At 42.9% G+C, this 144,179-nt stretch overlaps 3 protein-coding genes and 1 pseudogene across 7 annotated transcripts; 2 read left to right on the top strand and 2 right to left on the bottom strand.

Annotated features, from left to right (window-relative positions):
* Positions 1 to 48,227: 48,227 nt before the first annotated feature.
* Positions 48,228 to 54,038, top strand: LOC311142609 (cyclin-I-like; annotated as a pseudogene). The gene is made up of 5 exons (XR_014615530.1): positions 48,228 to 48,238; positions 49,207 to 49,320; positions 49,464 to 49,604; positions 51,626 to 51,868; positions 53,727 to 54,038. The product of XR_014615530.1 is annotated as a cyclin-I-like (transcript).
* Positions 54,039 to 55,648: 1,610 nt separating this feature from the next.
* On the bottom strand, positions 55,649 to 84,105 carry LOC311142972 (septin-8-A-like). Of its 2 annotated transcripts, none has more exons than XM_084178752.1 (10): positions 83,758 to 84,105; positions 79,978 to 80,092; positions 79,324 to 79,519; positions 78,249 to 78,435; positions 67,985 to 68,146; positions 67,051 to 67,147; positions 64,569 to 64,737; positions 64,240 to 64,372; positions 60,262 to 60,431; positions 55,649 to 56,571 (listed from the first exon to the last, which is right to left on the bottom strand). In XM_084178752.1, exons 1-10 carry the CDS (start codon positions 83,785 to 83,787, stop codon positions 56,568 to 56,570), a joined length of 1,263 nt encoding a protein of 420 aa, XP_084034878.1. In that variant the 5' UTR covers positions 83,788 to 84,105; the 3' UTR covers positions 55,649 to 56,567. The 2 variants fall into 2 exon arrangements, with proteins under 2 accessions (XP_084034878.1, XP_084034877.1); XM_084178751.1 differs by having other exon boundaries at positions 67,051 to 67,171; positions 83,758 to 83,890.
* Positions 84,106 to 84,629: 524 nt separating this feature from the next.
* On the top strand, positions 84,630 to 87,205 carry LOC311142975 (ankyrin repeat domain-containing protein SOWAHA-like). The gene has a single exon (XM_084178755.1). The coding sequence runs from the start codon at positions 84,735 to 84,737 to the stop codon at positions 86,169 to 86,171; it is 1,437 nt and encodes a 478-aa protein (XP_084034881.1). The 5' UTR covers positions 84,630 to 84,734; the 3' UTR covers positions 86,172 to 87,205.
* Positions 87,206 to 93,758: 6,553 nt separating this feature from the next.
* LOC311142968 (protein Shroom1-like) lies at positions 93,759 to 140,292 on the bottom strand. 3 transcript variants are annotated; one of them, XM_084178742.1, is made up of 8 exons: positions 140,128 to 140,292; positions 99,573 to 102,366; positions 99,353 to 99,405; positions 98,386 to 99,024; positions 97,627 to 98,235; positions 97,204 to 97,309; positions 95,881 to 96,153; positions 93,759 to 95,089 (listed from the first exon to the last, which is right to left on the bottom strand). In XM_084178742.1, the coding sequence occupies exons 2-8, from the start codon at positions 102,225 to 102,227 to the stop codon at positions 94,835 to 94,837; spliced, it is 4,590 nt and encodes a 1,529-aa protein (XP_084034868.1). In that variant the 5' UTR covers positions 102,228 to 102,366; positions 140,128 to 140,292; the 3' UTR covers positions 93,759 to 94,834. The 3 variants fall into 3 exon arrangements, with proteins under 3 accessions (XP_084034868.1, XP_084034870.1, XP_084034869.1); XM_084178744.1 differs by having other exon boundaries at positions 97,627 to 98,232; XM_084178743.1 differs by lacking the exon at positions 140,128 to 140,292 and adding an exon at positions 125,218 to 125,370.
* Positions 140,293 to 144,179: the final 3,887 nt, after the last annotated feature.

Genomic DNA, 144,179 nt, shown 5'->3' with positions numbered 1-144,179 from the left:
TATTAGATTTTGTCCACCAGCTGTTGTTTACAAATATACACAGACCGCCACCCCTAGTCTTACCGGAGTCAGCCGTTCTATCCTGCCGATGTAGCGTATATCCCGTCAGCTGTATTTTGTACATGTCGTCGTTCAGCCACTACTCGGTGAAACATAAAATATTACATAAGATATTGTGTATCTCCCGAGTGGTACAGTGGTCTAATGCACTGCATCGCAGTGCTAGCTGTGCCACTAGTTGGTTCGAATCCAGGCTCTTTCGTAGCCGGCCGCGACCGGGAGACCCATGGGGCGGCGCACAATTGGCCCAGGGTAGGGGAGGGAATGGCCGGCAGGGATGTAGCTCAGTTGGTAGAGCATGGTGTTTGCAACGCCAGGGTTGTGGGTTCGATTCCCACGGGGGGCCAGTATGAAAAAAAATAATGTATGCACTCACTAACTGTAAGTCGCTCTGGATAAGAGCGTCTGCTTAAAATGTACAGTTTTTTATGTCCCATTGGTAGGATAAACGTAATCTTAGGTCGTCCAATTTGTTCTCAAATGATTGAACATTGGCTAATAGGTTTGATGGAAGAGGCAGTTTACTCGCTCGCCGTCGGATCCTTACCAGGCACCCCGACCTACGTCCACGATATCTCCATCTCTTTGTCATGCGAATGACGGGGATTTGGGCCTTGTTGGGTGTCTGTAGGATATCCTTCACGTCCGGCTCATTGAAGAAAATATCTTTGTCCAATACGAGGTGAGTAATCGCTGTCCTGATATCCAGAAGCTCTTTTTGGTCATAAGAGACGGTGGCAGAAACATTATGTACAGAATAAATTACAAATAACGCGAAAAAACACACATAATAGTACAATTGGTTAGAGGGCTGTAAACGGCAGCCATCTTCTCCGGCGCCACTTCTAAAACATAGCAAGGCTAAATGTTGATTATCATATCCATTATCCAGGAGACGTGAGTTCATGTTGACTTTTATAGTAGAGCTCGATCAATATATCGGTTCACTGATATTATCAGGCGATATTCTGACAATAATTCAACGGATAACCGATATTCAATCAATAGGGCGAAAAAAGGGAATCTCATGCTTATCTGAACACTTTTGGCCATTCTGATGATGTGTCATTCATTCATTTCACAATGAAAAAAATCAACATTTGAAGCATATTTCTTGGACAATTGCTGTTTTGTATGGCAATTTATGAGAATTCAGTGTGGATAAATTACACATTTTAATTTCCCCACCGTAAAAAACAGTATCTCGGCAGGTATATCAGTATCAGTACGGTTTGTCCCCAGAAAAACCAGACCCCAAAAAACATATTAGTCAGGCTCTAATTTATTGCCCTGGAGGCAGAACTGAATGATTTTCGCTAGATGGCCAGCTGAAAAGCCTAAATTGTCTATATCGTAAAAATGTATGAAAACAAAAATTTGCTTTTTGGTTTTAATTTAATATTAGCGTTAGGCATTAGGGTTAGCAGTGTGGTTAAGGTTAGGGTTAAGGTTAGGTTTTATGGATTTATGGATTTGTGGCTGTGCCAGCTAGTGACCACTATGCAAGATTCATGCGATGTGAGTATCCGGTGTTCAGCTTGCTTTCATGGTAGACTAATTTCCTCCGGTATCTGTGGAATGTAAAAGGTGGGCATTTGGTAGTATCCCCATACCATCCTAATAATTGGAGGAGAGGGATAGGTTTTAATCAGGACACGGACAAACCTAAAAATCTCAAACTCACTACCCTCTCCTCCCAAAGCAGCTTCCTTACCACAAAAAATAAATTACATATCCACATCAACATAATATGCTCTCTTAATCCACTCCCTGGACTTTAGATTACCTAGAGTTATTTCATTTGCATTCTGTGTTTGAGTGCACACTCACATTTATAGAGGCCAAGTTTTTTATATACAGTGGGGAAAAAAAGTATTTAGTCAGCCACCAATTGTGCAAGTTCTCCCACTTAAAAAGATGAGAGAGGCCTGTAATTTTCATCATAGGTACACGTCAACTATGACAGACAAATTGAGAAACAAAAATCCAGAAAATCACATTGTAGGATTTTTAATGAATTTATTTGCAAATTATGGTGGAAAATAAGTATTTGGTCACCTACAAACAAGCAAGATTTCTGGCTCTCACAGACCTGTAACTTCTTCTTTAAGAGGCTCCTCTGTCCTCCACTCGTTACCTGTATTAATGGGACCTGTTTGAACTTGTTATCAGTATAAAAGACACCTGTCCACAACCTCAAACAGTCACACTCCAAACTCCACTATGGCCAAGACCAAAGAGCTGTCAAAGGACACCAGAAACAAAATTGTAGACCTGCACCAGGCTGGGAAGACTGAATCTGCAATAGGTAAGCAGCTTGTTTTGAAGAAATCAACTGTGGGAGCAATTATTAGGAAATGGAAGACATACAAGACCACTGATAATCTCCCTCGATCTGGGGCTCCATGCAAGATCTCACCCGTGGGGTCAAAATGATCACAAGAACGGTGAGCAAAAATCCCAGAACCACACGGGGGGGACCTAGTGAATGACCTGCAGAGAGCTGGGACCAAAGTAACAAAGCCTACCATCAGTAACACACTACGCCGCCAGGGACTCAAATCCTGCAGTGCCAGACGTGTCCCCCTGCTTAAGCCAGTACATGTCCAGGCCCGTCTGAAGTTTGCTAGAGTGCATTTGGATGATCCAGAAGAGGATTGGGAGAATGTCATATGGTCAGATGAAACCAAAATAGAACTTTTTGGTAAAAACTCAACTCGTCGTGTTTGAAGGACAAAGAATGCTGAGTTGCATCCAAAGAACACCATACCTACTGTGAAGCATAGGGGTGGAAACATCATGCTTTGGGGCTGTTTTTCTGCAAAGGGACCAGGACGACTGATCTGTGTAAAGGAAAGAATGAATGGGGCCATGTATCATGAGATTTTGAGTGAAAACCTCCTTCCATCAGCAAGGGCATTGAAGATGAAACGTGGCTGGGTCTTTCAGCATGACAAAGATCCCAAACACACCACCCGGGCAACGAAGGAGTGGCTTCGTAAGAAGCATTTCAAGGTCCTGGAGTGGCCTAGCCAGTCTCCAGATCTCAACCCCATAGAAAATCTTTGGAGGGAGTTGAAAGTCCGTGTTGCCCAGCGACAGGCCCAAAAAATCACTGCTCTAGAGGAGATCTGCATGGAGGAATGGGCCAAAATACCAGCAACAGTGTGTGAAAACCTTGTGAAGACTTACAGAAAACGTTTGACCTGTGTCATTGCCAACAAAGGGTATATAACAAAGTATTGAGAAACTTTTGTTATTGACCAAATACTTATTTTCCACCATAATTTGCAAATAAATTCATTAAAAATCCTACAATGTGATTTTCTGGAAAAAAAAATCTCAATTTGTCTGTCATAGTTGACTGTCACGCCCTGGCTCTGGGGACACTTGTATGTTGAGCCAGGGTGTGCATTTCATTTGTTTATCTTGTATGTGTATTTCTATGTTGGCCTGAGTGGCTCCCAATCAGAGGCAACGAGTGTCAGCTGTCGTTGGTTGTCTCTGATTGGGAGCCATATTTAAACTGTCTGTTTCCCATTTGTGTTTGTGGGATCTTGTTTCAAGTCTGTTTATGTTAGACCGTGAACTGTCACGTATCGTTTGTTGTTTTTGATCGTGTCTCTAATTAAAGAGTATGTTTGCCTGCAACGCTGCGCCTTGGTCCTCATCTCTGTTCGACGAGCGTGACATTGACGTGTACCTATGATGAAAATTACAGGCCTCTCTCATCTTTTTAAGTGGGAGAACTTGCACAATTGGTGGCTGACTAAATACTTTTTTTCCCCACTGTACATATATATATCTTTAAGTGGTATTATGACAACAAGGCACATAAGTAATATTTGGTAACCTGGCAACAGGCATTCATCAGCAGCCGCAGCGTACTCAGAGCAATGTTGGACTCAATCAAATCATGAAAAAAACTAACCTAATTTACTCCACTCACTCAAGGGCCAGCAGATGTTTGTGTTAAGATTTTTAAAATGTCATTTTAACCCAGAGAAGAGCAGTAAAACAAGGTGAAAAGCTCTCTCAGAACTAACCCTTATTATGGCTCAAGGCTGTTACGTAAGTCATTAGTGAGTAGCGGGGAAGGCTATAGTGTTCTTTCAGTCAATTAAGAACAATGACCATTCGTTTTGGAATGTCACAACATAACAGAGTACCAGAAAGACAATGACATCCCTTCAGCCCTGTCATAATACTGTCACCCTCCAGTCTACTCTGATTGGCTGGGCCCGCTCTGCAACCTCAGTGCCCGTGGCTCCAGAGGCTTCTGGGAGCTCCTCTGGTCCAGAAGGCTTGAGTTTCTACTCACTGCTCTCTAGAGAAGGTTGTTTCAGACAGCTCACTTTGGCTTGCTGCCATCTAAAGTGCCTCTCTGAAGGGCACAAATACAGAGGATATCTCCTGGGATGTAAACAAGCAATTCTGAGCTAACTAGAGCTGGATGAAGAAGGAAGGAGTCTCCTCTCTGTTTTCATTCAGATCAAGTAATGACTAGATGATGACAAAGTGATTTCATTTGTTCTTTACATAAACCATAAGGATGAATAACCAGGTTTCCATTCAACCATTTCATGCGGATTAATTACCTCACTCATAAAAAAAGTCACGACAGGGCTGATGGACACAGGAAATGTTGGTTCAATTTCATAAATGACGACAGAGAATTTGCTTGTTTTACATGGTGGGATCCTTTTGTGTCGTAAAAAGTTTTTATGCGAGAAATGGCGGTGGAAATATTGATATAACAACCATCATATCGAAGTAAACTTGGAGTCACGTGATGGTATGATACGTTGTCCTACCACTACGACGTGGGAAAGCATTAAGAGTTTATAGGCAGATGAAATACGTTATGATGAACTTCATGGTGGTGATGAACAGTGGTGAGCTTGATGCACATCACCAAGAAATATCGAGGCTATTATTAGAATTCTGGTGACACGATGATCGATGCTTGGCTCTCAATTATCAAATAAAAGTGATCTGGCTTTTATCCATATCTCATCCTATAACCTTCCCTGTCCACTTTATCAGAGAACTGTTGTCTAGAGAGCATGCGCCAAAACCAGAGTTGAAAATGCAATGGAAACACATTTAACTTACATCGGTACATGGGAAGTTAACAACAAAATAGTTTTTTATGTGCACTACGTCATCATGCACAGCCTTTTATCCTCAACAAGTTTGTTTGATGGAAACACAGCTTTGGTGAGAAAATGCACATATTGTTTTAATTCTGATTTGAGAATATTCGCATTAAAGTCTGTCGCCAATTGGATGGAAACATAGCTTTTGTTAGCCTATCATGAATTCAATAAAACAAGATTCATCAGAGAATATGGGAGTGAAGCCAATCATGCACCAACGCAGGTTTTGAGAGGCTTTAGCACAGAACATTAAATACTGAAATACATTACATTAGATGTTTGCAAATATATCACCCAATATACAGCTGATTGGCAACAGCAGGAATTCCAATGCAATCCGAACCAGATTCCATTCCAGTGAAGGTTAATTGTTTTCCAGGGCAGGCAGACGTACACTACCGTTCAAAAGTTTGGGGTCACTTAGAAATGTCCTTGTTTTCAAAAGAAAAGCAATTTTTTTGTCCATTAAAAGAACATAAAATTAATCTGAAATACACTGTAGATATTGTTAATGTTCTAAATGGCTATTGTAGCTGGAAACTTGATGCCTCACAGGTCCTCAACTGGCAGCTTCATTAAATAGTACCCGCAAAACACCAGTCTCAACGTCAACAGTGAAGAGGCGACTCCGGGATGCTAACCTTCTAGGCAGAGTTGCAAAAAAAAAGCCATATCTCAGACTGCCCATCTTTTATTTTTATTGGCCAGTCTGAGATATGGCTAACATAATTGCAAAACGGTTTGCTAATGATCAATTAGCCTTTTAAAACTATAAACTTGGATTAGCAAACACAACGTGCCATTGGAACACAGGACTGAGGGTTGCTGATAATGAGCCTCTGAACGCCTATGTAGATATTCCATAAAAAATCAGCTGTTTCCAGCTACAGTGAGGGAAAAAAGTATTTGATCCCCTGCTGATTTTGTACGTTTTCCCACTGACAAAGAAATGATCAGTCTATAATTTTAATGGTAGGTTTATTTGAACAGTGAGAGACAGAATAACAACAAATAAATCCAGAAAAACACGTCAAAAGTGTTATAAATTGATTTGCATTTTAATGAGGGAAATAAGTATTTGACCCCCTCTCAATCAGAAAGATTTCTGGCTCCCAGGTGTCTTTTATACAGGTAACGAGCTGAGATTAGGAGCACACTCTTAAAGGGAGTGCTCCTAATCTCAGTTTGTTACCTGTATAAAAGACACCTGTCCACAGAAGCAATCAATCAATCAGATTCCAAACTCTCCACCATGGCCAAGACCAAAGAGCTCTCCAAGGATGTCAGGGACAAGATTGTAGACCTACACAAGGCTGGAATGGGCTACAAGACCATCACCAAGCAACTTGATGAGAAGGTGACAACAGTTGGTGCGATTATTCGCAAATGGAAGAAACACAAAAGAACTGTCAATCTCCCTCGGCCTGGGGCCCCATGCAAGATCTCACCATGAGAACGGTGAGGAATCAGCCCAGAAATACACGGGAGGATCTTGTCAATGATCTCAAGGCAGCTGGGACCATAGTCACCAAGAAAACAATTGGTAACACACTACGCCGTGAAGGACTGAAATCCTGCAGCGCCCGCAAGGTCCCCCTGCTCAAGAAAGCACATATACAGGCCCGTCTGAAGTTTGCCAATGAACATCTGAATGATTCAAAGGAGAACAGGGTGAAAGTGTTGTGGTCAGATGAGACCAAAATGGAGCTCTTTGCCATCAACTCAACTCGCCGTGTTTGGAGGAGGAGGAATGCTGCCTATGACCCCAAGAACACCATCCCCACCGACAAACATGGAGGTGGAAACATTATGCTTTGGGGATGTTTTTCTGCTAAGGGGACAGGACAACTTCACTGCATCAAAGGGACGATGGACGGGGCCATGTACCGTCTAATCTTGGGTGAGAACCTCCTTCCCTCAGCCAGGGCATTGAAAATGGCTCGTGGATGGGTATTCCAGCATGACAATGACCCAAAACACACGGCCAAGGCAACAAAGGAGTGGCTCAAGAAGAAGCACATTAAGGTCCTGGAGTGGCCTAGCCAGTCTCCAGACCTTAATCCCATAGAAAATATGTGGAGGGAGCTGAAGGTTCGAGTTGCCAAACATCAGCCTCGAAACCTTAATGACTTGGAGAAGATCTGCAAAGAGGAGTGGGACAAAATCCCTCCTGAGATGTGTGCAAACCTGGTGGCCAACTACAAGAAACGTCTGACCTCTGTGATTGCCAACAAGGGTTTTGCCACCAAGTACTAAGTCATGTTTTGCAGAGGGGTCAAATACTTATTTCCCTCATTTATAAAAAAATTTACATGCGTTTTTCTGGATTTTGTTGTTGTTATTCTGTCTCTCACTGTTCAAATAAACCTACCATTAAAATTATAGACTGATCATTTCTTTGTCAGTGGGCAAACGTACAAAATCAGCAGGGGATCAAATACTTTTTTCCCTCACTGTACAATAGCCATTTACAACATTAACAATGTCTACACTGTATTTCTGTTCAATTTGATGTTATTTTAATGGACAAAAAAATTGCTTTTCTTTCGAAAACAAGGAAACTTCTAAGTGACCCCAAACTTTGGAACGGTAGTGTAAATAGGTTAGAAACGCCATCTCCTATTAGCATACATGTGCAAGCAGTCGCCACCAGCTCACATCAGCATCACAATTACATTCAGTTGGAAAAACAAAATAGACGTCACGTTTGCCCTCTCTCTCCACTTCCTCCCCCACTCCCTCCCTCCCCCTGCCGCCATCTGCTGGGCCCGCAGCCATGATTAGAGCTCGGTGGGAGGTAATGGTTTAGGACGCGCCCAACAGGTGACCTCCTAATTAGTCGGCGCTCCTGCCCACCCGCAGGTCCGGCACAGTAATTGCTGCTGCCCACCGCTGCCCTCTCCCAACGCGGCCGCCCCTCTCACCTGGCCAGCCGCTCGCCGTCCCACTCCCCTGGCTCGTTAGCGGAAAGCAACGTTAGCGGGCCCATTTAAAAGCACTCAGTGATAGGAGACTCTCCTCCCTGATCCTCACGGCCCTGCAGTTAGTCTCTGTTTGTTTTATGAAGCAAGAGAGCAGCACTTTAGACTGCATTCTACCCCCCATTGGCCCTGACAGTATAATGGACACCATTAAGACATTAGGTGAAAATAGGCCAATTTGGTCAAGCCCATCAATGTGTTGTGAATCTATCACGATCTCAACCCATTTGTTCCCACATTTTTCCCAAACAGGTCACTTTGCAAATCTTATGCTCATTAGTAACCCTCCATATTGCAAAAAAATGTATGTAAAAAAGTATGTAAAAAGCATGTTTTAGGACCGATGGGAACATGCTCTGCCTATACTAAAATTAACAGACATTTACCCCTATTCCTCGGCCCCAATGTCTATATACACTGAATATACAAAAGTATGTGGACACCTTTTCAAATTAGTGGATTTGGCTATTTCAGCCGCACCCGCTGCTGACAGGTGTATAAAATGGAGTATACAGCCATGCAATCTCCATAGACAAACATTGGCAGTAGAATGGCCTTACTGAAGAGCTCAGTGACTTTCAACGTGGCACCGTCATATGATGCCACCTTTCCAACAAGTCAGTTCGTCAAATTTCTGCCCTGCTAGAGCTGCCCCAGTCAACTGCAGCCGCGAAGTGGTAGGCCACACAAGCTCACAGAACGGGACCACCGAATGCTGAAGCGCGTAGGCACGTAAAAATCGTCTGTCCTCGGTTGCAACACTCACTACCGAGTTCCAAACTAACTCTGGAAGCAACGTCAGCACAAGAACTGTTCGTCGGGAGCTTCATGAAATGGATTTCCATGGCCGAGCAGCCGCACACAAGCCTAAGATCACCATGCGCAATGCCAAGTGTCGGCTGGAGTGGTGTAACGCTCGCCGCCATTGGACTCTGGAGCAGTGGAAACGCGTTCTCTTGAGTGATGAATCACGCTTCACCATCTGGCAGTCCGAGGAACTAATCTGGGTTTGGCGGATGCCAGGAGAATGCTACCTGCCCCAATGCATAGTGCCAACTGTAAAGTTTGGTGGAGGAGGAATAATGGTCTGGGGCTGTTTTTCATGGTTTGGGCTAGGACCCTTAGTTCCAGTGAAGGAAAATCTTATCTCAACAGCATACAATGACGTCCTAGACGATTCTGTGCTTCCAACTTTGTGGCAACAGTTTGAGGAAGGCCCTTTCCTGTTTCAGCATGACAATGCCCCCGTGCACAAAGCGAGGTCCATACAGAAATGGTTTGTCGAGATCGGTGTGGAAGAACTTGACTGGCCTGCACAGAGCCCTGACCTCAACCCCATCGAACATTTCTGGGATGAATTGGAAAGCCTACTGCGAGCCAGACCTAATCGCCCAACATCAGTGCCCGACCTCACTAATGTTCTTGTGGCTGAATGGAAGCAAGTTCCCGCAGCAATGTTCCAACATCTAGTGGAAAGCCTTCCCAGAATAGTGGAGGCTGTTATAGCAGCAAAGGGGGGACCAACTTCATATTAATGCCCATGATTTTGGAATGAGATGATCATGAGCAGGTGTCCACATACTTTTGGTCATGTATTGTACCTCAGCCCACTTACACACACACCTAAACCGAATTACCCAAACACCCCAGCTCTGTTACCCACATGCTAATATCCTAATATTGATACAATCAAGTACTGATACACCCATATCCTAGCCCTAAATGCCATATTTGCTACTAATGACCCCAGTTCCTTTTCCAATACACCTCATCCCTGTTACTCGCCTAGCCCTGTAACCCACTTTCCTTACGCCTGTAATCCCCAAGTCACCAACAGTAGTAATCTATATCCAGCTATTCACTGCACATTCGAACTCTGTTATTTGCAGATCATAGTACAGTGGTATAACACATTCACTTTTTTCTTGTTGCCAGAAAGGATTTGAATGGGCAATAGACGTCCATCCAGACCCATTACCTGTATGAGCCTTGTGTATCCCTACACCCCATTACTCATATAAACCAGGTAAATCCATGGGCATACTCATATACAGTGGGGAAAAAAAGTATTTAGTCAACCACCAATTGTGCAAGTTCTCCCACTTAAAAAGATGAGAGAGGCCTGTAATTTTCATCATAGGTACACGTCAACTATGACAGACAAAATGAGATTTTTTTTTCCAGAAAATCACATTGTAGAATTTTTAATGAATTTATTTGCAAATTATGGTGGAAAATAAGTATTTGGTCAATAACAAAAGTTTCTCAATACTTTGTTATATACCCTTTGTTGGCAATGACACAGTTCAAACGTTTTCTGTAAGTCTTCACAAGGTTTTCACACACTGTTGCTGGTATTTTGGCCCATTCCTCCATGCAGATCTCCTCTAGAGCAGTGATGTTTTGGGGCTGTCGCTGGGCAACACGGACTTTCAACTCCCTCCAAAGATTTTCTATGGGGTTGAGATCTGGAGACTGGCTAGGCCACTCCAGGACCTTGAAATGCTTCTTACGAAGCCACACCTTCGTTGCCCGGGCGGTGTGTTTGGGATCATTGTCATGCTGAAAGACCCAGCCACGTTTCATCTTCAATGCCCTTGCTGATGGAAGGAGGTTTTCACTCAAAATCTCACGATACATGGCCCCATTCATTCTTTCCTTTACATGGATCAGTCGTCCTGGTCCCTTTGCAGAAAAACAGCCCCAAAGCATGATGTTTCCACCCCCATGCTTCACAGTAGGTATGGTGTTCTTTGGATGCAACTCAGCATTCTTTGTCCTCCAAACACGACGAGTTGAGTTTTTACCAAAAAGTTATATTTTGGTTTCATCTGACCATTTGACATTCTCCCAATCCTCTTCTGGATCATCCAAATGCACTCTAGCAAACTTCAGACGGGCCTGGACATGTACTGGCTTAAGCAGGGGGACACGTCTGGCACTGCAGGATTTGAGTCCCTGGTGGCGTAGTGTGTTACTGATGGTAGGCTTTGTTACTTTGGTCCCAGCTCTCTGCAGGTCATTCACTATGTCCCCCCGTGTGGTTCTGGGATTTTTGCTCACCGTTCTTGTGATCATTTTGACCCCACGGGGTGAGATCTTGCGTGGAGCCCCAGATCGAGGGAGATTATCAATGGTCTTGTATGTCTTCCATTTCCTAATAATTGCTCCCACAGTTGATTTCTTCAAACCAAGCTGCTTACCTATTGCAGATTCAGTCTTCCCAGCCTGGTGCAGGTCTACAATTTTGTTTCTGGTGTCCTTTGACAGCTCTTTGGTCTTGGCCATAGTGGAGTTTGGAGTGTGACTGTTTGAGGTTGTTGACAGGTGTCTTTTATACTGATAACAAGTTCAAACAGGTGCCATTAATACAGGTAACGAGTGGAGGACAGAGGAGCCTCTTAAAGAAGAAGTTACAGGTCTGTGAGAGCCAGAAATCTTGCTTGTTTGTAGGTGACCAAATACTTATTTTCCACCATAATTTGCAAATAAATTCATTAAAAATCCTACAATGTGATTTTCTGGGGAAAGAAATCTCAATTTGTCTGTCATAGTTGACGTGTACCTATGATGAAAATTACAGGCCTCTCTCATCTTTTTAAGTGGGAGAACTTGCACAATTGGTGGCTGATTAAATACTTTTTTCCCCCACTGTAAAACAGGTCTTCCCCAGGGCCCACGTCTCAATATTTATACAAACCAGGTCTACACTTGTACTTCAGCCCCAATATTCTTCCAGAACAGGGGTAAACCTGCATGTCTAACCCAATATAGATTTTTTTCTGCTACATGTCAGCCCCAATTGTCATAAAAATAGGTGTACTTCTGTATTTCAGCCCCAATATTCATACAAACCAGGTCTACACATGTACTTCAGCTCCAATTTACATACCTACAAAGTCTGCACCTGTGCTTGAATCCAATTAGTCAACTAAGCCAGGTCTAAATGTGCCGAAGCCTGAATACTCATAAACTGTAAACCAGGTCTATCCCTGCACTTCAGCTCCAGTACTCCTATAAACCAGGTCTACACCTTTGACTGAGTGCTAATACTAATATAAACCAGGTCTACACCTTTGACTGAGTGCTAATACTAATATAAACCAGGTCTACACCTTTGACTGAGTGCTAATACTAATATAAACCAGATCTACACCTTTGACTGAGTGCTAATACTAATATAAACCAGGTCTACACCTTTGACTGAGTGCTAATACTAATATAAACCAGGTCTACACCTGCATATCTCAGCCCAAATACCCATACGAACCAGAAGTACACCTGTGGCTATGTCCCAATACTCTGATAAACCAGGCCTACCCTTGTGACTATTAAGCAAGTATTTCACAAGTGTGGCTTGTGACATCTGGCATACCTTGACCAAATTTGATGTGGGCCTGCCAATCACAAGCAAGGATCTATGAACCCTTATACTCTTAAATAGATTCAGGAAAGGTCTAGAGGGGTCTTAATTAGTTTACAAATGGATGGATTAAAAGCTAAATATTGCAAATGTTGAATGGTGAAGCAGACAATATCATTTGTCTTGGTTTTAATTACACAATGGTCAATAACTTTTCATTACAAATGTAATTACAGCTTTAATTTGGTTAAATGGCTTTGTAGACTACTTGGAGAGAAAACCTTGACTTAATTGTCTAAATACTATTCTGAGCATATGAAAAGGTTTTTATTTTTAAATGGCTTCAGAGAGGCACATAATTCCATGGTAACAGAAGGATGCTGAGACTCAGATTTGTCACTTTAAAATGTGTCAAACAAAAACCATTGATTGCAAAGTTAAACAAACCGTACAACTAAACTCAGCAAAAAAAGAAACGTCCTCTCACTGTCAACTGTGTTTATTTTAAGCAACTTAACATGTGTAAATATTTGTATGAACATAACAAGATTCGAGAACTGAGACATAAACTGAACAAGTTCCACAGACAAGTGACTAACAGAAATTGAATAATGTGTCCCTGAACAAAGGGGGGGTCAAAATCAAAAGTAACAGTCAGTATCTGGTGTGGCCACCAGCTGCATTAAGTACTGCAGTGCATCTCCTCCTCATGGACTGCACCAGATTTGCCAGTTCTTGCTGTGAGATGTTACCCCACTCTTCCACCAATGCACCTGCAAGTTCCTAGACATTTCTGGGGGGAATGGCCCTAGCCCTCACCCTCCGATCCAACAGGTCCCAGACGTGCTCAATGGGATTGAGATCCGGGCTCTTCGCTGGCCATGGCAGAACACTGACATTCCTGTCTTGCAGGAAATCAGGCACAGAACGAGCAGTATGGCTGGTGGCATTGTCATGCTGGAGGGTCATGTCAGGATGAGCCTGCTGGAAGGGTACCACATGAGGGAGGAGGATGTCTTCCCTGTAACACACAGTGTTGAGATTGCCTGCAATGACAACAAGCTCAGTCCGATGATGCTGTGACACACCGCCCCAGACCATGACGGACCCTCCAAATCGATCCCGCTCCAGAGTACAGGCCTCGATGTAACGCTCATTCCTTCGACGATAAACGCGAATCCGACCATCACCCCTGGTGAGACAAAACCGCGACTTGTCAGTGAAGAGCACTTTTTGCCAGTCCTGTCTGGTCCAGCGATGGTGTGGTCCCCGAAACTTGCATACTACGTCACAAATATGTAGATAAGTGCACCACGTCATTGCTCTTTCTCTCTCTCGCTCTACTGTGTGTATGTCTTGCTAGCTGTCACTCAAATGGCGAGGGGCTGAAGCTATTTGGCTGAAACTCGAATTGCAAGACCGTAATTCTGCTCATAGATTATGGATGTGTGAACTGCACATTGACACATCCAGCCCAAATACTACTCGCCAAAGTTCCGGAGCATGTCTTTAATAGGCTGTGTCACAAACTACTGAGTAGAGAATACAGAGAGAATAGCATACAGAATAGGGTTTGAGGTGGGCCTCAGATGCTTGAAAGGATACTAAGAACACTTTGTTGGAGATTCAAAGAACTCAGTTCAAAGAACTCAGAGCACATCTTCCCACAAACACAACCTGAGGGACCTACTATCCATTTCAGCCACATCTCTTTCCCATAACCACACAGTGTCTGTGCGTAATGGAGGGGGGAGGAGGGGGGTGATGGAGGAGGGGTGAGGGTGGGAGGCAGGCAGGTAAAGGCCAGAGAACATCTGGGGAATTGCGCCCAGCTATCTGTTTGTGTTTGCCGGCCAGTGCATCTCAGGTGCTAGTGTTGATGTCTGACAGGCAGGCAGATCATCTTCAAGGCAGCTCCAGCAGACCCCAGGCCAAGAGCTGAAAGAGCCATCAGCAGGACCCTGTCTGCGTCTCAAATGGCACCCTATTCCCTACATGGTGCATTACTTTTTACCAGAGCTCTATGGGCCCTGGTCAAAAGTAGTGCACTGTATAGGGAATTGGGTGCCATTTGGGACTCAAGCTCTGTTTGCTGCCTCTGTGCTGCCTGCCTGCCTGGGCTTGCGAGGTGCTGCAGTCTCCACTTTGATCTCCCAGGCAGAGCTCTGTGTTAGACTTCCACATCACAGCACAGCCTGTGTGGTTATCATATGAAATGCTGGGCTATCTGATCATTCCACCTCTGGCTGGGCCAGGAGATCCAGCGTGATGCTTAATTGATATAGCGGGAAGATAAACCTGTCAGGGGAGAGTAGAGTAGAGGTTCCTTCTCTCTGTTTTAGTGGAGAGATTTCACTCAGGGGATGTGCTTAATGCCCTGGACTAGTGCTACAATTGCTCTTAAAGAAATAATAACATGGACGCCCATTAGTGACACACAATAAAGCTGGGCTGTATCGTCTGTATCCATATCCGACTCCACTATACGTTAGTGAATACAATGTTTTCTGGAATGGAGAGGTGGTGTTATTGTATTTTGCCTATCTTGGGAAATATAGATCTGTCATTTGAACTTCCCAATAATGAATTGTTGCCTTAAGCAATGGAACAAAACTATGAAGGAAACTATAGAATACTCAAAACATATCCTTTACTCGTCTCCAATCCTACTGACACTTACTGACATTCTGATCCTTGATGCATAAGTCTACTAAAGAAAAACAAAACGTTTAAAAAAAAAACATTTGGTTATGGTTTTTCATACATAACATGGCAAGCAATATGTAGTTGGTTGTGTCACATGGGAGCTCAAAATAATGAGATTTCATAATATATGAAACTGTCACTACAAGTATAACATTCCTTTATTAGTTGGTTTCTTGTTGAAAATGTAATTCATATTCTGAAGTGACCACGTACATAGTCTGTTATTTTTAAATTGCTTTTTCATTGTTTGTTCTCTTTATTATGTAAAAAATAATAATAAACCAACAATATGAAAATTATTATTTGATGATGTGTCATATGCATGTCATATTCATTTTATTTTTCCAACAACAGTTATATCAGATAATTGGAGAAATCATTGCAGTGTTAAACGACCCTCTGAATACAATAACGGAATTTCTTCCCCACCAGACAAATACCAAGGCTGAATACAGATTGACAATAGTGAGTGGGGGAAAAAAAAGTATTTAGTCAGCCACCAATTGTGCAAGTTCTCCCACTTAAAAAGATGAGAGAGGCCTGTAATTTTCATCATAGGTACACGTCAACTATGACAGACAAATTGAGAAAAAGAAATCCAGAAAATCACATTGTAGGATTTTTAATGAATTTATTTGCAAATTATGGTGGAAAATAAGTATTTGGTCACCTACAAACAAGCAAGAAGAAGTTACAGGTCTGTGAGAGCCAGAAATCTTGCTTATTTGTAGGTGACCAAATACTTATTTTCCACCATAATTTGCAAATAAATTCATTAAAAATCCTACAATGTGATTTTCTGGATTTTTTTTCTCATTTTGTCTGTCATAGTTGACGTGTACCTATGATGAAAATGACAGGCCTCTCTCATCTTTTTAAGTGGGAGAACTTGCACAATTGGTGGCTGACTAAATACTTTTCCCCCCCACTGTATAAAGAACACTGAGGGGACAAGCAAACAATGCAGTCACCAATACAATCATCTGGAAGAAAATGCTATTTAAAAAGTGCTGGTAACCCATTTTTGAAGCTATAACATGCTCAATAATCAAATTGAAATAAGTGAATGACCTGTTTCATGTGACTGCTTATTGAGCATGTTTCCATTTGAAAGGATAGTGTCGTATTCTGTCAACACATATACTTCCAGATCACTTTTCAAAATAATCGTGCTTCTCAGCAGCCACTTAAAGGCCATAGAGATGGGAGTAAAATTGCAGTGGACCATCTCTGGCTGGTAAAAAGGAAGGAGGATATGCAGTGCCAGACGCTTTCTGAGCACTGACAACCGGAAGCGGGGGAATAATGTGGCTGGCTCGGTAGGGAACACTGATGATTAGATGCCAGTCAGACGCAGGCTCTGTATGTGTCTTGAATAAGGAACACTGCCCACTGGGCACAGCTGTCAATTCAACGTCTATTCCACGTTGGTTCCATGTAATTTCATTGAAATGATGTGTAAACAACGTTGATTCAACCAGTATACGCCCAGTGAGTGATGATGACATGCCAGTCAGACACAGGCTTGGGACTGCCTGTACCTCTTTTAATGAAAAGGCTATTTTTCATCCAATACTGCCAACTGCAATGGTTCCATGCAGAGCAAATAAAACACCTGGACATCAAACCCCAAAACTAATATCTCTGGTCATATTGAACCTCGACAAATGGCAACGAGTTCAGTTCATTTTGTATATGAAAAATTCAGAGTTTGACAGATTGAAATGGCTTTTAACCTCACATTGGATTGCATATAGTGCATTTACATGTTCAGAGTAGTAGGAGCATCATGCACAACGCTGTGGTTGCCCACACACCATCTTCACCTTTACAACCCCCCATTTTCCAGGATTTTATGAGTCAGAATATTTCTAATGTGCATAAACAAGCAGGAAATGTTGCACTGTTTGCACTGACATGAGAGGCAATTTAGCCCAAAACCCTGAATAATGCATGTATAATGTACTCAAGTGTTTCCCCTATATTCAGCCCACCGCTGCTAAATTGTTGCCATCTCTGCAAAAAATCGGACGTAATTTATTTAGATCGCGTGCCCCTTCGATCACGTGCATTATAATATAATAATAGAGAGGGGAGATGAGGATGATTTACTGTTCAAATGTATATTATATCCTTGTGCAGGAATAATTGTTTAAACTTAATAAAAATATTATGTAAAAAAAATAAAAAATAAAATTCAATTAAATATATACAGTGAGGGAAAAAAGTATTTGATCCCCTGCTGATTTTGTACGTTTGCCCACTGACAAAGAAATGATCAGTCTACAATTTTAATGGTAGGTTTATTTGAACAGTGAGAGACAGAATAACAACAACAAAATCCAGAAAAACGCATGTCAAAAATGTTATAAAATGATTTGCATTTTAATGAGGGAAATAAGTATTTGACCCCTCTGCAAAACATGACTTAGTACTTGGTGGCAAAACCCTTGTTGGCAATCACAGAGGTCAGACGTTTCTTGTAGTTGGCCACCAGGTTTGCACACATCTCAGGAGGGATTTTGTCCCACTCCTCTTTGCAGATCTTCTCCAAGTCATTAAGGTTTCGAGGCTGACGTTTGGCAACTCGAACCTTCAGCTCCCTCCACAGATTTTCTATGGGATTAAGGTCTGGAGACTGGCTAGGCCACTCCAGGACCTTAATGTGCTTCTTCTTGAGCCACTCCTTTGTTACCTTGGCCGTGTGTTTTGGGTCATTGTCATGCTGGAATACCCATCCACGACCCATTTTCAATGCCCTGGCTGAGGGAAGGAGGTTCTCACCCAAGATTTGACTGTACATGGCCCCGTCCATCGTCCCTTTGATGCGGTGAAGTTGTCTTGTCCCTTTAGCAGAAAAACACCCCCAAAGCATAATGTTTCCAACTCCATGTTTGACGGTGGGGATGGTGTTCTTGGGGTCATAGGCAGCATTTCTCCTCCTCCAAACACGGCGAGTTGAGTTGATGCCAAAGAGCTCAATTTTGGTCTCATCTGACCACAACACTTTCACCCAGTTCTCCTCTGAATCATTCAGATGTTCATTGGCAAACTTCAGAGGGGCCTGTATATGTGCTTTCTTGAGCAGGGGGACCTTGCGGGCGCTGCAGGATTTTCAGTTTGTTTCATTTGTTTACATCCCTGTTAGTAAGCATTTCTCCTTTTACCAAGCTAATCCATCCCCATGACAGGTGTGGCATATCAAGAAGCTGATTAAACAGCATGATCATTACACAGGTGCACCTTGTGATGGGGACAATAAAAGGCCACTCTAAAATGTGCAATTTTGTCACACAACACAATGCCACAGATGTCTCAAGTTTTGAGGCCAAGGACCTCCACATCCGGCTTCTTCACCTGCGGGATTGTCTGAGACCAGCCACCCGGAAAGCAGATGAAACTGTGGGTCTGCACAAACTGTCAGAAATTGTATCAGGGAAGCTCATCTGCGCGCTCGTTGTCCTCACCAGGGTCTTGACCTGACTGCAGTTCGGCATCGTAACAGACTTCACGGATAGATGGCAGACAGCGTGTATGGCATCGTGTGGGCGAGCGGTTTGATGATGTCAACGTTGTGAACAGAGTGCCCTATTGTGGCAGAGGGGATATGGTATGGGCAGGCATAAGCTACGGACAACGAACACAATTGCATTTTATCGAGATCCTGAGGCCCGTTGTCGTTCCATTCATCCACCGCCATCACCTCATGTTTCAGCATGATACTGCACGGCACAATGTCGCAAGGATCTGTAGTCAATTCCTGGAAGCTGAAAATATCCCAGTTCTTCCATGGACAGCATACTCACCAGACATGTCACCCGTTGAGCATGTTTGGGATGCTCTGAAGTGACATGTACGACAGCGTGTTCCAGTTTCCCCCAATATCCTGCAACTTGGCACAGCCATTGAAGAGGAGTGGGACAACATTCCACAGGCCACAATCAATAGCATGATCAACTCTACGCGAAGGAGATGTGTCGTGCTATATGAGGCAAATGGTGGTCACACCAGATACTGACAGTTGTTTTGATACACGCCCCTACCTTTTTTTAAAGGTATCTGTGACCAACATCTGCATATCTGTATTCCCAGTCATGTGAAATCCATAGATTAGGGCCTAGTGAATTTATTTCAATTGACTGATTTCCTTATATGAACTGTAAATTGTTGCATGTTGCGTTTATATTTTTGTTCATTGTATATACTGTATATATATTTCTCCCGAGACTCGCATTTTAATGGGTAGTTTTTAATGGGTAGTCGTTGCTTCAATGACTGGAAGTCTATGGCAACAGCTAGCATATCATTGCGCTAACTCTAGTAGCAATGCACCCCACTTGCCACTACTGAAAAAATCCTAGGGGAAACACTGATGTACTTATTTTATACCCTTATACAAATGGTGTTCTGATTTGTCCTGGTTTCCCCTGGTTTCAGGACACTGAGCCATGAGCCATGAGCCATGGCCCCGGTTCATTAGAGGTCAAAGTGTTTTCCTCCCCTGGGGCCATGTGACCCCCTGTGTCATTCCCGCCTACAGCGCACCTGGCTCAACTCCAAATCACCCCTACAACGTCTGCACCAATAACAGAAGCCACCGGGACCATACTTTAACCAGACAGGTTTGTTTGTACAGTTGAAGTCGGAAGTTTACATACACTTAGATTGGAGTCATTAAAACTCGTTTTTCAACCACTCCACAAATGTCTTGTTAACAAACTATAGTTTTGGCGAGTCGGTTAGGACATCTACTTTGTGCATGACACAAGTAATTGTTCCAACAATTGTTTACAGACAGATTATTTCACTTATAATTCACTGTTTCACAATTCCAGTGGGTCAGAAGTTTACATACACTAAGTTGACTGTGCCTTTTAACAGCTTGGAAAATGTAAACAGCTTTAGAAGCTTCTGATAGGCTAATTGACATAATTTGAGTCAATTGGAGGTGTACCTGTGGATGTATTTCAAGGCCTACCTTCAAACTCAGTGCCTCTTTGCTTGACATCATGGGAAAATCTAAAGAAATCAGCCAAGACTTCAGAAAAAACATTGTAGACCTCCACAAGTCTGGTTCATCCTTTGGAGCAATTTCCAAAACGCCTGAAGGTACCACGTTCATCTGTACAAACAATAGTACGCAAGTATAAACACCATGGGACCACGCAGCCGTCATACCGCTCAGGAAGGAGACGCGTTCTGTCTCCTAGAGACAGAACTTACTTTGGTGCGAAAAGTGCAAATCAATCCCAGAACAACAGCAAAGGACCTTGTGAAGATGCTGGAGGAAACAGGTACAAAAGTATCTATATCCACAGTAAAACGAGTCCTATATCGACATAACCTGAAAGGCCACTCAGCAAGGAAGAAGCCACTGCTCCAAAACCGCCATAAAAAAGCCAGACTACGGTTTGCAACTGCACATGGGGACAAAGATCGTACTTTTTGGAGAAATGTCCTCTGGTCTGATGAAACAAAAATAGAACTGTTTGGCCATAATGACCATTGTTATGTTTGGAGGAAAAAGGGGGTGGCTTGCAAGCCGAAGAACACCATTCCAACCGTGAAGCACGGGGGTGGCAGCATCATGCTGTGGGGGTGCTTTGCTGCAGGAGGGACTGGTGCACTTCACAAAATAGATGACATCATGAGGAAGGAAAATTATCTGGATATATTGAAGCAACATCTCAAGACATCAGTCAGGAAGTTAAAGCTTGGTCGCAAATGGGTCTTCCAAATGGACAATGACCCCAAGCATGCTTCCAAAGTTGTGGCAAAATGGCTTAAGGACAACAAAGCCCTGACCTCAATCATATAGAAAATTTGTGGGCAGAACTGAAAAAGCGTGTGCAAGCAAGGAGGCCTACAAACCTGACTCAGTTACACCAGCTCTGTCAGGAGGAATGGGCCAAAATTCACCCAACTTATTGTGGGAAGCTTGTGGAAGGCTACCCAAAATGTTTGACCCAAATTAAACAATTTAAAGGCAACGCTACCAAATACTAATTGAGTGTATGTAAACTTCTGACCCACTGGGAATGTGATGAAAGAAATAAAAGCTGAAATAAATAATTATCTCTACTATTATTCTGACATTTCACATTCTTAAAATAAAGTGGTGATCCTAACTGACCTAAGACAGGGAATTTTTACTCGTATTAAATGTCAGGAATTGTGAAAAACAGAGTTTAAATGTATTTGGCTAAAGTGTATGTAAACTACCGACTTCAACTGTATATGGCAACCTAATTGCCATTTTCCCCCATCACTAACGGTTCTACAGTTCTGCATGTGCATGAATATAGAATACCCGTTTATTAACAAATTTATTGACAAAATGGAGCTATTGCAAACTCTTTCAAGTAGAGAATAAGTTACATTTAGTAATGTATGCATCCATCCATACACAACACACTTGACAGCTCATGCATGGAATGTTGCAATGTATTCAATGTTTTTCCATTCGTCCTGCATGTGTCATGCAACATGAAAGAAAATGTAATGGGGAAAATGAATACTGCTGTAAAGCTTGCTGTGTTTGTATAGCACCAGCACCAAAGGATATACCAATGAGATAATCCTCTTGAGAGTTATACAAATGAGGGCTGTGGTTGGGTATCTAGCCAAGCTAAACAAGGAAAAAGGTTTCTTCAGCCCGTGAAACAAAACAACCCTGTCTGCCTCTTTCAAGCAGCTGGCATCTGAAACCACGTAACACTGCTCTGTTCTACAGTATGCGTCAAATCATTCTGACCTCACAATAGCTAACTCCTCCATATGGACAGCGTTCCATTTTAAATTTGCAGAGCTTCAGAATTCTTTGAACCCACCACTCATTAATATTTATCTCGTTTCACATCGCTTGGTAGGTTATTTTAATGTTTAATTTGGTTCTGGGCCATTAAACAATAATGCTGGAGTGCCTTCTAATTCAAATACAACCTAGACACTATGGCACAACCTGACCCCCGGCCTGTGTTGATGTATACCCCACCTTACAATGTTTACCTCCCTCGCCTCATCACTTTGCATCCAATGCACCTCAAACAGCTGTCACAGAACTACATTTACCATCAGGGGGAGGTTAATACACTGGGAAACACAGGGAGTTATGTAGAAAAGCAAGCTCTCTCCATTCTCTCCAAGCCTGATCCGTATGGTCCCTTCCTGGAATCACTCTATGGTGGAGAGGACCACTTCATGTAACATGGGTATGAAACAACCCTTTGTAATGTGCATACACATTTGCATTAATCAAACACATGTAGGATTAGATCTGTGTTAGCCGGCTGCTACCTAGCCCACTGCTGGCCAGCCTTACCCTGAAACAGGCTCTGAGTAGAGGTTCTCCACAGCCAAGACAAACACGACTAAATTGCATTAGCGGTACATGGCTAGAGATTAGTGCCTGTGTATGATCTGTCCTGGATAGTTTCCATCAGTTCCTAATCAGCCTTTGTAGGGATCCACCAGTGGTGTCCTCAGTGACAGCCAAACAGGGCATGCACCACCAGGATTCCAAATGAACCAAAGTCCCTCTCATCCCCCACAGTTAACCTTGCAGACAATACCGCTGAAACTCTGTGAATACTTCCATTGTGACAATGGCATTGAAATTGTTTATCCAACTTCCCAAAATAAATTCTGCATGGTTATTTAAACGTCAAGCTCTCTATTCAACATGATTCCTGTGTCTGGCTGTCTGTGACAAGTTACTCTTCAAGTGCCGCAACCAACAGCATTTCAGCCCACCCCTCCAAAAAAAACGGTCCTAATTTAGAAGGGGATGATTTAAAAACAACTATTTGAGCTAGCAGAGTAAACAGGGTTATCTAAAGCCTTTACATCATCAGAGTCCATCAGATAATGAATGAGCACCTTGCAGGCAGGTACTGCAATGGTGAGGACTGTGTTGCTCTACTCCATCCACAGAGATGAGAAATTATGATGACAGCTGTAGCCTAATTATAAAGTGGGAGTAACATTCATATTTCAGAGACTGTTTTATATGGAGACTAGCTATTCATGTTATAAAAATGTTGTTGGTTCAGTTCTGACACCTCGGTCTCCTCCCACACAGCTGCGTAGTTTATTGTGACCCCAGCTTTGTCTCTGAAAGCTGATGACATCATCCACACAAAGTATCTGTTGTCAGGAGAGTACGACCCTGCCTTACACAGGAAGCGGCACAGGTCCTAATCCAGGCACTTGTCATCTCCCGTCTGGACTACTGCAACTCGCTGTTGGCTGGCCTCCCTAACTGTGCCATTAAACCCCTACAACTCATCCAGAATGCCGCAGCCCGTCTGGTGTTCAACCTTCCCAAGTTCTCTCACGTCACCCCCCTCCTCCGCACACTACACTGGCTTCCAGTTGAAGCTCGCATCCGTTACAAGAACCATGGTGCTTGCCTATGGAGCAGTGAGGGGAACGGCACCTCTGTACCTTCGGGCTCTGATCAGTCCCTACACCCAAACGAGGGCATTGCGTTCATCCACCTCTGGCCTGCTGGCTCCCCTTCCTCTGCGGAAGCATAGTTCCCGCTCAGCCCAGTCAAAACTGTTCGCTGCTCTGGCACCCCAATGGTGGAACAAGCTCCCTCACGACGCCAGGACAGCGGAGTCACTCACCACCTTCCGGAGACATTTGAAATCCCACCTCTTTAAGGATTACCTGGGATAGGATAAAGTAATCCTTCTACCCCCCCCCCCCAAAAAAAAAATTGTAAAGTGGTTTTTCCCACTGGCTATAGGGTGAATGCACCAATTTGTGAGTCGTTCTGGATAAGAGCGTCTGCTAAATGACGTAAATGTGCCCTTGAGCAAGGCACTTAACCCTAATTGCTCCTGTAAGTCGCTCTGGATAAGAGCGTCTGCTAAATGACCAAAATGTAAATGTAAATGTAAGGGTTATTGGAACTAAGCAACAATGCCTGTTCAATTGGTATGTAAAGAAAGAAAGAACATGTACTGTACATACTGTTCTGCCATATTGTAATTCATTTTGAGTCGGAGAGAGAACATAACTGTGGTTCGTGGTAGCTTTTCAAGAGCGTAGATGTGAAAGATTAGCGAGACTAGGGGACGGCGGGCACTGTTCCCCTATTTGTCCGTGGCACAGGTTATCTTGACAATTGTGTAGCATTCTTTAGGGGGCTTGGTGTTTCCGATAGGGACTTCTTCTCCCGGGTGCCCGTACCTGGGCTGAGTTTGAGTTGCGGGACGTGGAGATGGATTAGGTCTTGGTTGGGTCGAATGTCTCCCGGCTCCTGTGTGCTCTGTCGCCGGTTATGGGAGGCTACTCGAAGAGAGAGGGCGGCCAGGTTCAGCGGGTATCCCCCTGCCACCTGTGTCTGCCTTGGTTAAGCATCACTTGCCTTTTCCCAGAAGGGTCCGGGTCACACCTCGGGGGGACTTTCGAGACCAAGCTAGCTAACAAGCTTTGCATATTGTGCTAGCCAGGTTAGCTAACTCGCGGAGGTGAGCTAGCTACCACTAGCTATTCCGGCTTCCTAACGGTGGAATTGCTTGGGTAGCTCTTGTTTAGTATATGTAGCTAGCTTGGTTATTCTAAACGGACCGTGTTGCGGTCAAAAAGGCTAGCTAACTTAGCTTAAACTAGAAGCCTCATCATGGCTAACTGGGAGATTGTTATACACGCACAGTGCCCTATTTGAGGGAGGGAATATCCTCCCGTCTCCAAACTCGGGCAATCCGAATGGGTTCTATGTTGGATCCAGGATGGTTGGTACAGACTGTATTTCCTGGTTCTGAAAAGGGGTCGTTCAAGGCTTATATGACCTCAGAGTCTATGAATTGAGAATGCTCATGAGTAGCTGGATATTACAGTCGACGGTCTGGCTGGGGGCAAGCAGTGTTACATAGTTACATGCTGGTGTCCCATACTCAGTCTCTAGGCTTCATAGGAAACCAGAAAAATAGCTGTCTGACTCCATCTCAGCGCATTCTGTTTCTGGGTCTCGAGTTAGAAAAGGGTGATTCGCGAGTGAGTCTACCCCCATAGGGGGTGTCCAGGTTCTGGCTCTGATTAGCCCAATTATGGCTGGGTCACACAATGCATTTTCGCCAGTGCCTACGCCTACTGGGGATGATGGTTTCTGTGATAGAAGCCATTCCCCTGGGGCTATTGTTGATGCAGCCTTTCCAGCACTAGACGTATCTCACAGGACTAAACCGGTCATTTCGGATGTCCCTGTCGGGCCTACGGGCCCTGGCCAAGGGGTCTTCTATCCAGGTGGGACCCTCTCTCTAAGGAGTGGTGGGTACAACCCTGGGTGGTCTCCCAAACATGGGAATTGTTCGGCAGGGCCGACATAGATCTTTATGCATCACAAGGAAGCGCGCTTTGTTGTCTGTTTCTCTCGATTCGGGACTCAAGCGCTTCATTGGGATCGGACCCACAAGAGCACCAGTGGCCACGGACCCTCCTTTATGCTGGTTCAGCCCACGTGGAGAGGGTGCACCTGGAGGGCTTGTTGTTGATTCTTGTGGCTCCCCGTTGGCCAAAGCAACCTCAGTTCGCAGAGATCATTCTCCTTTTAGGCGGGGACCCGTGGCAACTCCCATTGCGCAGGAACCTGTTGTCCCAGGCGCACGGGCAGGTTTGGCACGGGCCGGTTTGGCCAGGGATTTAGTTCCTATGGGCCTGGCCCCTGAGAGGGCCAATCTGATGGCTAGGGGGTAACTTCCGAATGTTACTTCTACTATTCAGTCTTTAAGGGTGCCCTCTGTGGGGGGCTGTATGTGTACAGTGAGGGGAAAAAAGTATTTGATCCCCTGCTGATTTTGTACGTTTGCCCACTGACAAAGACATGATCAGTCTATAATTTTAATGGTAGTTTTATTTGAACAGTGAGAGACAGAATAACAACAACAAAATCCAGAAAAACGCATGTAAAAATTTTTATAAATTGATTTGCATTTTAATTAGGGAAATAAGTATTTGACCCCTCTGCAAAACATGACTTAGTACTTGGTGGCAAAACCCTTGTTGGCAATCACAGAGGTCAGACGTTTCTTGTAGTTGGCCACCAGGTTTGCACACATCTCAGGAGGGATTTTGTCCCACTCCTCTTTGCAGATCTTCTCCAAGTCATTAAGGTTTCGAGGCTGACGTTTGGCAACTCGAACCTTCAGCTCCCTCCACAGATTTTCTATGGGATTAAGGTCTGGAGACTGGCTAGGCCACTCCAGGACCTTAATGTGCTTCTTCTTGAGCCACTCCTTTGTTGCCTTGGCCGTGTGTTTTGGGTCATTGTCATGCTGGAATACACATCCACAACCCATTTTCAATGCCCTGGCTGAGGGAAGGAGGTTCTCACCCAAGATTTGACGGTACATGGCCCCGTCCATCGTCCCTTTGATGCGGTGAAGTTGTCCTGTTCCCTTAGCAGAAAAACACCCCCAAAGCAAAATGTTTCCACCTCCATGTTTGACGGTGGGGATGGTATTCTTGGGGTCATAGGCAGCATTCCTCCTCCTCCAAACACGGCGAGTTGAGTTGATGCCAAAGAGCTCCATTTTGGTCTCATCTGACCACAACACTTTCACCCAGTTCTCCTCTGAATCATTCAGATGTTCATTGGCAAACTTCAGACGGGCATGTATATGTGCTTTCTTGAGCAGGGGGACCTTGCGGGCGCTGCAGGATTTCAGTCCTTCACGGCGTAGTGTGTTACCAATTGTTTTCTTGGTGACTATGGTCCCAGCTGCCTTGAGATCATTGACAAGATCCACCTGTGTAGTTCTGGGCTGATTCCTCACCGTTCTCATGATCATTGCAACTCCGCGAGGTGAGATCTTGCATGGAGCCCCAGGCAGAGGGAGATTGACAGTTCTTTTGTGTTTCTTCCATTTGCGAATAATCGCACCAACTGTTGTCACCTTCTCACCAAGCTGCTTGGCGATGGTCTTTTAGCCCATTCCAGCCTTGTGTAGGTCTACAATCTTGTCCCTGACATCCTTGGAGAGCTCTTTGGTCTTGGCCATGGTGGAGAGTTTGGAATCTGATTGATTGATTGCTTCTGTGGACAGGTGTCTTTTATACAGGTAACAAACTGAGATTAGGAGCACTCCCTTTAAGAGTGTGCTCCTAATCTCAGCTCGTTACCTGTATAAAAGACACCTGGGAGCCAGAAATCTTTCTGATTGAGAGGGGTTCATATACTTATTTCCCTCATTAAAATGCAAATCAATTTATAACATTTTTGACATGCGTTTTCTGGATTTTTTTGTTGTTATTCTGTCTCTCACTGTTCAAATAAACCTACCATTAAAATTATAGACTGATCATTTCTTTGTCAGTGGGCAAAGGTACAAAATCAGCAGGGGATCAAATACTTTTTTCCCTCATTGTATAAAGTGGCAGGTGTTTGAGCTCTGGTGCCAAGATACAGGGTAGTTCATTTTCAGTGCTCTGTGAAGGACATCCTTGTGTTCCTACAGGAGCTTTTTGAGCAGGGGTGGGCATGCTCCACTTTAAAAGTGTACATGGCAGCTATTTCAGCATGTCATGTGGGAATTGATGGCGCAACTCCAGTGGCTCATCCCCTCGTGGTGCGGTTCCTAAAAGGGTGTGAACTGTCTCAGACCGGTCTCTAACTCTATTGTGCTTACTAGGGATTTAGCTTTGGTTTTGGTGCTCTGTGTGAGGCCCCCTTTGAACCACTGGAGTCTGTGGATCTGAGTGTCCTCTCCTACAAGACCTCCCTGCTCGTGGCTTTGGCATTGGATATGAGTGTTGGGGGACCTCCACGCATTATCCATACACCCTTCCTGTACTCAGTTCGCCCGGACAACTCTAAGATGACGTTGCGTCCAAATGCGGCCTCCCCCGAAAGTCATGGCTATTTCCTACAGGACCTTAGCTTTTGAGCTATTTCTCTCCTCCTTTTGCTTCTGAAGAGCAACAGAAGTTAGATGCCTTGTGTCCGTTACGAGCTTTACGCACATTCATTGAGCGGTCTCGGGATATCCGGTTATGTGACCATCTTTTTGTCTGTTTTCCTAATCCAGCTCGAGGCAGGGCGCTCTCTAAGTAGCGTCTCTCCCACTGGATTGTGGAGGCTATCTCTCTGGCATATAGCGGTCTACTCTCCCACTCCACCATGGGTCTGGCAGCGTCTTGGGCGTTATTTAAAATTGGGCATCACCACACACTTTTGTGAGGTTTTATGCTTGGATGTCACTGCTTCCAGTGTGCTTACAGCTGGGATATGGGAAAGTCACTAGACAGCGCGCATTGGTGTGCGCAATACCCAGACTGCTGCATCTTCCGGGTCAGGTCTGGGTGGTCTGTCATGGGCTGTTTCATTTAGTATCCGTTGGGGTCAGCTTGGGGCTTGATTTTATTTCCCCATAGTATGTTGTACCGAAGTTGACTGACTGAAAGGGAACGTAACGTCATGACTATAACTACTGTTCCCTGAAGAGTAAACACCTATTTGACGCCTTGAAGGGATGAATCGGTATTGAAGGGATGAATCCAAGCCTCATGCTTATCACCTGTGGAAGGTGGGGCTTCCAGCGAGGCGCGGATTTTATTGGCCTGGTCAGGTGTGAATTTAGATACTACAACCGAAGTCGTGAGAGAAATCCCCATAGCATGTTGTACCTCGTTTCCCTCCTTCAGGGAACAGTAGTTATATTCATAACGTTAAGTTTTTCATCATCCTTAAACCTCCTTGACATTTTTTATATTACAGAGATGAAGATTGCACAAAGAAAGTACTGAGAAAAGCTTGTAAGGACAGAGCCAGCTGATTTTGAATTGGGGCACATACCTTTGATTAAAACAAATAATGTGCATAGCTCTAAAAATACACCCACTGATTTAGTACCTAAATATCTAAATGTCCAAGCTCTATTGACTCCAATTACCATGACATAACCGAAAAGGGGTAGTGGACTAATTTAATAAACTTGTGGACTAAAAAGGTAGCACTTAAAATCCTCCAGAATACTTTCAGTGTGAGTTATACCCACACTGACAGAACTGGGCAGCGATTAAAGGGATGGTTTGGCGTTTCAGAAGTTCCTCAACGATGCTCCTCTGCATCAGTCATGATATCATTAGATAATATGCTGTTTGCATAGCGATGACCTCAGTGGTGATAATAATGATGAATACCATTAGGACAAGGTTTCTGTGCACCAACATTGCCATCCATTAGAGGAGTGATGTACTGCACTCTCTCCCAAATACTCCTCCGCAGAAGAACTCCACCCTATCTGCATCCATTTTACAGCCATGCTGTGGTGGTGAGGGGTAAGAAATCAAATCTAGACTGGATAGTGTAAAATGACATGAAAAATAAAACACAAACAGGACTATGTTGATATTCACAATAAATGATTGAGGTCATTGGTAGAATTGAGTCTGATTTCAACTTCAATAATATACATAGACTCATGGCTGGAGGGAAATGTAAACATTCCCTGAAAGTAATCAGCATTTTGATAAGGAAAATAACAATGTTAGAGAAACATTATTTACAGGTCCTACTATAAGGTCCTACCTTCTCCTACTATAACATGGGGTAAATAATTTCCCTGTGTACAGAACAACCATCTTCTAAAATTGATTAAATAATTTTTATAAGGCTGTAACGTAACAAAAGGTGGAAAAGTCAAGGGGTCTGAATATTTTCCCAATACACTGTATACCCTCCCCAGGAAAGGATGAGTCAGTCGTTGAAAAAAAAAAAAAAAACTCATTAATGACAAAATGACAAACCATTTCGATGAGAGATTTTCCAGACTTAGTGAGTTAAGCAAATGTCTAAGCCTCGCCCCGAGGTTACATTTACATATGCTTCACTGAGGGAAAATTAGCTAAATGTGTCACCAGTCATGATCTTCATCAAACCCTAAATGGAGCGTACCCCCTGGCTGACCTGGCTAATGGACCATCACTAAGTTCAATGAGAAGGCCCCTAGAGAGTCAAATATGTGATTGATAACATTTTTGGAAAACCAAGTTGAGATGTATGGATAGTGTTGAAAAGTTACAGCCTGGTTTTATTGTCTGGATGATGTCTCCCTCAAGTGGTTGGTTGGATGTAGTACTAGTAAACGCTGCCAGAAATAATACATTCTTCATCAAATAATCATGAAATCTACATGACAGAAAGTCCTAAATCAAAGAAGCTTGACAATGAACAAAGTAGGTTGACAATGAGCAAAGAACAATTTTGCTTCACTTTCTTCATCGTGGTGGACCTCTAAGAACAAATGTCTGACATGCCAGCTGGATCTAAAGCACGTCTATTAAATGCAGGTCAGCATGCCACCTACGTCTTCCACACAAAACGAATGTTTCATTATTCATATGTGACATTTCACGCTCAGTGCCATATCTGACATGGCAGTGAGCATTTACAGAGTTACTTCAAGGGCAACAGCCAGCGTGAATGTGCGGTAGAGTGAACAAGTGAGCAGCTCTTACAAACTGCCTAGCTGAAAACAGCTCCTTCTAATGTTTCCAACCTCAGGGGACAGGTTGCTTTATAGACTGCCTGCCAATCACCAAGAACCGATAGAATAAGCAGCGTAGTCATGTGATGTGCAGACATCTGCTATCCTGCAATGCTCTTTTCTGTCTACCAGACGCTTACAGAACAGCCGGAATTCTACTAATCCACAGTATTACACACAGTAGACCCTCCCCTTTGACAAAAGTAAACACTAGCTATTATTAAAGGTGTTATTTATTTTTTTATTTTTTTATTTCACCTTTATTTAACCAGGTAAGCCAGTTGAGAACAAGTTCTCATTTACAACTGCGACCTGGCCAAGATAAAGCAAAGCAGTGCGATAAAAACAACAACACAGAGTTACATATGGGGTAAAACAAAACATAAAGTCAAAAATACAACAGAAAATATATATACAGTGTGTGCAAATGTAGCAAGTTATGGAGGTAAGGCAATAAATAGGCTATAGTGCAAAATAATTACAATTAGTATTAACACTGGAATGATAGATGTGCAAGAGATGATGTGCAAATAGAGATACTGGGGTGCAAATGAGCAAAAAAAATAACAATATGGGGATGAGGTAGTTGGGTGGGCTAATTTCAGATGGGCTGTGTACAGGTGCAGTGATCGGTAAGGTGCTCTGACAACTGATGCTTAAAGTTAGTGAGGGAGATAAGAGTCTCCAGCTTCAGAGATTTTTGCAATTCGTTCCAGTCATTGGCAGCAGAGAACTGGAAGGAATGGCGGCCAAAGGAGGTGTTGGCTTTGGGGATGACCAGTGAGATATACCTGCTGGAGCGCATACTACGGGTGGGTGTTGCTATGGTGACCAATGAGCTAAGATAAGGCGGGGATTTGCCTAGCAGCGATTTATAGATGGCCTGGAGCCAGTGGGTTTGGCGACGAATATGTAGTGAGGACCAGCCAACAAGAGCGTACAGGTCACAGTGGTGGGTAGTATATGGGGCTTTGGTGACAAAACGGATGGCACTGTGATAGACTACATCCAATTTGCTGAGTAGAGTGTTGGAGGCAATTTTGTAAATGACATCGTCGAAGTCAAGGATCGGTAGGATAGTCAGTTTTACGAGGGCATGTTTGGCAGCATTAGTGAAGGAGGCTTTGTTGCGAAATAGGAAGCCAATTCTAGATTTAACTTTGAATTGGAGATTCTTAATGTGAGTCTGGAAGGAGAGTTTACAGTCTAACCAGACACCTAGGTATTTGTAGTTGTCCACATACTCTAGGTCAGACCCGTCGAGAGTAGTGATTCTAGTCGGGTGGGCGGGTGCAAGCAGCATTCGATTGAAGAGCATGCATTTAGTTTTACTAGTGTTTAAGAGCAGTTGGAGGCTACTGAAGGAGTGTTGTATGGCATTGAAGCTCGTTTGGAGGTTTGTTAACACAGTGTCCAATGAAGGTGTCGTATCGAGTGAGTGGTGGCAATTATTGCTGATAAACAAAGGAGTCCGCTCATACTGAATCCTTGATCATAAGTTTATTCAGATCACAAGCTTCAGCATAAGTGACAGGTGACATGACACCCGGAGAGCGACGCCTCAGAATGGCTGCTCTGCCTCTCTTCTTCGTTTACCCCTACTTATAAACAATGCAAAAAGATGCTCCCTCTTCTGGCCAATCACCAGTCTCCCCTGTCTACAACACATTTCCTGTCTGTTGTATGTGGCGTTACACTAAAACATTCCCTCTTGATACTAACATAAACAACATTCCATTTCTTCATGAAAAACATTTAACACCATCATAATCTCAATACACTACATATTCCCCCCTTCGAGACAAATTAAAAGTCTCGACAACAAACAGAATAGGATTATGACAAGTAACAATTTATCTTATTGAGTATCTTTAACCTTACACCAAAAACATTCTTCTCTAGAGTGTAAATACCTTTCTATGAAATATGAACAACTGTTTATGAAGTGTGAATACATTACTATGAAATATGAACAAATCTTTATGGAGTGTAAGAGCGAAAAACTGTCCGGCAACCTTCCATCCATCAATCAAGACAGTAAAATTCTCTCACGGTCCCTCTGCCCCAGGCAACCACCTCGGTACTCCAGATAACCTCATAAACAATGTAAATGCATTTGAAACTATGATGCAATTAAATACACATGTAAGCCCCTGCAAACAAAATCCTATCCAAAAACATCCACTTGTAAGGCTGGTCAACCCATTGGACCCTACAGTGAACCTCTCCCTGCCTAAATTCCCTGTCCCTAATCATTCACCGAAATAAACAAAAACATCTAAGATCCTCACATGTATTCAATAACATCAAACATCATTCTACAAAAATTAATACCTAAGAATATGACACAATTATGTATTACACATGTCTATATTTCATTGCAGACACTGGAATGTAGTCCACTACACTTCATCTCCCCGTAGTCTCCTCTTCCAATGGACTGTTGATGATGGAATCGGCCACACCCTCCTTGTTTCATCTCCTCCAGTCATATTGTCCCTTCATATTGTCGTTGTTTGAGTATTTCAATCTCCATATGTTCCCCCAAATGCTTCTGAAAGAAAAGGAAAGACCAAACAGTATCTTTTGCAAAACAACACTTTCAAATTGACCATCAATATCAACTAAGAATATAAAAATGATATATAAATGATGTATGAATCACATTAACCTCTTCCCCCCTTGATTCATAAATCATACTACAAATCACACTAATATTGAAAAAAAAAAAAAAAAAAATTTGAAAAATTATCAACTCATAAAAAATGATATTTATCCATTCAGTTCTACTTGTCCATCTTCCTCCAGATCAGGAACAGTCAACACCGGCATCTGAGTGTTGTCTCCAGGCATCACTCTCCAACCTATCTCAATATCATAGCTTTCTCAAAGGTCAGTAACATATTAGAAACATCACACAGTGTTATCAAAGCTGCCATTAAAATGTAACCCATCACTGCCCCTACTGGCCTACCTGATCTTGCACCCAAGACTTCTCAGATCTCCCAAACGCATCCCTTATATTCTTCAATGCATATATAACTATCTGAACTATCTGGACTCAAAGTATACCTAATATTATCAATATGATCTTCCCAAATGTTACACCATACAATGGAAAAAGTCCCCCCTTCTCCCTTAGATTTATCCTTCAATGATAGGCTTGAAGACTATGACATGTAGCCATGTCTCTTTTCATCCAATTTCAAATATAGCTTCAGATTTCTGTGTCCGGTGCTACCCCTCTTATAATGGTAGAAACCTCATATGGAAGCTTCAACGTTGACATGTAACAAAATCCTATCCCTCCATAGGGTAAGAATATATATGCTTTATCACCACAAACCCTCTAAATATCTCTAAAATTCCCCATAGTCACATTGTCAGGCAAAAGCTAATCTTTTAACCATCAAAGTCCTGCTGTTCCTACTACCTGGTACATAAAAAGTAACATATTTCTCATTACTACCCTTAAGGTCATGCCTACCCAAAGTTATCATATAACATCACAATCTGATATTCCCATAAACATACCCCTTACCTCATATGTTTTATTAGAACAAACAACTTTTAGCCCTCAATGGTTTCACCTCAAATACTGTTACCTGAGTTTACTTTCCATCTAACAAATGCACCCAAGTTAATTCACTTAACCCAATACCACCTAACCCTAGGCTTAAACAAATGTTTTGACAATGACATTATTTTATCTGTTACTGACTGTTGCTGATACCACAGTCATGACAACGCATAAGATTGACACATACTTGATAGAGGTCGAACGACCGTCTCTAAAATGTTTGGTGCTGGAATTCTCACCAGACATGGACCCTCAAGATTCCTCACTGATCTTACAGAATGAGCTAACCGCTGGAACCAAAGATTCCTACCTGCCCATTTATCTTTAACTTTCACAACAGAAGAATCAAACCACTCCATTTAGTTTCTCTCTTCCCTAACGAGCGGTACTGATCAGATACCTCTCCTTGTCTGTCATTAAAATCAAAGACCTCATCCTGTCCCTCCATGATGAATCTATATTCTCTCTACTACTATCTGTTCTCCTATTTTAACCCTATTCGTCTTGCTACCCCCTTTAATTTCAGAAAAGTTGTTGTCGGTGTCATACTTCCGACATTTGCTTATTGCCATCGTATCATTAATCCCTTCCAAAGTTACCATTAAAGTAGTTGATGTATTAACCTTAATTACTTCTAGTGCGAAAGTTCCCGTTATCCTCTGTGTATTATCTACTGTTGGAGTGACTACTGTAACATATTCTTCCTGAACTCCTTTGGTGACTGTGAAACTTCAACAGATTTCAAATCTTCCATCATAAGCGTTACTTTATGAATTACATAGCCTTTTAACCAATAATTCTTAACCGGAACAAATTCTAATGCTTGCACTAGATAAGTACACATATATTCTCCCTGACCTTTCTCTGTAACATTACGCAACATAAGTGAACAGTCACTCCTAACCTCTTCCACTTCATATCGTTGTACACACTATCCCTCCTTTGACTAGGGGACACCACTTCTACATCTGGTCCTGATAACAATACTTATTCTCCATAATTATCTCTCCATATGGGAGGAACGTCCCCATCCTAACCCTAATAAGTATTCTTTCCCCTAAAATTGGCGCTGGAGCTATTGGTTCCCTTATAATCAAATGCGATATATTTATGGCTTTAATAACTATCAATGTTGAAAGAGTTAAATTGCTTCTCACTGTTGTTTTAATAGACTGAAGTGTTAATGTCCTTAGTTACTTCTAGTTTTCCCCAAAGAAAAGTTGTCTTTGCTTGTACTTCCATCTATCACCACTAGTGTCACTTTTTCCCAACTCTCAGTCCTCTCTCTAATCCCTGACTTTCAAACTTTTGATTATAAAAAATACACCTATAATTACCTTGATCTTCCTACTCTAAAGTGTCCTTCACTACTGTTCTCTCTCTCTTACTACTAACTTTGAAACTTAGCTTACTGTCTTAGAGTTCCTTCAACCCTAGTTCTCCTAACTTATTTTAATCTAATCTTTTCTCTCATAACCTTTAAAAACTTTTTCCACTGATTTATTCACAAAATCCCTTTACCACCAAATTTTTAGAATACGTGATTGGGAAAGTCCCCACCTGCTTCTGACTTTTTACACAGACTTGGCAAACGACTAAACACCTTTTAGCCTAGCCTGAAATCTCTTAGTGTAAGAATGTAACCCAGAATAACAGTCACCCCTTTTAATTTTTTTCAGACAAATTGTCTAATAGGCAGTCTAACAGATTATCATCCTTCCTATGATATTATCTTTTTAAGCAAATACGCTTCCCCAAAAACCCTACTTTTTAAAATCCTCTACCAGACAGCCGTTTAGTGTACATCTTATTGTACAATTCAATTTAAACAATGCATCTCTTCCCAACACTGCCATAACAGTATCTTCTAATATTAGTATGTCTATTTTAATTTCTCCTTGATTTTTTATAGCATAGCTCAATTGGTTCCCTAAGAGTAATTAGCTGTTTACTACCTCAAATCCCTATCCTAATTAGTCAATTTTACATAGTGAGATGTTTAACCTCTTTAGGCTGAACACAGATAAGTTTTTACACTATTCACTATCACTTCTCATAGTCCTCTGGTTTTACTTCAATTGTTAGCTATTTTCTCTTCTTCTCTAATCGATGCTATCAGCTGACACCCCCCTTCCGGATCTTCTAGGCACTCTAGAATCTTTAGGGTTCACCTGGAGAACAGGTCATCTTGAATTGCCCCTATATCTTCCTTAAAAATGTTCTCTGTTGTTTCCTCCTGACTTGTTGCACTCACAGGTAAAGTAACCAATCTGTCCACAATTATAACAGTCTTCTGAAAGTTGCTGGAAGTGTAGCTGAAATCTTCCTCCTCCTTCTAAGCCTTCTCGTCCTCTTCCTCTCCAATTCTGTGTCTGTCCAGAAACTGGCTGTGGATATGGAACATTTGGTACCCCCTTGGCTGGTACAATTGCATTTGATATTGTTCAGTTGAAGCTGTAACAGTGATTGTTGATTTGGTTCACTCTGATTCTTCATAACCAAAGCTTCTCTTCTCCACCAGTTGTATGATTGAGTTTTCTGAGAGCTTCTTGATCCTGTTCTTTCTTGCTGAGATATATGTATTCTTCAACAGCTTATATTCTAAGTGCTGTCCTCAAAATATCATCTTCCATCATCTTCTTCAGCATCTTTGCCTCAATGTATTCTTCTTCTCCTCCAATTCTTGGGATTATTTTCTCAGCAGGTTTTCTCCTTGTCTCTTCAGCTGTGTTACTTCTTCTAAACTATTTGCTTTATCCAGGCATGATAAGCATCGGTCTATATCTCTATTTCTTCTTTGCTAGTCCTTGTAGGATAAAATCCTCTTGAACATAAAGCACCTTTAATCTCCAAATCTTCATCGCTTTCTTCATCTTTGCTTTCATCAGAGATCAAATCTCGTGTATCCTTCTTCTTTCCTCTCTTGCCAACTTCCTTCTGATCACAGAGTCATATCCACCCATGACCTCTTCTCAATCACTCATCTTCATCATCCTCATCTTCTTTAAGTTCCATCCTCCTTAACCTCCCTATTTTCTTCCAGACATCTCATTTTCTTCCTTCTGGAGTTTTGATTCATCTTCATCGTCGTTTCTGCTTGTCCTCTATCTATTATTCGTCTTCATCTCCATCTCTGATGCAACAATCACCCTCCTGGATGATCACCGGAAGCTGAGGATAAACATCCCTAAGCTCTACTCCCTTAGCCTTATCTCTATAGCTTTGTTTATCTTATCGCTGGAATCTTTTATCAGTTTTTGTTTGAGAATGAAGGGCAACTTTTGTTTCACTTGCCGGATAACCTCGCAATACTTTAGTTAAAGGGTCACTATTTTGTACTATATCAATCGGTGTAATCACCTTCATATAGCCTTGCTGTCCTTTCTCCCCATTGTAACTACTCTTTTATATTCCTTTATTAGGAATTATCTTATTTTAGACTATATAGCCTATGGCTTCCCCCCTGTAATTATTAATATAAACCTAACAACTCCCAATTATTTTTATTTTTATTTTATTTTTTTAAATAAATCAATTAAAAATCATGAATAATTAAAACCAATTTTTATTCCTATATCCTATGTCACCAATTTATCAATTAATGTTGGCTATCTTACCACCACCCATCAAATGCAAGTAAATGTAAATTAGTCAACTTCAAAGCAATCCCAAAAACAAAGCCTGTAACCCCTTGCTCTATAACCCCTAATTATCTTAAATTTACAGAATAATGTCAGTCCTCGATTCCCAACACAACTCCAATCAAACCCCAGTGATGCACAGAGCCTCCAAAATGCAATTTTTAATGAAACATTTGCCAAGCCTATGTGAAATTGTCATCAAATATTTTGTAAGGGATGATTTTGTGAACTAGCCTGATATCTGATCCTCTGCCTGCGTCACACCTTGTCACGTGACGCACGTCAGCACTTCCTGTATCTCCTCTCTCTCTCGTCTGTCGTCTAGTCCTATTGCTCCTCTCATATGACAGAAGAACATACACAGAAAAAGACTTTAGTAGTTAATGCAATCACTGAGTATTTCCAACCATATTCAACATTCCTTCGTTCACCCATTATTCACTCTAAGACTAAACTCAGAACTAAATAGATCGCTCAAAAACATTTTTATTTTATTTTAATCCGTCATTTAATTTAATTCATTATACTCCGTCAACATATATTTAATGTATAAATTCAATAGGTCACAAAACAAGTTTCATCTTTAACCATCCGCCGTTTAAACTAGAATACTCGTGTCAAAATATATCTTCTCTTTGTTTCCTCGTCTGTGTCTATTTCTCTGTCTCCCCCTTGCAGGGTAACCCCAGATGGGACCTATGACCTTTACCCACAATGCAGTTTTGTAGTCTTAGCACATAACCGCATGTCGTAGTTTTAGCCCCGTAAAATCAAGCGCATGCGCACATCCACCTAACCCCATGCTTACCACACCATAGAACGATAGCATTACGCTACAGCTTCACTATTTTATACCTTATACTCACACAATTACACATAACAGAGCTCACATTTGCGTAGAACTTTGACTTCCACACACACAGACATATTTTAAGAGACTTTAATCCATCGCAATGGGGTCTCTAAGGATACGTTAGCATGTAGCACACAACACAATTAGCCTTTAGCCTTAGCATTTAGCATTAGCCACTATGTACCAAGTAGCATGAAACCCAATTCAGCATTTAGCATTAACATTAGCCTTAGCCTTTAGCTAACTGCGGCCTACCACGCCCTAAGTAACCTGCACCGTGGCCAAATCATTGTTCAATTATCCCCGTCTAACTTTATGCTGCCGTAAGTTCTGGATAATCATAGAGAGGTTATCCCACACATATACTTCGTCAACTATAAGATGAGCATAACATACATATAATCCGTCCAGCTTATAATTCCCAGAATCAACCTTACCCCACCGAACGCGTTGCAAGGATTTCATGGCCCATTCCTAAAGAATCGCCTCGCTTCGAGGTCTTTACCAGATTCACGGTGCCCTAAATATGCATACGTATTCCTGACTTCATTCTGCCAATATCTGCCGTTAATATCTCTACCATCGATTGCTCTAAAATTCCAAGCCTACCCTCCCCCTTGTTGCCCTGTCTACCAGTGCAACAATTGATAATGATTAGCCAGACCCCCAGTAATCAGCAATAACTCCACGAGGCACGGTCGTATGGTACACCTCTCCAGTGTACACAAGCAGTATCAAAACTAACAATCTCACAAAGCTTGTGAGGAAAAAACTCACCCTTGTCTGGTCATGACTTCAGACCGAGTTAGCTTAAGTTAGCTTGGCGGCTACAAATGAACAAAGGAGAACTGCAGACCAGTCCCTGTTCGGGCGCCATTTGTCGTATCGAGTGAGTGGTGGCAATTATTGCTGATAAACAAAGGAGTCCGCTCATACTGAATCCTTGATCATAAGTTTATTCAGATCACAAGCTTCAGCATAAGTGACAGGTGACATGACACCCGGAGAGCGACGCCTCAGAATGGCTGCTCTGCCTCTCTTCTTCGTTTACCCCTACTTATAAACAATGCAAAAAGATGCTCCCTCTTCTGGCCAATCACCAGTCTCCCCTGTCTACAACACACTTCCTGTCTGTTGTATGTGGCGTTACACTAAAACATTCCCTCTTGATACTAACATAAACAACATTCCATTTCTTCATGAAAAACATTTAACACCATCATAATCTCAATACACTACAAAGGGCCAGATGTATACAAAATGGTGTCGTCTGCGTAGAGGTGGATCTGAGAGTCACCAGCAGCAAGAGCGACATCATTGATATACACAGAGAAAAGAGTCGGCCCAAGAATTGAACCCTGTGGCACCCCCATAGAGTCTGCCATAGGTCCAGACAACAGGCCCTCCGATTTGACACATTGAACTCTATCTGAGAAGTAGTTGGTGAACCAGGCGAGGCAGTCATTTGAGAAACCAAGGCTATTTAGTCTGCCAATAAGAATGCGGTGGTTGACAGAGTCGAAAGCCTTGGCCAGGTCGATGAAGACGGCTGCACAGTACTGTCTATTATCGATCGCGGTTATAATATCATTTAGGACCTTGAGCGTGGCTGAGGTGCACCCATGACCAGATCGGAAACCGGATTGCATAGCGGAGAAGGTACAGTGGGATTCGAAATGGGCAGTGATCTGTATGTTAACTTGGCTTTCAAAAACTTTTGAAAGGCAGGGCAGGATGGATATAGGTCTGTAACAGTTTGGATCTAGAGTGTCACCCCCTTTGAAGAGGGGGATGACCGCGGCAGCATTCCAATCTCTGGGGATCTCAGACGTTACGAAAGAGAGGTTGAACAGGCTAGTAATAGGGGTTGCGACAATTTCGGCGGCTAGTTTTAGAAAGAAAGGGTCCAGATTGTCTAGCCCAGATGATGTGTAGGGGTCCAGATTTTGCAGCTCTTTCAGAACATCAGCTGTCTGAATTTGTGTGACGGAGAAGTGGGAGGGGCATGGGCAAGTTGCAGCGGAGGGTGCAGAGCTGGTGGCTGGGGTAGTGGTATCCAGGTGCAAAGCATGGCCAGCCGTAGCAAAATGCTTGTTGAAATTCTCGATTATTGTAGATTTATCGGTGATGATAGTGTTTCCTAGCCTCAGTGCAGTGGGCAGCTGGGAGGAGGTACTCTTATTCTCCATGGACTTTAGAGTGTCCCAAAACTTTTTGGAGTTAGTGCTACAGGATGCACATTTCTGTTTCAAAAAGTTAGCCTTTTTGCTTTCCTAACTGCTTGTGTATATTGGTTCCTGACTTCCCTGAAAAGTTGCATATCGCGGGGGCTATTTGATACTAATGCAGTACGCCACAGGATGTTTTTGTGCTGGTCAAGGGCAGTCAAGTCTGAGGAGAACCAGGGGCTATATCTGTTCTTAGTTCTGAATTTTTTGAATGGGGCATGTTTATTTAAGATTGAGAGGAAATTACTTTTAAAGAACAACCAGGCATCCTCTACTGACGGAATGAGATCTATATCCATCCAGGATACCTGGGCCAGGTCAATTAGGAAGGCCTGCTCGCTAAAGTGTTTTAGGGAGCGTTTGACAGTGATGAGGGGTGGTCGTTTGACCGCGGACCCATTACGGACGCAGGCAATAAGGCAGTGATCGCTGAGATCCTGGTTGAAGACAGCGGAGGTGTATTTAGAGGGTAAATTAGTCAGGATGATATCTATGAGGGTACCCATGTTTACGGATTTAGGGTTGTACCTGGTAGGTTCGTTGATAATTTGTGTGAGATTGAGGGCATCTAGTTTGGATTGTAGGATGGCCGGGGTGTTAAGCATATCCCAATTTAGGTCACCAAGCAATACGAACTCTGAGGATAAATGGGGGGCAATCAATTCACATATGGTATCCAGGGCACAGCTGGGGGCTGAGGGGGGTCTGTAGCAAGCGGCAACAGTGAGAGACTTATTTCTGGAAAGGTGAATTTTTAGAAGTAGAAGCTCAAACTGTTTGGGCACAGACGTGGATAGTATGATAGAGCTCTGCAGGATATCTCTACAGTAGATTGCAACTCCACCCCCTTTGGCAGTTCTATCTAGAAAAATGTTGTAGTTGGGGATGGACATTTCAGAATTTTTGGTGGCCTTCCTAAGCCAGGATTGTTAACACCTACTGACTGTGGTTATTCCTGAGGAGATCTAGCAAACTGAAAGAACATAGGTTTCATCAAAAAGCTGAAGCATCTGAGTCCAAGCATGCATCCACATGCAATCTCTATGCAACCAAGTTGCCTCCCAAATGCTTGCGTTGTGAACATAATCTTCTGCACTTTCTCACCCAAAGTCTCTGAGTGGGATTGTATAGCTAGCTCAATGACTTCGTTTTTAAGTCACTCTGTGATGATTTGGGCATGACATTTATAACATGTTAATAGAGGGTACCTGACCCGGCGCCAGGATAAAGTGACTAAGGGGGGAGTTGAAATCGGTGAGGGGGCACAACTTTGGGGGGTTCTTGCATTGGAATTATATTGAATTCTGCTTATATCACGCTATACCACAATAAACATAATGTTCAAATGCTGAGACTGAGACCATTGATTGAGTACTTTTGTAGCTCTGTAGCTCAGCTGGTAGAGCACGGCGCTTGTAACGCCTAGGTAGTGGGTTCGATCCCCGGGACCACCCATACACAAAAAATGTATGCACGCATGACTGTAAGTCGCTTTGGATAAAAGTGTCTGCCAAATAGCATATTATTATATTATAAGTGACAGGTTGGTGTGGAATTTGTAGCCTATCTCTGCTGTGCTGTATCAGCACAATGGACAACGCCCTACACACTAAAGCAAGGCCATTTTGGTAATGAATATATGCTACAAGATAGATAGGGTAATTCACCTATTACAAACAGCCTATGTGAATGCAGCCGGACACACAGCTGTCTTACCAAAATAATGCAAACTAAATGTAGTAGCCTAGTTATTCATGCATGCAAACAAAAATAGGGTTGTGGGTTCAATTCCCACGGGGGGCCAGTATGGAAAATGTATGCACTCACTAACTGTAAGTCGCTCTGGATAAGAGTGTCTGCTAAATGACTAAAATGTAAATAAAGGCATGGCACAATCTATATTAAGGCTAATTACGTTAACAAACGCAGTAAACAAAAGGTGAATGGAGATTCAAATAACCAAAACAGCCTACAGTGAGATGCAGCCATGCACAGCTAGCTGTCTTGACAAATCAATAGGCCTATAGAGCCGCTTCAAACATGGAAAATAATGGCGCTCATGAGTTCAGCAACACATTGTGATATGGCACAATACACATATGTGGATCAAATTTGACCCATGTAATCAATTAAGCAATTCCAGCCTACCATAAACACGTTCCCAATACGTACAGTTCCATTTACAACCACGAAAACCAATAGGCTACCAAGAAAACCATCATAGAATGTATCTATGGGGGCCAGTATAAAAAAAAAAATATGTATTCACTAACTGTAAGTCGCTCTGGATAAGAGCGTCTGCTAAATGACTAAAATGTAAATATATGTAAATGTAATGATGAAGCATACCGATATGTAGCTATACCCAGGGACGCTATGTGGGTTCTTGCATTGGAATTATATTGAATTGTGCTATACCACAATAAACATAAAAGTTCAAATGAAGAGACCATTGAGTGCTTTTGACCAAGAAGTGACAGGTTGGCGTGAAATCTCTGCTGCGCTCTATCAGCACAATGGACAGCGCCTTTCACAATAAACCAAGGCCGTTGAAAACCTAGGCTGGTGGCTGAGGAAGTCGCTTTGCCATTTCATACCCTAGGTTTTTGCTGAAATGACACCACTGGCTAGACCACCAAGATGTTGATTAAAACCAAGCAGCTAGATTGTGTCTTACCTTTTCAGAAGAGTTGCAGCCTCCTTGATGCTCTGTGGAACTTCCTGAGTAATCTATCATTCCATTCTCCCTGAAATCTTCTTGTAAGATCCCCCTCAAATGCCAGTTGGATTAGTTGCTCTTTCCTCGGGCCCAAATTGCTTCAAACTCGCTGTCACACCTCAGCTTCTAGACGCACTCCAACGCACTGTGGACCACTTTGACTCCAGTGTAAAGATCTGTTGCTTTTGCGTAATTTAATAAAATAAAATTTAATAATTTTTTTTGAGTAATTTGTTTGGAGGATTGAGAAGACTGAGGATTCTGTGTACCATGGTGGCTGTAAAGTTAAAGCCGGGGTCAGTCACTGCCTTCAGCAGCCCTGTATCCTCAAGTCTTGCTTCTGTGTTGTACGAGCGTGTGCATTAGATGTCAGAGAGGAACTTCACAATGCTGTCACAACTTTTAACAACCACTGACACAGTAGCCAGATGTCCCCTTCTCCTCTGGCTTTGTTTGGGTACTTTGGCAAAGCCAATTTCTGATATCCATCGTGGCAGTGGCAGATTAGATGGTTTGAGCTATCGAAATAGGCTAAGGCTAATAACACTAACACTTTTTACAGCTAGCTAAAAAGCTAACTAAACTCTTGTAGTGGTGGGGCGTGAGGCAGAGTTGAGTGAAGCAGCTTCAATGGTAAACTTGACCCCACCCTTAAAAATCTAAATCAACTATTACAGGCAGAGTCATACCACATTATTCACTTAGCCTACCACAGATGAGAAGTGTTTTTTCCCGCTTTTTATGGAAACCCGAAGAAGTCATACCTAACCGCCCAGTGTTATTCCATAGCCCTCCTATACACACCATGGTGAGCTCTATCCATTGTGCTGACACAGTGCAGCGGAGATACAGATTTTGTGCCAACCTGTCACTCAATCAGTTTTATATAGGGACATAAAACTACAACTGAAGGGGCACAAGTTTCAGTTGAGGGGACTAAGCCTGTCATGAATCCCGTTTCTGTTTCTGCCTGTGTTGCCTGTTTTCGGTTCTGGAGTCTGTTTCCTGAGGTTCCTGAACGCACCCTGTCTGGTTGCCAGGCGACGAAGCTAGGCGGGAGATCTCTCTATTACCTGCACCTGTATCTCATCAGCTATCTGCACACCTGGTCCTGATCATCACCTATCCACTTCATAAGCTCTGACCTGACATCCATTCCCTGCCGGATCGTTAGCCATGAACAGTATGTTGTGTCAGCGTATCAGCCTCAAGTTTACTAGAGTTAGTTTTATTGTTCTGTACTTTTTGCTTGCCGTGTACTCACCTCCGTTTACTCTGTCTACAGTCATTCTCCCGGAACATTCACCCCACCCCTGCCTGGTCGTCAGTGGCTTCTGTGACACCATTGGATCTGCCTATTCACTCCCACCAACTCAACTCCGCTGCCCGCTCCGTCTCCTGGATTATTCTGCTTCCACATTTGAGTCTGTAAATAAATACTCACCTTCGTTCTACTCACCTTGTCCTGGTCTACTTCTGGGTTCTGCTTTAGAGAATCGTGACAAAGACACCTTTTGCCCCCTCGTTGAGCCGGGCCCGGGTGTACATTGACTACATTGATTGGTCATTGGTTGGAAAATGTTTAACCAATAGTGGCAATGGCTACATATACAAACCAAAAGTGTGGACTGCACTCTGTCTTTGTCCATGGACTCCTTACAAGGGAACAATTTGGGTGAACCATCCATTTAATATTGTCCATAACCTTTATTATCGTCAGATTTATATAATTAATAGTGAAAATGACACAATACAAATGGTAAATATAAATAATTAATCTCTTTGCACAAACCTTTTTTTTTTTTTTTCATTGTTTCTTCCTTAGGTTATCTTGATGGATTGATACAGTAGGTAGCATAACAGCAAATGCATTGCCGGATGCAGCCGGATACTAAATCTCACTGACGTCAGAGATCAGACCCAACAACAGCTTTACACTAAAAAGAAAGAACATATGTTTTGTACACTAATTTCAGTATCCACAAGTAGGCCTACTGTATGTTCTCCAATGCATGTGAAAGTCTTTACACACAACGAAATAATGTATTTGTTATAACATACAGTATTAACAGCAATGCACCTTTCTTTCACAAAAGAACGTTTAAATTGTAACAAAATTGTGTCTACTGACATCTTTTAATTGGGGCCTTATAACAAATATTGACAAATATGCAAGTTACTGTATGTTATCGTTTTCTACTGGGACAAATTGAAAGCTGTTGAGACTGTTGCTGAGGAACTGGAACATTGAAAATGGAGTAGGAAATGCTTGGAGGCCTGCAAGAAAAACACATTTTACTTGGGGAGTTAACCAAAGAGAACATATGCCACCTGAGAGAGCTGTGCCATCAACTGTGGTCGAGGTACAAACTTGTTTCAGTTTCATGGTTAAGAGTGATTTATGAGGTGTATTGGCCCTGGGGGAGGCATTGTAAATACCTACCAGCCTGTGAGTAAATCATTTTGGAGCCATCAGTCAGGCATGTTACCAACGTAGGAGCACTGACCTGACAAATGGTAACATTTCAGAGATCATAGTAGCTAGGCCTACATTTCTTTGATTACAGTCATGTGATGCTCTCAACACAAACACTTCATATTTTACCGTTTTTAGTAGAGCCAAGGAGTAAAAGGAACATAAACAGTGTGAATGTGACTGAGGCAATCTTGTCTATCTGAATCAATATTCTATAAAATAATAGTTTATCAACAGAAAATACATTCAGAGACGTTTTGCTGTGAGAAGGACCACATTCTACCCGCAGGAGGCCTTTTGCCTTTTGGTAGGCCATCATTGTAAATAAGAATTTGCTCTTAACTGACTTGCCTAGTTAAATAAAGGTTAAATATTTTTTTTTTTAAACATTCAGATTTCACATTCCAAGTTTACAATCAAGCCAAATACAGTGTGTTGCTGGAAAATATACATGATCTGCTATTCTTTCTGTTGTGTTGGTACACTGTGTGAACAGGCAGATCAATAGATCAATGGATGGATAGATATTATTTTATCAAATTCAAGGCTGACCTAAACTACAGCAACTTATCTGTATCAGCTGTGTGTTGTGTGAGGAAATCCAGAGATGAGCGGGGGGAGGGAGACCTATTCACTGAAAGCACTGACCGTAATGAAAAGCCATGTTATCTATGGGAAAAATGCATTGTCAGCATTTCTGCAAAAGTGGTATTAGGCCTACTTGTTTTGTGGTATCACTGGTTTATGCAATTTCTGTAGACGGTCAAATTATTTCCTTCCTATGCAGTAGCCTAACAAATCAAATCAAATCAAATTGTATTTGTCACATGCGCCGAATACAACAGGTGTAGACCTTACAGTGAAATGCTTACTTACAAGCCCTTAATCAACAATGCAGTTTTAAGAAAATTAAGTGTTAAGTAAAAAATAGATAAGTAAAAACATTTAAAAAATAAGAAAGAATAGAAAAATAAGAAAGAGCAGCAGTAAAACAGTAGCGAGGCTATATACAGGGGGTACCGGTACAGAGTCAATGTGTAATAACAGTAGCGAGGCTATATACAGGGGGTACCGGTACAGAGTCAATGTGTAATAACAGTAGCGAGGCTATATACAGGGGGTACCGGTACAGAGTCAATGTGTAATAACAGTAGCGAGGCTATATACAGGGGGTACCGGTACAGAGTCAATGTGTAATAACAGTAGCGAGGCTATATACAGGGGGTACCGGTACAGAGTCAATGTGTAATAACAGTAGCGAGGCTATATACAGGGGGTACCGGTACAGAGTCAATGTGTAATAACAGTAGCGAGGCTATATACAGGGGGTGTTGAACGCTGAGCTGTAGTCAATGAATAGCATTCTCACATAGGTGTTCCTTTTGTCCAGGTGGGAAAGGGCAGTGTGTAGTGCAATAGAGATTGCATCATCTGTGGATCTGTTGGGGCGGTATGAAAATTGGAGTGGGTCTAGGGTTTCTGGGATAATGGTGTTGATGTGAGCCATGACCAGCCTTTCAAAGCACTTCATGGCAACCGACGTCAGTGCTACAGGTCGGTAGTCATTTAGGCAGGTTGTTTGCTGCAGTTGTTTTGTGTTGTATTCTTGTGAATCTAAATAATACAAAATGGTGGTAATTTCAGAATAGTGGTTGAGGGAGAACAACCGAAGCAGGTAAGCATAGCCTACTGCCCACTGTAGGCCCCTGATTACCATAGGGGCAGGGGGCCTTTATAATGGAATGTCCCCATTTTCTTTACTCTCAAGACAGTGCTGAAGGAAAACAACCTTATAAGGTTTCATTGTTTGAAAACAATGCCCAGAATAAGAACTTGATTTCATGCACATACAAAAAGTAGCTCAAATAGTATCATATTATTTAATACTTTTATTACAGTACATTTTGTAGGGCCATTTTCGGTGGAGGCCATTATATATAACGGATCTCGTATATTTGACCCCCGACATGATGAAAAGGTAGGCGGAGTCATGGGCTGGATTTAGTTTCTCTCTTATTGTGGTGGCTATATTTTGTTTTATTTTCCCGTTTTTTGTGTTTAATTGTCCGTATAAGGCTGCATGGAATTAAGTATGAGCTATCCTGCAATATTTTACTGACAACATTCCATCTTGTTTGATTTAATCATTTTGCTATGGTAAACATGGAAGATTCAAACCTGAACATAAAAACAACGGTCGTCGAAGAATAACATACCTGCATTTCTTAAGGAAGAGGTAGGAAGACTAATTGATTGAAGAAATAGGTAGAGAGCTCAACATGCAATAATTGGCTTCAGTTGCGACCAGCTGCTCACTATTCCGCCCATATTGTGTGTTCTGTTTTGTGCATAACAAGCAAAAGTAGCTTTGCGCAGAACTTAGAGTAAATTACTTTTGACACAATGTTGTACACCGCGCGCAATATGCAAAAAGATGAAAATGGCGTGCATTGTTTACAAAAATAAAATGCTTATTTCTTGATTTCCTGTATTCAATACATCAATGGAGCGCTTTATGCGCTTGTAGCTACACTGTTGAAAAATCCCTTCGGCCCTTATCCACAATCCATTCCGTGGGTATATTCTATTCAGAAATCAGGTGTTTAGAATTGTGTATTCACTATCCAAATTAGAAATTTCGAGCCTGGGACAAGTGATAAGATTAACCCTTTGTCAGGAAGAAAACAAATACTAGTGCTATTTTCGTTTGGACACTGCAGCCTAATACATTACAGACACGGTTTTGTTTTGTTACAGTGTTTTTTCACTGCACAGTGTAGTGAAATTACCCCAGTCCAACTCCTAGATGTGACCCTGTGGCTGTAAAATGTGCAGGCTGTTCAACTTCTGTCAGTAAACGTTTGCTCTTGGAGTCTGTGTTCTGAATAGACTGCTAGCGACATTGAAGATATGCTTCTCTTCTCTGTTCTTCACAATAAATCACAGCCTACATTCTGCTAAACTATAGAGGTACTAAATCACCTTCTGTCTTCTGAAGTGTATCGCCTTGACCTCTCTGGTTCTCTGGTTCTCTCAGCAAAAATCTACGAGGAGGATGAGGTGGTTTTTATCTCTTGGAAACATAATTGAACGTAGTGAACATAGAGCAAGTGTATTCTTTCTTATAATCAATCAAAATACAACACAATGTTAGTTTAATACAATATGTTTATTGGCTTCCTTGTTGCTGTCTGTTGAAGCAGGTGATTGGGTCAGTCAAGGACCTTGTTGTGCAGAGCAGATGCAACTTTTCAACAGCTGAGATTCTTTGCATGGAGAGGATTATACTAGATGAGCTGAACTGGGACCTGTACGCCACGACACCAATCGACTTCATTTACATGGTAAGTAGACGTTAACACGTCCTCGCTGCTTTGACGGGCTCACACAGCAGTAGAAAAGCACAAGGGAACACACACTTCATCTCGTCAAAGATGCCCATTTTTAATTTCTCCCCCCCATGGAGTATTGGTCCTAGAAATTGTGCATTGATTTGACTTGTGCCCCCCTGTGCTATGTCTCTGTCCACACCTGACACCATTGGCAAGCTGTCATCTAAAACATAGAGATTAAGTGCTCTGTAGATCATAGATCAGGCCAAGGCACTTATCTGACTGTAAAGTAGAACCCTGGTAGCTAACAAAGGGAGAGTCATTTGATAGAGAATTTGTCTAACCACTCCCAAGTACAATCTTAACAAAAAACATAACCTAGATCAGTGGTATTCAAACTTTTTCAGCAGGGACCCCATTTTTTTCAGCCAGAATTTCTAGGGACCCCATTTATTTCTGAAGAATTTCTCGGGAACCCACCCCAAATCTAATGACACAACCTTAAAATCGGTATATTACGATTTTTACATCAACAAATAACCTTCAATTCATTACATTTTCATCTCTTATCAAAATGAAAATAACCCAAAATACATTTACTCAACAAAATTGCATTTTTCTAATTATCTTTCTCAAAAACGTTTGTATATTGTCCCATACAATAATCTGCACTCTTAATTTTTTGTTCCAAAAATATATAGAGAATAATTTTGCCGATCCCACTGCAGTTCCCCCTGGGGTTGTGACCCAGACTTCGAATACCACTGGCCTAGATTAATTGAAATATTACCATGCGGTCAGGTATGCACATTTTGTGTAATTAGATTTCATGCTGTATTTCAGATTATGGCACACTGGAATTTGACTTCTTGGAAAGATCCATACTTTATACTACACACCACAAACTGGAAGTCAAATAAGCATTAAATACTAATTGCACTACCAGACATATTTCATCCTTTAGTCTAGTAGTAGTTATTTTCATCTTAAATCTTTCTTACTTTGAATGTAAGACGTCTCTGCAATGTTATCTTCGCGAACCACAACCATTGGCCAACACACTCTGGAATAGAATTCTGTCTGTGTGAATTAAAGCATTTAGCGTTGTTTCACACCAGGGCCAAAGGAAAATGTTCCTCAAATTATAACAACATAACATTGTGCTGAATACTGAAACATTTCAGAGGTTGATGAACACCAGTTAGTTGTCTGTAGATTACAGTGTAATACATAAGAACTATTCCATATTGTCCTAGCTCACAATAGTTAATATTATTACAAAATACAAAGTATTGTAGAATTTAAAAAATAAACATGATGCATAAAAAAATTATAGTAAAATACAAATACATTTCCTCTTAATACTTTTCAAATAAATACTTTCCAACAATAACTATTTCACAATTACATTCCCCTGAAAATGTACCTTGCATTGAACAACTTAAATAAAGCATATGCGACCAATAACATTTGATTTGATTTGGTGGAGTCATATCTCCATTGTCTTTCAAACAACAATGGGTACTATCTATAGGGATATTGGCACATACTTTCCACCATAACACATATGATTGAGCTGTGGATTCAAAGACAAGCTCTGTCAACATTTCCACTAGATTCTGTATGTTAAATGACAACCTGAAGTTCTAAACTTTTTCTTTGCTCAAACAACACGGCTTAATATTTGCTAAAGAGCGGAGAAATACAAAAGCAAATGCCTTCACACTTTTTTAAATGGCCAAACAAAAGGTTTGGGCATTACAAATGGGTAGCCCCACGAGTTGGTTTTACAGTAACTCTTAAAATAGGGAGACGGACGAGCACTGCACACAGCAAAGAGGGCATCACACCCGGGGGGGGGGTGGGGGGGGGGTGGGGTGGATTACTAAGATAGCAATGCAATATGGGAATGGCTGGTAAAGCGAAGAAGTGGAAAATTGTCCATGATCGATATGAATTGGTGATGATTGAATGAATGAAACGGTGGGTGGATATGTAACAATTTTGGTCTCCATTTTTCTGTATGATTGCAGTTCCATGCCCTGTTGATCTCTGGTCATCCCCACCTTCCCTCCATGGGTGCTGAGACTCAGAAGAGGCCTTGCTTCCAGGTGGCATTGTGGACCAGGCAGGTGCAGCACTGTACGGCCTGCCACCAGCTGTCGCATTTCAAGGGCTCCACACTGGGCTTGGTCATCATTACCTTGGAGTTGGAGAGATTCACCCCAGACTGGTTCTCAGTCTTTACCGATCTGCTGAAGAAAACACAGTTAAGACACGAAACGCCTCTCTTTGCAGCTATCGCCACTCCTCACACGGTTCAAAACGCTTGAGACTGTTTGGTGTTGTGCTTTAGTGTTTGCTGTGTAATTATTTGATCAAGTTGGTGCTCAGGTAAGTAAATATTAGGAAAGTATGTTAGAGGTACATTTTATATATAAACTCAGCAAAAAAAGAAAAACATCCCTTTTTCAGGACCCTGTCTTTCAAAGATAATTTGTAAAAATCCAAATAACTTCACAGATCTTCATTGTAAAGGGTTTAAACACAGTTTCCCATGCTTGTTCAATGAACTATAAACAATTAATGAACATGCACCTGTGGAACAGTTGTTAAGACACTAACAGCTTACAGATGGTAGGCAATTAAGGTCACAGTTATGAAAATGTAGGACACTAAAGAGGCCTTTCTACTAACTCTGAAAAACACCAAAAGAAAGATGCCCAGGGTCCCTGCTCATCTGCGTGAACGTGCCTTAGACATGCTGCAAGGAGGCATGAGGACTGTAGATGTGGCTAGGGCAAAAAATTGCAATGTCCGTACTGTGAGACGCCTAAGACAGCGCTACAGGGAGACAGGACGGACAGCTGATCGTCCTCGCAGTGGCAGACCACGTGTAACAACACCTGCACAGGATCGGTACATCCGAACACCACACCTGCGGGACAGGTACATGATTGCAACAACTGCCCAAGTTACACCTGGAATGCACAATCCCTCCATCAGTGCTCAGACTGTCCGCAATAGACTGAGAGAGGCTGGACTGAGGGCTTGTAGGCCTGTTGTAAGGCAGGTCCTCACCAGACATCACCGGCAACAACGTCACCTATGGGCACAAACCCACCGTCGCTGGACCAGACAGGACTGGCAAAAAGTGCTCTTCACTGACAAGTCGCGGTTTTATCTCACCAGGGGTGATGGTCGGATTCGCGTTTATCGTTGAAGGAATGAGCGTTACACCGAGGCCTGTATTCTGGAGCGGGATTGATTTGGAGGTGGAGGGTCCATCATGGTCTCGGGCGGTGTGTCACAGCATCATCGGACTGAGCTTGTTGTCATTGCAGTCAATCTCAACGCTGTGCGTTACAGGGAAGACATCCTCCTCCCTCATGTGGTACCCTTCCTGCAGGCTCATCCTGACATGACCCTCCAGCATGACAATGCCACCAGCCATACTGCTCGTTCTGTGTGTGATTTCCTGCAAGACAGGAATGTCAGTGTTCTGCCATGGCCAGCGAAGAGCCCGGATCGCAATCCCATTGAGCACGTCTGGCACCTGTTGGATTGGAGGGTGAGGGCTAGGGCCATTCCCCCCAGAAATGTCCGGGAACTTGCAGGTGCCTTGGTGGAAGAGTGGGGTAACATCTCACAGCAAGAACTGGCAAATCTGATGCAGTCCATGAGGAAGAGATGCACTGCAGTACTTAATGCAGCTGGTGGCCACACCAGATACCGTTACTTTAGATTTTGTTCAGGGACACATTATTCAATTTCTGTTAGTCACATGTCTGTGGAACTTGTTCAGTTTATGTCTGTTGTTTGCTGAAAATAAATGCAGTTGACAGTGAGAGGACATTTCTTTTTTTGCTGAGTTTATATATTCGGTTCACAATAACACCTTTGTTCTCACTTTATAAAAAAGACAGAGGTCTGTGTATGTTCCTGGTTGGTTCATAACATACTGTATGTCTATCAATTATTATTTATATGTTTGTTTTTTTTACAGTTGAGTTAACATGGAACCCACACACAATTGACTACATCTGTCATAAGGTGTTTTTTATTTGACTAAACCTGTTTGCCATGTATGACGAAATCACTCATGTAATGTTTGTTTTTCTTCTCCAGAGTCAGAGCACTGAGTTCATCCACTGCAAGGAGATGGTTGATGAATACCTCACCAGCCTGGAGTTCTCCCTGCCAGCCAATGCAGTGTACATATTTAATATGACCAAGCAGCACCAGGATGACGAGGGGGCCTGCAGGCAGACTGGGACTCAGACAGACCAGGAGTGGAAAGGGGAGTCGGGAGCAGGGGGCAGGGGGCAGGGGGGGGGGGGGGACAAGGCTCTGGAGGTTAGCGGGGACAGCAATACTGAAGTCCTCCATGAGGCCCACCAGAAGAATATGTCCCCCTGTGAGCTAATATCCTGTTGGACTGATTAACCTGCATGTGTTGGGGATTGTGTTTATATTTTGTTGAGATTGAGGACCAAGAATACCTTGTCATGAACTTGGAACTGCCTCTTCATTACCTATTTAGCACTTTGAAATTTAGAGCTTTTTATATACATAGCATTTTATTATTATATTTCTCAAGACTTATTTTTAGTTTTTACTTCCTTGTAGTAAAACATGGTTGTGTTCTGTTGACCTCCAAAACAAGTTATTCACTATAACTACTTTTATAAAATGCTTTATTTACAAATGACAATGTACTGCAAAGACATTTGATTATTGAATTTAAAGGTAGTCATCTCAGAAGCAATGTGTGGAACTGTTATAACCTGTACCTCTTTACTTAACACTAGGATTGAACTGAAGTTTTCACAATTTATGTTTGGGATATAGTGGAGTATTGTACTGCTTTCAACTGTGAAATACATTTTGTTTGTCAAGTTAGAATGGCAATCATGTTCCGTCATTGATGTTACACCGTTTTCCAAATTGAAAAGTGTAAAGATTTATTCTCTTCGGTTGTTTCTGAAAAAGCAGTTACCGTTTTGTTGTCCTCCGATTAAAGCTATAACAGAGAAAAATTCCATTTCATGATCACTCATTTTGTTACCGTAAATGATCCATTTTCCCATAAGCATCCATCCCTTTCTACCGATCACAACCTTCTATTTTTCCAAACTGGCAAAATAACAATTCTATACACAAATTATGATTAAGCAATATAAATAGTCTCCCATTTCAATTGGTCATGTTGGTAAATGGATGACAGAGCTCTTTGTTCTACTTTGGGTTGGTTCAAGCCCACAATGTCCAAATGTTTTGTAAATCATGTTTTTGAATTCGGCCTCAGGAGAAAATACAATTCCTGCTCAAACCATTTTTGGAGTCAATTTCCTCTTGTCAAGCCACAAACCTGTTACAATCCAGTAAATCAATTTCCCCCTCCCAAATCCAATAAGACATGTATGAAGCACATCTTTCATCCCTCCAATGTCCCATCATAATGCAACTTGTGATTTGAAAAAGGCAGTAGCTTAAAGCTAATTGCATGGAGTTAAGCCAACAAAAGCCTTTGGATGAAATTGACATTTGCTCATAGTAAAGGCCTTACAAATAATCTCTTTCTAATGAAACTTCAAATAGGGGAGTGCTTTATACTTTAGTGCTGGGAGTATGACAGCCTTTATAGGGTCATCAGTGAGGTGTATATGTCTGTCTGTGTGACACTGGCACAGCACAACCTCACCCAGCAGCTGACTGCTAACCCACTGCTGATGTCAGCATGTGGTGGGGTAGAGCACAGAGTAACTTCCTCTTTCACCGTTGTTTACTTTCAATCATTGGTCGGGCCATTTCACAAGAGGAAAGGTTAACGTTAAAAGCAGAAGGCTACACTTTACTGCACGGATACCATGAGCTCTCTCCATTTCTATTGGCCTACACTTAACTACTGTACACGACAGGTGTGCCAACTGAACACAACTTCTCAAAGGGGGTATTGAGTGAGTATGCAAAAACATTCAACAGCTGGTGTGTGTGTGTCTCTCGAACTACACACTAGTTCTCTTTTAACAATCAAATAAATCATGGGATAGGGACACATGCAAGCCGAGGGTTTATTTCCAATAAAAAGTGAGTACATCTCTCTTCTAGTCTTTCCATGTAAAAATGTATACTGTGAGTCGTGGCCTCTATTAGTTGCCACATTGTATATGGGTCGTGTAAACTGTGACACCTCTCACGTCAATGGCTTACGGTACATGGTTAATGGTACATCACAATTAAACATACAGCATTATGTGCTTTATCATATACATTTTAATAAAGCCAAGTAAGCTCAAAATATTCACATACATGTTTCTGGATTCATATAAAACAGCACCAGAATTTATTGCATATTTTAGGACTAGTTTACTCGATGGTACCTACATATACATGTTTGCAAAAATATAAATATACAGGTATTGTACTTACATCAGTTTTGTTACTGCTATGCATGATTAAGGTCTGGCCTAGTTTGGCACAGAATTCAGAGCCCACTCTATGAGGTGTATGGCCATTGTCTTACGTCAGATAGCGTAACCAAACGTCTGCACTGGTGTATGGCTGGTGGTGAGTTGAGTCCACCTACACTACCAGTAAATCCTTATCCATTAACATTACATTAACTGACAACATGGGAGAACAAGGTCATATATGTTAGTACCAAAAAGCATTGAATGTTGAAAGTCCATGATTTGTTGTGCCTTCTGTCATAAATCAGTGATGGTGAGCAAAACAGATCAGTAAGTCTCAAACTAGAAAAACAAAAACAGAACAAAATGTATAAAAAACGTGTCCCAACTCATAACATGAATGATCCTAGAGAAGGGAATGGCCACTCTCAGCTCTCTCTCTCTCTCCCCATCTCCTGTCCCATCAGCGTCTTTGGTCCATGTGCACAATGTCATGAAGGAATGTAAAAATATAACGTTGACGTCACTATGATGATGGTCGGCTTGGCGTACTGGGCATAAATTAACTGAAAGAAAATGACAAAGGAGATGACAAACGATGACAAAATAAAGTGAACGGAAACACTGTGGAGTGAAATAACGCACAGAAAATTCATACTACGTTCAAATTCTTTCCGAAAAATGTATGACTTCATGAATGTACAGTATAATGAATGTGAAAAAGAATAGAGACAGAAAAAAGGTCAGAGAAAAGAGGTGTATGTGCCTCAGAGAATCATAACTTCAGTACAGCAGAATAAATGAAAGAGTGGTAATTATCAGAGCTGTCAAGGGAAGGGAGCCCTTCAACCCCATTTTGAAGACCACCATTGTTTTTTTATGGTACTGTAACTGTTAAGTTCTGACGTAAAAATGGGGTTTCTCAACTGTACAGTCCTTTGGCCTACACTAATGTAGTTGAAAAATCCAAGCACTACCTCTGGAACTATGGAATCTATCAGACTAACCACAAACTGGATGAACTGTTTCACTAAGGGAAAAAAGTATTTGATCCCCTGCTGATTTTGTACGTTTGCCCACTGACAAAGACATGATCAGTCTATAATTTTAATGGTAGGCTTATTTGAACAGTGAGAGACAGAATAACAAAAAAAAAAACTAGAAAAACGCATGTCAAAAATGTTATAAATTGATTTGCATTTTAATGAGGGAAATAAGTATTTGACCCCTCTGCAAAACATGACTTAGTACTTGGTGGCAAAATCCTTGTTGGCAATCACAGAGGTCAGACATTTCTTGTAGTTGGCCACCAGGTTTGCACACATCTCAGGAGGGATTCTGTCCCACTCCTCTTTGCAGATCTTCTTCAAGTCATTAAGGTTTCGAGGCTGATGTTTGGCAACTCGAACCTTCAGCTCCCTCCACAGATTTTCTATGGGATTAAGGTCTGGAGACTGGCTAGGCCACTCCAGGACCTTAATGTGCTTCTTCTTGAGCCACTCCTTTGTTGCCTTGGCCGTGTGTTTTGGGTCATTGTCATGCTGGAATACCCATCCACGACCCATTTTCAATGCCCTGGCTGAGGGAAGGAGGTTCTCAGCCAAGATTTGACAGTACATGGCCCCGTCCATCGTCCCTTTGATGCGGTGAAGTTGTCCTGTCCCCTTAGCAGAAAAACACCCCCAAAGCAAAATGTTTGCACCTCCATGTTTGACGGTGGGGATGGTGTTCTTGGGGTCATAGGCAGCATTCCTCCTCCTCCATATACGGCAAGTTGAGTTGATGCCAAAGAGCTCGATTTTGGTCTCATCTGACCACAACACTTTCACCCAGTTCTCCTCTGAATCATTCAGATGTTCATTGGCAAACTTCAGACGGGCCTGTATATGTGCTTTCTTGAGCAGGGGGACCTTGCGGGCGCTGCAGGATTTCAGTCCTTCACGGCGTAGTGTGTTACCAATTGTTTTCTTGTTGACTATGGTCCCGGCTGCCTTGAGATCATTGACAAGATCCTCCCGTGTAGTTCTGGGCTGATTCCTCACCGTTCTCATGATCATTGCAACTCCACGAGGGAGATTGACAGTTATTTTGTGTTTCTTCCATTTACGAATAATCGCACCAACTGTTGTCACCTTCTCACCAAGCTGCTTGGCGATGGTCTTGTAGCCCATTCCAGCCTTGTGTAGGTCTACAATCTTGTCCCTGACATCATTGGAGAGCTCTTTGGTCTTGGCCATGGTGGAGAGTTTGGAATCTGATTGATTGATTGCTTCTGTGGACAGGTGTCTTTTATACAGGTAACAAGCTGAGATTAGGAGCACTCCCTTTAAGAGTGTGCTCCTAATCTCAGATCGTTACCTGTATAAAAGACACCTGGGAGCCAGAAATCTTTCTGATTGAGAGGGGGTCAAATACTTATTTCCCTCATTAAAATGCAAATCAATCTATAACATTTTTGACATGCGTTTTTCTGGATTTCTTTGTTGTTATTCTGTCTCTCATTGTTCAAATAAACCTACCATTAAAATTATAGACTGATCATTTCTTTGTCAGTGGGCAAACAACAAAAGTCAGCAGGGGATCAAATACTTTTTTCCCCTCACTGTAACTGCCATTGCAAATACACTACATGTAGCTACGCTACATGAACAAAAGTATGTGGACACCTGCTCGTCGAACATCTCATTCCAAAATCATGGGCATTTATAAGGAGTTGGTCCACCCTTTGCTGCTATAACAGCCTCCACTCTTCTGGGAAGACTTTCCACTAGATGTTGGAACATTGCTGCGGGGACTTGCTTCCATTCAGCCACAAGAGCATTAGTGAGGTCGGGCACTGATGTTGGGCGATTAGGCCTGGCTCGCAGTTAGCGTTCCAATTTATCCCAAAGGTGTTCGATGGGGTTGAGGTCAGGGCTCTGTGCAGGCCAGTCAAGTTCTTCCACACCGATCTCGACAAACCATTTCTGTATGGACCTCGCTTTATGCTGAAACAGGAAAGGGCCTTCCCCAAACTGTTGCCACAGTTGGAAGCACAGAATCATATAGAATGTAATTGTATTCTGTAGCATTAAGATTTCCCTTCACTGGAACTAATGGGCCTAGCCCGAACCATGAAAAACTGCCCCAGACCATTATTCCTCCTCCACCAAACTTTACAGTTGGCATTATACATTCGGGCAGGTAGCGTTCTCCTGGCATCCGCCAAACCCAGATTCGTCCTTTGGAATGCCAGATGGTGAAGCGTGATTCATCACTCCAGAGAACGCATTTCCACTGCTCCAGATTCCAATGGTGGCGAGCTTTACACCACTCCAGCCGACCCTTGGCATTGCGCATGGTGATTTTAGGCTTGTGTGCGGCTGCTCATGAAGCTCCCAACGAACAGTTCTGTGCCGACGTTGCTTCCAGAGGCAGTTTGGAACTCAGTAGTAAGTGTTGCAACCGAGGACAGACGATTTTTACGCGCTTCAGCACTCAGCAGTCCTATTCTGTGAACTTGTGTGGCCTACCACTTCACAGCTGAGCCGTTGTTGCTCCTAGACATTTCCACTTCACAATAACAGCACTTACAGTTGACTGGGGCAGCTCTAGCAGGGCATACATTTGAAAACTGACTTGTTGGAAAGGTGGCATCCTATGACGGTGCCACGTTGAAAGTAACTGAGCTCTTCAGTACAGGCCATTCTACTGTCAATTTTTGTCTATGGCAATTTCATGGCTGTGTGCTCGATTTTATACACTTGTCAGCAACAGGTGTGGCTGAAATAGCTGAATCCACTAATTTGAAGGGGTGTCCACATACTTTTGTATATATAGTGTATATGCACACTCAGTGGCCAGTTTATTAGGTACACAACAGTGTATTATCCACTACTAGATGTTTGTTAAAGCTAAAACATTTCTGACTGCCTCACAGAGAACCTGCCTCTTCAACTAGGAGCTGCAAAGTTTAGGTATTTTCCATGTCTACTCATATTCACATAACTCTATTTAAGTGTACAATAAACACTGCACCCTGGTATGGCATTTTGGGGGAGCAGAGGATAATACCCCATATGATCAGGACATGGACTCAACCAGCTCTTTACAGCTTCTCACACAGTTTAAGTCTATCCACTACTCCCTGCGATCTCAATTCACTCCTCTTGGGAAAAAAGGAAGTGAAAGCTAAACCTAGAGTAAGAGAGGTTGATGTTTGGGAGGAACAGAGGGAGAGAGAGGGAGATGAAGAGAGATGAAAGGAAAGCACTTACTTTTTTTTGTCCTTGTCCTTCTTGAGTGGCTGGGCTAAGGCCAACGTCTCAGCTGCCACCTTCCTGCGGTTGAAGGCGTTCATTTCCTCCTCCAGGTCCCGCCTCTTCTCCTCCACCTTCCTCTTCTCCTCCTGGTGCATGTGCTTCAGCTGCTCAAACTTGTTGTGCAACTGATAGCGGCAGAAAGAGAAGACATCAGGCCAAGAGATAAAACTTGATCTACAATCCAATCACATTGAAAGTTATGCACAGGTATAAACATGCAATGTTTTATTTGCCTTCAGAAAGTATTCACACCCCTTGACTTTTTCCAAATCTTGTTGTGTTACAAAGTGTGATTAAAATGGATTTAATTGACTTTTTTTGTCAACGATCTACACAAAATACTCTAATGTCAAAGGAAGATAAATTCTAAAAAATGTAAATTAAATAAAACACTCATATCTTGATTAGATAAGTATTCAACCTCCTGAGTCAATACATGCTAGAATCAACTTTGGCTGCAATTACAGCTGTACGTCTTTCTGGGTAAGTCTCTAAGAGCTTTGCACCCCTGGATTGTACAATATTTGCCCATTATTCTTTTAAAAATTATTCATGCTCTGTCAAGTTGGTTGTTGATCATTGCTATGAAACCATTTTCATGTCTTGCCATAGATTTTCAAGCCGATTTAAGTCAAAACTAACTAGGCCATTCAGGAACATTAAATGTCGTCTTGGTAAGCAACTCCAGTGTATATTTGGCCTTGTGTTTTAGGTAATTGTCCTGCTGAAAGGTGAATTTGTCTCCCAGTGTCTGCTGGAAAGCAGACTGAACCTAGTGTTCCTCTTTGATTTTGCCTGTGCTTAGCTCTATTCCGTTTATTTTTATCCTTAAAAAAAAAATAGTCCTTTCCGATGACAAGCATACCCATAACATGATGCAGCCACCACCATGCTTGAAAATATGAAGAGGGGTATTCAGTGATGTGTTGTGTTGGATTTACCCCAAACATAATGCTTGCCACATTTTTGGCAATATTACTTTAGTGCCTTATTGTAAACAGGATGCATGTTTTGGAATATTTGTATTCTGTACAGGCTTCCTTCTTTTCACTGTTATTTATGCTAGTATTGTGGAGTAACTACAATGTTGTTGATCCATCCTCAGCTATCTCCTATCCCAGCCATTCAACTCTGTGACTGTTATAAAATCACCACTGGCCTCATGGTGAAATCCCTGAGTGGTTTCCTTCCTCTCCAGCAACTGAGTTAGGAAGGGCGCCTGTATCTTTGTAGTGACTGGGTGTATTGATACGCCATCCAAAGTGTAATTAACAACTGCACCATGCTCAAAAGGATATTCAATGTCTGTTATTTTATTTTTTACCCATCTACCAATAGGTACCCTTCTTCGCAAACCATTAGAAACCTCCCTGGTCTTTGTGGTTGAATCTGTGCTTGAAATTCACTGCTCGACTGAGGGACCTTACAGATAATTGTATGTGTGGGGTACAGAGATGAGGTAGTCATTCAAAAATCATGTTAAACACTATTATTGCACACAGAGTGAATCCATGCAACTTATGTGACTTGTTAAGCACATTTTTACTCCTGAACTTACTTAGGCCTTGCCAAAACAAAAGGGTTGAATACTTATTGACTCAAGACATTTCAGCTTTTCATTTTTTATTACATTTATAAACATTTCTAAAAACACAATTCCACTTTAACATTATGGGGTATTGTGTGTAGATCAGTGACACCAAATCTCAATTTAATCCATTTCAAATTCAGGCTGTAACAAAACAAAATGTGGAAAAAGTAAAGAGGTGTGAATAATTTCTGAAGGCAATATAGGCTTTAATGTCGAAGCTCACCTTATCTACATGTACAGGCAACTGCCAAAATAAAGGAAACACCAACATAAAGTCTCTTAATAGGACGTTGGGCCACCACGAGCCAGAACAGCTTCAATGCACCTTGGCATATATTCTACAAGTGTCTGGAACTCTATTGGAGGGATTCTTCCACGAGAAATACCATCATTTGATGTTTAGTTGAAGGTGGTGGAAAACGCTGTCTCAGGCGCCACTCCAGAATCTCCCATAAGTCTTCAATTGGGTTGAGATCTGGTGACTGAGACAGCCATGGCATATGCCAACTCTCTTGCTATCTCTCTCAGAATGACCTTCTTGATCCAAACCAGTCAGGTTTCAAGACTGGTCATTCAACTGAGACTGCTCTTCTCTGTGTCACGGAGGCTCTCCGCACTGCTAAAGCTAACTCTCTCTCCTCTGCTCTTGTCCTTCTAGACCTGTCTGCTGCCTTTGATACTGTGAACCATCAGATCCTCCTCTCCACCCTCTCCGAGCTGGGCATCTCCGGCGCGGCTCACTCTTGGATTGCGTCCTACCTGACCGGTCGCTCCTACCAAGTGGCATGGCGAGAAGCTGTCTCCGCACCACGTGCTCTCACCACTGGTGTCCCCCAGGGCTCAGTTCTAGGCCCTCTCCTATTCTCGCTATACACCAAGTCACTTGGCTCTGTCATATCCTCACATGGCCTCTCCTATCATTGCTACGCAGACAACACAATTCATCTTCTCCTTTCCCCCTTCTGATCAATTTGTAAGTCGCTCTGGATAAGAGCGTCTGCTAAATGACGTAAATGTAAATGTAAATAACCAGGTGGCGAATCGCATCTCTGCATGTCTGGCAGACATATCAGTATGGATGACGGATCACCACCTCAAGCTGAACCTTGGCAAGACGGAGCTGCTCTTCCTCCCGGGGAAGGACTGCCCGTTCCATGATCTCGCATCACGGTTGACAACTCCGTTGTGTCCTCCTCCCAGAGTGCGAAGAGCCTTGGCGTGACCCTGGACAACACCCTGTCGTTCTCCGCTAACATCAAGGCGGTGACCCAATCCTGTAGGTTCATGCTCTACAACATTCGGAGAGTACGACCCTGCCTTACACAGGAAGCGGCACAGGTCCTAATCCAGGCACTTGTCATCTCCCGTCTGGATTACTGCAACTCGCTGTTGGCTGGGCTCCCTGCCTGTGCCATTAAACCCCTACAACTCATCCAGAATGCCGCAGCCCGTCTGGTGTTCAACCTTCCCAAGTTCTCTCACGTCACCCCGCTCCTCCGCACACTATACTGGCTTCCAGTTGAAGCTCGCATCTGCTACAAGACCATGGTGCTTGCCTACGGAGCTGTGAGGGGAACGGCACCTCCGTACCTTCAGGCTCTGATCAGTCCCTACACCCAAACGAGGGCATTGCGTTCATCCACCTCTGGCCTGCTGGCTCCCCTACCTCTGCTGAAGCACAGTTCCCGCTCAGCCCAGTCAAAACTGTTCGCTGCTCTGGCACCCCAATGGTGGAACAAGCTCCCTCACGACGCCAGGACAGCGGAGTCACTCACCACCTTCCGGAGACATTTGAAACCCCACCTCTTTAAGGAACACCTGGGATAGGATAAAGTAATCCTTCTACCCCCCCCAAAAAAAGCCAGTGGTATAGTGGTTATCCCACTGGCTATAAGGTGAATGCACCAATTTGTAAGTCGCTCTGGATAAGAGCGTCTGCTAAATGACGTAAATGTAAATGTAATATGGTTTACATCGTTTTCATGCTCATCAAACCATTCAGTGACCACTCGTGCCCTGTGGATGGGGGCATTGTCATCCTATGGAGGCATAGCCATGGTAGCCAAAATAATGGGCAAAATAATGGCCTGCCCAGCATTTTTATACATGAACCTAAGTATGATGGTATGTTAATTACTTAATTAACTCAGGAACCACACCTGTGTGGAAGTACCTGCTTTCAACATACTTTGTATCCCTCACTTACTAATTTACCTGTATGCACACCACTGACATATTTACAGTATATGGAACTGAATCCTCCATAAGACAGCAAACCCATTTCCTGAAATACTTCACCCCCCACAATTCCCCATTCCCAATCTCAGCAGCCACACCCTCACCTCTCTCTCCTTCTCTTTCAGCTCTGCCTCAGTCTCCTTCACTTTGTTGACAAACATCTGTCGCATCTCCTCCTCTTTCTTCTGCAGGTCTCCCATGAACTCTTTCCTCTTGGCCTCATAGGTCTCCTGGAGACTGTGGACGGGGCAGAGAGAGAGAGAGATGGATTACTACATCTGAGCCTAACTACAGTACACCTCTGACTAACGAACACAGGAATGACAGGTTTTAAATCACTCACAGAAAGAGCATCTTTAAATGCTGAACTGTCTGGGATTAATTGGTCCGCTTTCAGTTTGTGTGTGTTCTGTTCTCAGCCTTGCTTCCTCACCTGAACGGCTGACAGTCGGGGTCTGTATCTGTGAATCCCATCTCCTCCAGTTTGCAGCGGCGGTAGAGCTCGTAGTGTCTGGTGTGAGTCTGCTCTCTAAGGTCTTCCATGTTGACCCTAATCAGCATCTCACGCAGCTTCACAAAGTCACAGTGGCTCTCATTCTCCACTGGAGGGGACAACACAGAGACAATACAGTGTCAATGAGCCTATGTTACTAACATCTGATGTCCAAGGCACCACTTTACCCTCAACCACAGTCAATTAATCTACTTAAAATGGTACACAATTCTATGGCTCCACTGCAATTATTCAATAATAAACTAAGTGCTGTAAGACCACCCTCCTCTCCAAGATATCAACTTAGGAATGCACAGTATGATTGAGGGAAGAACTGAGGCTATTTGGCACGAGAGTACTGTACATTAATTATTAAACTTCTGGACGTATTTTATGTTCCACTAACTCTCTGAGAAAAAGCGTTCTCATGCATCTCATCGTGTGGACTGGAGCAGGAAGCATTTCCTGCTTTCTGACGGACATAAGTAGGGGAGAATTTGCCCTAGAGAAGACCAGAGGGAGCACATGGGTTACAGTGGTATACTGTGGGAAAAAGTGGAACTAAATATCAACCCCAGCTGTGAGCGCTGTGCTGGATGTAAGGATGCTGTTAAAAATACTGCCAATTAGTGCAGCATTTCGCGCGGAACATGATTACCTTCCACGTGATAGCCACTACACCGTGAGGGTAAATCATCCTTCAGTACACAGAGAATTTGAAAATACTGTTTGAGGGAGAAATGACACACAAACAAATGACCTCCACTTTGAAGTATTTGGGGAGGAAAAATGGTTGATGACATCGGGCATCTAACAACCTCTCTGGTAAACTCTGCCCACTGAGATCTGAGGTGATGACCCCTGCCCTAAGCCCCCAGAAACCCTGAGCCACCAGGGCAGGGGATTCACACATTACACACACTCTGCACAGAAATAGCTGGGATGGAAGAAATACCAGCAGTCTGCTATGTCATAGTCATCTGGGCGTCACAAAAAACAGCAGTGAGATTAGTAAAAGCCCTCAAAAGTCCTTTTGTTTTTCTCAAGACTTTCTCTGTTTCTGGGTTATCATAGCCCATATCTGACATAGGAAAACTGTTTTGATTGTTTTCCTATGGGACTGACTATCTCTAAGCGACGGAGATTCAATCAAGTAAACACAACATGATAACATGATTTCGACACCCACCATCTCATATACGATTAGCATTCCTGAAACATTATTTTGTTGAAATATTATTTGATCTCTGATCATTTAAGCAATCAATTGCTCCTGAATTGGCCATTAGAATTTACAGGATTCAGATAATATTTAATAAATATAGTACCAACATCCAATTTGGACCAAACTTCTTCCTACCAATGAGTAAGACATCAGGAATAACAATTTTGGGGGGGTCAAAAGCCACCCACGGACTGGACCCCCCACACCAATCCCACCCCAACAACCAGTATACAGTATCAGTTTTCCATGTTTGACAAGTATTATGAAGCTGTGGCTTGGAGTATTGCTTCTCCATACTATGTAATGTATTCCCTGTGAATCTGGTGATGTTATTTTCCCCTGTTCAGGGAGATTAGTAATTGAAGTCGCTTGCAGGAACATTGGCATCTAGTGGTCAAAACCTGTTACTTTCACACTACTTTATGGTAAATAATGCAAGTGATTTCAATTACTAATTTCAGTGAACTGGGGAAAAAAACTATACCAGATTCACAGGGAATACATTACATAGCATGGATAAGCAATACTCCAAGCTGCAGCTTCATACTACTTGTCAAACAGAGAACTGATACTGTGTACTGGTTGTTGAGGTGGGATTGGCATGGGGTGGGGGGGTCTGTGGGTCGCTTTTGACTAAAAAAAAATGGATTCCTAATGTCTTACTCATTGGTAGGAAAAGGTTACGTCCAAATCGGATAAATACTAAATTTCAACAAAATAATGTTTCTAGGAATACCAATCTTACTACAGAAACAATTTCAGAACAGTCTGAGATGGTGGGTGTCATAGTTTGCTGAAATGACATGGAACAACTGATTGGAATGCTCTCCTACGAGACCAGGTCTACAAATAACACTAGAGCACTGTCCTGGGAGGACTGGGGAATGGAAACAAAGGGCACAGCATAATGGAGAGACCGTTCTGAATCAAACTCCCAGCTGGGTTAAAATATTCTCACAGCATTGCTCTGTGACATGATCAAATTATAACGTTTAGCATCCCTGTCGACCACAGCTGAACGTCTATAAACAAAGCAAACACAATGAACTGTAGCAGTGTCCCTGGAGTAATACTACCAATAGTGAATTCATCGGCCTCTGCCATTTCCCCAACACACTAGGGACTCTGTCTGAGCAGCAGTTCTCTCCTGAAATAGAAAGAGGAGCCGAGAGGTACAGAAAGTGGAGAGATACTCACCTTGTACTACTCCCCAGGGGTACTGCCTGGCCCTCACCATTTTGTTTCCCACTTTAACCTCCTCGATGCTACCCACCACAGCGAAGGGGAGGTGAGCCTGAAAGAGTTCAAAGGTCAACAGCTTTGACCAGAAGCTGCTTTCAAAACAACGTCCATCTCTCACACAGGTTACACTTCTTCCTTACAGCAAGGTCAACATGTTTACTAGGCAGGTGTAACTGCTTAGACAGATGGCCATGTTTACTAGGCAGGTGTAACTGCTTAGACAGATGGCCATGTTTACTAGACAGGTGTAACTGCTTAGACAGATGGCCATGGACGAGAGGAAAAAGATGACAGGAGAGATAAAATATTAACATTTAATTTAGAATAAAACTTTGGTTGTAACAACGTTGCCATAGACCACACAAGAGTAACTCTAGGCCTAAACAGTGTTGACATATAGGTTACTTCAGGGACTGTGTTTAACATCTGGCCAGCTGTATTTAGAGGCATGTCTTGTGGGCCTAATTAATCATATGGTTACTTATTGCGCCCAGAATTACCCTGGCCAGTGAGATCCTACATCATGAGAAAAACATGTTCACCAAAGCAATCTCAAGAATTAAGTGGCAAGCCAAAACTGTCTAGAGCCCAAGTAATGAGGTCATCTAGCCTGAACACAGAGCTATAGGGTGGGTCTCATAGACACTAGACAGGCCAGACAGACCAGCCCAGTTCTCTCCGTCTGATCAACTGATTAGCTGCTCTACCAACACCCGGATGCAAATTCATTTAAATAATGGGAAATTAAGGGTTTTACATTAGCAGAGAGAAAGTTTGGAAAACGGTACACATGGAGGAAGTTTCAAAGGGAGGAAACTATGTGCAGCTATTAAAACCATATATTCCTATAGTGAGGGAAACACAGTGAGTGAATGAGTGAGTGACTCACATTCATGGAGGAGTTGATCTCTGTGACTGCGTCGTCGTCTGTGGGGAACTGATAGATCTGCACTCCGTTGCTCACCAGCTCACTCATGATCTTGATCTTGAATTTATGGAGCTCGCTCTTGGAGATTGTATCGGCTTTAGCGATGATGGGGATTATATTCACCTAAAGGAGAGAAAGGAGAACATTCTGGCTATTAAGATAAACTCCATCTGGTTTGCTTGAGGTTTTTCTCCAAATTGTAGATCTTTAGAAATTCTGCTATGGTTTAGAAAGGATTCATGGCGGTTGTATCTTACAACTAAAGAGCAATGCAAGTAAGAGCATCTGATTTTTTTGGCAGAGTATCATCAACAAATACTTTAATTACTGAATGTCGCAAATGAGGCCATATGCAACCACGACGGGTTGATCTCAGTCAAACCCACACAGAGAAATAAAACAAACAGCAGTTAAGAAAACAAACTGAACGGGGTCCCATCTCAGCACTAAAACAGATGGGAAAATAAATGCATTCATGTGACAGTATTGCTTTGGCTCCTCAGAGTACTAGATTAAGTCACTGACGTCTCATCACCTGGCTACAGGATATAGTTTGTTAGGATAAAAAAAGGAGGCCTTATTTCGATGTAACCATTCGTCATCATTTTGATACAAAGCAGATGTCATGGTTGTTTTGCATAGATACCTCCGTCCTTTACACCATGTGTATTGAGGTAAAACAGCAGAGGCTCATAGCTTCTAGTCCCTAAACCAGACCACCTTACCATCCTCTATTTTAGGCACAGTTCCCTTAGAGCTGTGAAACTGTCAACGTTCCGCCTCAATAGCCTTTATGGAACTATAAGTCAAACCCCATTGTCTGTTTGCTTTACATCATAGACCTATTGGCTGATTTTCAGTCTGCCCTGTGTCCCCTGTGAAAAAGCTCATTAGTGACAGCTCAGAGAGCGATAGAGCCATTCTGTTGGCTGAGGCAAACTACCATGCTGTTGGCTGAGGTAAACGACCATGCTGTTGGCTGAGGTAAGCAACCATGTATTTTAAAATACAGATATGATTTTCAATACAGTAAAAAAAAAGAGAAAAAAAAGTTATATATCACAGTATACATTGCATTCGGAAAGTATTCAGTCCCCCTGAACTTTTTCCACATTTTGTTACGTTACAGCCATTTCTAAAATTTATGAAAAAAAAATATATTTAATCAATCTAGACACTATACCTCATAACGACAAAGCAAAAACAGGTTTTTAGACATTTTAGCAAAGTATTCACCCCCCTTGGCATTTTTCCTATTTTGTTGCCTTACAACCTGGAATGAAAATGGATTTTTGTGTAACTGTATCATTTGATTTACACAACATGCCTACCACAAATATTTTTTTATTGTGAAACAAACAAGAAATAAGACAAAAAAAACTGAAAACTTGAGCGGGCATAACTATTCACCCCCCCAAAGTCAATACTTTGTAGAGCCACCTTTTGCAGCAATTACAGCTGCAAGTCTCTTGGGGTATGCCTCTATAAGCATGGCACATCTAGCCACTGGGATTTTTGCCCATTCTTCAAGGCAAAACTGCTCCAGCTCCTTCAAGTTGGATGGGTTCTGCTGATGTACAGCAATCGTTAAGTCATACCACAGATTCTCAATTGGATTGAGGTCTGGGCTTTGACTAGGCCATTCCAAGACATTTAAATATTTCCCCTTAAACCACTCGAGTGTTGCTTTAGCAGTATGCTTATGGTCATTGTCCTGCTGGAAGGTGAACCTCCGTCACAGTCTCAAATCTCTGGAAGACTGAAACAGGTTTCCCTCAAGAATTTCCCTGTATATAGCGCCATACATCATTCCTTCAAATCTGACCAGTTTCCCAGTCCCTGCCGATGAAAAACCTCCCACAGCATGATGCTGCCACCACCATGCTTCACTGTAGGGATGGTGTTCTCAGGTTGATGAGAGGTGTTGGGTTTATAGGAAAAACGCCAAGGGGGATGAATACTTTTGCAAGGCACTAAGTATTCAGACCCTTTCCTCAGTACTTTGTTGAAGCACCTTTGGCAGCAGTTACAGCCTTGAGTCTTCTTGGGTATGACGCTACGAGCTTGGCACACCTGTATTTGGGGAGTTTCTCCCATTCTTGCCAAAAGGCACCTAAAGGACTCTCACACCATGAGAAACAAGATTATCTGGTCTGATGGGTGGAGAGCGTCGCTGCACAGCTCTTTTCAGGTCTCTCCAGAGATGTTTGATCGGGTTCATGTCCGGGCTCTGGCTGGGCCACTCAAGGACATTCAGAGACTTGTCCCGAAGCCACTCCTGCATTTATTTAATTTTTTTGTCATTTAGCAGCCGCTCTTATCCAGAATCGAACCCACAACCCTGGCGTTGCAAACGCCATGCTCTACCAACTGAGCTACATCCCTGCCAGCCATTCCCTCCCCTACCCTGGACGACGCTGGGCCAATTGTGCGCCGCCCCATGGGTCTCCCAGTCGCGGCCGGCTACGACAGAGCCTGGATTCGAACCAGGCTCTCTAGTGGCACAGCTAGCACTGTGATGCAGTGCCTTAGACCACTGCGCCACTCGGGAGTGCATTGTCTTGGCTGTGTGCTTAAGGTCATTGTCCTGTTGGAAGGTGAACCTTCACCCCCGCTCTGGAGCAGGTTTTCATCAAGGATCTCTCTGTACTTTGCTCCGTTCATCTTTCCCTCGATCCTGACTAGTCTCCCAGTCCCTGACGCTGAAAAACATCCCCACAGCATGATGCTGGCACCACCATGCTTCACCGTAGGGATGGTGTCAGGTTTCCACCAGACGTGACGCTTGGCATTCAGACCAGAGCATCTTGTTTCTCATGGTGTGAGAGTCCTTTAGGTGCCTTTTGGCAAACTCCAAGCGGGCTGTCATGTGCCTTTTACTGAAGAGTGGCTTCCGTCTGGCCACTTTACCATAAAGGCCTGATTGGTGGAGTGCTGCAGAGATGGTTGTCCTTCTGGAAGGTTCTCCCATCTCCACAGAGGAACTTTGTCAGAGTGACCATCGGGTTCTTGGTCACCTCCCTGACCAAGGCCCTTCTCCCCCGTTTGCTCAGTTTGGCCAGGCGGCCAGCTCTAGGAAGAGTCTTGGTGGTTCCAAACTTCTATACAGTGCATTCGGAATGTATTCAGACCCCTTGACTTTTTCCACATTTTGTTACGTTACAGCCTTATTCTAAAATGGATTAAATACCATTTTCTTTCTCACCAATCTACACAAAATACCCCATAATGACAAAGCAAAAACTGGTTTTTAGAAATGTTTGCAAATGTATATATATATATATATATATATATATATATATATATAAAAGGAAACACCTTATTTACATAAGTATTCAGACCCTTTGCTATGAGACTCGAAAATTAGCTCAGGTGCATCCAGTTTCCATTGATCATCAATGAGATGTTTCTACAACTTGATTGGCGTCCACCCGTGGTAAACTAAACTGATTGGACATGATTTGGAAAGGCACACACATGTCTATATAAGGTCCCACAGTTGACAGCGCATGTAAGGGCAAAAACCAAGCCATGAGGTCGAAGGAATTGTCCAATGTCAAGGATGGTAGAAAGTCACAGATACTTACAGTGAGGGAAAAAAGTATTTGATCCCCTGCTGATTTTGTACGTTTACCCACTGACAAAGAAATGATCAGTCTATAATTTTAATGGTAGGTTTATTTGAACAGTGAAAGACAGAATAACAACAAACAAATCCAGAAAAACGCATGTCAAAAATGTTATGAATTGATTTGTATTTTAATCAGGGAAATAAGTATTTGACCCCTCTGCAAAACATGACTTAGTACTTGGTGGCAAAACCCTTGTTGGCAATCACAGAGGTCAGACGTTTCTTGTAGTTGGCCACCAGGTTTGCACACATCTCAGGAGAGATTTTGTCCCACTCCTCTTTGCAGATCTTCTCCAAGTCATTAAGGTTTCGAGCCTGACGTTTGGCAACTCGAACCTTCAGCTCCCTCCACAGATTTTCTATGGGATTAAGGTCTGGAGACTGGCTAGGCCACTCCAGGACCTTAATGTGCTTCTTCTTGAGCCACTCCTTTGTTGCCTTGGCCGTGTGTTTTGGGTCATTGTCATTCTGGAATACCCATCCACGACCCATTTTCAATGCCCTGGCTGAGGGAAGGAGGTTCTCACCCAAGATTTGACGGTACATGGCCCCATCCATCGTCCCTTTGATGCGGTGAAGTTGTCCTGTCCCCTTAGCAGAAAAACACCCCCAAAGCATAATGTTTCCACCTCCATGTTTGTCGGTGGGGATGGTGTTCTTGGGGTCATAGGCAGCATTCCTCCTCCTCCAAACACAGCGAGTTGAGTTGATGCCAAAGAGCTCAATTTGTCTCATCTGTCCACAACACTTTCACCCAGTTCTCCTCTGAATCATTCAGATGTTCATTGGCAAACTTCAGACGGCCCTGTATATATGCTTTCTTGAGCAGGAGGACCTTGCGGGAGCTGCAGGATTTCAGTCCTTCATGGCGTAGTGTGTTACCAATTGTTTTCTTGGCGACTATGGTCCCAGCTGCCTTGAGATCATTGACAAGATCCTCCCGTGTAGTTCTGGGCTGATTCCTCACCGTTCTCATGATCATTGCAACTCCACGAGGTGAGATCTTGCATGGAGCCCCAGGCCGAGGAAGATTGACAGTTGTTTTGTGTTTCTTCCATTTGCGAATAATTGCACCAACTGTTGTCACCTTCTCACCAAGCTGCTTGGCGATGATCTTTTAGCCCATTCCAGCCTTGTGTAGGTCTACAATCTTGTCCCTGACATCCTTGGAGAGCTCTTTGGTCTTGGCCATGGTGGGGAGTTTGGAATCTGATTGACTGATTGTTTCTGTGGACAGGTGTCTTTTATACAGGTAACAAACTGAGATTAGGAGCACTCCCTTTAAGAGTGTGCTCCTAATCTCAGCTCGTTACCTGTATAAAAGACACCTGGGAGCCAGAAATCTTTCTGATTTAGAGGGGGTCAAATACTTATTTCCCTCATTAAAATGCAAATCAATTTATAACATAAATTTTTCTGGATTTTTTTGTTGTTATTCTGTCTCTCAATGTTCAAATAAACCTACCATTAAAATTATAGACTGATCATTTCTTTGTCAGTGGGCAAACATACAAAATCAGCAGGGGATCAAATACTTTTTTCCCTCACTGTAAGAGGTCCTTTGGAAATAATTTATATACGTCTTCAAGGTAATCAGCCTAGAGCAATACCAAAGTATTTGATGCAAGAACTGCTAACACCACAAATCGGACTATGAGGAACTAGTGTTGTGGATCAGCTACCACAAACTGAACTTACACTGTGAGAAGAATAAACCATCTGCTCGTTTGGATCGCAGACAGTGGCACAAACCCTAGGATGGAAATTGTTATCTTAAATGCCAAAGTTAGAGAAGTAATGTAAGAAAGAGGAAAGAAGACGTAGTAGTGTAACCAATGACAACGTAGATGCACAAAACGTGCATTTACTTTTATAACGTTACATTCTTTGTTGTATTTATTTGTGTAATTACTATAACTGAAAATATTCCATGTACCTTTTTTAATCATTTGTATAATTACTTTTACTTACAATGTTATGTACCGTTAACATTCTTCCTGTTGTTCCTGTCTGAAAAACGGTATATAGGAATACGTTTTATGGGCTGTGATGTGTACACAACTGCTATAGCCTAGCCTTTTCCCAGTTCTCTGGGCCAACACTGGGAGGAACGTCCACACTTTTTCTACTTTGAAAGTTGTTACTTATTTCATCCAAAAAAAGGCAACTACAAGTTCATTTACAATAAAGTCACAATCCACTGAGCATTGATGTTTCCAAATCTTGATTATTTATTGAAGTCAAGTGAAGGAGAAAAGTGAAAGATTCAAAAATGCTATGGGGTGACAGGTCACATCTGGGCCCACTCTACACTTTAGATAGGGTCCAACTGAAAATGAGTATTAGAACAAATATTTAAGATAAATTATTCATTTACTGTGTGTGTGTATGGCATACATTCTACTCTGTTTCCACAACAATAATATCCTAGACTACATACCATAAGTATTTTAAGCAGATGAGACAATACATACAGTATTTATCAACATCACATCTAAAAGGACTGATGTATACACAGACATTTTTGCAAAAGCCCCAAGTTCCTCCCAACACTAAATCGTCATTATAATCATCACTCAAGGTGTTCATCATCCCCAAAAACCTCAGTGATGATATACAGAGCATGGGCAGAGCAGACTTACTTTTCTGAATTGAGGAAAAAATAAGGGAATTGCGCTCAGACTGTTGTCGATGATTTTGTCAGGGTTACCCTCACTGGCTGAGGAGTAATAAACAGAGACTCCCATGAAACACCTGTGTGTGCCATCTCAAGTGCAAGGTCATGTGATTTCTCTCTCAGGTATTGCCCATGCTCTTCACTGACCAGCCTGTGTCTTGGTTGTAGTTGTTGTCCTGCATGCCTCCAAAGGACTTGAATTTCCCTCACATACGTCCTTGCAGTTGCTTGAGGTAGCACAGTTGTCACAGCAGTCATGTTTGGGTGATATTGGTTGCGTGACCTCATCATCAAAGAGCTGTAACAGTTTCACCCGCCTGCAGCTGGTACTGTTTGACACATACAGTCTCATCAACAAGCTGTCTTCCACGGTGCAGGATAAGTGAATGTGAGTTTGTGCCGTCCCTCCCTGCTCTTCCATACGCCTGCATGTAGGACTCAAGGTCTTGAGGTGGTCCATAGCTGACTACATGATGGACACCCTTAAAGTCTACCCCCATTCCTAATGCTGAAGTAGCCATCAGAACTCTGAGATTAGATGACTCATCTTTCAAGGCTGCGATGATGTGCAGTTCCGAGTGGTAAATGTCAAAAAGCCTGTTTTCCAGTGTGTCCTCTGCTCCTGCTGGATGCACAGATTTCTCCAAGGAAATGCTGAAAAGCAGGACAGTAACAGTATATGACAGTCCTTGGGATCTCAGGCCCCTTTGACTCCAACTCTTGTGAGCAACCATGAAAACTTCTCTACAGGGTCAGACGACACCTTCTTTCTTCAGTGCCTGTCTGATGTTGTCAGTGTCAGGACTTTTCACCACCTCAACACATTGCTGCATGCCCAGCTGCTTCATTATGCTCTTCCTTGTAGCCTTGGAAACTGTAGCTGTGACGGCCAATACAGTAACTGGTAGGAGTGACCGCATCTCGCCAACCATTCTCCACCACTTCCGAAAAGCAGCCTCCTTCCCCTGTGCCTTACCCCTTTATAGGAAATGGGATAAAAACAAGACAATATGCATTAGTTGTCAAAATAAAGGACTAAATAATACTGCTTCAATGACAACATTGTCATGTTGAATGTAGAGTGTGGCCTTCATGTTCATTTAAAGGAGTGTCATTTTAAGAGAAGGTCCAACATTTTTCTATAGTGATCTATACTAAAACGCACAGAAACACAACAGATCAAATAATTAGCAGGTTTCACGCATGAGACAGTAGTTTTACAAGTCAAATAATCCAGGGCATATCAAATCATATAACGGCAATTAACATGTACACACATAGACCACATGGCAATAAAAACCCATGGCATGTCCCCCACCCCACATAGCCGCAGCCACATCCACCTTCTCCCCACATAGCTGTACCACCATCACCCCTGTCTCCCCCCTCCTCTCTCTCTCCCGATATCTATCAGACAGTTTTAGTCAACTTAGCCAAAAAGATGCTCAAAACACATTTTAGTTCCACACAAATAACTCACCATTGAACCACAGTGTGGACCTCTTCGACAGCCATTCCAATGAGATGCTCGTGGATCAATGACGTTTGAAGTAGGCATGGCATTTCTCTGAGCCAACAAAAGTTTCAGGAGTCCCGAAGACAATCGTGTATTCACTCTTGGGAATTTTCTCGTCACTCCTTCCCTCTTTGACCCGTGTAAACGGATTCCTTGAGAGTTCAGAACACGAACCTGATCCTCGATCAGTGACATCAGAGGAGAAACTACTATTACCATCGATTTCTCCACTTTCAATTTCAATAAATCGCAGCCTGTCGGCCACACTTGATACACTAAACTTGTACCATTGCCTGTAGGTAGACACACCAAAATATATATTTTCTTTAGTAGATTGTTCAAGCTGAGGAGTTGTAATGCCTTCATCGACTCGATTTTGTGTTTAGAGCACACTTCTGAATAAACAGAATACACATTTTCCTCCATATTTTCTTATATTTTCTCCAATGTTGAAAACTAACTAGCATATGGAACAACTTCATACAAAATGTGTCCTACCCGGTCGGAAAACAGTGACGAACATAACTTCAACGGGCGTGTGAGGGGAGGGTTCTTGAAATGTAACATTCAATTCAAAATGTTTTTGCAATGCTAAATTCTCCAGACCTCCAAGGGAGGCGTGACAACAACGTGATTTTGGAAGTATGACAACGCGAGACTACACTGCTTATAAGTATAAGAAATCTAAGATGTGTCAAATACATTTATTTGGTTTGCTAACTTGCTAGCTAAGTGGCTAGATTTAAAGATCAAGCTTATTGGTTACAGCAGAGACATTCAATCCCCTCCTGGATCAAGATCCCCGTTTCCTAAATTGTTTTGTGTGTAAAAAATGTAATATTTTATTTATTTATACACTGAGTGAATAAAACATTAAGAACACCTAACATTGAGTTGCATTCCCTACCTTTTGCCCTCAGAACAGCCTCAATTCGTCTGGGCATTGACTCTACAAGGTGTCGAAAGCGTTCATTACATTTACATTTTAGTCATTTAGCAGATGCTCTTATCCAGAGCGACTTACAGTTAGTGAGTGCATACATTTTCATTCTGGCCCCCCGTGGGAAACGAACCCACAACCCTGGCGTTGCAAGCGCCATGCTCTACCAACTGAGCTACAGGGGATGTTGGCCCAATTTGACTCCAATGCTTCCCACAGTTGTGTCAAGTTGGCTGGATGTCCTTTGGGTGGTGGACCATTCTTGATACACACGGGAAACTGTTGAGTGTAAAAAACCCAGCAGCGTTGCAGTTCTTGACACCGTCAAACTGGGGCGCCTGGCACCTACTACCATCCCCCGTTCAAAGGCACTTATATGTTTCGTCTTGCCCATTCACCCTCTGAATGGCACACATACACAATTCATGTCTCAATTATCTCAAGGCTTACAAATCCTTCTATAACCCGTCTCCTCCCCTTCATCTACATGGATTGAAGTGGATTTAATAAGTGACATCAATAAGGGATCATAGCTTTCACCTGGATTCACCTGGTCAGTCTATGTCATGGAAAGAGCAGGTGTCCTTAATGTTTTGTACACTCAGTGTGTATGCATATGACGGTGTGAAAATCTGGATACCGCCCAACCCTATCATACCCATACAATCTGTTTGATATGAGTCATCGCATTTCTATACACAAACAAGCCTGGCATTTCCTCTCCACCATTCCTAGAACAACTCTATAGGCCATACAACTGGTCTGATATGTGAGCTCGGTAGGGTCGTAATAGGAGTACTGGATGTATTGTCAGGTTTGTCAAGTGCTGTGACAGGTCTGTCTCAGCCTGAGTATTTCACAGATTTCACCCGCCCTCTTTGGGGTCAATAAAACTGACTGCACTAGTAACTAGACGCGACATTCTCTCTCCCTCAGCCTCGTTCATGCTTCAACTGCAATAGTGACGAGATTCATTCCACCAGTTCACTAATTGAGGCAATGATCATTCATGTGTTTCCAATAGGCTGCAGTCAATTTTAGGGATGGGCACGGTTAATTGATTAATCGAATATCCGAACAGACGTTAGTATTAGATTACTTGAGTGTACATTTTTGGAAAAAATAAATGGTAGGCCTATTTTAAAATATTAAAAAGCTAAATTAAATTAAAATTATCCTAAACTATGGATATGCTGCCCAATACTCAGTTACTCACACGAAAAACAATGATCTTCATAGACATAACAAGTTACAACATCAAACATACTTGCTTAAGCAGTCTGCCAAATACATTAGGGAACGATATGAACCTCCTGAAATCCTATCCAATAAAATTAGATCTGGAATGTCTGTCAGCTGCTTCCTTTTCAAGGACATTGTGGGTCCCCACCCCAACATGAAGAGCCAATAGGATGGTGTATGTTTTTTGCCCACAAGGCACTAGTGGTAGTGATCCTTTACCTTGCTGTCCAGTTTCTTCATGGTAACTAAATCCAAAGATTTCAGCGAATGCCCCGTGGGAGAGATGAAGTACAGACAGATGTGGATCCTCCCGTCGTGGTAGTTGAAGAGGGAGCGCTTGATTTTCAGCTCTTCCTGGAGGTAGTTTTCAAACTGTGTGTCGATATAGTCCACTATCGGTTTATAACTGCAAAAGGAAAATAAATGTAGTTTTACTAAGTGGTTATTGGTTTAATTTAGAAGTTTGACATTTGGAAGTCACACATGTTCTTTCTTTGTTTCTTTCAAAGTTGCCAGTGGGGATATCAGATGTCTGTATGTGTACAGAAATAACCTGCATCTACTCAGGTTAATCTCACCTTTAGACTATCAAGCATCACAAATTGTAAATATTTAAGGTCACAGAGGTGAACATTTAATATGCCAGTGTGTTTAGTCTAGCATTCTACAGATGAAGTGAGACAATAAATCACATAGAAAGTCACTGTTAAACCTTGGAAATTAAATCAACCCTGGAAATCTGGTGAAATCAAGAACTTAAAGTATTAGCCATCATTGTGTCCATCATTATACTGTAGCTTGGAGGGCAGGTAAGTGATATGGAGGCTTGCCAAGAACATATGTACAATGTTTAACCTTTCCCTCTTTACATAGCTGAGCTATTTTCCCAGAATGCATCACTGATGACCTTTAAAAGGCTGTTTGGGATGCATCGTTGCAGCAGTATTTTCCCAAACACGATGAGTTACGGCCTGTTCCTCCCACTGTATCATTCAGGGGGCGTGTGAGCCCTCTCGCTGCAGAGGACACACAAACACTCAGTCCCAAAGCTGTAGTTCAAACCAAGAATTTCCTCCTCATCATTCTACACCCCCTCCATTCAGGGGGGAGATGAAGTCCTCAAAATGACATTAGTTTGACTGTGCTCGTCTTGTCTAAATTCCAGGCAACGTAAGCAATTTACTCCAAAAGATGGCATGTTATCACACACTGTGAGAGCATGAACAGGATAAAGAGACTCAATGCTTCAACTACTGATCAGCTGAATATATGATTCTCAGCATCAGCTGCTTACCTCTCCTCTTTGTTGATCTGGTCCCCGAACCCCACGGTGTCCACGATAGTCAGCTTGAGGTGGACGTTGCTCTCCTGGAGGTCGTATGTTCTGGGCCGCATACACACGCCATTCTGGTAGTGGCTGGCCTCCTCGTTCTCAAACATTGTGTTAAAAAGCGTATTCATTAACGTCGACTTGCCAATACCCGTTTCCCCTAGGAACCACGAGAGAGAAAACTGGTGTTAGGTCTCAGTAACTCTCAGGAGGGGCATTCTGAGCCCAGCCTCTTCACAGCAGCACAGTCATTTGTTCTCTTTCATGCCAAGGGCAGAAACAACCCTGGCTGCATATCAAATGGCACCCTATCCCCTATATAGTGCACTATCTTTAACCAGTGCCCTATAGGCCCTAGTCAAAAGTAGCGCGCTATACAGGAAATAGGGTGTCATTTGGGATGCAGACCCTAAGACACACAGTGTTACTGTTAGTGTACTACCATGTCCTCTGTAGCTCAGCTGGTAGAGCACGGCGCTTGTAACGCCAGGGTAGTGGGTTCGATCCCCGGGACCACCCATACACAAAAATGTATGCACGCATGACTGTAAGTCGCTTTGGATAAAAGCATCTGCTAAATGGCATATTATTATTATTATTATGTGGATTGATACTCACCTACACAGAGGATGTTGAAGCAGAAACCCTGTGTCACCGATTTACTGACCAGCTGATCGGGAAGGCTGTCAAAACCAACATGGCCGCCCAAACTGAGGTTACGCTTTTCTTCATTCTGAAAAAATACAAGATTAAACAAATCAACAACGACGGCAAGACTGGAGATACGCGAGGGGAAAAGCACTGAGGAAATGTAGTACTGTGAATCGAGAAGTTAAGGATTATGGAATACCACTACCACATTCAATTTTTTTATAATGTTCTTATAATGCATTCTACAGACATGTAGCTCATCATAATGTGCCTTAAATTACAAGATGAGCATAACTGGCTGAGGAGCTGAAGTTGGTGGAATAATCCTTCAAAACAGGAGGTGGCATCTCTGCACTGAGAACAGGCAGCAGAGATGCACTAGAGATTCCAACAGTCAAATTACTTCTGATTAATTGAGGTCATACCAAAGAAATCAGTGACCCGCAAAGGAAGTTAGCCTGCTACTCTCATGTGAACAGCCCATCTCTAATTATGGGTGATTTGTAGGGAAGAAATAATGTAGTCCCTTATCTTGCTAATCTCCGATGGATAGCAGAGAGAGCACCTTGAGATCAATGGGTCCTTCCCAGCATGTCTGGCTTAGCCTTTCCCACTAGGGATGCATATTTGGGGGCTGATGTCACCGGACACTGCCTGAGAGCTGAGCTGAGCGGTGCAGGCAGGCAGGCCTATGTGCAACTGGAATCGACAGAGCCACAAAGGGAACGCACACACAAAACCTGCCCCAGAGTGTCATCTGAAGGATCATGCAGACCTGCGGACGTGGACACAAACTCCCCAGATATGAACATGAACGTCAGACAAGCTGAGGCAGAGGCATCCATCCTTGCTATATAGTCAAGGAAAGAGGTCAGTATAGGAGTGCAAAGTATGAGAATAATTAGATGGTGCCATTCAGTGAGCCTCTGTTTTAAAAAAGTCCCCAGGTAAGGAAACCACACTTCCCATGTGAATCACTGGATCACAGAGAAATAGCTGAGCGTAAACGATGGCAAACTTTGTACAGTGCCTTGCTTCATCTGTGACAATACATTACACAAATTACAAAGAACTTAAACAAGGGCAAAACCTGAATCTTTGAATCAGACAGACTGACAGAGAGACCTCCAGTAGAGTAGACCTGAAAAACTCATTTCGATCCCCACCTGCATAGTTTCTCTGCTTCAGTGAACTGATACACGACACAACCCATCAGCCACATCCAGACACTACTACTGCTACTGCTGCTGCTGGCACTGAGTCTAATGGAGAAATCTTAACACAAATATGTAGATGGTTGAGATTTTAGTCATTGCATGGCACCAGGCATCCAAGGAAAGAGACAGAAGAGAAGTCTATATTTTCTTTTGATCAAACACACTCATGCACAGAGCTGTCTGTCTGTCTGTCTGGCAGCAACTCCTCCATCTTTCTCCCATCACACGCCTCTGCCCAACAGGAAAAACAGAAACAAGACTGAGGAGAGAGGAGCCAGCAGAGGCCATTTTACGAGACAGAGGCATACCAATCTGTAGGTGTCACAAAATACATTTAGTTACAGCCAAATGGAGAGCATTATAACACGGGTCACAAAGCACATTTTCATTGGTGTGCACGTGTAGCCGTAACATCAGATGGGGAGTAATAGCCTCCACATGACAACACAGATAATTGACTCCCAACACACACAGCCTGAGCTAATCCATGTTTTCCGACAGTGGATGTGATAGCCCCGCCTCCAGGCTGTCCTGTGTTGTGTGGTAAATATGATGCAACAACAAGAAGCTGTCCTCAATCTTTCTCCAGAGACTGTGTTTGAAACATCATTGGGATATAAGACTGTCAAAGAAAAAGTGGATTTCCAAGACAATAACAGTACCGGTTTTCCAAACGGCAGATTTTCTTTCGAGATTGTCTCATGTCAAAAATCTAGCAACTTGTGGTACATCACATATCAATGAATCTTGTCTCATATGCATCAATAAAGCCATTATTAAAAATGTAAGGCCAAATTAACTAAGTTCCAAGGAAAATTGTGGCAATAAAACTCATAAGCATACCTTCCACCTCAAGGCAATGTGCGTGGTTCTAATTTTATGCATATTATGTAGGCCTCATGATACATCTGATGTTCTTAGGGGTCAGTAAGCATCAAACATGCTAGAGCCACTAAGGGCAATTCATTACATAATCAAGGCTAAAATAGATCTCTATAGTAGAATACATTTTTACATTTTAGTCATTTAGCAGACGCTCTTATCCAGAGCGATTTACAGTTAGTGAGTGCATACACCCCTACAACTCCTTTTAGATTTACAGTTAGTGAGTGCATACACCCCTACAACTCCTTTTAGATTTACAGTTAGTGAGTGCGTACACCCCTACAACTCCTTTTATTGTTTTGACACATTGATTGTTTCACATAGCTGTGTGCACCCTACTGTGTTCAACCTATTGATGCAATTAACCAGACATCCTCCCTATTAAAAACCAGTCATAATGAACAGAGTGCCCTTTAAACAAAGTATTGCGTGCAAAAAGGCCTACAACATTGCCTCAATTGTGTGTTTCATCTCCTAAAACTTGGATAGTCAATGGGAATGCCACAGTGTTTCCTCACACTAATTTCAGTGCATTCCCTACTAAAACCTAAGCAATCATTTCATTCTGTAATCACTGTCTACTGGCTACTGGGAAATACAATGGAGCCTTTGGGGAGTACTGGTCTGCATGCAATCTGCAATTTGGGGAGTGTTATCTCGAGATTGAATTATCTCCCTTCACTAAAACAAATGTTGTGACAATTTGAAGGAGTGGCTCCTCATCTATTTATTCCAGAAACGTAGTGCTTACTGTCCAATTCAACAACTCAAGGAATCTCCATATGGATTGGCTAAAAGTGAATTAACACTGGATCCTTTATATTTTCTTTTTGTTTAACCAAGAAATGCTTGTGGCATCTTTTTTGTTTTGTTACTATCATACATGCAATCATAAGCCAGGTTTAGTTTTTGGGTTGCATTCTGACAAATAACTACTGTCATCATTTGAATAGTGCTCTGAAACGATGAACACAAATAAAGAGAAAGAAAAACTCATCAACATTGGTATGTTCTGAGTTTATTGAATTACTGAACAGTCTACTACGCAGACTTGCTGTGAGTAAATGGCAGTTAAATCTCCATCACAACGTTGAAAGAATTAGTATGTTGGTTAGCCTATAAGCATAATTTTTGACTACTTAAAACAGGAAGTTACAATGTAACCACATGTCAACACCTTTGTTTCTCAAAGGAACCATGTAAAACATCAAACCAACCAATGATTAGTAAAACAATGTTGCTACATTGTAGCGGGTGTGGGGTAGGCTAAATGCTTGACACAGGAGAATTGGAAAAACTACAATTGTCTGTACCATGCCGTGGTAGACTATGTGAGCACCAATAAACAGCTGGTGTGAGGAATTACACTAATGCACATTATTATACAGCCGGTATTAATGATTAACGCAGCAATAGCAATATGCCTCTATATGTAGGCCTATTCATTCAGAAGCTCGCAAATAATTAATGAGCCAAGTCCTGAGCAGAACCCCATCAGGACCAACCAACGTGAATCCCTATTGATAGTCCACACTTCCAGGAATAATTGCAAAGTCCCTTACATAGCTGCATATTACGATATGCTCATAGGCGGAACATTATATCAGTATGTACTGATAATATGTCTACATCCGTGTGTACTTACAGAAAATATGTCTACGTCCGTAGCAGCCATGGTGCGAAATGTATGTGTTTTATTGCCGAGCTGGGCGAAAGAAAACTGCCCTCGTCTCACTCTCTCTGTAAGCTAGCTGACACAGTGGAACAAGCTTGGTAGTGCTTCCAATATGGCCACTTCCTGGAAACTCCCATTTGCCTTAGGAATGCCCTCGGAGCTACAGAAGGACAGGACTGCGCGCTGAAAATATGGAACGTTCTAACGGTTGTAATTAAATAATCTTTGCCGATTAAGAAAATATCCAATATTATATGATTGACGTTTACGCGCTGATGATATGAAAAGCCATCGATTAACTATATTACCTCGCAGGTCGCTCATGGGATTTGTAGTTTGCAGAGCTGTAGCTGGCTTTTTAAAGTCAACGTTTTGTTTTGTTTAGGCTACTTTAAAAACGATTAACCTATCTTGAGTTACAAACTTTTAATGAATATCGAGACATGAACTCAAAAAGATATAGCCTAAAAACGATTCCTCTCATTCTACACTACTTTAGGGAAAGTGATGTGAGCCAGGTCTGAGGTCTTGAAACAGTGTAGCCTGGTATTTCTACTGTTTTTGAAACATTTTATCGCCTTTGCCTAAAATATTGTAACAAGTAATTGTATCAATGTTCATCATTCTATGCATATGATATGTAAAATAAATATGAGAATGGTCAGATACTCCCGGGTGTTTTCGATATTTTTTTCTCAAACTTTTTGTTGGCTACAGTAACAGTTGAATAATGTTAGTCGACTACAGGCTACTCCCCCGGACACCTCTGCGCACCGCTCCAAGACAGAAGACTGCACCCATTATTCAAATTCATTCCACGTATCCCCGGAAACTGCAGGTAGGGCGAAGGTATAGTTTCTGACAGGTATCGCGGATTACAGGTATGATAAGTCTTTTCACTTTCGGTCGTTCGTCCTGAATTGAAATAGTTGGTTATAGGGCTCAAAATGGATTTCACGCAAGAAGCTATTATCTCGCTGTTAATAGAAGAAGGGGGGAAATTAAAGAATTCCGAGTTGCTGAGTAAATTCAAAGATTCCCTGAACTGCACTGATCCCGCAGAGAAGAAACAGAACAGGGATCTATTCAAAAGGTTTGTGAACACTGTTGCTGTCGTGAAAGACATTGAAGATGTCAGGTATATTGTACTAAAGAAAAAATATCAGCATTTGTTACAAGAAACAGAGGATGTTCATGTTCAAAAGTATGAAAGTGAAGAGGTCCCCGAGCCAGGTGAACCCTCTGTATTGAACAGCGAGCACAATGCACATTCTCAAGATGGAGGAAGTGAGTCAAGTCCCGAAAATGTCCAAGAACCTGTTATTACAAGTGTCGGTGAATGCGTCTCAAATTACAGTGACATGATTTCACATATAGAGCTGACATTAACAAATGTGGATTTCAAACCAAAAAGGTCCCTGAATTTCAACATAGACCATACTTCTGTTGCGCAGAGAGAATATATCCCCTCTGGGGGGGCTGTGTATCCAGGGAAAACAAAGAACCCTAGTGTGCAGAAGCCATTTGCACTGCCTTTACGAATGCCTCCAAACTTGACCAGAATAGAGATCCATAAACTCAAATCTGAGGATGATGAATGCTCTCCAAGGAGAGCTGGATCCACTGACCAAGATGCACACCGCTCTAGAACCAAGAGAAGACCATCCTCTGGGAGTGTGGGTTTGAGCTCTCCGCTGCCAAGGAGGGCTGTCAAGATCACCAAACCCTCCGATGAGCCCAAGTACACATCCACAGTCCCTCTGGAAGAGAAGGAGCACGAGTGGCTGGTGAGGTGTGCTGCTGGACACTGGAGACAGGTGTACGGCCTGCTCCTCAGAGACACTCAACTGGCAGAGAAGAAGGACTTCATGTCTGGCTTCACAGCCCTTCACTGGGCAGCCAAGTGTGGCAACAGTGAGATGGTGGGTAAGATCATCGACATATCCAGGCAAGGTGGAATGGATCTCGACGTCAATGCCAGAACATATGGAGGGTACACGCCACTGCACATTGCAGCTTTGCATGACCAGGAGTTTGTGTTGGCCATGCTGGTGCGTGAATACGGAGCAGATGTGAATATAAGGGACAATTGTGGGAAGAAGCCATATCACTACCTGCACAAAGGGATTTCTGCTGAGGTGAAGGAGCTACTTGGTGATATGGTCCAGCCCCAGGAAGTTATCCAACCGGAAAGGGAGGAGCTAGATATCTTCCCAGAATTCTCCAAAGGCTTGCATACGATAAGTCGCCTCTTCAATCCCCATGTGGAGAAAAAGAAAAAGCACAAGCAAAGACCCAGTTTCTATTCGTTGGTTGACGACCCGAGGGAAGAGAGAGATGAGAGTTCATCCAATCACAGAGACGACTCAGATGCATTTAAGTGACATGAGTCTGATGTGAACTATGATAATAGACTTTGATATGTTGCACAAAATCTATTTAGCTTTTTACACTGATATAGATACGAACATATGGGGTTATGAGAGGAACATTCAGTTGTGTTGAACTTAGTTTTATATAAATTAACAAGAGCAATCGTCATAATTTCAGTCCTCCTTTTTAATCAATCAAATACATTACCAGTATGGGAGGTATAGTATCAAATGTGCTACTCTGTGTGTCATGTAATTAATATAATTTATAATGTATCTAATCGTGTGTCACATCTGATTTAATATTGAATAAGTAATGCATGACTTCATATACTAGCTAATGCCTTGATTTAACATCAATTTCAACAGATACTTGTTAAACAAAATCTGTACATGACCATTTTAACAGCAGATTAAGAATCCATGAACACATTATTGGATGTGTCCCTGTACTAAAGCTGTAAATAAGGTATGAAGATGGCTTCATGTCTGGACATTTACAATGCCTTCACTCTCAGGGATTGTCATTTGTGTCATATTTTTAGATGGATTTTCTGTCTAAGAAACACATTTGTGTGAAAAGATTGTTGTAGTACTGAATAATTGTGAAAGTGAACAATACTATGTGGCCTTACTGTTTAAGATTCCTCTAGTATGAATGTGTTATGATGAGTGAAAATTGATACATTGTGTGAAGGGTTGATTTGGTGAAATGCAAAGATATGCTATGAAATATCTATCTGTGGTTTTCAAATCACATGCATCTTGTCTTTCTTCCATGTCATTGATCTTATACAATACATACTTTAGTAATAATGTAATTTGTTAGTGTTAGAAAAAAAACGATGTTTCATGTACAGGGCCTTCAGAAGGTATTCCCGCCCCTTGACTTTTTCTACATTTTGTTGTTTTACAGCCTGAATTTAAAATGGATTAAATTGAGATTTTGTGTCATTGGCCTACACACAATACCCCATAATCTCAAAGTGGAATCATGTTTTTAGAAATGTTTACAAATTAATTAAAAATTAAAAGCTGAAATGTCTTGAGTCAACAAGTATTCAACCCCTTTGGTTATGGCAAGCCTAAATACATTCAGGAGTAAAAATGTGCTGAACAACTCATATAAATTGCACAAACTCACTCTGTGTGCAATAATAGTGTTTAACGTGATTTTTGAATGACTACCTCATCTCTGTACCACACACAAGCAATTATCTGTAAGGTCCCTGAGTCGAGCAGTACATTTCAAACACAGATTAAACTACAAAGACCAGGGAGGTTTTCCAATGCCTCATAAAGAAGGGCACCTATTGGTGGATGGGTAAAGATAAAAAAGCAGACATTGAATATATCCCCTTGAGCATGGTGAAGTTATTAATTACACTTTGGGTGGTGTATCAATACACCCAGTCACTACAAAGATACAGGTGTCCTTCCTAACTCAGTTGCCAGAAAGGAAGGAAACCGCTCAGGGATTTCACCATGAGGCAAATGGTGATTTAAAAAGAGTTACAGAGTTTAATGGCTGTGATAGGAGAAAACTGAGGTTGAATCAACAACATTGTAGTTACTCCGCAATACGTACCTAAATGACAGAGTGAAAAGTAGGAAGCCTGTACAGAATACAAAGTGTTATGTTCGGGGCAAATCTAACACAACACATCACTGAGTACCACTCTTCGTATATTCAAGCGAACGACCGGTGGCTGCATCATGTTATGGGTATACTTGTCATCGGCAAGGACTAGGATTTTTTTTTAGGAGAAAATGAAACAGAATACAGCTAAGCACAGGCAAAAGCCTAGAGGAAAACCTGGTTCAGTCTGCTTTCCAACTGACACTAGGAGACAATTTCACCTTTCAGCAGGACAATAACCTAAAACACAAGGCCAAATATACACTGGAGTTGCTTACCAAGACGACATTGATTTTTTCTGATTGGCCTGGTTACAGTTTCAACTTAAATCGGCTTGAGAATCTTGAAAATGGCTGTCTAGCAATGATAAACAACCAACTTGAAGAATTAAAAAAAGAATAATGTGCAAATATTGTAGAATCCAGGTGTGCAAAGCTCTTAGAGACTTACCCAGAAAGACTCACAGCTATAATCGCTCCCAAATGTGATTCTAAGGGAGTAAATGTTATTTATAATAAGGATGACATGGAGTGCGGCAGGTAGCTTAGTGGTTAAGAGCGTAGTGCCAGTAACCGAAAGGTTGCTGGTTCTAATCCCCGAGCCGACTAGGTGAAAAATCTGTCGATGTGCCCTTGAGCAAGGCACTTAACCCTAATTGTTTCTGTAAGTCGCTCTGGATAAGAGCGTCTGCTAAATGATTAAAATGTAAATGGAGAAAATCAGACCTCTGAAATGAAAATGGATGGCCCTCACTTCAGCAAAAATATATTTGACCTAAACCCTTCCTGAACATTTTTTTTTTTTAAGTGACCCTCTCCTATACCCAAAATAATAATTAAAACAAAGTGGATAGCAGAAAACATGTCTTCAGTTTACCCTCATTTCTTGGACAGACCAGAGCCTTAGATATGCAGTTTTAGAAACTGTTCTTCATTGTGTAAGAATTACATGGCATGGCAATGTCAAGGCCTTTTCTAAACATTTTACATATTAGCAGAATCTTTTTTAATACCACACAAATTACTGAAATGACAGGCTAAGAATGGCCAAAGAGATAGGCCTACTTGTTCGTTTTATCATATTTCTCCAATGCCAAATCAGTGTGTCTTGTTTGCAACGAAACTGTCCCTGTTAGCAAATAATTAAATCTGAGACATCATTAGGATTCACAGCTTGGTACTTTCAAAAGTTAGGCCTACCATTCCACCCCAGACAGAGTATGATGCAGAAAAATGTAAGCTTTAACTTCTGGCTACTCTTCTTTCGTGGCTTAGCCCAACGACAGAAGGTCACAGGTGTTTATTTAAAAGAGGTCTGGGTTTAAACATCTTCTATTGTACAGAAAGTGAATAACGTAATCAATTGATAGTGACAGAATTAGATTACTTCCCAAGCAAAGTAAAATGTTTTTCTCCTCGGCTATAGAAGGTTGTAGCTCAGCCTCTGAATGTCAAAGAAATGAAACAATTATATCCCCATATGCATCTGAGCCACATGCTTCCCGAGAATTTTGCAGCTTGTTTCTAGCATAAAGCATCGCGGACCAAAGCGCTGTTATAGATCACATTATATAATCGGATCCGTTTTATTTTAATCAAAGTCTTCAGCTAACAAGGGTTAGGCCTGTGCTTTTTGCCATATTCTTTAATAAAAAGTAGGACTATGGCATACCCTCTCATACCCGCTTAATTCGAGTCTTGGTTTTAACTTAACAGCCCTTCACTGCCATGGAGGTAGGCTATTTAAAGAGTGCATAGTGGGTGGAGGAATTGACACACAAATCTATGGATATTTCGTCTGTCCAACAGGTAGGCCTAGCTCTTATTTCTTAAATAGGAAGAACTAGGCTCCAACACATAAACCTCTTGTTGTTAGTAAAGTCTCATTAAAACGAAGATGGTTGAAATGATTTATGCCTACTCGAATGTGCCTACTTTCATCACCATGAGCTGTCCATTTCTGATTGATTGTGCTGCGGCTACTGCTTCAAGTTTCAGCACCACAATGTAAGTTACTCTAATTTGGCTTATTGTGAGGTCAATAACTCTGATAAATAGGCCTACATCAGGGGCAAGAAACATACTGTTTTTAATAAGATAAATTATAGTAGTAGCAAGCGATCAAAGTTGACCTCTGGTCCTCTTCTCATCTTCGGCTCTCCTTATCAAACTGAACAAAACATAGGCTATAGGCTAGTCCCCACTCAAGACTAAGGCTAATCAACAACAACAAAATCGGAAGAAGCCTTTGACTCTCCTCCTGAACTGCCATCATAGGCCTACACAGCACAGCCATTGGTTAGGCAGCACACCAAAAAGTATTTGATCAGCAAGAGCAGAGCAGGGCTTAGGGTTGGAATATCCATTGCAGTGTGTAATGCAGCCTAGTTTTATTTACACCATCCCAGCAGCTATCGTAGAAATATAACTTTGCTCTGTGTTTCTTCAAGCATGCACTTGATAGCCTATAGGCTATGGGTCATATGATTGAGACCACACTAAATAGCCTATAGGTGCACTTGATATTGCTCACCCAGTGGAGAATCAGAGATTAGGGGCAGCATCTATACATAGCCTAATAAGCAACTAATTCTAAAACACTGAGAAATATTGACATTTCATCAATTACAAATTACATGACCCTCTCCTGGACTGAAATTGAAAAACATGACCCTCCCCCATTTTCTTCCAGGTACCCATTATGTAAATGTCGATCCATCCCTAACATGTATTGACTCAGGGGTGTGAATACTTATGTAAATTATATATTTATGTATTTCATTTTTAATACATTTGCAAAAATTTCTAAAAACATGTTTTCATTTAGTCATTATGGGGTATTGTGTGTAGAAAACCACTAACAACAAAATGTGGAATAAGTCAAGGGGTATGAATACTTTCTGAAGGCGCACTGTACATACAACCATCTACTGAACTCAGGCATCCCAAATATCAGCATGTGAAATGTCTCCCTGTTTGTTGGTTTCCTGGCTTCATACAGGCAGCATGAGCTTGTGATTCAGCGAACTGAGCGTGGACCCAGAGACTAAAGAGATGCGAACTGAACAGGCTTACTCAAGCTGTGTTCCTGGCCTTTTCATGATGGCACCTCCCTCACAGAGAAATGTCTCTGCGTCAAGCCAATTCTCACCCCGTGGTTGGAGCAAATGTTCCCACTGCAGCAAGGCCAGGGGCGAGAAGGACACAGTCACACAAATTACTGGTTGCTGTTTAATACACAACACTCACAGTCCTACTACACTTCTGTAGCCAGAATATTCACTGGACCAGCTACCACCATCCCCAGTAGCTTGAATATGAGATCTCAGTCTCTGAAATGTACTGCACCACACAGGTGTTGCCATCCTTGTATGTATTGTGTACGTCAGTGCAGAATCCCATTTAGTTGTATGTCCGGTTTGCTACCGTAGGCCTACGCTTAGCGTGATCTCCTCTGGTAACCATGGGAGTCAGATGAAAGGTACTTTGCAATGGGAAGTGAGCTAGTGGTTGGTGTATTCTAGCGTCTCTCTTTCCCTTGGTTTCTAGAGTGACGTGCCAAAAAATCATGTTTTTTTTCTCAGACATTCAGTGCCTCATAATAGGCATTTGTTGTTGTTCACAAACAAATTGGGTAGCATTCCATCAGAGATGCTAAGGAGGCCAGAGGACATGGGGAGATGCCTCACTTCAACACGCCGATCCAATCCCACTTAATTAGAGCAACACAGCTTCTCTCCATATAATAGGTAACATATTACGGAAGAGATACAGCAATAACTGTTATTAACAGCTATTAAGTATGAATCTGTTCAAGTTGTTTCAAACGGTCTAAACTAGTCAAATGTACTTCAGGACATTTTTATTTAGAAATAGCAAACTTACGGTTTGGTGGAAGGAGGAGAACATTTAATTTATTCACAATATAACAAACGTCAAGGAATTCAAAATTCCAAGCAACAAATTAAGCACTCTCCACAAGGCAAACAAAACACAACACAGAGAGGCGACAGTCAGTCAGACACAATGAAGAAAGCCAGAGGAAATGAAAGTACAAAGGCTCATTGTCATCACAAGACTGGGATTGATTGAAAACCAATGAACGTGTCATTCATTGTGATCATCTCTCTCTCTCTAATCGGGTCTCTGTCTCAGTTACAAAACCCTACCCCCACTAAACAAACAATACCTCTTTCAAAACATCGAAACAACCCTTTTCTGGGATATTGAAAAAACACTTTTTGACAAATGGATAAAAATAAGTGATAAGTTAAACAATAATGCATGTTTACATACATAACAGGAAATAGCATGGGTCTGTTAAAAGCAAGAATGTGCACTTCTGTTGGTGCTATTTTGCATCTCTGTTCCCTACTATTGGCCTTTCGCATGCCTCAGGAATTCCTTTAGGCCATATAAACAAGAAGGCTCTGAGGCAGAGCCCCACTCACTTAAAGTTTGTTTACCAAACTGAAATGGACATCACCGTAAATCTCCAGAGAAATGTTTAGGGTGAGAGTTGAGCACATCAGAATATTTTGTGTATATTGTTTGCGTTCTCTTCTCTCCAATCATTTGACATTTCACAAAATAATTAACACCATTCTGTTGATGAACAGTACATTGAATGTATTTTTTGTTGTTGCTCAAAACTGGATTTTCAGTTCTGCTACCATCAACGCCTGAGGAAGTCCTCAAACGGAAGATCCACACATGGGTGAACGTGACCTTCTTCAAGTGGATGCCACACACTGTGTAACAATGATTTTAATAATTGGGTCATTGTGACATAAACTACATGACCAAAAGTATGTGGACTCCTGCTTGTTGAACATATCATTCCAAAATCATGGGCATTAATATGGAGTTGGTCCCCCCTTTGCTGCTATAACAGCCTCCACTCTTCTGGGAAGGCTTTCCACTAGATGTTGGAACATTTCTGCGGAGACTGGCTTCCATTCAGCCACAAGAGCATTAGTGAGGTCGGGCACTGATGTTGGGCGATTAGGCCTGGCTCGCAGTCAGCATTCCAATTCATCCCAAAGGTGTTCGATGGGGTTGAGGACAGGGCTCTGTGCAGGCCAGTCAAGTTCTTCCACACCGATCTCAACAAACCGTTTCTGTATGGACCTCGCTTTGTGCACGGTGGCATTGTCATGCTGAAACAGGATAGGGCCTTCCCCAAGATTTCCCTTCGCTGGAACTAATGGGCCTAGCCCGAACCATGAAAAACAGCCCCAGACCATTATTCCTCCTCCACCAAACTTTACAGTTGGCACTATGCATTAGGGCAGGTAGGCTTGTGTGCGGCTGCTCGGCCATGGAAACCCATTTCATGAAGCTCCCGACAAACAGTTTTTGTGCTGACATTGCTTCCAGAGGCAGTTTGGAACTCGGTAGTGAGTGTTGCAACAGTAGTGAGCCGTTGTTGCTCCTAGATGTTTCCACTTCATAATAACAGCACTTACAGTTGACCGGGGCAGCTCTAGCAGGGCAGAAATTTGACGAACTGACTTGTTGGAAAAGTGCCATACTATGATGGTGCCACATTGAAAGTCACTGAGCTCTTCAGTAAGGCCATTCTACTGCCAATTTTTCTATGGAGATTGCATGGCTGTGTGCTCGATTTGGCCGAATCCACTAATTTGAAGGGGTGTCCACATACTTTTGTACATGTAGTGTATGAGGAGAGCAATACAATTTTCATCTGTGAATTAATAGGACTGGGAAAACAAACAAGGACCAAAAGAACACAAAGCAAACACACGGTGCTGTTACGCAACAGGAAAAGGCTCCTCTCATCCTAATCCCCTCACCATCAACACAGACCTGCTGGATCATCATTAAGCACAGAATAATCACAGCTTTCTGTGCTTTCACCTGGTCAAATATTCAATAGAACTGAAAAACTAAACGACGATATTAATCATAGCAGAAACGGAATTCGACATCACACAAGACATTCATTATTATGGAAAATTAAGATTTATTGTAGTGCAGTTCCACACAAGTCAAAACAAATAAATACGCTGCCTCATGAGGAGGGCTTTTGTCTGGGGAAGGCCAACACAGGGACTCCATATTATTAGAGCGAGAACAGATTCACTGCTTCTAGAGTGCTGTGAGACAACCATCTGGTGGAGATGAGGTAGAGGACCGACAGGGAGTTCTTGGACATTTCATTTTTTATAATTTCAAGTAAGCATAGTTTGGGAGATCCAAAGGATATTTCAAGCAAATAATCTGGAATGGAAAATGTAATTGAGACCACAAGACATAATGACATCTGTAGCCTAAATAGCAATGGTAATACTGTACATAAATCGGCCTCGTTGAATGTGCTTATGTACCATATAAAACCCCATAATGCAGAAAATTCCTCTACAAATCAGTTGAAAAAATAACATTGGCTGGAGTAAGGCTTAGCTTTTGAAATACGTTTTTTCAAAAGAAAACAGAAATGTACAGTTACATATCAAAGTGCTTTTTTCATTCACCTTTTTGGTTTTTATCTATAGTGCCTTAATTTTAAATGCATAAAAAAAAAAAAGTGAGATTAAATCTACCACCTATTTTGACTGAGATATACAGCATTTAGCACCCTCTTCCAGGCTAGCTTCAATCACCAAGCTCAGACAGACAGACACATACAGTCCAGTATGACTGATGATCAAGACCGCAAGGCCAGAATACAATCCTAAAGCTTATTATATCGGGGGGGGGTTGGTTTAAGTCGCAGGAGGAGGTGAAAAGTAAGGACATCAAATTAAAGTGATAAAAGGTGATGTACAGGACATTCCACATTGTAGTCCTAACTTCAACACCCCTCTAAAAGGCACACATATATTCCTTATACTTATACATATGGACAGATGGAGTCTTAGGGACTCTTTTTTTTAAAGACATCCATGTGATTGTGCTGGCTGGTAACAGCCCAGGATGGAGGAAGCAGCGGGGATTCAGGCCTCTATAAACCCAGAGAGGTGATGGATGGCTGGGGGAGATGAGAGAGTAGGATGGGGACCTAGTGGTGCTCCTCATGGAGGGAGGGTGTTGAGCAGGGACTCCAGCTGCTCTTCCCCCAGACGCTGCCTCTCATCTAGGTCCTTCATCCTGATGAGGAGCGAGGCCTTGGTCTGGACAAAGCGCCGGTAGTCCTGGAGCTGCTCGGCTGTCAGGCAGCGAGACAGGAAGTTAGACACCATCCGCTCCCGTCTGTCCAGGTTGTCCTTCAGGTCTTTGGCATCCTCCCGCTGCTTACACAGCAGACGGTGACGGTTGTCCAGAGAATCCTGCCAAGGTATTAAAAAAGGTTGGATGAAATTAAGCACAACATTCCCTAAATGTTTAATCATTATCCAATGTGTACTAGTAGTGTTTTTAGGAAGGCATTTTGCTGCCTGCTGTTATGGAGAAACTGCTAGTCAAGTTAGTTCATGTTGCAGTTTCACAGTAAAGTGGTGCAGTACTTCTTTTTGTCAACAGAGGGCAGGGCAGATAGAAATGTGCATCGAAACTGGTTGAGTTTCAGTGACTCATTGAAAATACCAGCACTGCTGATAGCAGCAGAAAATACGAGGCACTAAAACACGCTCAATACACAGGATGGTCAATGGGATATTCACAGAAATAATTCAACTATGAGCCTATTGAATGCACATCTGAAGATCCAGAGCAACAATAAAACATAATAATTTAGCATTGGTACTTAAAAATGTGAACCACACAAAACTAGAACATCTAGCGAGAAACTTAATCAGATGCTTACATCAGATGCTATACACTGCAATCTAATCATAACATCTTATAAACCATTCTGACTGAAAAGTACATGGCATATCCAGCTGAGAAACACAGTAAAAATGTTAATTACAAAACATAATAATGGCAATCAATAAATACATAATTATATGGTAATACAAAATGTATAATCCCTCTCGATTACGCAAACTCCAAAAATCAAGAACACAATTGCTCAGATAAGGTGCTATTATAACTTTTTCAACCAGCATGTTTGATCCAGAGTAAACATCATAACATCATGCCTATGAGTGGTTCAAAGCATGACTACAGTCTCTCTCACTTTCTCCTCTGAGTCGGTGTGCTGGTCCACGGTACTCAGGGCGTTCTGCACGCGGGCTAGCCGGGCGGACAGACACAGCAGCAGGCTGACCACACGCTCCAGGTCTCCTACGAACAGGCCATAGCGCTCCAGCTCCACGGGCGTACATCGCTCCCGAACCAGGGCCTCCACGGCCTCGCCACGCATCCTGTTCTCCTCCACCTCCACCTGCAGGGCACTTCGGGGCTCCCCCAAGGCCTGCAGACGCTCCTCAATACACGTCACCAGCAGCCTCTGTAGGAAGTGGAGGGAATTGGTGAGTTTGAGAGAGAGCAGTATACATTACAATAGTCTGCTTGTGGGTGTGTGATTTGTGCAGGAGAAAGAGAGGAGACATCAGGCTCAAAACAAACAGGATATGAGTCTGACAGTTTCTGGCATCTCAATAATCTAGTCAGACATTAAGCTGATGCCAAACCTAGTTAAACTGCATCCAGGGCACAGTTTTCAAAATGTTTTATCCAGAATGATACGGATTCTGTCATTCTCTTTTTTGCTATTCAGGATCAGATCGATCTGGCGTTTTGAGTTTGAGAAAATAATCAGATGTGATCATTCTGATCCAGCTACCACATGGTCCTCTGTAGTTCAGCTGGTAGAGCACGGCGCTTGTAACGCCAAGGTAGTGGGTTCGATCCCCGGGACCACCCATACACACAAAAAAAAATTATGCACGCATGACTAAGTCGCTTTGGATAAAAGCGTCTGCTAAATGGCATATTATTATCAAGATCACAGAATCCTGATTTTCAGTGCTTTGAACAGGCCTCCACCTCGCCATCTACTGGACAGGTTGTGGTACTACTTCCCTACTCTCATAGGGAAACAAAGCTGAGTAAACCACATGAATAAAGGTTGATAAAAAAAAAAATACATTCAACCCTGATTAAAACTCAGATTGGATTACCAAATCTTATTCCTATCCAGAGGATAAGAATATAACTTTTCAGTTTTGAAAAACCCAATTCTAACCTTTAATCCTATCCGATTGCAGAAATCCGATCAGATAACTTTTGAAAAACTGGGCCCTGATGATATTCAGATCACATGAGGTTGGCGACTGGAGCAGAATAAGTGGAATGGTATCAAATACATCAAACGCATGGTTTCCATGGTTTCCAGGTGTTTGCTGCCATTCCATTTGCTCCGTTCCGGCCATTATTATGACCTGTTCTCCCCTCAGCAGCCTCCACTGATTCAGATGACATATTCAACTGGCAGAGATCAAGCAAATACACTTCTATTACAAAAACCCATAATGCAGAGCTGAAAAGCAATAATGACCATGTTCTCTGTGACATCCGCCTTGCTCAGTGGCTCTGGTTGGGGTTGGACTTTCTCATCAACAGGAGATGTGGGAGGTGCTTCAGGATCATCCACTGTTTCAGAGCTTTATGTAGAGAGAGAGAGAGAGAGAGACACACACACACACATTTGAATGACGATATTGATGTATATGGATGAGATATAGAAAAATGTATGCACTCACTAACTGTGAGTCGCTCTGGATAAGAGCGTCTGCTTAAATTTTTGATCAACCTTGGAAAAATGTTAATGCGTCTTTAGCCATGCATTTGTCTTTACATGGACACGTGTCTTTTAATCTAACCGCAATTTGTAAGCAGATATCCAGGTGCAGTGATGTAACAGGTTGTGGCTATCAGTCACCTGAACCTGTACAGTACAATGTAATAATGAGATAGTCACCTGTCAGCAGCATGCAGTGTCTTGCTGCTGTCTCTCCGCTCCTGCTTCTTCTTATAGTGCTCCTCCATCAGCAGAGTGTCTTCTGACAGTAGCTGCTCCATCAACATCAGCGCCGTCTTACGATTGGTCAACGGGTACAGCACCCGAGCCAGCGATTGGTTCGCTGTGACCACCTCCTCTACCAGCTCCTCCCACTTTGGCTCCTCAGTGGTGGGTGTCTTTTCTGGGCACTCTGTCTCTCCTGCTGGGGTCTCCACCTCCCCCTCCCCCGTTTCCTTTTCTTCCTCTGGTTGCTCGCCCTCCCCGCTCTGGCAGGTGTCAGTGTCAGGGACTGGCGTGGTGGAGGAAGTTGTAAGGGGCTCACAAGCTGCTGGAGCAGGGGCTAGTGTTGGAGTCTCTCCCTCTGTCAGATTATCAGAAAGCGCTGGGTCCTCGTCCTCCTCTTGGCTCCCTGGTTCAGGTGGTGTGACCCAAAGAGTGGGGTCTGTGGTGACTCCACAGCTCAGGGAGACTTCCTGAGAGGCCTCGGGCTGAGAAGTCTCACTGGGCTCGTCCACTGACTGCTCTCTCTCCACAGAGTGTTGTACAGGAGGGGCGGTCTTCACTCTGCTGGAATAAGAGAGACATTAGAAAATGGAATTATCCAAATAATATCAACAGTGATAAATAGCCATTGTTCCCTTATACAGTAACACTGATTTAATGATAAGAATGTTGTTTGGAGAGCGAGGGTCACTTTATCATAATATAGTCACATACTTGGAGCCAGTCTTGCTCTCGCCAGTGCCCCTGGGATGGATAGGTATGGAGGGAGAAGTTGAGGTGGACTTGACCAATCTCTCACTGGACTCCTGACCGTTAGGGGACGGTGGTAGTGGGACGTCGCAGGAGATCCCAGTGGTCTCTACCTCATCTTTAACCAAAGGGCCAAAGTCGTATGATCCAGGGGACCCATCTGAGCGAGCCCTGACCTGAGACGAGGTGCTCGATACTGGGGAGACCGACGCACTGGACTCCCTGGTGCTTTTAGTAATCTCTCTACTTTTCTCCCTACTGCCCAGCTGTGGTGCAGAGTCCTGCTTGAAGAGGTGCTTCTTCTGGGTCTGCCCCTGGGCTTTCTCCTGGCCCTCACTGAAGAACGATACGCTGCTTTTTTCCTGGCCTGGTCCTGGGGCCCCCTGCCTGCTGCGGAGCTGGTCCAGCTGCTCAGAGCTCTTACTGAGGACCGAGGAGCTGCTGACCTGGGACACACCCAACTCCTCCAGGGACTTCCCCCGCTGGACCACCATCCGGACCCGCCGACCCATCACCCGGACCCGCTGACCCTCAGGGGCTGACATCCCCTGGTCTCTCCTTATCACCACACTCTCCTCATCCACTGGCCTCGGAGTCTGAGCACTGAAAAGTTATACAGAGATTGTGATGAGATTGAGATGCTTTGGAGACTTACGTTCCTGGTATGCCTTTATCTTACCCCAACCATAGCTGATGAAAAAAAAAACACTTGTTTAAAAAAAAGACTCCCTGAACATAGCTGTAATGAAGTTTTATGTTTTGTCTACATACTTCTCAGAATGGAATGTTGGCACGGTATATGAGTGTTCACTTTCAGTACTGCAATAAATCACGTCTGAGCAAACATCCGTGTTCAACAGCATGGTATACAGTAAAATCTTACAGGCGCAGACACTCCCACTTTCACAATAAACGAGTGAGGGCAAAATACCTGGAAGTGTCCATAGTATTGACTGGTGATGCATCATTCATGTAGTTGTGACCCTGTAGCCAAACATACCAAGAATCAGCATTCATAATACCCTTTGAACCTTTATTGTGGTACATTCAGTAAAGTGACATGGGCCTCTATAAAATTCAATACAATTCTACAAATCCTATTAAATTATTTAAAAAGCAATCATATCAAGCGTTCTGATGATGAGGCTTACCTGAAATGCATGGGGTGTTGAGGTGAAGCGGTTTCTGAAGAACTCAGGTGGTTCTGGTTGGTCCAGAAGACTCTCCACAGAGGCAGACTTCCCCTGAGAGGGGCTGGGTGACTCTCTCCAGCTAGCCTGGTGGGGATGACCTCCGGCCTGAGTGGAGCCAGAGCTGAACTGGGCGTACTTCTTGGAGCTGGAGGTCGAGTCCAGGACGCATCCAGCGGAATGGGGCCTGTACAGCTTTTTCTTGGGGCCTCCTTTATTTCCAGACTGAGGCTTGGGACCCCAGTCAGCTGGCTTCCCAGCCATGGAGTGCCTCTGGCTGGGGGATTGAGAGGCTTGAGGTGCTAGAGGGGCTTGAGGGGCAGGCTGCTGGGGCTCAGCCACCTTGTGGCCCGTCTTGCGCTCCATGTAGGCCACCAGGGCCTTGTGCTGGAGGTGCTTCAGGGAGGTCTTGGAGAGGCTGGAGGCGGACAGGGCCCTGCCTTTGGTCTCAAAAATCTTCCTCCTAGCCGCCACCAGGCCCTGTTCTCCCAGCTCCTCCTCCTCGCCTGAGAGTACTAGCAGGCCTCCTTCACCCAGCTGGTTCAGCTTCTCCGGCTCTGAGTAGCACAGCTTCTTCTGCTCTGGAGTCAGACGCCTCCTGCCCCCGATACGAGCCAACTGAGGCTGGGCAACATTTGCTGGCCTCCCCTTCTCCTTTTCACTGTCCTTCACCACCACGCTCTCTTTCTCTTTCTCAACCTCCTTCAGCGTTTCCTTTATGTTCTCCTTATCTGTCCCCTCAGAGTGTGTTGGGGAGGGGGTGAGTGTGTCTGCTGAGGTCTCAGAGTACTGTGAAGAGGAGACAGTGTGAAGTACCGTGGGCCTGAGCTCAGGCCTCTGCCTCACTCTGTGGGGCCAGGACAGCTGCAGGTCACTCCTCTTAAAGGAGGTCTCCCTGAGGACCTTATCCTGGGCGCCCTTCAGTTTCTCCTTGTAGTACTTCTTGAAGGAGTCGTCCAGTGTGTTGCAGGGGTGGGCGATAGCTTCCATGCTCTCCTCCTTGGATGTTTCACCCTGTGGTGTCGTATCACTACAGCTAACAGGGGCTTGCCTTTCCTGATGAGCAGCATTGAGGCCTGCATCATTACCTTTCACACTGACCTCAATGTCCTTTTTGGGCTTCAAATTCAAATTTAGCTCTGCCCTGTTGGCTCCAGTGAGGTGGTACAGTAGCGGGGTGTTTTCCTTGTTGATCTTCTTGCTGGCAACGTCTCCTAACGACCGACTCCTCCCTGTGTTGACTTGTTTGTCTCTCTTGTGGTGGGTGACCTGCTCCATGGTGATTGGTGGAGGGACTTCCTGGTTGTGGGAGTTTGATAACGGCGGACAGTTCGCCTCTGGGCCGCAGTAGAAAATGGGGTTGTTGGGGATGTGATGCCTGCCGATCTCTCTGCTCTGGACCTTGAGACTTTGTTGTAAAGCATCGAAACTGCGGGAGCGCTGGTTTAAAATGTGAGAGGGGCCATATGAAATCCTACTCTGAGTCTGTTTCGCCTCATCTTGGCTTCTGGAGTTTACATCTTGACTCTTGGTGTAAAACTCCCTGACATCGGTTGTTGTGGTGTCATGGATGCTGTGGTGCCTCTGTTGGGTGTTCCTGAACATGTTGTCCATGGTGCTGTGCAACCTCTCCCTCTCCACTGGCTCGGACACAGGGCTCTCACTGCCTGCCTCTGACACACACAGAGAACCATGCTTCAGACTGGACTCTGACGACTTACAAACACCTGTAATGAAGTAAAACTGGCCCTTGTGCTGGATGCTGCTGTTGACCATGTTCTGGCCCACATGCAAGGGGATGGCAGACCGCGGTGGCTCCGGCAGGAGGGACCCGTGCGTCTCTTGCGCCCTCTTACGCTGACCCTCTGAATGGCCGCCACCGCTGCTACCGGCCTGCTGATTAGGGTGCTGCTCAGGCTGACTCGTGCAAGGGGGTGATCGGCTTAAGATGTTTGCTGAAGTTTGCTGCTCAGGGTTCTTATCTGTGTGGTCAGAGTTGACTGGGTCCCTGTGATAGGGCTGTGAGGCCCGGCGGCCATAGACTAGGTCAGGCCTGAGACAGGCAGCATCAGGATTAGCGGTCTGGGGTCGTGGAGGTGACCTGTCTGCCAGCTGGCCCTCGGGACTGTGCTGCGCCCTGCAGCTCTCCAGGTTCCTGGTGGCTTTGAAGCTGTTCAGGCGGTCGGGGGGCGGAGGCGGCAGAGGAGGAGGGGGTGGCAGTGTTTCCTGATTCTGATCACAGTACTGTGCAGCACTCAGGCAGCCATTGTTGTTGCGGTTGTGACGATACTGGTTTGAGATGGCCTCCATGGAGCGGTAGAGCTGATCCATGCTCTTGGCGTCAGAGTCGAGGGCGTTGGGGTGGTAGATGGCCTTCACATACTTCAGGTCGGCATAGTGGTGCTGGAGGTCATCTGGAAGGAAGGGGGAGGGGTAGTCTGGGGCGTTGGAGCCCCCAGAGAAGGAGCTGTAGGCCGAGTCGCCCTTGCCATGGTGGTACGTGAACTGGTCGATGCTGCTGGTGGACTTGGTTCGGGAGAGCCGACTCAATGGTAGGCTCAGAGGGTGCAGGTCCAGGTTGCTCATTTTCTCAAAGTTTAAATTATAGGAATCCATCTGGCTTTGGAAATGGAAGCGTGGACACAGGTGAAATGGAAGTGGCACCGACACATTCACCTTCAGTCTTTCACTTCTGAGAATTCAGGTCATTTTATGCCTTCTAAGCTTCTTCAGTAGTGTGCTTCTTCAATAACTCCTGAAAAACAAAGAAAAGCAAATGTTATTTACCATGCTCCTTTTTCTCCTACAGCTGGGAGGTGTGGAAAACCCAACCAAAATATAAATATCGTTTTTTTCTTTCCAACAAAAACTCATAGGAAATGAGCTGCTTTCTCAGCTTAGCTGACTGTGTTGACTACTAATACTATGTTTGTGTTAGATTCTCAACATGGCATGTCAACTGGGGCAACAACACTCAACACCCACTTGATCAAAAAGGTACAACCACAGAGCCTTTAATCTACACGCAATTAAGAAATTCTCAGAGGATTGCAGGGTTTTTCTGCATAGAACATGTTTAATAATATTACAGATATATATATATATTTTGTGTGTGTATTGGTGTACCAAGCACTTGGACAGGACACGTTTCTTTCAGGGGTGCAGTGTTACTCCTATATTCATTTAGCAGTGGCGGGCAGCTAAATCGTTGCCGGCACTCCAAAACATATGATTTTTACATGTTGTCTGCCATCTGCCTGGTACAGTTGAAACCGGGATTCATCAGTGAAGAGCACACTTCTCCAGCATTCCAGTGGTCATTGAAGATGAGCATTTGCCCAATGAAGTCGGCTACGACGCCGAACTGCAGTAAGGTCAAGACCCTGGTGAGCATGATGAGCATGCAGATGATCTTCCCTGAGACGGTTTCTGACAGCTTGTGCAGAAAATCTTCGGTTGTGCAAACCCACAGTTTCATCAGCTGTCCGGGTGGCTCGTTTCAGACCATCCAGCAGGTGAAGAAGCCAGATGTGGAGGTCCTAGGCTAGCATGGTTACATGTGGTCTGCAGTTGTGATGCCGGTTGGACGTACTGCCAAAAATCTCTGGTGGACATTCCTGCAGTCAGCATGTCAATTGCATGCTCCCTCAAAACTTGACCTGTCGGTGGCATTGTGTTAGAGTGGCCTTTTATTGTCCCCAGCACAAGGTGCACCTGTGTAATGATCATGCTGTTTAATCAGTTTGATATGCCACACCTGTCAGGTAGATGGATTATCTTGGCAAATGAGAAATGCTCACTAACAGGGATGTAAACAAATTTATGCACAACATTTGATAGAAATAAGCTTTTTGTGCATATGGAACATTTCTGGGAACTTTTAGTTCAGCTCATGTAACATGGGACCAACACTTTACATGTTGCGTTTATATTTTTGTTCAGTATATACAGTGCCTTCAGAAAGTATTCAGGCCCCTTGACTTTTTAAACATTGTTACGTTACAGCCTTATTCTAAAACTGATTAAATTGGTTTTTTAACTCAATCTACACACACACACACACACACACACACACACACAATACCTCATAATGACAACGCAAGAACATGTTCATAGACATTTTTGAAGAAAAGAAAAAATGAAAAAAATGAAATATTACATTTACATAAGTATTCAGAGCCTTTACTCAGTACTTTGTTGAAGCACATTTTGCAGCGATTACAGCATCGAGTCTTCTTGACGCTACAAGCTTGGCACAACTTGTCACACCCTGGCTCTGGGACTCATTATGTTGAGCCAGGGTGTGTTCATTCTATGTGTGTATTTCTATGTTGGTAATTCTGTTGTGTTTATTTCTATGTTGGCTAGAGTGACTCCCAATCAGAGGCAACGAGTGTCAGCTGTCGTTGGTTGTCTCTGATTGGGAGCCATATTTATACTGTCTATTTTCCCTTTGTGTTTGTGGGTTCTTGTTCCGTGTTCGGTCATTGATACCGTGGACTTCACGAGTCGTTTCTTGTTTTGTATTGTGTTTACACTTTAACTAATTAAAGTATGTTTGTTCATCACGCTGCGCCTTGGTCTGTTCCCTATGACGATCGTGACACAACTGTATTTGGGGAGTTTCTCCCATTCTTCTCTGCAGATCCTCTCAAGCTCTGACAGGTTGGATGGGGAGCGTTGCTGCACAGCTATTTTCAGATCTCTCCAGAGATGTTCGATCGGGTTCAAGTCTTGGCTCTGGCTGGGCCACTCAAGGACATTCAGAGACTTGTCCCGAAGCCACTCCTGCGTTTTCTTGGCTGTGTGCTTAGGATCGTTGTCCTGTTGGAAGGTGAACCTTTGCCCCAGTCTAAGGTTCTGAGCGCTCTGGTGCAGGTCATCTTTCCCTCAATCCTGAATAGTTTCCCAGTCCCTGCCGCTGAAAAACATCCCCACAGCATGATGCTGCCACTACCATGCTTCGCCATAGGGATGGTGCTAGGTTTCCTCCAGACGTGACGCTTGGCATTCAGGCCAAAGAGTTCAATCTTGGTTTCATCAGACCAGAGAATCTTGTTTCTCATGGTCTGAGAGTCCTTAAGGTGCCTTTTGGCAAACTCCAAGCGGGATGTAATGTGCCTTTTACTGAGGAGCGGCTTCTGTCTGGCCACTCTACCATAAAGGCCTGATTGGTGGAGTGCTGCAGAGATGGTTGTCCTTCTGGAAGGTTCTCCCATCTCCACAGAGGAACTCTGGAGCTCTGTCAGAGTGACCAGCAGGTTCTTGGTCACCTCCCTGACCAAGGTCCTTCTCCCCCGATTGCTCAGTTTGGCCTGGCGGCCAGCTCTAGGAAGAGTCTTGGTGGTTACAAACTTCCTACATTTATGAGTGATGGGGGCCACTGTGCTCTTGGGGACCTTCAATGATGCAGAATTGTTTTGGTACCCTTCCCCAGATCTGTGCCTCGACACAATCCTGTCTTGGAGCTCTACGGACAATTCCTTCGACCTCATGGCTTGGTTTTTGCTCTGACATGCACTGTCAACTGTGGGACCTTATATAGACAAGTGTGTGCTTTTCCAAATCATGTCCAATCAATTGGATTTACCACAGGTGGACTCCAATCAAGTTGTAGAAACATCAAGGATGATCATTAGAAACAGGATGCGCCGGAGCTCAATTTCGAGTCTCATAGCAAAGGGTCTGAATACCTACAGTGGGGAGAACAAGTATTTGATACACTGCCGATTTTGCAGGTTTTCCTACTTACAAAGCATGTAGAGGTCTGTAATTTTTATCATAGGTACACTTCAACTGTGAGACACGGAATCTAAAACAAAAATCCAGAAAATCACATTGTATGATTTTTAAGTAATTAATTTGCATTTTATTGCATGACATAAGTATTTGATCACCTACCAACCAGTAAGAATTCCGGCTCTCACAGACCTGTTAGTTTTTCTTTAAGAAGCCCTCCTGTTCTCCACTCATTACCTGTATTAACTGCACCTGTTTGAACTCGTTACCTGTATAAAAGACACCTGTCCACACACTCAATCAAACAGACTCCAACCTCTCCACAATGGCCAAGACCAGAGAGCTGTGTAAGGACATCAGGGATAAAATTGTTGACCTGCACAAGGCTGGGATGGGCTACAGGACAATAGGCAAGCAGCTTGGTGAGAAGGCATCAACTGTTGGCGCAATTATTATAAAATGGAATTAAATTAATTACTTAAAAATCATACAATGTGATTTTCTGGATTTTTGTTTTAGATTCCGTCTCTCACAGTTGAAGTGTATCTATGATAAAAATTACAGACCTCTACATGCTTTGTAAGTAGGAAAACCTGCAAAATCGGCAGTGTATCAAATACTTGTTCTCCCCACTGTATGTAAAATAAGGTATTTCAGTTTTTTTGTTAACATTTCTAAAAACCTGTTTTTGCTTTGTCATTATGGGGTATTGTGTGTAGATTGATGAAGATTTATTTTTATTTTTAAATAAATGTTAGAATAAGGCTGTAACCTAACAAAATGTAGAAAAAGTCAAGGTTTCTGAATACTTTCCGAATGCGCTGTATATAATAATAGTAATAATAACAATAAGAAGGAGATCTAGAAAAAGGAGCGTTATTTTTATTATAAATATGATTTTTCTGACAATTTGGAACAGTGTAAACAACAGTAAATACATTATAAATAATACCAGAGAGGCTGTTCTAACAAACAAAAAAGTGTAAAGCCTTTATGACAGCATAGCAAAGATTAAAAACAGCCACATCTGTGAAATTGTTTATCCGACATGTTGCCTGAGGCTTGGTGCTTATGGAATCAGTAGGCTATTAAACAAACACTCAAACAGGCAACAGAAGCAGGATCTGTCTTATTTCTGTAGATATATATGGATGATTTATAAAGCCAGGCACATGTAACAGGTCCTAAATTATGTCACCATTGCCCTCGAATCTAAGCAATGTTGTGCTGCTATTTTTATTGACTTCACCAAAGCTTTTGATACGGTAGACCATTCCATTATTGTGGGCCGGCTAAGGAGTATTGGTGTCTCTGAGGGGTCTTTGGCCTGGTTTGCTAACTACGTCTCTCAAAGAGTGCAGTGTATAAAGTCAGAACATCTGCTGTCTCAGCCACTGCCTGTCACCAAGGGAGTACCCCAAGGCTCGATCCTAGTCCTCACGCTTTTCTCAATTTACATCAACAACATAGCTCAGGCAGTAGGAAGCTCTCTCATCCATTTATATGCAGATGATACAGTCTTATACTCAGCTGGCCCCTCCCCAGATTTTGTGTTAAACGCTCTACAACAAAGCTTTCTTAGTGTCCAACAAGCTTTCTCTGCCCTTAACACCTCCAAAACAAAGGTCATGTGGTTTGGTAAGAAGAATGCCCCTCTCCCCACCGGTGTGATTACTACCTCTGAGGGTTTAGAGCTTGAGGTAGTCACCTCATACAAGTACTTGGGAGTATGGCTAGACGGTACACTGTCCTTCTCTCAGCACATATTAAAGCTGCAAGCTAAGGTTAAATCTAGATTTGGTTAATTTATAGATCGGCAGGTAAGGGTGCTCTCGAACGGCTAGATGTTCTTTACCATTCGGCCATCAGATTTGCCACCAATGCTCCTTATAGGACACATCACTGCACTCTATACTCCTCTGTAAACTGGTAATCTCTGTATACCCGTCGCAAGACCCACTGGTTGATGCTTATTTATAAAACCCTCTTAGGCCTCACTCCCCCCTATCTGAGATACCTACTGCAGCCCTCATCCTCCACATACAACACCCGTTCTGCCAGTCACATTCTGTTAAAGGTCCCCAAAGCACACACATCCCTGGGTCGCTCCTCTTTTCAGTTCGCTGCAGCTAGCGACTGGAACGAGCTGCAACAAACACTCAAACTGGACAGTTTCATCTCCATCTCTTCATTCAAAGACTCAGTCATGGACACTCTTTCTGACAGTTGTGGCTGCTTCGCGTGATGCATTGTTGTCTACCTCCTTGCCTTTGTGCTGTTGTCTGTGCCAATAATGTTTGTACCATGTTTTGTGCTGCTACCATGTTGTGTTGCTACCATGTTGTTGTCATGTGGTGTTGCTACCATGCTATGTTGTTGTCTTAGGTCTCTCTTTATGTAGTGTTGTGGTGTCTCTCTTGTCGTGATGTGTGTTTTGTCCTATATTTTTATTTTGAATCCCCCGTCCCCACAGGAAGCCTTTTGCCTTTTGGTAGGCCGTCAATGTAAATAAGAATTAGTTCTTAACTGACTTGCCTAGTTAAATAAAGGTTAAATAAAACATTTAAATAAACAGTTAGGCTATTGATCATAGACCTAATTATAGTCCTCTCGCCTCACATTTCTTAGACAATTAAGGCAAGGGCTGTTTTCTCATCTCCTAACTCCGCTGTTGTCTACGCCGCGTTGTTCTCAACACCAATATTCTGGTTAACTTTGCTGTTAGGCACATAGCAACATGGTCTAGGAAAAGGCCCCAATTCAACAGCGCACTGATGTGTTCAGAACCGCAGACAGCGCCTGCTATCGAATGCAGGAGAAAGTGCATTTGTTATAAAATTACGTTTTTATTGGTGTTGCACCATTGTTCCTACATAATATAACCATATAGCACGTCAATAGCACGTCTTCGAGTGATGGACTGTGCCATCCCCACGGTCTCCACAATGGATTAGTCCAGTCGGACAGGCGTGAATCAGAGAGGTATCTTGTACACCATAAAATAAAATAAAATGTTTTTGCTACTTCTCGACTAAAGAAATCTCGGTTGACCAACAGCCTATCGACCAAACAATCGACCAGTCGACTAAATGGGGTCAGCCGCTACTAAATTCATATTTGGGAAACACTGCACCCCTGACAGAAACGTGTCCTGTCCAAGTGCTTGGTACACTGTAACACTGAGAAAAAAACACTATCTGTAATAATTAATACAAATCTGAGTTCACCCTTTACTCCATTGATCTGGAATTTCTCAGGGAGAAAGAAAGAAAGACTCACTGTTCCACTGTCAGGATGACTTTAACTATTAAGTTCTCTAATGGCACTAAAGTCTGAGGGGAGGGCTCAGCCTCAGAGAGGAGAATCTGCCTTTTCTTGGCTAATCACGGAAATGGAGGGCCGGGGACTCGAAAAGTTAGCAATTAAGGGGCTCAGAAAAGAACAGTTCTACTGCTTCGTTTTTTTTGCGATGCAAAGATATCGACTGCATGTTTTCATATAGCATGAGGGAGGACCATGAATGTTGACAGAAGTAACAAGTAAAGGTAGACCTACCAATTCGTTATAGTGTTTTTACTGATATCAAGTTTATGAATTATTAAGTGATTAAAACTTGTAATTCTGTTACCAAAATCGGTAACGGAATTACAGAAAAATCTGTAACAGAATTACTGCAATTGAATTGGCTACCAATCATAATAGTCACAAACCACAGTTGGGTTCAGCTCATAACTGTTTTCTTTCTCTTTCAGTCATCTGGTGGTCAAAGCAAGACTGTGAAAACAGTCTGGACAACCCCTCCCTCGCACTCTCTCTCCTCTCTTTCTCCAGTTAATGTCACCTCTACCAGCTCTTAATGACACCTACCATGACACCTACCCTCTTTCTATTTACTGTAACAAGCATCCTCCCCCCCTGAGCACCGACTGACACCGGACGTCCATAGATGATGTTGAAATTTGGTCAGTCTGCTCTGGCAGTACCACATCTGAACCAATCATCGACGTCTATGTTTCACATGTTTGGACAGCACAGTACAGTAAACAGGTTTTTTTCTGGATAAAAAAAAATCGGGTTTAGGTGGTGGGCGTGGCGGGGGCAGGGCCAATGGTGCAATTGTTGGCCGCAGTGACAGAATGTTGCTGTTTTAAAGCTAATCCTGCAATTCTACAAATTTTTGCCATGTGGTGGAGATAAAATGTTGCAGTTTAAAGCTAATTTCTCAATCATAACAAAATCAATGGGGCCTCATGCCATTACAAAAATACTCCTGAATGCATAATATTTTTGAATTTTTCATTCTCCAAGACTGTCTATCTTTTATTTTGCTGCTTGTTATTTCTTAAAGATGATAAAATATATAGGTCCATTATCTTTTCGACATACTTTATAACTGCTTTTAGTCATTTAAGTTTACACTGAAAACGTTGTTCCCCCCAATTATTATTAATGTGTATGTATATATATATATATATATATATATATATATATATATATATATATATATATACATGTATACACACAGTGGGGACAACAAGTATTTGATACACTGCCGATTTTGCAGGTTTTCCTACTTACAAAGCATGTAGAGGTCTGTCATTTTTATCAAAGGTACACTTCAACTGTGAGACACGGAATCTAAAACAAAAATCCAGAAAATCACATTGTATGATTTTTAATCAATTAATTTGCATTTTATTGCATGACATAAGTATTTGATACATCAGAAAAGCAGAACTTTATATTTGGTACAGAAACCTTTGTTTGCAATTACAGAGATCATACGTTTCCTGTAGGTCTTGACCAGGTTTGCACACACTGCAGCAGGGATTTTGGCCCACTCCTCCATACAGACCTTCTCCAGATCCTTCAGGTTTCAGGGCTATCGCTGGGCAATACAGACTTTCAGCTCCCTCCAAAGATTTTCTATTGGGTTCAGGTCTGGAGACTGGCTAGGCCACTCCAGGACCTTGAGATGCTTCTTACGGAGCCACTCCTTAGTTGCCCTGGCTGTGTGTTTCGGGTCGTTGTCATGCTGGAAGACCCAGCCACGACTCATCTTCAATGCTCTTACTGAGGGAAGGAGGTTGTTGGCCAAGATCTCGCGATACATGGCCCCATCCATCCTCCCCTCAATACGGTGCAGTCGTCCTGTCCCCTTTGCAGAAAAGCATCCCCAAAGAATGTTTCCCTCTCCATGCTTCACGGTTGGGATGGTGTTCTTGGGGTTGTACTCATCCTTCTTCTTCCTCCAAACACGGCGAGTGGAGTTTAGACCAAAAAGCTCTGTTTTTGTCTCATCAGACCACATGACCTTCTCCCATTCCTCCTCTGGATCATCCAGATGGTCATTGGCAAACTTCAGACGGGCCTGGACATGCGCTGGCTTGAGCAGGGGGACCTTGCGTGCGCTGCAGGATTTTAATCCATGACGGCGTAGTGTGTTACTAATGGTTTTCTTTGAGACTGTGGTCCCAGCTCTCTTCAGGTCATTGACCAGGTCCTGCCGTGTAGTTCTGGGCTGATCCCTCACCTTCCTCATGATCATTGATGCCCCACGAGGTGAGATCTTGCATGGAGCCCCAGACCGAGGGTGATTGACCGTCATCTTGAACTTCTTCCATTTTCTAATAATTGCGCCAACAGTTGTTGCCTTCTCACCAAGCTGCTTGCCTATTGTCCTGTAGCCCATCCCAGCCTTGTGCAGGTCTACAATTTTATCACTGATGTCCTTACACAGCTCTCTGGTCTTGGCCATTGTAGAGAGGTTGGAGTCTGTTTGATTGAGTGTGTGGACAGGTGTCTTTTATACAGGTAACGAGTTCAAACAGGTGCAGTTAATACAGGTAATGAGTGGAAAACAGGAGGGCTTCTTAAAGAAAAACTAACAGGTCTGTGAGAGCCGGAATTCTTACTGGTTGGTAGGTGATCAAATACTTATGTCATGCAATAAAATGCAAATTAATTACTTAAAAATCATACAATGTGATTTTCTGGATTTTTGTTTTAGATTCCGTCTCTCACAGTTGAAGTGTACCTATGATAAAAATTACAGACCTCTACATGCTTTGTAAGTAGGAAAACCTGCAAAATCGGCAGTGTATCAAATACTTGTTCTCCCCACTGTATATACACACACACACACACACACACACACACACACAGTGCATTCGGAAAGTATTCTGACCGCTTGACTTTTTCCATATTTTGTTATGTTACAGCCTTATTCTAACATTTATTAAATAAATAAAAATCCTCAATCTACACAAAATAACCCATAATGACGAAGAGAAAAAAGGTTTTCACAAATGTATTAAAATAAAAAAACTGAAATACCTTATTTACATAAGTTTTCCCTTTGCTATGAGACTCAAAATATTCTGCAGCATTGAAGGTCCCCAAGAACACAGTGGCCTCCATCATTCTTAAATGGAACCACCAAGACTCTTCTTAGAGCTGGCCGCCCGGCCAAACTGAGCAGTCGGGAGAGAAGGGAGGTGACCAAGAACCCGATGGTCACTCTGACAGAGCTCTAGAGTTCCTCTGTGGAGATGGGAGAACCTTCCAGAAGGACAACAACCTCTGCAGCACTCCACCAATCAGGCCTTTATGGTAGAGGGGCCAGATGGAAGCCACTCATCAGTAAAATGCACATGACAGCCCCCTTGGAGTTTGCCAAAAGGCACCTTAAGACTCTCAGACCATGAGAAACAAGATTCTCTTGTCTGATGAAACCAAGATTGAACTCTTTGGCCTGAATGCCAAGCGTCACGTCTGGAGGAAACCTGGCACCATCCACACAGTGAAGCATGATGGTGGCAGCATCATGCTGTGGGGATGTTTTTCAGCGCCAGGGATTGGGAGACTAGTTAGGATCGAGGCAAAGATGAACGGAGCAAAGTACAGAGAGATCCTTGATGAAAACCTGCTCCAGAGTGCTCAGGACCTCAGACTGGGACGAAGGTTCACCTTCCAACAGGACAACGACCCTAAGCACACAGCCAAGACAACGCAGGAATGGCTTCGGGACAAGTCTCTGAATATCCTTGAGTGGGGGGCTCAAGGACATATATATATATATTTTTTTATTTTTTATTTTATAAATTAGCAAAAATGTATAAAAACCTGTTTTTGCTTTGTCATTATAGGGTATCGTGTGTAGATTAATGAGGGAAAAAAACAATTTAATCAATTTTAGAATAAGGCTGTAACGTAACAAAATGTGGAAAAAGTCAAGGGGTCTGAATACTTTCCGAAGGCACTGTATAGCATGGAACACCTGTTAGAGGTGCCTGTGAAACCAGACCCTAATTAGAACCTTGCGGTGCACATCACCGCGCACAGAAAATGCCTGGAATTCCATATCAACTTGGGGATTAGTCATGTGTGTGATAACTATTTTATGGATTATCCACCACTGGAACACTGCATGTGTTGGCTTAACTCATCAGGAAACCAATCAAGCACATACACAGTAAACAATGAATGCGTCTGAATGACTAGACCTAATGAAACATACTGACCACGTTAAAAGGTTTTAAACACCAAAATGATTTATGTTGAGTGTTTGGTGTTTGCTAAAGAAAGGATTTAAACATTTTATAGAATTTTATAAAACATACAATCTACCTGCAGTGAAGCCGTTCAACATTTACATTACATTCAGTCATCCAGCAGACACTCCCATCCAGAGCTACCACCAGGGTCAAGCGCCCCACCCAAGGGCACAAGGACAGATCCCCCACCCAGCTGAATCAGGGACCAAAACCAGCGACCCCTCAGCCACCGGCCCAAGCTCCCAACCGCCAGGCCAATAACCATCCAAGATCCCCCCACAGTTCCTCTAGAGAGCTGCCCCTCAACCAGTCCCCCCCTAAAAAATTGGTGGTTTATTTGACATGGTTCAATTTCTCAGTGATACAATCAAGGACTTTTTCTCATTCTGTAGCAGGAAGCAATAACAAGTTCCAAAGAACTTTATCTCCAATAACAACTTAAATCTTTTAGTTTCATGTTAGCCTTGTTTATGTTCCTGCAACGGAAGAGATTCACTAAGCTTTCAGTAACAGTAAAACTTGTCTTTCTGCCCCAAATGGTGTTTACAATACAGATATTACCTAACATCAAAATACTGACAAAGTCCACCAACCTCTGGTGACTACAGTCACACATACAAACAGATCAGTGTAGCCAACACAAAGACAAGCCAATGAGCACCACAGTCCTCCATGCCGACCAGGGTTCACTCCCTCATGGGCTAACACAGACATACACAAACAAATTGGTCAAATAACCACCATTCAAAATGGCTGAGGTAGCTCTGTTCTAAGACCCATTGTACCACATAAAGTGTTATACATCTCACCCTAGTCCCATGGTTTGCAGCTTACTGTATGAAAACTTCCAGCTACCAGGCATACATGCACACGTATACTGACTTCCCAGGTCTAGTTAGCGATGTTAAAGGGGTTTGTTTTTGTATGTTGTGGAGGGACACCCTTTTCTCCATGTGCAGCGGCTGCCTGGGCCTGCCAGGCTTCTCCCCAGTCCTGAACTGCTAGCTAGAGCACATTAATGGGACCTAACAGGGCAGCGCTCATGTGGAAGTGATGGGGAGGACAGCTGGTGACAAAATGTACAGAGAAGACAGAGACTGAAAGTCCCAGACAAATACACTAACACACACATCAGCAAACTACACCAGAAAACTGAACTGGTTTGCTGGATAAACCAACACAGTGACTGCAATTAGAGTCGACTCAACTCATACCAACAGACCTAAACAGAATTATATTTGAAGAGCACCAGATGGAAACAACTTACCAAATCCACTGATCAAGTTGTTGCTCATGCTTTTTATTCCACATGAGAGAAAAAAACAGACACCAAATTTCCAAGTTAAACATTTGACTTTTAGATAAAACTCTATTAGGATTTGAAAATATCTAATGAGGAAAAATATGCACCAAAACAAAACAAGTTACCAGGACGAGATGTAAAGAAGTGTTCCAGAGAAGAGTCCTTCTCCCCCCAAGACCGAGCCGAGAGTGGCGGCGATTGCATGCCTGTGACGTCTGTCCGCCTTGCTGATTCACAATGAGCTCTGCGGCAGAGGGAATATTTCACCGCAGATAGCTAGTGCCGTCTGAAAAAAAAGGCCTCGCATTCCTGGCTGGCTTCAAAGAAAGACAGGGCCAGGGCGCGATTCATTCCCAGGGTCCTCGGCACATTGAGCAGCCAAGCAGCAGGGGTGGGTGCTGCTCTCGCCCAAACACTCACAAAGGAGGACAGCCAGGGTGACCCCCCCCATCCCACCACTTTCCATCCTCTCCCCGCTACTGCAGGCCCCAAACAACCAAACATTGGTCTTAAATTCCAACACCTTGGGGCTAGACATTAGTTGCGGCTCACTTGTGTCAGTGCAAGGTCATGCAGATGTTATGACATTGTACAACAAAGACATTATGTTCATTGTCTGACTGCTAGACATCTAGACCTGTTTCACCAGCTTTCATCATGGTCAACACAGTGCAAGCTCACAGCTAGTCTGGAGATGTAGGCTTTTTTACTGTACGATAGTGGCCTGTGTGTATTTATCTGATGATAACTTGGTCCTTATGCTTAATGTTTTGGTTCATGCTGGAAGTGTCTGGTCTGAGGCGTGGTGTTAGGTGCTCTGTTGTTATTGTCACCTCTGTGACCTGCTGCCATTCCCACCTGTCAACCCATTGAATGAGTCACAAAGGCCAAACAACACAGGAGGGCTATTCTTAACATCCACCACTCTGACAAACCCAGCACATCTACATGTTGTTTTTGTGCATGTGTGCACATGAGCATTGTATTGAATATTGACACACATGGACATGTGCCCACTGAAGGGCAAGTTCAAATAAAATAAAATCACATTTTAAGTGATGCAGTTTAAGACCCTGCAGTGACTTGATGTGGGACTGATACAGTGCATTCGGAAAGTATTCAGACCCCTTGACTTTTTCCATATTTTGTTACATTACAGCCTTATTCTAAAATGGATTACATTGTTTTTTCCCGCTCATCAATCTACACACAATGCCCCATAATGCCAAAGCAAAAGCAGGTTTTTAGAAATGTTTGCAAATGTATTAAAAATGTAATAATTCAATATCACATTTACATAAGTATTCAGACCCTTTCCTCAGTACTTTGTTGAAGCACCTTTGGCAGCGATTACAGCCTCGAGTCTTGTTGGGTATGATGCTGCAAGCTTGGCACACCTGTATTTGGGGAGTTTCTCCACTTCTTCTCTGCAGATCCTCTCAAGCTCTGTCAGGTTGGATGCTTCACAGCTATTTTGAGGTCTCTCCAGAGATGTTCGATCGGGTTCAAGTCCGGGCTCTGGCTGGGCCACTCAATGACATTCAGAGACTTGTCCCGAAGCCACTCCTGCGTTGTCTTGGCTGTGTGCTTAGGGTTGTTGTCCTGTTGGAAGGTGAACCTTAGCCCCAGTCTGAGGTCCTGAGCACTCTGGAGCAGGTTTTCATCAAGGATCACTCTGTACTTTGCTCCGTTCATCTTTCTCTCGATCCTGACTAGTCTCCCAGTCCCTGGGCTGAAAAACATCCCCAAAGCTAGGGCTGTTGCGGTGACCGTACTACCGCCACACCGGCGGTCACGAGTCATGAAGGCAGTCAAATTCCATGTGACCGTTTAGTCACGGTAATTAGGCTTCTCCAAGCTCTGATGCTGCTGATGGTCATTAGTAGCCTACCAAACTTGCTAACTGCCTGGTACTCAGCACTATATTGTCCTCTAATCACTCTAACAATCTAATCAAAGAGTTCATGAGAGCCCCTGAGCTCATGTTGCGCAACATTTCAATAGGCTATGCAATTGCGCCAGAAAACAGAGTGATGGCCTCTACTGAAAAGAGGAGGATCAGCTTTCTATAGGCTAGGCCTACTATATTTATTTTTCAACTTTCCTAATATTAAGCACATTGCTTATATTTACAACTGGAGTATAGCCTGCCTGGCTGGCATGAAAATAAACCACGAGGAAAAGCGTCCTCCATTCACTATTTAAGTGCATAGATTATGTTTTTTTTCCCATTGCCCTGGTTTCGATACAGGTGCATGATAATGGTAAAACAAATTTCACACATATATTATTTAGTATATGTAAAGACAAGATTAAATCAAGAATAGTCTGCTGGGTGACAATATTAGCCCATCACTTGTGAATTATATATTATCACTTGTGAATGATGCCAAGCATAAGAAACAATGCCTACATGCAAACCTCATGTAGCCTAGCCCATAGGCCTATACGTATTAATAAGGTTTGTATCACAACTAAAGTGGCCAAATAACTTCTTAAAATTAAGCACATTAATCCGCTTTACAACGGGTTTAGAGCCTAACTGGCATACATAAGCAGAGCATGAGTTTCAAGTTTGGGGAAGATAAAATCTTCACCATAAAAATGCACCTTTATAATAAAAAGCTTTACATGCATTATCACATTTGTGGTCACTTTTGATAATGGTGTTTTCCCGCTAATGGAACATTTGCGTTTAAAGCCTACTGCCGTGTGCACATTGCTGCGCTTATAATGTGAAAAAATAGCCTAATAGTTTATTAACATTTTAAGCTAAACGTTCTGATCTGTTGCGTCAGCCTCATTGAGTCAAAACGTTATTTTGATGCTAGTGGTTGTATTAATTTGGGATCTATCGCATCCCACAACTGTCCCAGACTATGTTTGGAATATTTATTTCTCACACAGAATAGGTCAACTTTTGTACTAGTGGGGGATAGTAGATTGACATAGGCTAGTGCTTTTGCTGTTCGTTAGGCCTACTCATCTTGTTGGCTGACGAAAAGTAAATATGGACAGTTCTTCCAATATCTACAATATGCACCTCGGAATTGGATAAGAATGCACGCAGTTGCGTCCCCGATGTGTCTGTCTTCACTTGTAGCCTGTGAGAAAGACCCGATCACGTGATGAAGAGCCGTATGAGTGAGATGAGAGGTGCTTCGGAGCGGGCAGCATTTAGGGAGAAGGGCTGCAAAAGGCATGGATTTATTTAGGGTGCATTATGGCCACACAAAGGGGATGCCGCCGGGAAAATCGAGGCATTATCAAGTGCTTCTCAAATTGTGAATGAGAGACTGACGAAGTGTGTACAGCCTGCGCAAAAAAAACTAAGCAGAGCTCATGCCTTTCAAGCGACTTTTTTCAAATCATCATTAGAGTTGCATCATGCAGCCTTACAATATATTTGAAATCTAAACATATAGCCCAACACTTGTAGAACAACTAAAGTTACATTAATAACACGGAATTCTAAGCAAATCCTGTCTGCTAAATGAACTAGTGTAGCCCACAGCCATTTGGCATAGCCAGATCAGGACCTAACATAAGGACAACTCAGAGTATGCTATTCTGTTCTTCTGAAATAGACTACATTTTCTTCATATCATGCTTCTTTAGATCTGTCTAAAATAAATAATGGATTTATTGTGAAGGTGTAGGCTATTTTACATGGATTTATTATACTTTTTTAATGTAGATGTTCCAAAAGGTCAGCATCAGTGGCTTGTAAGCTATGTGTGGAAGCCAGGAGATGCTAAATGTGTTTATGTTAATTAACGGTCAATTACCGTGAGACCGACAGTTATTTGCTTGACAATCACCGGCTGATGAAATTTCGTGACCGCCACAGCCCTACCCACAGCATGATGCTGCCACCACCATGCTTCACCGTAGGGATGGTGCCAGGTTTCCTCCAGACATGAAGCTTGGCATTCAGGCCAAAGAGTGGTTTCATCAGACCAGAGAACCTTGTTTCTCATGGTCTGAGAGTCATTTAGGTGCCTTTTGGCAAACTCCAGCGAGCATTCATGTGCCTTTTACTGAGGAGTGGCTTCTGTCTGGCTCCTCCACCATAAAGGCCTGATTGGTGGAGTGCTGTAGAGATGATTGTCCTTCTGGAAGGTTCTCCCATCTCCACAGAGGAACTCTGGAGCTCTGTCAGAGTGACCATCGGGTTCTTGGTCACCTCCCTGACCAAGGCCCTTCTCCCCCGATTGCTCAGTTAAGCCGGGTGGCCAGCTCTAGGAAGAGTCTTGGTGGTTCCAAACTTCTTCCATTTAAGAATGATGGAGGCCACTGTGTTCTTGGGGACCTTCAATGCTGCAGAACATGTTTTGGTACCCTTCCCCAGATCTGTGCCTCGACACAATCCTGTCTTGGAGCACTACGGACAATTCCTTCGACCTCATGGCTTGGTTTTTTCTCTTACATGCACTGTCAACTGTTGGACCTTATATAGACGTGTGTGCCTTTCCAAATCATGTCCAATCAATTGAATTTACCACAGGTGGACTCAATCAAGTTGTAGAAACATCTCAAGGATGATCAATGGAAACAGGATGCACCTGAGATCAATTTCAAGTCTCATAGCAAAAGGTCTGAATACTTATGTACATAAGTTTATTTATTTATTTGTATTACTTTTTATCGCTGCAACTACCGTACGGACTCGGGAGAAGCGAAGGTCGAGAGCCATGCGTCCTCCGAAACACGACCCTGCCAAGCCGCACTGCTTCTTGACACACTGTTCGCTTAACCCAGAAGTCAGCCGCACCAATGTGTCGGAGGAAATACCATACAACTGGCAACCATGTCAGCGTGCATGCACCCGGCCCGCCACAGGAGTCGCTAGAGCGTGATGGGACAAGGACATCCCGGCCGGCCAAACCTTCCCTTAACCCGAACGTCGCTGGGACAATTGTGCGCCGCCTCATGGGTCTCCCGGTCGCGGCCGGCTGCGACACAGCCCGGGATCGAACCCGGGTCTGTAGTGACGCCTCAAGCACTGCGATGCATAAATTAAGGTATTTCTGTTTTTATTTTTAATACATTTGCAAACATTTCTAAAAACCTGTTTCGCTTTTTCATTATGGGGTATTGTGTGTAGATCGATGCAGGAACAAATATTTAATCAATTTTAGAATAAGGCTGTAACGTAACAAAATGTGGAAAAAGGGAAGGGGCCTGAATACTTTCCGAATGAACTGTATGTCAACTATACTGTATGTGGCAACATTCAGGACAGACTTAGCCTACTTCACACGCATTCAATTAGGGAAAAGACAGAGCTAGAGAGAGAGAGAGAGCTTAAAGTCATTGTTTTAAAATGCTTATTTGGGAGGTGTCAGGGTTCAAAACATCAGTAAGAAGATTTGATTGCTAGACCGGGTGAGTGCATTTCAGATACGTATTTCTTCAGCGTGACCTCCATTTTAGTGCCACGAGACCACACCACCAGGGTCTCAGCATGCACTCTCTACTGGGCTGATGTCATCGCAGCCAGCTAAGCGAATTAGCCTTGACTCCAGTGATGCAGAGCCTTAGGGATGAATGGACAAACTGCTGCTGACTGATAAGATAAATGGATTCATAGCGAGTGTCCTAAATGGACCAGATAGTGACACTTACAGAATGGTTTTCAAACGTAAGGCAGTCCTAGTTTATGCTAGGTAGTTGGAGGGACCCTGAGGATATCCAAGCATCGATATGGCATGTAGGCTGCTTCAACCAAGTTAGGTTACTGCTGCAAGCCAAATAACAGAGGTTGGAAGGCTTTTAGGCTCTGAATTTGCACATACCCTCTTCAGGCAAGGGGCACTTGGAGCACCAGAATACAGGAGTCATGTGTAAGCAAGTACACTGGCACAAAACATTGACACACAGCCTGAAGTGTCAGTTGAAGAAGCTACTGTAACTTGTTTTGAAAGCTTATAAACTGAGGTCGAGAATGGGCCCAACAACTGTGGCCTCACAAAAATGGGTGTCAACAAGGGGGAGAAAATCATGACACACGTTAAGAAACAGAAAGAAATAGGAAAATGGAGATGCAGATTTGCTCGTCCTTAGTTCCAGGACTTTCCTCAAGGTCCCAAGGTAAGAGAGAATGTCACCATTAAGACCGATCAAACAAACGTTGAGAGGAAGCGCTTTGTGAAAAGGTGGAGACATTCAGTTATTGCAGGGCAGTCAGTGGGAAATGTCACTAGGCCGTCCACTAAACGTCACCAGACCCTGGGTGATAGTGACAGGCTAACGGGCTCTAATAAGCACCACATTCTCACAAATTAATATTGGAATGTGTCCACCAAGCATGACGGGGGACATCAGCCTGACGCGGTGGGACGATTTCTGCCCACACTTGTATGAGTGCCCAGTACCAGTTGATATTTAACCTTTTTAGCACACAGAGAGCAAGTTGGAACATTCTGCACTATAAAAATACCACAGTTAAGCATTCTGAATCCTCCCAAAGCTGAAGCTAGTCAGACATTAACCTGTGAAGCCTCATCTCCCAGAGCTTATGGATGGAAAAAAGAGCAGGGTTATTACTTATGACATCTTGTTACTTTCATGTACAGAAAAATTTAGTTACGTTTGTATTAAGAGCCCCCGAGGCAGAAAACTAGCATTATGACACTACGAAGGGGGTAAACCTAGACATTGTACTCAGTACAAACAATGTGAAGCTGCGGGGCAGGCCATGTTCAGTGTGTTTATTTAGGGTAACAACCTAGCTAATCTCCAGCTAGCCCTATAGGCCTTGTGTCAGACAGCCGCACAGAATTAGGCCATCTTGGGGGAAATAACACAGAAGGGACAATGGTGTCGGTAAAACTCAGAAAACACACAACCCTGGGCTACAAGGTCAGATCATTCACCGTTTCACACACTGGATAAAATAATGACAGCATCAACATTAAGCATAACATTTATTCAAGAACTATAGGTGACACAACAGCAGTGAAAGAAGCGATGGAATGTGTGAAGAGAGAGAAAGAAAGACCGGCAGGATGTGGAAGACAAACAATTGGTGTTCTTTGTTAGCATTGCAATGTCATGTGCATGATTGCATTCATGGCACCCACGCCTTATCACGGACACTTTACCCAGGAGCACTAGCAGTGGTCTTATTACCCAGGAGCACTAGCAGTGGCCTTATTACCCAGGAGCACTAGCAGTGGCCTTATTACCCAGGAGCACTAGCAGTGGCCTTATTACACAGGAGCACTAGCAGTGGCCTTATTACCCAGGAGCACTAGCAGTGGTCTTATTACCCAGGAGAACTAGCAGTGGCCTTATTACCCAGGAGCACTAGCAGTGGTCTTATTACCCAGGAGCACTAGCAGTGGTCTTATTACCCAGGAGCACTAGCAGTGGTCTTATTACCCAGGAGCACTAGCAGTGGTCTTATTACCCAGGAGCACTAGCAGTGGCCTTATTACCCAGGAGCACTAGCAGTGGTCTTATTACCCAGGAGCACTAGCTGTGGTCTTATTACCCAGGAGCACTAGCAGTGGTCTTATTACCCAGGAGCAGTGGCAATTACTGCACACATGGAAAGGAATGTGCTTGATAAAGCTGACAGGTAGAGCAAAAAGGCTCTATTTGTGCAGGTTGTATTATGTCATATATCTCCATTTAGCATATTATCTTCACTGGGAGATGGGACTACAAATACTGGCTTGGGTTCCAAACATTCCCCTCAGCCTTTTAGACCGCAGAACAGACATCACAGCTAAGGCCGGATTCACTACAACAAGCACAGTAAACAGGTTCCTGTTTATTTCAAAGTCTTCTTTCAAAACTATGCAGGGGAAGGAGTGACAAATTATCAACTGCCAATGATGCAATCATATTTCTGAGAAGCTTAAATATCTGAGATAGGCTAGAAATGTTTGTCTAGTGCGAATCCCAATAGCCCTAATGGTAAAATGGCGCAGGGTAACCCTACCTAGCCTTCATCAAAAAGAGGCCAGTCGCTCAGGTTACCCACCAACAGGTGTCCATCCAGGTGACATCCCCCAGCTACAACTCAAACGGCCACTCCTTTGGATGGCTGAAATTGACCTCTTTCCTCTGACAACGGATGACAGAATGGGATGGACTTCAATGTATTGTTGTCTCCTCCTTCACATATTGACAGGCTGTTTTTACATTGTTAGTCTGCTTCCTGATGAGAAGCAGAATTCCTGCGATTGTCGGCCACTCGTCACAAGGATATAAGCAGGGATTCTGGTGCTCTCATTTGGCCACTGTTTCAACAGTACTTATTCATTAGCGATAAAGCAGTGCTTAATTAGCGATAAAGCAGTGCCCACCCCTACCCCCACCCCCCCATCACAACCAGAGGCCTGAAAAAATTACAACGTTGTCCACTTAATTACAGCTCCACCTCCAGCCATAGTCCTGATTCTCAATTGATTCCCATTGTATGCCGCCAACTCCACTGTAAAACCATCATATGATGAAATTAGACTCTTAATAAATCTTAACCAACGTTCTGAAGAGTCAAGTGATTTGTAATCTCCATTGTGTGCAGTCTGCTACCGTGGCTAATTTTAACTGATCACTAAGGCCACCTATTAGAGCAGGTTCCTTCATACAGAGCCCAGGCAAAGAGGGAGAAGGCTGTGAAACAAAACACACAAAGAGATTAAACTTCACCCTGCAGCCTTGCCACAGTGCAACACTGCCTGAACTGTGTAACCTAGAATGAAAGAAAGAGAGAGAGAGAGAGAACAGATGAGAAGAATGAGATGAGGTTAGAAAAATAGGGGGAGAATAAAATACAATCTAAATCAAATTTGATTTGTCACATTGTTGGTAAACATCAGGTGTAGAATAAGCAGTGAAATACTGAATTACTGGTCCTTTACCAACAATGCAGAGTTAAAGATAAAGAATAAAACATTTAGAAAAAATATAAATAGTGACGAGGAATAACAAATAACAATAAAGAGTAAAAATAACATGGCTAAATACAGGAAGTAGAAAATAACATGCCTATATACAGGAAGTACCAGTACTGAGTTGATGTGCAGGGGTACGAGGTAATAACATGGCTATATACAGGGAGTACCAGTTACAAGTCGATGTGCAGGGGTACGAGGTAATAACATGGCTATATACAGGGAGTACCAGTAACAAGTCGATGTGCAGGGGTACGAGGTAATAACATGGCTATATACAGGGAGTACCAGTAACGAGTTGATTTGCAGGGGTACGAGGTCATTGAGGTAGCTATGTGCATATACACTTAGTGTACAAAACATTAAGAACACCTTCCTAATATTGAGTTGCATCCCCCCCTTTTTCCCTCAGAACAGCCTCAATTCGTTGGGGCATGGACTCTACAAGGTGTTGAAAGCGTTCCACAGGGATGCTGGCCCATGACTCCAATGCTTCCCACAGTTGTGTCAAGTTGGCTGGATGTCCTTCGGGTGGTGGACCATTCTTGATACACACAGGAAACTGTTGAGCGTGAGAAAACCCAGCAGCGTTGCAGTTCTTGACACAAACCGGTGCGCCTGGCACCTACTACCATACCCTGTTCAAAAGGCACTTACATTTATTGTCTTGCTCATTTACCCTCTGAATGGCATACATACACAATACATGTCTCAATTGTACCAAGGCTAGAAAAATCCTTCTTTAACCTGTCTCCTCCCCTTCATCTACACTGATTGAAGTGGATTTAACAAGTGACATAACAGCTTTTACCTGGATTCACCTGGTCAGTCTAGGTCATGGAAAGAGCAGGTGTTCTTAATGTTTTGTACACTCAGTGTAGACAGATAAAATTACTAGGCAACAGGATAGATAAGACAGTAGCAACAGCGTATGTGGTGTGTGTGTGGCGTCAGTATGCATGTGTGTACGTGTTATACACTATATATACAAAAGTATGTGGACCCGTTGATGACAGGTGTATAAAATTGAGTACACAGCCATGCAATCTCCATAGACAAACATTGGCAGTAGAATGGCCCATACTGAAGAGCTCAGTGACTTTCAACGTGGCACCGTCACAGGATAACACCTTTCCAAGTCAGTTCGTCAAATTTCTGCCCTGTTAGAGCTGCCCCGGTCAACTGTAAGTGCTGTTATTGTGAAGTGGAAACGTCTAGGAGCAACAACGACTCGGCCGCAAAGTGGTAGGCCACACAAACTCACAGAACGGGACCGCAGAGTGCTGAAGTGCGTAGTGCATAAAAATAGTCTGTCCTCAGCTGCAACACTCACTACCGAGTTCCAAACTGCCTCTGGAAGCAACATCAGCACAATAACTGTTCGTCGAGAGCTTCATGAAATGGTTTCCATGGCCGAGCAGCCGCAAACAAGCCTAAGATCACCATGCGCAATGCCAAGCATCGGCTGGACTGGTGTAAAGCTTGCTGCCATTGCACTCTGGAGCAGTGGAAACGCGTTCTCTGGAGTGAAGAATCACGCTTCACCATCTGGCAGTCCGACGGACGAATCTGGGTTTGGCGGATGCCAGGAGAACGCTACCTGCCCAAATGCATAGTGCCAACTGTAAAGTTTGGTAGAGGATGAATAATGGTCTGGGGCTGTTTTCATGGTTCGGGCTAGGCCCATTAGTTCCTGTGAAGGGAAACTTAACGCTACAGCATACAATTACAATTACGAGCCAGGCCTAATCGCCCAACATCAGTGCCCGACCTCACTAATGCTCTTGTGGCTGAATGGAAGCAAGTCCCCGCAGCAATGTTCCAACATCTAGTGGAAAGCCTTCCCAGAAGATTGGAGGCTGTTATAGCAGCAAAGGGGGGACCAACTCCATATTAATGCCCATGAATTTGGAATGAGATGTTTGACGAGCAGGCGTCCACATACTTTTGGTCATGTAGCGTAGCTATTAGCCTAGCCAACCACCACGGTTTTGGTCGCCAAGCTAAACCCCAACTACTGGAGACCAGCTTGAACACAACTAACACAACTCTACTAAAACATAACCACAGATCAAAGCAAAGAAAGCGCAGAGACTTACAGATTGATGGCTGGGGCCCATTCCATGGTAAAACGTTTTTTAAAGCGTGCAGGCTGAGTTTTCTACCAAAGCCAGGGGGAGGCGGGCGCTTCACCGGCCGATGGAAAGTCAGGGAAATCCCAAATTATATAGATTCCAGATGTCCATCAGCTAGCACGCTAGCACTAAGCCAAGGTGGAAAAAGTTACAAAACTCACGTAGCCTACTTCATAGAGAACATGCCGAGTTGACAAAACAAAAAGGAGAACAAACGAGGTACTACACAATTAGAGCAAGCAGGTATGATTTTCTTTCGTTTTGAGCCCACAGGAAGAAGGCACCAGAACCTGTTGTGCTAACGGGTTCCCACTAGATAACACAGCCACAAAGTCCATGAAGAGCACACTGCATGGCCGCACGTGCCACATAAATTGAGGTATAATAAGTCTGCTTCTTGTTTACATCACACTTCCTGTGATTGGTGGATTGTTGCTCACCACTGCCAACACTTGGTCTGGAATGTAATTGCATGCTAGCATGGCTAGTGGCTAACGTTAGCCAGTTTGAGCTAGCTACCAAGCTAGCATTCAAACTCAGTAGCACAGAGACGATCCTTCATATGATGTTGAGAAATAGTGCATTGTGGGTAGTTTAGAAGATATCCGGAAATGAGTTAATAAATATGTAATAACCCAAAAACATAACTATGTTTGTACTTATAGATAACCAGATCGTGACTACAACTAAGTTACTAAGTATTTGACCACACTGTGTTGGTACATTGGTGAGTAAAAACTCATGCTTCCTACCTTCGAAAGGCAAACCGAGTTCAAGCCGATTCTGTGTGTAGAAAAGGGTGGAAATGACGTCCGTCAGTCGCTAATGGTGGGTGGTCCCTATAACACACCGCGCCGACAGCAAGCGAACAAACGGACCCGTACTGTGCAGACCGACAATCGTTTTGGTGATTTTTCTCATTTAGAGTTAGAAGAAGCAAAGATTAGCTATTGGAAATAGAGTGGAATGTAGAAGGCTGCTTGTTTGTGAATCCTGTCCTATGTATAATGGACTGGGTCTTTGATGACATGGTTGACACAATATTGATGTACTCACGGCATCTGCCGTTGCACATTACCTGACTGGCATAAGGAGGAAAATCAAGATAAGACAGTTTCAATAGTCCATTGGCAAGATTGATTACGACAGTTGTTAAGAGTGCTCTACTAGCACTCTTAAATTGGAATTGGGATTTTTATTTGATACCTCGTGTCTCATTCGCAGCCAGTCGATTTGTAATAAACTCACTAAAATTATAGGGGAATCAATGTAACTGCCCAAAATGATCTTGTGTGTTGAGGCTTGATATCCAGAGTCCTCTCACTTTCATGACCCATCACTGCAGGAATATGACAGACCCTAACAGTAGCTCTTGCTGATTGGCTCTGACAAGTTGCAGTATGGGGGGGATTTCTCCAGTGTGCCATGTTAAGTGTACCTCCCTGAGAGAGATTGGGACTGACAGAGGCCCGCTGGAGGAGACCTGGATGTCTGACATTCCATACACGCTGCTTGGCTGTGCGCATTAAGGCAAATTCCTGGGGAGATGGGAGAAAGTCTATCACAACCTACAGTGATCTCAGGAAGCACTGTGCTTCTCAAAAGGGTCAGTGCCTCATTGATCCCTGCCCCCCTTCCTCTTTTTCTCCTCTTTAAATCATAGTTCCCCTTTCCAGTAGGACTCAGGGCCTCATCTAGACTAAGGCAATCAGTCAGTGGCTGAGTTATTGTCGGATACCCTTTGTGATCTGCAGGGTCAAGCCTCGTGTCACCACAGTGAAGGTCCATTTCTCATTTCACTGCTATGCAGCCCTCCTAGGACCTTGCCAATGGTCTCTGTAAGCCTTTGACTGCCTCACTAACAGGTTCTACTCCTTACCCACAGCTAGACCAAGTGAAAAGGGCCGGACGTTGTTGCTTTTTCTCTAGGACTTTGACTACGAAGCCCATGTCTCAGCCTTTGCAGTGTATTGAGAGCTCCGTGGGGTGTAAGCCACTGTGCTTCCCTACATGCTGGAAGTGGGTATGTCAGGGGAGGTAAGGTTTCATAGGCTGTGATGAAAAGGCGTCCGTGAAGGCCTGTCACTGGGACTTTAGATAACTGAGGCTGAAGTAATATGCTTGTGATATTAGTTTATAAAAGAGGCATTTACAGTATGCTGACATGAGGAGGGCTGGAAGTCAAGACATGGTTTCACTGTGTCTCTTCCGCCAGCTGAATTTGTATAAGCAGCACTATTTGTATTTTACCTTTATTTAACTAGGCAAGTCAGTTAAGAACAAATTCTTATTTACAATGACTGCCTACACCGGCCAAACCCGGACGACGCTGGGCCAATTGTGCGCCGCCCTATGGGACTCCCAATCACGGCCGGTTGTGATACAGCCTGGAATCGAACCAGGGGGTCTGTAGTGACTCCTCAAGCACTGAGATGCAGTGCCTTAGACCGCTGCGCCACTCGGGAGCCCATAAAAGTATGGCTAGCTTTGCCTCAGACTCTGAGTACATTGTAACAACACTCCTCAACAATTCCCCCTGTGCCCTTATACATTTACACAGACATTTAATAGTCAATCACAGTGGTCTTTCTTATCTCGCCACTTCATCTTTCTTCCTCCTATTCTCTCTCACTCAACGAGCTGTATAGGGCCGGTGATTTTAATGCATGGAAACTGAAATCCGTTTTACAAATTTTTTACCAGCATGTCACCTGTGCAACTAGAGGTAACTAAACTCTAGATCACTTTTACTCCACACATAGAAACGCATACAAGGCCTTCCCTCACCATCCCTTTGGCAAATCAGACCATATCTCCATCATCCTGCTTACAAGCTTAAACTCAAACAGGAAGTACCAGTGACGCGCTCAATACAGAAGTGGTCCGATGAAGAGGATGCCAAGCTACAGGACTATTTCACTAGCACAGACTGGAATATGTTCGGGGATTCATCCGATAATATTAAGGAGTTTACCACATCAGTCACCGGCTTCATTAATAAGTGCATTGACGACATCGTCCCCACAGTGACCATACATACATACACCAACCAGAAGCCATGGATTACAGGCAACAGCCGCACTGAACTAAAGGCTAGAGCTGCCGCTTTCAAGGAGAGGGACACTAATCTGGACGCTTATAAGAAGTCCTTCTACGACCTCCAACGAGCCATCAAACAGGCAAAGCGTCAATACAGGACTAAGATCGAATCCTACCACGCCAACTGATGCTTGACGGATGTGGAAGGGCTTGCAAACCATCACGGCTTACAAAGGGAAACCCAGCCACGAGCTGCCCAGCTACGCGAGCCTACCAGATGAGCTAAATGCCTTCTATGCTCGCTTCGAGGCAAGCAACACTGAACCATGCATGAGAGCACCAGCTGTTCCGGATTACTGTGTGATCTCGCTCGCCATAGCCGATGTGAGTAAGACCTTTAAACAGGTTAACATTCACAAGGCCACGGGGCCAATCGGAATACCAGGATGTCTACTCAGAACATGCGCTGACCAGCTGGCAAGTGTCTTCACTGAAATGTTCAACCTATCCCTGACCTGGTCTGTAATACCAATTTGTTTCAAGCAGCCACCATAGTCCCCGTGCCCAAGAACGCCAAGATAACCTGCCTAAATGACTACCGCTCCGTAGCACTCACATCTATAGCCATGCAATGTTTTGAAAGGCTGGTCATGGCTCACATCAACACCATCAACCCAGACACCCTGCACCCACTCCAATTCGCACACCGCCCCAACAGCTCCACAGATGCCACAATCTCTATTGCACTCCACACTGCCCTCGCCCACCTGGGCAAAAGGAATACCTACAGTGCCTTGCAAAAGTATTCAACTCCCTTGGCGTTTTTCCTATTTTGTTGCATTACAACCTGTAATTTAAATTGATTTTTATTTGGATCTCATGTAATGGACAAACACAAAATTATAAAACATAAATAACGGAAAAGTGGTGCGTGCATATGTATTCACCCCCTTTGCTATGAAGCCCCTAAATAAGATCTGGTGCAACCAAATACCTTCAGAAGTCACATAATTAGTTAAATAAAGTACACCTGTGTGCAATCTAAGTGTTACATGATCTTTCACATTATCTCAGTATATATACACACCTGTTCTGAAAGGCCCCAGAGTCTGCAACACCACTAAGCAAGGGGCACCACCAAGCAAGCGGCACCATGAAGACCAAGGAGCTCTCCAAACCGGTCAGGGACAAAATTGTGGAGAAGTACAGATCAGGGTTGGGTTATAAAAAAAATATCTGAAACTTTGAACATCCCACGGAGCACCATTAAATCCATTATTAAAAAATGGAAATAATATGGCACCACAACAAACTTGCCAAGAGAGGGCCGCCCACCAAAACTCATGGACCAGGCAAAGGCATTAATCAAAGAGAGGCAACAAAGAGGCCAAAGATATCCCTGAAGGAGCTGCAAAGCTCCACAGCAGAGATTGGAGTATCTGTCCATAGGACCACTTTAAGCCGTACACTCCACAGAGCTGAGCTTTACAGAAGAGTGCCCAGAAAAAAAGGCATTGCTTAAAGAAAGAAATAGGCAAACAGGTTTGGTGTTCGCCAAAAGGCATGTGGGAGACTCCCCAAATATATGGAAGAAGGTACTCTGGTCAGATGAGACTAAAATTTAGCTTTTTGGCCATCAAGGAAAATGCTATGTCTGGGGCAAACCCAACACCTCTCATCACCCCGAGAACACCATCCACACAGTGAAGCATGGTGGTGGCAGCATCATGCTGTGGGGATGTTTTTCATTGGCAGGGACTGGGAAACTGGTCAGAATTGAAGGAATGATGGATGGCGCTAAATACAGGGAAATTCCAACACATCCACCACGCTGATCATCAACACGGGGCCCCTCAGTGGTGTGTGCTTAGTCCCCTCCTGTACTCCCTATTTACCCACGACTACGTGGCCATGCACGACTCCAACACCATCATCAAGTTTGCTGACGACACAACGGCGGTAGGACTGATCACCAACAATGAGGCAGCCTATAGGGAGGAGGTCAGAGACCTGGCAGTGTGATGCCAGAACAACAACCTCTCCATCAATGTCAGCAAGACAAAGGAGCTGATCGTGGACTACACAAAACGGAGGGGCGAGCACGCCCCCATCCACATCGATGGGGCTGTAGTGGAGCGAGTCGAGTGCTTCAAGTTCCTCGGTGTCCACATCACTAAGGAATTAACATGGTCCACACACACCCACACAGTTGTGAAGAGGGTACGACAATGCATCTTCCCTTTCAGGAGGCTGAAAGGCTGATTTGGCATGGGCCCTCAGATCCTCAGAAAGTTCTACAGCTGCACCAGTGAGAGGATCTTGACTGACTGCATCACTGCTTGGTACAGCAACAGCAAGACACATGACCGCAAGGTGCTACAGAGGGTGGAGAGTACAGCCCAGTACATCACTGGGGCCGAGTTCCCGGCTATCCAGGACCTCTATACCAGGCGGTGTCAGAGTAAGGCCCCCAAAAAGACTCCAGCCAGACAAGCCATAGACTGTTCTCTCTGCTACCACACGGCAAGCGGTACCAGTGCACCAAGTCTGGAACCAACATGACCCTGAACAGCTTCTACCCCCTAGCCATATGTTTCCTAAACAATACTGCTAAATAGCTAATCAAATGGCTACCCGGACTGCCTGCATTGACCCTTTTTTGCACTGACTCTATGCACACACACTGGACTCTACTCACACGTACACACACTACATATACACACACACACCCACTGTAATTCACTAAATAGCTAACGTTAGCTGGCTGGCTAAGATAACTGCATATAGCTTACATTCTTTGATAACTGGTTAGATGGCGTTATGCATTTCCAAAACTTTGGTTTACTTTAATACAGCTGTTAGCTAGGTTTTGATAGCAACTGGTTGACTCATGTAGTGCTAACGTTAGCAGGCTGGTAGGGCTAAGGTTATCAGACTAGTAGAGCTAATGTTAGCAGGCTAGTTAGCTAGCAACCTTGCAAGTTGATTTGTAACAAATTCATAAAGTATTTGCTTGTAAGTTGGCCGAAAATGAAATTGAAACGTCATTCTAAATTGAGAGGTCACTCTCCCATGGTGATTAGCCCTTTCAGAGGATAGGCCTATTCAACAGTGCAGAATACTGTACTTGGTAAGATGAGCTGCTGCATCATTTTGGTGTTTATTAGGATCCCTATTAGCCGCTGCAAAAGCATCAGCTACTCTTCCTGGGGTCCACATGAAACATTACATAATACATAGTAAAGAAAATTATTAGTCAAGGACTGAAATACATCAATTTAAAACGTCACACATAGCCTACATATCAGTACATACACACAATATCTACAGTGAGGGAAAAAAGTATTTGATCCCCTGCTGATTTTGTACGTTTGCCCACTGACAAAGACATGATCAGTCTATCATTTTTATGGTAGGTTTATTTGAACAGTGAGAGACAGAATAACAACAAAAAAATCCAGAAAAATGCATGTCAAAAATGTTATAAATTGATTTGCATTTTAATGAGGGAAATAAGTATTTGACCCCTCTGCAAAACATGACTTAGTACTTGGTGGCCAAACCCTTGTTGGTGATCACAGAGGTCAGACATTTCTTGTAGTTGGCCACCAGGTTTGCACACATCTCAGGAGGGATTTTGTCCCACTCCTCTTTGTAGATCTTCTCCAAGTCATTAAGGTTTCAAGGCTGACGTTTGGCAACTCGAACCTTCATCTCCCTCCACAGATTTTCTATGGGATTAAGGTCTGGAGACTGGCTAGGCCACTCCAGGACCTTAATGTGCCATTTCTTGAGCCACTCCTTTGTTGCCTTGGCCGTGTGTTTTGGGTCATTGTCATGCTGGAATACCCATCCACGACCCATTTTCAATGCCCTGGCTGAGGGAAGGAGGTTCTCACCCAAGATTTGACCGTACATGGCCCCGTCCATCGTCCCTTTGATGTGGTGAAGTTGTCCTGGCCAGAATATGAATGTTTTCTGATGTTAATAAGTTGTCAAATTCATTAACCTTGTTTCTCAGGCTACATATGTTAATATGGGCTATTTTCTGTCCTTTTCTGGGTTGCTTGTTTGTTTTTAGTGCTATTCTGAGAGGCTGATCCGAGGTAGACATGTCAGTGACATTTCCATTTGAGTCAATGGTACAGAGTGGGCTGCCTACAGTGGGCTTCTTCCTAAGGCAGACAGTTTCAGTGCAAACAGTGGAATTCAATTATATGTGCATATGATTATTGCAGACAATACCCTCGGAGCTAACAATCAAATCAATCAATCAATCAAATGTATTTATAAAGCCCTTTTTACATCAGCAGATGTCACAAAGTGCTATACAGAAACCCAGCCTAAAATGTAGAAGCACGGTGGCTAGGAAAAACTCCCTTGAAAGGCAGAAACCTAGGAAGAAACCTAGAGAGGAACGATGCTCTGAGGGGTGGCCAGTCCCCTCCTGGCTGTGCCGGGTGGAGATTATAACAGTACATGGCCATTAAGGTATCCAAGATATTCAAATGTTCATAGATGACCAGCAGGGTCAAATAATAATCACAGTGGTTGTAGAGGTTGCAACAGGTCAGTACATCAGGAGTAAATGTCACTTGGCTTTTCATAGAGGTTGAAATAGCAGGTGCGGTAGAGAGAGAGAGTTGAAAACAGCAGGTCTGGGACAAGGTAGCATGTCCGTTAAACAGGTCAGGGTTCCATAACAGTTAAAGGAACATAGATTTGGTTACTTACATTGACTGCACTTCTATTTCTCTGGGATATAATAGGATTTCCATGTCCTCTGTTGCGTATTATGCTTATTACGACAGGGAGGACTGGAGCGCTACCAAACCCAGACCGTCAGTCTCTTAAGCAGTTCGCTATGTTGATGGAGATAATCCTGGAACCCCTGCGGTTAGGGTGAATCCCGTCTCTTTTAAAGAGTGTTGGTTGCTCCCACAGCAAGTCAACATTTTCACAAAAGAAGACATTCCTGTCTTTGCAGAGTTTCTTCAGGAACTCGTTTAGGGCAGTGTGACAGCTGTAACGTTCCGAACCCCTTCTATAGCATGGCAGAGGGCCAGAGATGACTGTTCTCTTCCCTGTTTAAACAAGGGTGTTCAAGACAATGTTGTAGTCCTCGGATTGTCGAAAGCGAACGTTGTTAAATCCAACGTGAGTGACAATGGTACCAATGTTAGAGTAGTTGGCTAGAACTGTGGGCAGGAGGCAGTTGATGTCTTGGACACGGGTGCCTTGGTGATAGTGGACCTTGGTCGGACCACAGGCCGCAGGCAGGCCAAAATCTCTCACCATCGAGCTGCCCACGATGATTGTGGTCATGATGGAATCCGATGGGGAAGGAAGAGGGGGAACAGAACGGGCCTGCCCCAGGCAGGGGGGAGGAGGTGTGCTTTGACTCATGCCAGCCTGACTCACCACACATGTACCAGTAGCAGTGGATGGCGTCGGAATCGTCAGGGAGATTGAGGAGGGCCCAAGACCTTGTTTCCTTTGGTCAGCAACCGGCTGACCTGTGGAGGGTGACCCTGGACGGCTGCTGGCTGTTGCTGTACTTCCAGGATCAGAGCTGACTCCCGGGGCCGGTATGTCCGCCTCCAGTGGGGCAAAGCTGTTTAATAGCTGGATCTGATCTTCTAGGATATATGGAGGCCGACCAGACTGCCTCCTACCCGACCTCCTTCGCCTTGCCAGTGTCCAGTCTCCCACTGGCCGCGGAGTTGAGCTTACCATCTGTCCAGTGGATTGGAGCAGGTCAGTACCGCCCGACTCATCGACCCCTTGGCTGTAGGAGGCATTCAGAACTGAAATGATGTGTGCTTGGGTTGTATCAAAGTACTTAGAAAGCACATCTTGTTTTTCCTGCAGCTGAGCTAGCAGCCAGAGAATCTCTTCCCTAAGCTGCTTGATGATGATACATTTGGAACAGACAAAGAATTTATGTTCCCTTATCAGTTCCACCTTATTTTCCTCCTCTTGCGTAGATATCATCTCGCACCTAGCGCATTTGAGCCCAGACGTAGACACAAATACCACTAGTGTTTTGACTCTAGCACTGCTAGCATTATCTTGGTCTGTTAGCATGATGGCTAACCACTAACTATTGTGTTTTTTTAGCATGCACAATGTAGGTAATGTAATGAGACAGAAAATAAGTGCTGGAGAGATAGTGTGGGGTACAAGGAGTATGCTGCATTTGTTTAGCCTACGTGTGTGTGTGTGTGTGTGTTCTGTGCTGCATGCAAGTGTGTATGCAAACACATTCCATGGCAGACCTGTGGTTGCAGAATTGTGTCCTGACCACTGCGGAGTCTGCCAGACCGGACAGGACACAGAGAGGCGGTGTTTACCATGCATGAGTGATTCAGTTTCAGCAACAGCACAAAACCCCTGTGTCTGGTCTCCCCCAAAACAGCACAGAAGAGTGGGTGTCATTTTTGTTCCCACTTTAAATTAAATATACAAAAGTAATTAGCCTGAAAGGCCCTCCTTGCATTATTCAACAAACTCTAAGGTGACATCATTCCTTCAATTTGAGATGTTGATAGACTGGCCTATTATTACACAACTACACCATAGTTTAGTTAGAATACAATAGACTCATAATACACTAACAATACACACAAATATAGCTGTGAGCAGCAATGAATGGGGTTCACAGGATGACAGAAAGGACAGAAGATCAGTTGGATAACAAAGCAAGCACTCCATAATGTAGGAACTATCTTCCTTTATGTGCAATCAGTGAAAACATTACCATGTTGATTTCAATCTTAGTTGATACACTCCACATTAGCATTCCAAAATACTTAAATACATTGTGACAGCTGTAATATGCTGACTGCACAAGCAGCAGGACTTCGTCTTTCAAATTTTACAGAATAAAATATCCACTTTTCACTACCTTCAGACCACATAATAGGGCAACAATATGTGATTATACAGATATACTAATCACAATATTTCACATTGTTTGTCTGCATTACTTAAATCTAACATTAATTTGCATGAGACAAAGTCCACTTGATCAATAGTTATTGCTCTAGTATCCTATGGTGCCACTGGTGCCAATGACATCAATAGTGCCACCAACTGGTCTGGTGCAACCACCTAACGTTGCAGTGACTTTATATTCACACAGCTTCTAAGGATACAGTGAGGGAAAAAAGTATTTGATCCCCTGCTGATTTTGTACGTTTGCCCACTGACAAAGAAATGATCAGTCTATAATTGTAATGGTAGGTTTATTTGAACAGTGGGAGACAGAATAACAACAACAAAATCCAGAAAAATGCATGTCAAAAATTTTATAAATTGATTTGCATTTTAATGAGGGAAATAAGTATTTGACCCCTCTGCAAAACATGACTTAGTACTTGGTGGCAAAACCCTTGTTGGCAATCACAGAGGTCAGACGTTTCTTGTAGTTGGCCACCAGGTTTGCACACATCTCAGGAGGGATTTTGTCCCACTCCTCTTTGCAGATCTTCTCCAAGTCATTAAGGTTTCGAGGCTGACGTTTGGCAACTCGAACCTTCAGCTCCCTCCACAGATTTTCTATGGGATTAAGGTCTGGAGACTGGCTAGGCCACTCCAGGACCTTAATGTGCCATTTCTTGAGCCACTCCTTTGTTGCCTTGGCCGTGTGTTTTGGGTCATTGTCATGCTGGAATACCCATCCACGACCCATGTTCAATGCCCTGGCTGAGGGAAGGAGTTTCTCACCCAAGATTTGATGGTACATGGCGCCGTCCATCGTCCCTTTGATGCAGTGAAGTTGTCCTGGCCTCTTAGCAGAAAAACACCCCCAAAGCATAATGTTTCCACCTCCATGTTTGACGGTGGGGATGGTGTTCTTGGGGTCATAGGCAGCATTCCTCCTCCTCCAAACACGGCGAGTTGAGTTGATGCCAAAGAGCTCGATTTTGGTCTCATCTGACCACAACACTTTCACCCAGTTCTCCTCTGAATCATTCAGATGTTCATTGGCAAACTTCAGACGGGCCTGTATATGTGCTTTCTTGAGCAGGGGGACCTTGCGGGCACTGCAGGATTTCAGTCCTTCACGGCATAGTGTGTTACCAATTGTTTTCTTGGTGACTATGGTCCCAGCTGCCTTGAGATCATTGACAAGATCCTCCCGTGTAGTTCTGGGCTGATTTCTCACTGTTCTCATGATCATTGCAACTCCACGAGGTGAGATCTTGCATGGAGCCCCAGGCCGAGGGAGATTGACAGTTATTTTGTGTTTCTTCCATTTGCGAATAATCGCACCAACTGTTGTCACCTTCTTACCAAGCTGCTTGGCGATGGTCTTGTAGCCCTTTCCAGCCTTGTGTAGGTCTACAATCTTGTTCCTGACATCCTTGGGGAGCTCTTTGGTATGTATACATTTATGAGCTGGATTGCCTGTCTTTGCAATTTGTTTATTTTCATTTGCGCTTTTTAGCATATTTAGCTAGCAGCCTCCATGGAATTTCACTACTACCTATGCTAATTTTGTTAGCATTCCGGTAATAGATACCCAATGGGCTTTTTTGCGGGGTTTTTTGGTGCCCCTTGTGTACTAAACCGGTAATATCGTATATCCCGGGATGAGAGAAAGACAGTATGACAATATGAAACCTAGTGGATATACTGGTTTAGATACAGTTACTTATCGGGATATTATTTTTGACATTATTGTACCGTTTTGACAATATCACAATATTATTTTTGCACTAGTTGGCTGTACTTGCACCAAAACTCCAGTATTTTTCCTTCATAGCTTGTTCTCCATCTTCTTTTTAAATTGGGAGCCAATTTTTTCTTGCCACTTTTATTTCCATGACTGATCAAAACTTGTTTTCTCATGGCTCTCTTTTGTCGCTCTGCAGCAGACATACAGTTTAAGTTGGAGGTTTACATACACTTTGGTTAGAGTCATTAAATGTCGTTTTTCAACCACTCCACAAATGTCTTGTTAACAAACTATAGTTTTGGCAAGTCGGTTAGGACATCTACTTTGTGCATGACACAAGTAATTTTTCCAACAATTGTTTACAGACAGATTATTTCACTTATAATTCACTGTATCACAATTCCAGTGGGTCAGAAGTTTACATACACTAAGTTGACTGTGCCTTTAAACAGCTTGGAAAACTCCAGAAAATTATGTCATGGCTTTAGAATCTTCTGATAGGCTAATTGACATCATTTGAGTCAATTGGAGGTGTATCTGTAGATGTATTTCAAGGCCTACCTTCAAACTCAGTGCCTCTTTGCTTGACATCATGGGAAAATCAAAAGAAATCAGCCAAGACCTCAGAAGAAAGATTGTAGACCTCCACAAGTCTGGTTCATCCTTGGGAGCAATTTCCAAACGCCTGAAGGTACCACGTTCATCTGTACAAACAATAGTACGCAAGTATAAACACCATGGGACCACGCAGCCGTCATACCGCTCAGGAAGGAGACGCGTTCTGTCTCCTAGAGATGAACGTACTTTGGTGCGAAAAGTGCAAATCAATCCCAGAACAACAGCAAAGGACCTTGTGAAGATGCTGGAGGAAACAGGTACAAAAGTATCTATATCTACAGTAAAACGAGTCCTATATCGACATAACCTGAAAGGCCGCTCAGCAAGGAAGATGCCACTGCTCCAAAACCGCCATAAAAAAGCCAGACTATGGTTTGCAACTGCACATGGGGACAAAGAACATACTTTTTGGTCTGATGAAACAAAAATAGAACTGTTTGGCCATAATGACCATCGCTATGTTTGGAGGAAAAAGGGGAAGGCTTGCAAGCCGAAGAACACCATCCCAACCGTGAAGCACGGGGGTGGTAGCATCATGCTGTGGGGGTGCTTTGCTGAAGGAGGGAATGGTGCACTTCACAAAATAGATGGCATCATGAGGAAGGAAAATTATGTGGATATATTGAAGCAACATCTCAGCTTGGTCGCAAATGGGTCTTCCAAATGGACAATGATCCCAAGCATCCTTCCAAAGTTGTGGCAAAATGGCTTAAGGACAACAAAGTCAAGGTATTGGAGTGGCCATCACAAAGCCCTGACCTCAATCCTATAGAAAACGTGTGGGCAGAACTGAAAAAGCGTGTGCGAGCAAGGAGGCCTACAAACCTGACTCAGTTACACCAGCTCTGTCAGGAGGAATGGGCCATAATTCACCCAACTTATTGTGGGAAGCTTGTGGAAGGCTACCCGAAACATTTGACCCAAGATAAACAATTTAAAGACAATGCTACCAAACTTCTGACCCACTGGGAATGTGATGAAAGCAATAAAAGCCTAAATAAATCACTCTCTACTATTATTCTGACATTTCACATTTTTAAAATAAAGTGGTGATCCTAACTGATTTGTACTAGGATTAAATGTCAGGAATTGTGAAAAACTGAGTTTAAATGTATTTCGATAAGGTATGTAAACTTCCGACTTCAACTGTATGTTTGGAACATTGAATCAAAATAAAATCACAGTATAGAATCGCAATACATATAGAATCGTGAGAATCGCAATACATATCGTATCAGCACCAAAGTATCGTGATAATATCGTATCGTAAGGTCCCTGGCAATTCCCAGCACAAATAATATCGGCGCTTTATCTGTGGAATAAAGACCGATATAAATATTTCTGTGAAAGGCTAATATCATCCGATATTTAGGTTGGGCGATAAGACTTTGCCTCCGGGTATCCTACAAAGGGACATTTCGTAACTCAGCATCTCCCGGAAACTAAGTATTTTTAGCATATTTTTGCATATTAGCGTATGTGCTAATATGCATCTACCGGTATAGTAGACAATGACTGCTGATAACTTATTTTTTTAGGAAAAATGTACTTAACCTACTACTGTGATATGTGGTTGTCTCACATAATTATCTTAAAGGGATACTTCGGTATTTTGGCAATGAGGCCCTTTAACGACTTCCCCCGAGTCAGATTAACTTGTGGATACCATTTTTTTGTCTCTGTGTCCAGTATGAGGTCGTTTCGCGACTGGAAGTTACTCATGGCCCCTAGTTTTTGTGTGGCAAATTAGAAAAAAAGTTACCAATCTATGCTTCAGTTATTTGACCAGGTCATAGGAAAAAAATCTAAAAATAACAGCTTCACTGTGAACCCCAAATAAGTAAATGGTATAGTGAATGAGATCAATATATTGTTTTGGGATAGTTTACAAATACCCTTTACAAATAGCCTTACGCGAACCACGTGACTACACGATAGCTGGTGTCAACCAGACTATTACAAATATGCCTCTCCTGAGAAATTCCTTTGCGCAATCAATTATCGATCTCAAATTCCTTAGCGCTTTCAATCAGGCTATGATCTCAGTCTTATTAAAAAGATACATTCGCATATCTGAAAATACTGTAAGCCATCTGCCTAGATGTAAAACGAAAAGTTTTACTTGGATGGTTACAATTACACAATGTAGTTCTGTAATTTCACTATTTAATAAACATCACTATAACAAAAACGCTACATTGTAGATACAGTTTGGGAAATATTCCCTGTAAATATGCCTAAAGCATTTCACAACTAATGATCCAACAAAAGTGACATTTTGGGAGCTATAATCAAACTATATGGTTAGGTTACAAATCAGATTGTATGACTTTGTGGATGTGCCAGCTAGTGACCACTGCAGAGCTGCCTCCAGAACATGATTCATAACGAAAAACGAACATGATTCATAACGAAAAACGCTAACCTGCAAAGAATTTCCTGGCCAGGAGGACCGTTGAGGACCGAAACTGTAACAGGTTGGTGGAGTACAGCGATACCCACACACCTGCTAAACTTCATAATAATAAACATACCTGGGTGCTCGACGTTGAAGGTATCTGCGAATGCTTGCGTCGCTCAGGTGAGGTTCACCTTCTTATTTTTGACTCAAACTGAATAAAAACAAAACAGTTTAAACTCATTTCAAATATGAAATAAATCGACAAACGGTTTTTGAAAAAGGACCACAGCTAATACGCTTCCCGTATGGCTACTGGCTACCATAATGGCCACACAGGAACGTCTGAAAGGTAATAGATTTCCAGCCCAACCAATGAGCAGATGAGTGGGAGGAGCTTTCTGAATATTAGCCCTTGTATGAAATCTTCCCTTTACAAATTGATTTGAAGTCATGAAGTATGACTTGGAATTGAACTATCTTATTTCAAATAATTTATTGAAACATAAAGGAGAGTTAGTTCAGATGTTCTTTATCTCCAACCCATATAACTAGGTTATAAAAGCTAATGGTTTTATGAAATGCCTAAGGGATGTTTGTATAATAATCAACTACTATAGGTTTCTTACACACCATAACAAAAGACCAACTGTAGTCAAGGTTTCAAGTTTTAATGTCACGTGCACAAGCACAGTCAAATGCCTTTCTTGCAAGCTCTAAACCCAACAATGTAGTAATCAATATCAATGTAGTACTAAAAATAACAAGGTAGAACAAAAACACATGAGAAATAGAAATAAGAAGAACACGAGAAGTAAGTAAGCTATATACAGAGTCAGTTCCAATACCATATTTACAATGTGCAGGGAGACTGGAGTGATAGAGGTACAGTGCCTTCAGAAAGTATTCATACCCCAAGACTTATTCCACATTTTGTTGTGTTACAGCCTGAATTCCAAATTGATTAAATTGATTTTTTTTTCTCACCCATCTATCTGCACAGAATACCCCATAATGACAAAGTGAAAACATTTACTGAAAATGAAATACAGAAATATCTCATTCACATAAGTATTCACACCCGAGTCAATACATGTTAGAATCACCTTTGGCAACGATTAGTCTCTAAGAGCTTCGCACACCTAGATTGTACAATATTTGCACATTATTCTTTAAAAAATTATTCAAGCTCTGTCAAGTTGGTTGTTGATCATTGCTAGACAGCCATTTTCAAGTCTTGCCATAGATTCTCAAGACGATTTAAGTCAAAACTCTATTAGACCCCTCAGGAACATTCAATGTCATCTTGGTAAGCAATTGCAGTGTATATTTGGCCTTGTGTTTTAGGTTATTGTCCTGATGTTAGATTTGCCCCAAACATGACGCTTTGTATTCAGGACATAAAGTTAATTTCTTAGCCACATTTTTTAGTTTTACTTTAGTGCCTTATTGCAAACAGGATGCACGTTTTGGAATATTTTTATTCTGTACAGGCTTCCTTCTTTTCACTGTCATTTAGGGTTAGTATTGTGGAGTAACTACAATGTTGTTGATCCATCCTCAGTTTTCTACTATCACAGCCATTAAACTCTGTAACTGTTTTAAAGTCACCATTGGCCTCATGGTGAAATTCCTGAGCAGTTTCCTTCCTCTCTGGCAACTGAGTTAGGAAGGACGCATGTATCTTTGTAGTGACTGGGTGTCTTGATACACCATCCAAAGTGTAATTAATAACTTCACTATGCTCAAAGGGATATTCAATGTCTGCTTTTTTTTTTACCAGTCTACCAATAGGTGCGCTTCTTTGCGAGGCATTGGAAAACCTCCCTGGTCTTTGTGGTTGAATCTGTGTTTGAAATGCTCTGCTTGACTGAGGGACCTTAAAGATAATTGTATGTGTGGGGTACAGAGATGAGGTAGTCATTCAGAAATCATGTTAAACACTATTATTGCACACAGAGTGAGTCCATGCAACTTATTATGTGGCTTAAGAAATATTTTACTCCTGAACTTATTTAGGCTTGCCATAACGAAGGGGTTGAATACTTATTGACTCAAGTCAAAACATTTAATTTGTAAACATTTCTAAAAACATAATTCCATGACATTATGAGTTATTGTGTGTAGGCCAGTGACACACAATCTCAATTGAAACACTTTTAAATGCAGGCTGTAACACAACAAAATGTGGAAAAAGTCAATGGATGTGAATACTTTCTGAAGGCACTGTAGATATGTATAGGAATAATTTCATTTAACTAGGCAAGTCAGTTAAGAACAAATTATTATTTACAATGACATAAGGTAAGGTGACTAGGCATCAGGATATATGATAAACAGAGTAGCAGCAGCGTATAGGATGATTGCATGGGAGTGTGTGTGTAGAGTCAGTATAAATGTGTGTGTGTGTGTTATGTGTGTGTTGGTGTGTCAGTGTGCATGAGTGTGTAGAGTCTTGGGAGTGTGCATACAGTCTGTGTAGACATTTTGTTAGCTATTTAGCAGTCTTATGGCTTGGGGATAGAAGTTGTTCAGGAGCCTGTTGGTGTCCGACTTGATGCACCGGTACCACTTGCCGTGCGGAAGCAGAGAGAACAGTCTATGGCTTGGGTGGCTGGAGATTTTCCGGCCCTTACTTTCACATCACCTGATATAGAGGTCCTGGATGGCAGGGAGCTCGGCCCCTGCCTGGGCTTTTATATGATAGGGAAATAAGTGAGCATAGAATCTGAACATCAGCGTCTATTCCCTTGGCACAAAAGGGTTAATGTTCTCCAACCAGTGAAATGTGGGTTGAAAGCAGCTAATTATTTGAAGAGCCTTTGCACACTACAACTATACAAACTACTGTGAATACTTTCAGTAATGCATGGCCTAGCATAGTTAAACACGCTGTAATGCTGAGGACCCAACAATGTTGTTAAATCACTTACAGAGAAAGTGCAGATGCAGCTCTTTGGCTGTGGATCTGTTTTGGGATTATTCCACTCAGATGATCAGGGGACTTTGTCAGGCAGATCAGAAAGCCCGACATTTTAAAATATTTCTAAGACTTGTTTCCAAGTGTAACCGGTGCTGTGCTGTACTGCATCGCTGTAGCTCTGCTTTGTGTGTGATTGATTGGGACTATAGACGTGGACTTCGGAGATCAGGCTGTTTTAATTCATCAGAATTCTCTCTGCATCCAAAATAAATAAATAAACATTTGTAGAGCACAAATATGTTCTGCCCATTGTCGCCTCTTTCTCTCATAGTGCATCAAAAGTATTTATAGAATACAAAAATGAGTACAGCCTCTCCTTATAATGTATCAACACATAACATATATTTTACATAGATAAAACCACATACCTGCATCCAAAAGAAAATACAAAACATTTGTAGAGCACAAATATGTTCTGCCCATTGTCGCCTCTTTCTACAACATAGACGCACAATACAAAGGACTGGGATCAGTCCAATACCTTAGTTAGCTAGTAACCACATGTTGAATTCAAAATGTTAATATCATCCTAAAAAGTACAATTACAATTGCATCTTCACAATACCATCCACTTATGAGTAAACTCTAAATATGCCACATTATTCATGAACAAAACACTGTGTGTATGACTTTGTACTTAAAGGCATCAAACTTTTCTGAAGACGACAGAAAAGGCGTGCCTACCTCTCATAGTGCATCAAAATTATTTGAGCACGCAGGGGCAAAACGTAAGTACACACTCCCCTACTCCAAGGATGCAGGCATGTATAATAACAAATCAACATGCTATATTAATATATGAACCTGGTGAAATTCACAAAGTACTTTAACAACTGTTACACAAGCATAGACATACAATCAATGTAGTGACAATACAATGAATGTCCACAGGGTTGCTACGGTATAAAAGTGACACTTCGTTGTTCCTAGTTTTGTTGGCTAAGAATGAACCTCAAATGTGTATCGTCAAAGTCATGAAAACGCGGTCATTAAAATGTATACGTGTTTCAGTTTACTTACCAAGAAGAAGCGCGAAGGCGAAAAATTACAACAGTTTCATTACAACTACAACTCCCACCAGCTGTACATGTCACTCTCGACAGCTTGTCTGTCTACAAAAAATATATATATATATTTTGTCTTTTGAAAAAGTACTGGCTGGCAACGTTCAGTAAAAAAAAATACAGGCGATGTGTTTTACTTCT

The sequence above is a fragment of the Coregonus lavaretus genome (genome assembly GCF_964263955.1).
Source record: "Coregonus lavaretus genome assembly, chromosome: 15".
In the NCBI taxonomy this organism is placed as follows: domain Eukaryota; kingdom Metazoa; phylum Chordata; class Actinopteri; order Salmoniformes; family Salmonidae; genus Coregonus; species Coregonus lavaretus.
This window is presented reverse-complemented; position numbering and strand designations above follow the sequence as displayed.

Coding starts and splice junctions, on each gene's coding strand:
- LOC311142972 (XM_084178751.1), bottom strand. CDS start 83,787: ATGGCTGCTACGGACGTAGACATATTTTCT. Junction 64,738..67,050: donor CCCCTGGGGAGTAGTACAAG/GTGAGTATCTCT, acceptor TGTCCCCTCCAG/TGGAGAATGAGAGCCACTGT. Junction 64,373..64,568: donor CCCGACTGTCAGCCGTTCAG/GTGAGGAAGCAA, acceptor CCCCGTCCACAG/TCTCCAGGAGACCTATGAGG.
- LOC311142975 (XM_084178755.1), top strand. CDS start 84,735: ATGGATTTCACGCAAGAAGCTATTATCTCGCTGTTAATAGAAGAAGGG.
- LOC311142968 (XM_084178742.1), bottom strand. CDS start 102,227: ATGGATTCCTATAATTTAAACTTTGAGAAAATGAGCAACCTGGACCTG. Junction 99,406..99,572: donor CAACACCCCATGCATTTCAG/GTAAGCCTCATC, acceptor GTTTGGCTACAG/GGTCACAACTACATGAATGA. Junction 98,236..98,385: donor GAGAGCAAGACTGGCTCCAA/GTATGTGACTAT, acceptor CTCTTATTCCAG/CAGAGTGAAGACCGCCCCTC.